Raw genomic sequence first — 144,179 nt, 5'->3', positions numbered from 1 at the left:
GAAGAGGGGCTCACAGGCATCAGGAAGCACAGTGGCCATTGTGTAGACAATGCACAGTTGGCCAGGCTGCAGAGAGGGAAGTAGCTTACCCGTGCAGAACTAAAATTAAAACCCAGGGACCCAAGAAGGGGTCAGCTTCCCTAAGCAGCAGAGAGCCAGAAGCCCAGGGCTTTGTGGGTAAAATGCTCATGGCTCAGTGACATCCCGTCCTCTGTAGCAGGAAGAGTCCCCTCCCCGGAAACACGGGGACCAAACCAACCTTCTGCCAAACTTCCTCTGAAGGATACAATTAGTGGAGCTCTCCAGACAGGGGCTGAAAAGTGCAGCCTCCCCCCATGACCTGAATGGATCATTTGTGGCTCAAATGACAGACAAATGCAATAATTAGGCCTATTTAGTAAAGAGGGGTGGAAGGTCAAACTAGGAGGCCAACCGTCTCCTGTTACCGGCCTGGTGACCAAGTAGGTTGATGTTTGTACGTCGGCCACCGCCATCCTGGACCCTGCTGCCTGCTGCTGCCCTGGGGCTTTTGGAGACTGGGCTGAAACACCAAGGGCTTGGTTTCCAGGAGGCTGACCCCAGGCTTCCAGGACTCCAGTCCCCCTTAGACGACCGTATCCCTGACAAGGGCCTGGGGGCTAAGACACCCACACTGGCCATGGATTTCAGTTAATGGGATGCGTTGGCCGTGTCAATGGCGAGGTCAGGTAACACGGCCTCCTCCCGCCCTGCACTCTCAGTCCCCAGCTTATCTCTTTCTTCTTCTTCTTTTTTTTTTACCCTAAAAATCTGATTTCATTTTATTTTAACCCAAAGCAGATGATTCGGCTGTTTCTCAGCCTTTCCACAGCTCCCTGCCTGGGAGAATTTTCTGAGACTACATTTCCCAGGCCTAAAGGGGTGAGAAGGCAGAGGCTGCTGGGCAGGGCCTGGGGGCTGGGCTGGGACAGGCGGATGCGTGGAAGGATTCCTGAGCGTGCAGCACCTGGGTGAAGATTGCAGGTCTCCCTCCCCTCTTCCCTCCCTCTCCACCATGGGGACTGACATACTCTCAGATGACTGTCCCTTAAGCCTTTTCCTCTCGCCACTTGCCCCTGTACCAGCAGGTCTCAGAGAAGGACAGATCCTCAATAGACACCTTCAAACACCTGGAAAGGTGGGGTGGTTCCTCTGCAGCCTGCATTGGGGCATCTCAGTCTAGAGGACAGGAAGCAGGGAGCAGCCCTATCCTTCACAAGCCCCCTCCTCTCCTGTGGCCTCAATTTACATGAGGGAGGCTCTGGTTGGTTTCTCCTCCAAAAACCACTGATGAGCTCATGGTGAGTAGGGCGAGGGGCTCATGACTATGGGATCTGACAAGTATTAGCAGGTGTCAGTGGAAAGTCTTAAGCTCCCTGGGACTTAGTTTCCCCATCTGTGAAATGGGGATGAATGCAGGCCTCATGTCACAGAGTTGCCATCAGGATCAAAGGTGGATGATGCCTAAGTTGTGGGGGCTCTCCATTTTTTAAAAAGAGTTGCTCATCGCCCTCACAGGATGAAAACCAGTCCTCTTTGCTTTAGGAAACACCCTTGTAAAACTCCCTATTGTCCTCCCATCTTTCCCACTTGGTTGTCCTTGCTTCAAAAGATGGCTATAGCTGGGGAGGGGGCAGAGGAGGGGAGTCCTGCCCCTCTTGCTTTGGCCTAGTCACTCAGGAAGAAAGGACTACCCCAACGGTCTGCCCCGGCAGCGGCCAGGAGGCAGGAGGCGCCAGGCCAGAGCCGGTCTCCACCCAAGTTTGGCAGATTTCGCATCTGAATTCATGGAGCCTTTGGTGGAGGTTGGGGCAGGAGGAGGTGTCAGTTAATTTGCTCTTAGGCAAACACTACTTCCTGGTTTACGAAACAGAAAATATATATATATATATATATATATATATATATATATATATATATATATATTAAGTTTCACTTACTTTCTGGCCTGTTGCATCAGTTTTTGAGAAGCGACACTGGGGTGAATTAAGGTACAGGAATCAGAAACCAGTGGGGCTGGGGGTGGGAGTGCCAAGGGCAGGGAAAGCACACAGGACATCCTGTCTTGGCGTGTGGGGGACCCAAAGGCACTGGACAAAGAGATGAGGGACACATGAGACACTTGTCCGAGCTCATTTGGCTGCCTGCCCCCCACCGTCCAAACCCCGCACTGAGACCCAGAGCCCGGTGGGGCTGCTGGAGCCCACGACCGGCCCCTGACCAGGAGGCCTGGGCTGTTCCCGTGCCTTTGTTGGAAGGAGAGCGGAAGGAGGCCTGACCTGTTTGTTTGTATGTACCCTCAAAAGCCCCCTGGACTCCAAGGCACAAGCCAGTCCCTCGGGAGGGGTTATTTTTGTTTTATTGTGCAAATTAGAGCCCAAGTGTTAAAGCCACCAAAATATATAGTCCTTGAAATGAGATCACTGAAGATGGGTTGGGCTAAGAAGGAAAAGACAACCTTGTCCAAAACATGATGAAATTCAGCTCAAGAGGTGCTGGAGACCCTCGTCAAGTCAGCTTAGGGTTTGGCGTTTCACAGAACAGAACATTCGCCTAAGTATTTCTGTCATGCTAACTGGAAATCAAATCAGCTTCTTGTCTGCAGGGGGCTCACCTTTCAGCCTGTGTACAAATGTGCTGCTCACAAAAATGAGGGGATATTTTAAAATGAATATGAAGCAATAAAACATCCCCTCATTTCTGTGAGCAGTGTACTTCTGAAAGTACCCGGGGATACTCATGTTTGGGTTTATTTGGAGCCAGAGATAGGAGGCAGCTGGGCGCGAGGAGGACTCAGACCATATACCTGCCTTGACCAGCAGGAGCCGGGAAACACTGGGCAAGTGGTTAGTAGCGCCCCCTTGTCTGGGGCTTGTCGTGGGGTTCAAGAACGGAGATCACAGCTGCCACTTGGTGGCCTGCGTAATGCACCTGGGTCGGTAAGTGTCTTTATAACTTCTGTTATTCATCATACCCTCATACGACATTGGCGCTTCTATTACTGCCATTCTACAGATGGGGAAACCGAGGCACAGAAAAGCTAGTGGATGAAGGTCACAGAGTAAGTTGAGAAGGCAGGCACCAAACTGTGTCATAACCCAAGTACTAACCACCACTCGGGAACGCCGACCCTCTTCTTTCTGCACCTGGTACACGTTTGTTGGAACCATCTCATACGCCAACATCCAACTGCTTTTTACTTACAAAAATATCAATTTTGTGCAGTCCAGTCCAACAGGAAGCATCCAATAATGGGAACCTCTGCAAGCGGAGCACGGCACGTGGTAGTCACAAGTGGCCAGAACACGCTGGGCCAGCTGGTGGCCCCTCTGCGCAGTGTGCGTGCGTGCGAGCGTGCGTGCGTGCGTGGGCAGTAAGGAGGAAGGAATTGCGGTGGATGCCTCAGAAGGACATGCTGACCCTGGGAATAGAGCTTCATTTGCAGAGAAAAAAAAAATCAGCTGGGGTTAGTGGACAGAGCCAATTTTTTTAGTTAAAGAAGTAAAGGACCATCTCGTCTTGGATTTTACTTAACCTAGCAGTAGAAAATCCAACTTTTCAGGGTGAGTTAAGAAATGTTAATATGACTCAACCAAGCTACACACATTGGTTGTGGTTCCTTGCATGTTTTATGAGTGTTGTATTCTTACCCAAGTCTTTAGAAATTTGAGGAAAGAATCTGATACTTTTGTCCCCATTTTAAAGATGAGGAAATCGAGAGAGGGAGGAGATATTTCTTGAGCGTTAAGCCAAGAAGCCACATTAAAGCCCCTGATCTCTCATTCCAATGAATTATAACCGATTTTCTTCTCCGCTACGATGGTTTCCTGAAAAGTTTTGCATTTCTGGTGCAAAGTCACTGTAATCAATTAAAATGCTTAAGCTGGTACCTCACCCTGAATTTATCGCAAATTAGATTTAGTAATAATCTGACTTCGGCTCTCTTGGAGTGGGTAAAAAAGGAAAAACTCTCTTTTCTGTGAGATTTTGGTTTTGGTGCCTAATTAGGTTGGTTCTACCATTATTGCATTTTAAAAGTAAAACATGATTTTATAATGAACAGTGAAACCACAGACAAGATGGTGTTGCAATTGGAATCATTCAGATAAGCAAGAAAGTCATACCAGATGCTCGTATGGCTGGGATGGGGGGTGCGCCCGAAATCAGGCTGAGCAGATGTTCTGATGTCTGGGGTTGTCCCAAACAGTCCATATTCCAACGACTGGCCCATCCCTCCATCTCTCACTCTATTTGGAAGGAACGTTAGAGATGGGAGGGAAGGAGTGGTTCAAACTAATCAGAATCTTTTCCAGCATCCAGCCCAAGCTGCCTGTCTCTCTGCCAACCTAAGACATAGTGGGCTGGTTCTTAGCGGCTGTCATCCCCACCAGAGGCGGATTAAGGTCACTTGAGGCCCTGAGTGCAGAAGAAAATGTTGGTCCCCTTACATTAGAAAAAAAGTGTAAAGTTGGGGTTTTGTAGGGCCCTTTAGAAGTCGGGGCTCAGGGTACGTGCCCGGTGCACCCGCAATTAAATCCACCTCTGCTCCCCACCTTCCCTCGTGTCTCCTCGCTTTCTGGTTTCCACCCTGGTGCGCACAAAGATTGCCTCCAAAGATCTGAACACAGGTCCTTGCCGGAGAAAAGTTCCATACAAAGCTGTATGGCGGAGGTCCTGCTCAGATCCCCAGCTTGCCAATGATGGGCTTCTCATGGGAGGACATTTCCTGAGACCCAGGAGGCTGCCCCTTTCGCCGCCAACAGTGCTCACCTGAGGAGCTTAGCTCTCTTTGAAAACACAGAACTTGACCTGAGCGCTCTGATTACAATGGAAGGTGCCTGCAGCCAGGAAGGAAGCCAAAGTCAGCCACAGCCCGTGGTGGGAGGGCGTCTGTGGGAGGCGGTTTCTAAGTGGCTCCAAACACAGGAACACGAAGACCAGGTTCCCAGCGCCTTCCCTTGCCCCTCCCCCTTTCCCTATGTCTACCAGAATTTTGCACCCAAAAGTTTACAACTTATATAAAATAAGAAAAAAAAAGTTCTCTACAATAAAGATATTTCCAGTAAAGTACCTTAAATATAAAAATTTAACTTACTACAAATCAATTGCATAAGTATTCATTATCTGCATTATCAAATGCAACAATGTTAACTAATATTTTATTGGGCCAGCATTTATTGAGTACCGAGATACTGTATTAGGCGTTGGTGGTAGAGGATAAAACAAACAAGTATCCCTGCCCCCGTGGAGCTTTCAGGGGAGGAGTGGGCAGGAGAAGACAATAAAACAAACAAATAAACTGGATGCCAGACTGTGATATGTTTAGGAGAAAAGAGAGAAGTGGGTAGAGGCAGGGGATAGATGTTTGCAGGATGCCCGGAGATCATTGCCAGGTTGCCTTCCACATGCCCTGAGATGACCATTTTACCGGTGAGGAAACTGAGTCTCAGCAGTTAGTTGAATGACTACCCTAAGGTTATCTACAGAGTGGCAGAATTCAGATTTAAGTCTCAGTTTGCCCAGAGACAATGTCCAAGTTCTTTGCTATCCATTCATTACCCAGAGTGTTGGGTTTTTTCCTAATCATTTCACTTGCTTGCTCACCACATAGCGCACCACCCTGGCAGAAATTATTGTCCTTTTTATGGATGAGGAGATGGAGGCCCAGGAAGTAATTGGCCAATGGCTCCGCCAGTGCCAGGCAGCTGGCCAGGACTGGCCGTCTCTGAGTGTGAGGTCAGTAGACCGTCCCACTGGCTCTGTCTGCCTGGGACCACTGGGCACATCTGATAGCAAAGGACCCTCATCTCTGGCCAGATCTTTAAAAAGTGACAGCGTGACCTCTGACTTGGTCTGGTTCGCAGAGCTCTGTCCAGCATGAGTGGGTCATAAAGTTGGGAGCGTGTAGATTTCCAGGGAGATTGGGGCGTTTATCACAGGAAACCCTCCTTAATTGCTGTTAACTTAAACCTTTGCTACCCTGCGTGACCGCAGATGGAGAATTTGATTTGTGCCTCAAGACTCGGGGACAAAGAAGGAGACTAGACCTTCCAAGGACCTTAAGGAAATGGGCAGTGGCCACTTGGTGTCTCTTCCACTCATTTTTTTTTTTTTAAGTATCAAAGTGAACCTGTTGTTTGACTCATTGGAGCCCATTTCTGATGGGCAGGGCTGGTGCAGAGGAAGGTGGAGGTGGTCCTCCCAGAGCCTCTTATTTTGCAGCATTTTGCAGCACCTAGTAATGGCAGGAGGAGCCTGCAGTTGGCAGGGGCGATGTGCACTTGACCGTGGGTAGCCCAAAGCTTTTCTCAGAATGGCTCACCAGTGCCTAAGCCTGCCTCCACTTTGAGGCATTTCCTGAGGGAAGTTTTCTTCCTTTTCTATATATTCAAGCACAACTCCCTACCCCCCATTTGAGCTAAGAAAGAAATAGATGCTTGCTTTAACAAATTCAATCAATATAGACAAATAAAAATAAAAAGTACATGCTTCCCTCTCCTGATGCCACACCCTGTAGAGAAAACCACTGCCCCTTTATCTGTGGGAGATACATTCCAAGACCCTGGTGGGTACCACTATGTATACTATGCTTTTTCCTATAAATGCATACCTATAATAAAGTTTAATTCATAAACAGTGAGAGATTACCACCACCAATGAATAATAAAATAGAACAACTAAAACAATATGCTGTAATGAAAGTTATGTGAATGTGGGGACTCTCTCAAAATATCTTATTGTACTGTATTCACCCTTCTTCTTGTAAGGATGTGAGATGATACAGTGCCTGTGTGATGAGATGGAGTGAGGTGAAGGACATGGGCACTGTGACATAGTATTGGGCTACTGTGACCTTCCGACGGTACACCGGAAGGAGGAACATCTGCTTCCGGTGATCCTGGATCCGTGAGCCATGATGATGCTGATAAGTTGCATGTCAGGAGCAGACAAAGTTGAGGTTGAGAGCAATTAATATTTTTTAGACCAAGAATGACCACAGGTAACTGAAACCACAGAAAGCAAAATCGCAGATGAAGGGTGGACTACCGTATTTGTTCAGAGCTTTTTATTTATTTATTTTTATTCTGTGCTTTCTTTACAAAAAAGGGATTGCTGTCTACATATTGTTCTTCAACTTGCTTTTTCACTTACTAATTTGCCATGGATAACTCTGAGAGTCAGTATGAAAAGGTTATTCTTTTCCGATCAAAGTACAGTGAACCGACCAGTCAATGCAATTTCTGGAAAACTCTTTCTCTGAGCAGTGGATTCATAGAGCCAACTGATTTCTCCTTTTCTTTTGGCTGCCAGGGAGCTCACATTAATTCCATTACTAGCTGGAGTTGTTCACTCCTGCCCTTGCTCTCTCCTAGCATTATGTAGGTGACAGTACTGGCACCCTCCACGCTGTAACATCAGAGTTGTTTTGTACAATACATGAGTCTACTACCTGCCCTAGATGATGACATTTTTGTAGACAGGAGACATGTATGTTTCATCTTTGTACTGTCTCCCTGCATCCAGGGCCCTCAGTGATGTCCAGTGATGCCGATGATGCTCAGTGATGTCTGATGTTGCCTAGAATGAATGCCCCCAGTGCCCAGTGAGGTCCAGTGATGCCCATCGGGAAGGGCCCTTTCTACAGCCCCTGTGCCAGCCTGCTCTGAGTGTGTTCCCCCGCCACAGAGCCAGGCAGGCTTCTGGTGCTGTCCCATCTCATTTTTCTGTGATCTTCTCGAGCATCACAGTCCTCCCTCCTGTGCTCCCCTGTTTGGACCCCATTCATACTGATGGACAGTTGCCATTACCCCAAGCCATCATGTTTAGCTCTTAGAAAGCCTTCCTGACAAATCCGTTCGGTCCTTTCCTTAATCATGCCTGTTGCATTTCCCTAAACAACCTCCAATTTGTTGACATGTCCAGGATGTGTAGCCAAGGGCTATACACAGAATCCAGGTGCAGTTTCAACAGCCTCAGATAAAGAGGGGCTGAGGGAACAGTGCCCCTCTCTGGGTCAAGCGAGTTCTCCAGCCGGGTCCACATCCGTTAAGCCAAGGGGGAGAAGGCCACTACCAAAGTAATTTTTACCTGTGCAGACCTGGCCAGGAAGACGTCACTTGTCCTAGATGATACTTTTATTGAGTCCTTACTTATTACTCAGTTGACATAAGTTTATTATATGACAAGGAGAGAGTAAATGTATACAGAAAGAATAAGGAAGGAAAACATCTGTAACGCCGGCGCCCGGATGCAGCCAGTGCTGGCCCGGTGTCTCCATCCAGTCCAGGGCAGGTGAGCACGTGGGTTCTGGAGGTACCTGCCTGCACTTCCACCATTGCATCTCTCTCTGCCTGCTCCTCATTCTGACTGGGTGGCTAATGATTGCGCCCCCTGTCATTACATAGATATAACAGATAACTTCAAGATAACAAATCAAGCTAAACCACGTCTCAAATGCTCCTGGATAAATAAGCTTTCCTCTTTCCAGGGGGCATTCCCCCATGCATGTGTCATTTTTAAAATTACACTATACTACATATTTATAGTGTCTTGCTCAACCTTTTTTTAAAAAAATAAAAATAAAACCTTATAGTAGCTTGTGAACTTGTGATTTCAATAAAGATTCTTCCTCAAATTAACTTAACAGTATATAATATTGCAGGGAATGAAAGTAGCATGTTATTTAACATTTTCTATATGGTTGGACTTTTGCGGCTGGATCCCACTTTTGTGGCCATTACAGAAGGTTTGGTGTCCATCTATGAAGCCTAATTAAGCCCACACCTTAATTTGGTCCTGAAAGTCTGTGCCTGGAAATACACATGTGTGAATGAACACACTGTTGAATCTCCTTCTGAAAAGTTCTACCCACTCGTACACTCCAGTGCAGGAGTGTATCTGTGCAAGTGACAGGTATCTTTTAAAAAAAAATTTTATTGATTGATTTTAGAGAGGGGGGAGATAGAGAGAGGGAGAGGGACATCAATTTATTGTGCCACTCATCTATGCTCTCATTGGTTGACTCCTGCATGTGAGCCAACTGGGGACTGAACCCTCAACCCTGGCACATTGGGATGACACCCCAACCAATTAAGCTACCTGACCAGGGCCAGTGACCAATTTTTTAAAACTCGATATCCCCAGATCAGAAGCCCTCCCTCTTAGCTGCAGTTAAAACCACATGGGGAGATTTTTTAAAAGGAAGTTATTTTTAAAATAACCCCCCAGGTGACTATAGTGGGCAATCGGCCCCAAAAGCCACCCCAAAGGTGATTTGCTTGTTCGTGCATCCCTTTGACTGTGTGTCATCAAGTGTTTCTTAAGCACCGACGACAAGCCAGACTCTCTTCTGGGTCTTGGGGATACAACAGAAAAAGGCCCTGTGCTCGCGGAGTGTGCACTCTTAGAAACTAAGCAACAAGCTAACACACATACACTATGTTGGGGAGAGAAAATTTCTACTGTCCGCAAAACTTCTGCTACTGTCTGAGCACTTCTGCTTGGAATCCTACTTTAAAAAAAAACACACACAATGTTATTTCTAGGCCCGTCTGAAAGAACCAACCTGCAGGAAGAGGTGGGCCACGTCCTGGAGAATTAGGCCCTTTGGAGTTGTTTGGACAAGAGCCTGCTGTTCGAAGAGCCGAAGCCCACCAGCTAAGGGAGCAGGGCCCAGGCTGCTTCGGGCAGGGTGGGCCAGCCTGCCATCACTTTCCCCTCCTTCCTGGTGGCCCACAGAGATGAGATGAAAGACTAAGACCTTCCTAGCACAGGCACACCTCCCGCTTATTGCTTGACCACTAAGAGTATTGGTGGTGGTAGGGCCTTTCTGGAGGCCAGCAAAAGGCCATCTGCACCCGTCTTCAGAGCAGTGAGGCAAGGATGTGCTGAGCAGTCCCTTTTTTCCTGCCCGTCTCCACCCCAGCAATCAATTCTTCGTGAGACAGGTCCAGAATCAATGGCTGCCAAGCGGAGACTCACAGGCCTGGTCTGATGGCTGCTTTTCACCACCAAACCAACCCCACGGCATGAATACAAAGCACATGCATTAGAGTTGCTTATTCATTGGTTCATTCATTCATTCATTCACTCATTCTTTTTTTTTTTTTCCCCCTGAAGTTAGAAGCGGAGAGGCAGTCAGACAGACTCCCGCATGCACCCGACCGGGATTCACCCAGCATGCCCACCAGGGGGCGATGCTCTGCCCATCTGAGGCATTGCTCTGTCTCGACCTGAGCCATTGTAGTGCCTGAGGTGGAGGCCATGGAGCCATCCTCAGCGCCCGGGCCAACCCTGCTCCAAAAGAGCTTTGGCTGTGGGAGGGGAAGAGAGAGAGAGAAAGGAAAGGGGGAAGGCTCAAGAAGCAGATGGGCACTTCTCCTGTGTACACTGACCAGGAATCGAACCCAGGACTTCCACATGCTGGGCTGATGCTCTACTGGAGAGCCAGCCGGCCAGGGCTCATTCATTCACTCATTCTTCACTTCTCTACCCCTTGGCTAGCAGGACCAGCACCCATCTAAGCTCCCTTAGCTTGTCAGCATCAAAGCTGTGCTAGAGCTCTGGCCCAGCACATTGCTGTGCACATAGTAGGTGTTTAATAAGCATTGGTTGGTTGGAGTGAATCAACACATCTTGTTTGTGCTTTGAACATTTGTGAAACCTCATACGTGTGCCATGTACCGGGCTCAGGCTGGGGATCAGAGACAAAGCGAAGGCTTGGCGACTTGGTAGAGTTGAGGGGGGGGACACAGATCTGGGTTAGGACTGTGCCTGTGCAGGGACCTTGGGCCTTGTCCGCATGGTGTGAAGATTTTGTGGTCAGTCCAGTCAATATTAGCAAATACTTCATTGTTCTGATAGCAGAAACAAAGGCACAGGGCTGTTATGAGCTTCCTAGGGCTCTAATTATACAGTGAAAGCACTGTCCCTCAAGAATCTGAAGGAGCAGAAGCCACTTTCAAATACTCTGCTCACAAGACTTAGGGGATATTTTATCGCTTCATATTCATTTTGAAATATCCTCTAATTTTTGTGAGCAGTATAATTTCATCGAGTAAAGTTTTTCGTGAGAAAGAAGGCAGCTCAGCTCAAGAGAAAGTCAGCAATTTCTTAACACCAGGACGGCTTTCTTCAACCTCAGTGTGCAGTCAGAATCCCAAGGGTATGCCAGCAGGCGGGGCCTGGCCTCAGGCTCCAAGACTCTGCCCAGGGGCAGGTCAGGAGCCCTGCGAGTCACAGGTTCCGAAGCTGGCACTCAAAGGGTCACACTCTGGGAGATGCTCTCGTGGCACCTCAAGGAATTACTTGTATATTAATATTTACTAGGGGGTCTTTTCTGGGAGATTCCCTTGACAGTTGGCCCGTTTTTGCAGCTGGGTAGAAAGGAAGCTGAAAGGGGTGTGATTATTGACTGGTTGAATGAAAACCCAGCGCCTGTGGGAAAACCAAGGACATAGTGATGGGCAGCTGTACTGAGCCACACCCACGCTGTCACCTTTCCCTGGGAACTTCCAGCATTCGGCCACAGGAACACCAGCTCAGAACAGGCTCTGGGTGCCCTGAGAGGGCTTGAGAAGCTGGTTCAGCCAGAAAACTGAGGCTGGGTACCAACATGGGACATTCAGCATGAATAGGGTGGAATGCTTAGGGGAAGAAAGAGGAGTGGGGAGGAGAAAGAGGGAAAAAGAAGAGAAAGAAGCAGAAGGAAAGAAAGAAGGGATGGGAGAAGGTCAATGGGAGGAGGAAGGACCATGAAGATAGAAGAAGATGAGGAGGAGAAAAAAGGAAAAGAATAGAAGGAAGGAGGAAGAAATGGGGAAGGAGGGAGGAGGAAGAATAGAACCTGACATACAGCCCTGTGAAAACACCTCTGCTCAATTTCCCCTGGACTGCCCCCAGAGGCTTCCAGCTAGGTGCTCCTACATGCATGAACAACTCCACAAACCTTTCGTTAAATTTGTGACATGAAGGGGTGGAGCTTGGTGCGCCTTCCATGGCTTCCAGCTCTGATGTTCTAGAATTCCATGAAATCATTACCATGTTGGGTCATACTCAGGGCCAGCCACACTGATCATATTGTGCCCCGTGTGGGCACTGCATTCGCAGTAAATGAATATGATTTCATTACAAGAACAAATCATCATTATTGTCAAGTGGAGGGCAAGCATTATTAAAACCATGCTTCCGAGGGCTCTCAGCTTCTGTAGGGAGACATCGATCTCTCCTCCCCAGCAGCAAAGCCTGGAGAAACCCGCTTTTAATTACCAGTCGGCATTGACTTAATGTGCCATAGTTGTCTTATCACATTGAAAGTATGTGTCTACTTAAGATATTTAATTTAAAGTGATATCCTTAATTTCCTCATGGTTTCCAAAGTTTATGTTAAGGTTAACCTGCTAGTTTGCAAATGCATTCTCTCTTTGATTGCTCCAGTCAAACCCCACACTTTGTGTCCAGTCCCTCCAGGGCAACCCCCCAGCTGAGATTTGTCATCACTGCCACCTCCCCGTTGGACACAGTGATAGCGGTGTTTTGCGTTTGCATGGCACTCTTTGATTTAGATCAGGCTTTCAAACACATGATACTACGACGCTGGCTTGCACTGATAGAGCGCTTGCTGTGTGCCGGGCCCGAGAAGTGTTCTAGATGCATCATCTCCTGGCATTGACCCAACAGCTTAGTAGGCAGGTGCCATTGCATGCCCACTGATGGAGGAGGGTGAGACCTGCTCATACAGCTTGTGAGCAACAGAACCAGAAACCAACACTACATCTGTCTGCCTCCTGAAGCTGCTCCCAGGGTGCCCATCTAGACAGATGACATGCCCCGGACACAGTAGGATGTGAAATGATGGCAGACCCTTGGGGTGAATGGGAGAATAGTGTGCGTTGCCATCGCGTTACCCTTGCTCTGAGCCCTCCGCGTGGCTGTAGCAGGCATCATTCAGTCTCCACTTTCAAGATGGGCATGTTCACATTCAGAATGAGTGGTTTGAACGTGGTCTCACAATGGGAATCTCTGACACCAAGACATGAGCCCTCCCTTTGTGCCCTTCTCTCCAGATAAGGTGTCATCGATCGTGCCCTGTCAATGGGGACCACTGTTCGACCTGGCCTGCAGGGCAGGAAATGGGCTGGGGAGCTTGCTGTGGTCACACAGGCCTGAAGGGGCGGGACCGGGTTTGATCCTCAGAGTGTGACCGCAAGGTCTAAGGCAGGGGTCCCCAAACTTTTTACACAGGGGGCCAGTTCACTGTCCCTCAGACTGTTGGAGGGCCGGACTATAAAAAAAACTATGAACAAATCCCTATGCACACTGCACATATCTTATTTTAAAGTAAAAAAACAAAGTGGGAACAAATACAATATTGAAAATAAAGAATAAGTAAATTTAAATCAACAATCTGACCAGTATTTCAACGGGAACTATGCTCCTCTCACTGACCACCAATGAAAGAGGTGCCTCTTCTGGAAGAGCCGCGGGGGCCGGATAAATGGCCTCAGGGGGCCGCATGCGGCCCGCAGGCCGTAGTTTGGGGACCCCTGGTCTAAGGGCTCCAGCGATATGGGATGCTGCCTCTCCCCGCTGAGGCAACCCTTCTGTGTCTTGAGAAGTCCTGAAGGCGGGAGAAGCCGTTAGCACTTCTTCTGTCTTTACACAGGGAATTGTTTGATTTGAATGACATCTTTCCCTGACGGGAGTGTGAACCGTTGGGAGTCATCACAGCTTACCCAGTGTTTCCTCGTCATTGCCTCAGCCCAGTGTCTTCTGGTTTATGCTATTTCAGGGAAGGAGCTGCCTCTTTGGAATTGTCTTCAAACTTTTGTTAACAGGCTTTTGTTTTGTTTTGTTTTTTAGAAGAGAAAATATATGATCGTTTCTACTTAGAAGGGCACACTGTATTAGGATGGGGACAGAGGTCACAGATTCTGGGGCTGAGCTGCTGGGTTTGTCCCCTGGGCCTACTGCTCACAAGCCCAGTTCCCTGTGACATAGTCTGAGCCTTTTCGTGCCTGTCCCTCCACCTGCAGGGTGGAGATGACAGCACTTTTACAGGTGAGGGCTGTTGTGAGGACTGAGTCATTCTACAGAAGTGCCTAGCCTGCTCCCTGACACTCAGCAGTTATCATGGAAACATGAAGTTTATTATTAATTAATTGCTCAACAAATATACTATTTATGCCAGGTATTTTACAGAAAATCAAACCCGCATACACTGCTGGTGAGGTTATAAGACAGAACCTGCTTGAAAGAAAATTCCTGCCAGTTATTTCTATCCCCCAATTTTGCGGCTGTCTCAGATGCATGGCTTTTTCTCCCTTTCTGAATAATGGATTCAATTTATACTGTGAAACTGGAGCATAAATTATTCCCAAACCTTCAGTAATGGAAATCCTGCCACATTTATTTCATCCCTTCTTCTCAAAGCCACCAGCCACAGATCTTTACTTTTTAAAATTTTTTTCTATTGATGTGAGAGAGACAGGGGGAGGGGGGAGGGTGTGAGAGAGAGAGAGAGAGAGAGAGAGAGAGAGAGATGGAAAGGGAGAGAGAGCAGTATTAACTTGTTTTTCCACTTAGTTGTTCCATTTAGTTGTGTTCTCATTGACTGCTTCTTGAACGTGCCCTGAGAGGGGATGGACCCTGTGACTTCAGCATGCCAGGATGATGCTGGGCCAGCCGGCCAGGGTCCACAGATCTTTATTTTAACATTCTGTTGGCATCTCAGGATTTTCCACGAGAACTCACAAAATACTTCCCCATGAGTAATGTGCTGAATGTGCCCCGTGTGCCAGAGTGTGCCAAGCACTTCCCGTGCCCTATTTCCTTTCATGTTCCCAACAGTTCTACGAGGCAGATGTCCCATTTTATAGATGAAGAAACTGAGGCTTCCCGGAATTTGGTGACCTTCCCAGGGGTGCACTTGGCGCCTGGATGCTGGAGTGCGACGTGATGCTATAAAGGGATGAAATTAAAAACCGAAGGCCGTGAATATCAGAGAAGAACACGCCGCACTAATGTTTCCTGGAGGGAAAAGGAATTGTGTCATTCCTAATTCCATCAAATATCTCATAATACATAAAACCACGTAGCGTAAACATGTGCGGCTGTTCTGCTCTCCGCCGACTGAAGCAGTGCTCACTTTGTAACCCGCCGAAGTGTGTGAAATGTGTTTGTTTCAGATTTCCACAACTTGTAACATTATCTAAAAAGTTTCACTTTTTTGGTAACTTTCTTTTGTGATGTCTTAAGTTTCAGAGAGAATTTTAGAGTTGCTCCATTTTTTCAAAAACACATTCCCTGTTAAATATCAATGGTGAGTGCTCAAAAAAAAAAAAAAAAAAAACACAACAAAAAAACAAAACAAAACAAAAAAAAACAATACACACAAGCCCAAAAAAGTTTTGTGTTGTTCCCAGAATTACACATTGAGAAGATTTAGGAGTAACTTTGGAACTGGGTCACAGGGGATCCCATTTACCAGGCCCTGGGGACTGGGGATTCCCAAGGGGCTCAGGAAGGGCTCAGGGGTTGGGGACGCCTGAAGTGTTGTGCGAGCTCTGGGAATGCCTGCTCCCAGACACAGGCCCCATGGTTTCTTCGTCTTGTTCCCAGCGCAGCTCATGACTCACACACCGGGAGCAGGCCCCCTCGTCCCCTGTCCCAGGGGAGAGACGCCGCTCACCGCCACCACAGAGCAAGCTCGCCGGAGTCGGCCTGGGACCCCACCTCATGTCTCACGAGGAAAGGGGCTGGCCCTTCTTCTCCTTCCTCTGGTCACTATCAGGTCAATATTTGTAATCCACCAGGAAGGAGGTACTTGGGTTAACAAAAAAATGTCTAATATTTTTTACCTAATTTCAGGAAATCACAAATAACCATTCCAGGGCAGCTATTCTATTTTTTTCCACAGGGAAAGGAAGTTTGCACACTTTAAAACATTTCTTTCTTTTTTTTTTTTTTTACAATAGAGGAATAGTAAAATAAATCATGGCACATCGAAAAGATGGCATATTAAGCAACCATTAAGATGATGTTTATCAGGGATTTTAATGACTTGGAAAAATGATTCTGAAATATTGACAAGTGAGCACAGCACAATGTAAGATGTTTGAGATTGGCTTTGTGAAGGATGTGCTGTCAGACACGCACACACACGCTTAAAAAAAAAATAGGTTGGAAAGAAATTTACCACCACGTTAATATAATAGTGCTTACTTCTGAGTGGTTAAATTTCACGTCGGTTTAATTTTTCTTTTTAAACTTTCTTAAATTTTCTCCAAAGAAAGTATTATATTTATAACAGAAACTAGAGGATTATTAATAAAACATCGTCCCTCTAAAAGAAGAGGTTGTTGAGTCAGGGTACAAAGAGAAAGTCTGTAACGATCATGTTGTAAGTAGGAAGGTTTCAGAAGGATCTTTCAAACTTTAAGTCCAAGTCTTCAAGTTTGATTCCGACTTTTGAAAAACAGCAGATCCCATTACATACGCTTATTTATTTCGCATTTAAGCAACGAAAGTGGAGGAATCAGATTCTAATTTCCACGTCTGCTATTAAATATGCGGATGGTTGCATTTCAGACAGTTACACTGAGAACTCTGAATGCTTTCCAGTTTCATCTTTTTTCCACTCCCGCCTCTGTGTACCTTGGTATAAAAGTCCGGAGGATCGAGATTCAAATCCAATTTGTGGTGTGACCCACAAAGAGAGAGGAGTATCCCCATCCAGGCTAATTGCTTCTTGTTTCATCTAAAAAGCAGGACAGGTTGATGTTGGCCTTGGGGCAGAGTTTCCAGAATGTATGAAATGGCAGGTCAGTGCAGACCTGCTTTGCAGGACATTCCAGGACAGAGGCAAGCCCACAGGGCACCTCGCTGGGAGGTTACCCTGCCCTACCTCTGCCAAGCAGGGGTCTTCGCCCCAACCCCAAAGGAGCCCCTTGCCAGCCCCAGCTCCCTCTCATCCATTTTTTTTTTCCCAAACTGGCGAGTCTGGATGTAGGCCCCCCCAGGGTCAGCGCCAAGGCGGGGCGCAGCTTAGCAGAGCTCACGCAAGGGCCCTCTGCCTGGGGATGGAGTAAACAGACTCCTTAAAGGTCACTTCTTCAGGCTCTGGCTCCGGCGGCCAGAGGAAGCTGCAATCATTTTTCAGGGCTGTAAATGCCAAAAGAAAAATGCACTGAGTCACAGCTTTCCTCCATGCCCCTGGTCAGCAAAGCGCCTTCTCACAAGGCATTTCCTTGCCAAATAAAGCTGCTTTTTTTTTTCCGCCTGAACCCAGAATAGACCTCTAGTAACCTTTGCTTAGGGGTCTTGGGATGCAAGTTTTTAAATTTAGTTTGCAAGCCGTGGTGGTTCCCAGCTAGCCGGCCCTAAGCCCAGAGGAAATCTTGTGCACCACCCTTGTCTTCTCTTTATATGCTGGACTAGAAGATTTGGGCCCAGGACAGAATCTTTACATTATAAGAGATCACAGTGTGCACTTTCGTTTTGTTTTTATTTTTTGAGAATTGACTTTCATTTGGTTTGGCTTGGTTTGAAACACAGTGAAAGATTTTTTGTTTTTATGGCCCAATCTTCCTTAGCTTCGAAGCAGCCCATACAAGAATAGAAGCTGAACCTGTTACTTGGTGTACTGAAGACAAAGCAGTACTCAAGGAAGCAGAAAGGGCGGTTGAGATGAAATTGAAGAATTAATTTTCCTAAAGCTGAAAGTGTGCTATCCAACTAATTGTGTCTTCTCCACTGCTCAAATCATAAACATACATCTTGTGGATGAACATGCCACCTTTAAATAAAAATATATATATATGCTCCTGATTGAACCGACTATTTAGTTGTTAGAGTAATTCATACTAAAGTGTGACTGATGCTAGAGCTTTTTCCTCCGGGACCTAGAGCTAGGGTTAGCTGGGAAACAGGGAGCAGGTAATTGGAAAGGCAGGGCCAGAAAGTGGATGAGTGAAGTCATTGCCAAGTATGCTTGTGCTCTGCTTAATAGCATTTCTGCAGGTAGAAAATTTAATCTCTAAAAACAATTCCCAGTGTGTGTGTGTGTGTGGGGGGGGGGGTGATAGGGGTAAGAGCTTTGGACTAATTTGGGGTTTATATCTATTAAATTATACTATAGACATTTTTTATTTATGTAATCTGTGAGCCAAAAGCCAATGGGCCAATGACACCCTAAGTCAACTGGGACATCTTTGAGGCTGAGCTGGCCTCCTTCTCAGTAGTCTGAGGTGCCATTAAGGCTGTGGGCACAAAACTCAAACTCAATAGGTGTTGAACAGTGGCTTTATTTTTCTTCCACAGCTAAAGAAAGTGTCTGTAGGAGAAGTCTTTAAAGTTATCCATAGTTTAAGACAGTATTTTCCAAGTTAGATCTCTAACCAGCTTAACATGTCCTTTGTAAGCCTTTTAAGTGGTGCAGTTTCTATCTGTTTGAAAAGCAACACAGTTCAACTGCTTATTCTGCTGCTTTATAGCTATGGGATGTTGGTGAGTTACTTAACCTTTTGTGTTTCAGTGACCTTGACTGACTGGGAAAAGTTGGACAGAGTAATAGGTGCTTCCATCATTGTTGAAGACTTGAGATGGTCCGTGGAAGGCTTGGCACAGTCCCTGGCACAGTGGGGCTATTCCACATGTACTGTCCTTTAAGGTTTAACAAGGCAGAGCTGGTGGGTAGGGGGCCAGCTGAGGCAGTGGTGAGCACCCCAACTATGAGAATGTTCAACACCGAACACCAGACAGTCTTTTTTGAGAGAAACAGTTGAGCTGATGAGTATTCTCCATAGATGAATAGAGGTGTGAAGGTGGAAGTCAGACCTGTGGAAACTTAAAGACCTTTGTAGCATCAAGATCAAATTCTAGGCCCTGACCAGGTAGCTCAGTTGGTTAAAGCACTGTCCCAAAACACCAAGGTTGTGAGTTTGATCTCTGGTCAGGGCACATACAAGAAATAACCAATGAATGTGTAAATAAATGGAACAACAAATCTCTCTCTCAAATCAATAAATAAAAATTTTAAAAAGATCAGATTTTAGCCTGACCTGTGGTGGCGCAGTGGATAAAGCATTGACCTGGAAATGCTGAGGTCGGCGGTTCGAAACTCTGGGCTTGCCTGGTCAAGGCACATATGGGAGTTGATGCTTCCAGCTCCTCCCCCCTTCTCTCTCTCTGTCTCTCTCTCCTCTCTCTCCCTCTCTTTCTCTCTCTCCTCTCTAAAAATGAATAAAAAAAAAAGATCAGATTTTAAATATCTGTATACCAGTTTCCTGGTACATAAACGACTGATACATATGTCAAAAGTAATTTTCTCAAAGAAAAGAGAGCAGCATTAAGATGCTACTTTCTATCTAGAGTATTAGGAGATTGAAAGGATTGTGTGATACTCAGGGTGATGTGGGGATGGGAACTGGGACCCAGGTGTAGTAGGTTTGCAGAAGAACCATTGTTAATTTTTTGCTAGCCACAGATTTGCTCAGATACATCAACATTTTACATGTGATTGCCTTATATTCCAGTTATCCTGCCTCCAGGAGTCTATCCCAAGGAAATACTTGGGCTTATGTGCAATGGATGTTCATTGTGGTGTTGTTTATAATACATAATAGCAAACTTGGAAAAAATCTAAATGCCCCAACATGGAGAGATGATGTAAACCTATCTTTGTTGACATGAAAATACATCCCCGCCATAGCATTGATATAAAATTGAAAAACAGGTCAACAGCAGCAGGTAGAACATGATCTCATTTTTTTGTAAAATAGTACACTTTCGTCATTATGAGTCTAATTTGCATAAACAGATGTTTAATGAGATTTTACCAAAATATTATTTCTGGGTGGTGAGGTTGGGTGATTATTCCTTTCTTCTTTCCATTTTGATTACTTTTATGGAAATTTTTATTTAAAAATATTATTAGAGTTTTAAAAGAGTGTATTTTTGTCCTAAATTTGAAAATAAAAATAAAACAACCGGCTGAGCCCTGTGGAAAGTCTCTAAACTGTCACATCAAGGCCTGAGCCACCTAATAAGATGACATTCCAGGACAGGGAACTTTCAATGACAATGGAAGACAGTTGATGGATGGCAGAACCCGTGGCCTATCTGGGCTGATGGGGTGATAACCCCTCACGCAGCTTGGCTCGCTCGGGCCCACAGACCCTGCAGTCCCCAGACACCCCTAGAAGTAAACAGGAAGCAGAGGCAGTGCTGGGAGCTGTCAGAAGACTGGCCTTCCCCGGCTGAGAGTGGAGAGGACCTGGCCCCTCGCTCCACACGAGCTGAAATTCCCAGGAAGCAGCAGGCGGTGGGCACGGACGCCGGACACTGTGGGAGCGTGAGTTGTGAACTGGGCTCCTGACTCCCCTCAAGGGGAGGGTCTGAGGGAGATGTGATGGGGACAGTCAGACAGAGGGACAGAGAAGGACAGAGACTGACAAAGGGAGAAACAGATGACAGACCTGCTTTATTGCAGGGTCCTTTCTCAGGAAATAACGATAGGAATGAGAATATAAAAAGGTGAAAACCCTGAAAACTGCTGATGACTTCGCATAAATGTAGGGACATCCGTCATGAGCGCTCACTGCCACACCAAAGAGTCGACGATACCACCAACCATAGACTTCAAGGAGGCGCGGCTCTCCCTCCCGGGGTCCACCTGGCCGGGCGGGCTCAGGCTGGACACTGGGCTGGCAGAATCCAACTTGCTCTACTTAACACAGGGGATTTTAAAGGCAACTGAAGAAAGGCAAGGGTGGTAAATCATTTTAACATTTAAAATGCTACACTAATACACGATAGCACGTTTAGATCCCAGATTTACTTTGATTAAATTAAACTGAATCCCAGGTTATTTGAAGTTTAAAAAAAAAAATCACAGAAATCCTCTGTCGAAAAATGCTCTAAAAAAAAAAAATCTCACAGCAAGTATCCTATTTGTATGGTTTATTTCATTTTTCTATTCATTGGTTCATTTATTTACAATTAATTATTGAGCTCTCCCTATGTTCCAGACAACGTTCTCTCCCAGAGGTTAGTGCAGTAAACAGAGGACAAAAATCCTGCCTCCACAGGATTTATTTTCTACAGGAAACAACCACCATTCATGGGAAGTTTGTAAAAGATGAGGCCTCGCGAAGCCCTGGCAGCCCATGATTACAGGACTGATCAATATGAAACAACCAGCCATCACAGGTTATCTTTTTTTTTTTTCAGGAGAGAAGATAAAATGAATGCTTTTGAAAACCTGAAGCTAAAAAACCAAGGCCAGAACTAACTCTGTAAACCTCCGCATCCATACCACACAGGCACGCACACACGGGCCCTGATCCCGTGGGACAGTCGGCGCCTATGAGGGTCCTAACTGAAAAGGGAACGGCCCTCCCCTGCACATATTGTGTGTGGCCAAGAGGAGCAGCTCTGGGGGCTGTTTTGTGACAAAAGACACAAACACATCTACCTGCTACAAAAAATACCTTAAAAGAGGTTTTAGCAGAGTAGAAGTAGGGTTTTGCTCTTTTTATTAGCATTTTTGCCACACTGTTGTTTGTGCAATAAATATTTTTAAGTGGTTGTAAATCAAGGGTTTCAGAATAGCAGTTCCCCCTAGACCAGGGGTCCCCAAACTACGGCCCGCGGGCCACATGCGGCCCCCTGAGGCCATTTATCTGGCCCCCACCACACTTCCGGAAGGGGCACCTCTTTCATTGGTGGTCAGTGAGAGGAGCATAGTTCCCATTGAAATACTGGTCAGTTTGTTGATTTAAATTTACTTGTTCTTTATTTTAAATGTTATATTTGTTCCCATTTTGATTTTTAATTTAAAATAAGATATGTGCAGTGTGCATAGGGATTTGTTCATAGTTTTTTTTATAGTCCGGCCCTCCAATGGCCTGAGGGACAGTGAACTGGCCCCCTGTGTAAAAAGTTTGGGGACCCCTGCCCTAGAGTGATAATCATAAAAGCCAGCGGACTGTAAGCCAGGGGCTCTTCTCAGTGCACTGCATTTACTGACTCACTTGAACTCAACCATGATTATCCCCATTTTACAGATGAAGAAACCAACCAAGGCACACAGAGAAATTATGTAATTTGCCCAAAGTCACACAGCTGGCAAGGGGCAAAGTTAGGATTTGAACCCAGGCCTCCGGGTTTCGTCATTGGTGTGTACGATCCCTTTGCCACATGGCCTATAACTGGGGATGAGGGAGAAGATGGTAAGAGTCACCAGGACTCGAAGCCTGCTCCCTGTCAGGCTCAGTTGAGTCATCTACGTTCTCATCTCTAATTAGCCCACGCTTTGTGGGGTTAAGTTCCAACTCCATCCCATTTTACCAGGGAAGGGGACATCAAGCAACCCCACCCCAGATCACAGACCCAGTGAGTGGTGGGGCCCAGGTCACATCAGGTCTGTGTGACGCAATGGCTGTGTCTTCCCATGAATACTCATCACCTCCAGTCAATAAAATAGAGAAAAAACAAAATAGCACCTCTGAGTTAAATAATTGTTTCGTGTTGTTTCTGAATCCTTGAGTCCTTGAAGAAGATAAACATTTGGGGAGAAAAAAAAATCTACCTTAAAAAAGAAATCAACTTAACTTTTCTCCCAGGAAGAACCAGTTTCAGAGACCGTACATTAAAATCCTGAGGCGTGCTGGAAGTCACTGAGCATCTTTACCCCACAGAAACGCTGGCTCCAGGGAGCCTCTCTCCTTGTCTGCACAGTTCCCAGGAGAGAATTAATCAGACGTGTTTACTGCATGCCTACTAGGCTACACTGTGAACACGCGCCTTGGACCCAGCAGACCTCAGAAGCTGTGCCGTCCCCGGAGCGCTGCCTGGGAGACTCCCCTGATTCAGAAAGCCTCCTCCTCGTCCCCCTTTATGGATGTCCTGCTAGTGAAACTGGTTTCTGTGGGGCCAGACTCCTTTCTCCCTCTCCCTGCAATGTGCCAATAGCCTCTGGATTGCATTAAGCTGCATAAATAACAAGTCTGTTGTCAGATTTCCCCCTGGTGAGGAAAGGGCAGATGGGGAAGCCGACGGGGCATGACCTTCGTGTTTCTCAGCGGGAGTCAAAACGCCTCCCATGCTGGGGACCGGAGAGGAGGGTCTGTGTTATGCTTGCACTGGGCCCTGACAGGCGAATGTAATTCCTGTGCACGCTGGAGGGGCGCTGGGGTTTGTTTTATAGCCTGGTGCGTTTCACTCTGTCTGTTCAGCGGCCAACATCTGGTGGAAGATGGAAGTCTCATGCCGAATCTTCGGGGCTTGGGCCACTCCCGGGTTGGGGCAGCCCACCCTTGGGATGGGGCAGTGACTCTTGTCGGTGAGAGGGTTCCGTGACTCGAAGCACATGAACATCAAGGCGCCTGGCTCAGAGTAAGTTAAGTGTCACTGCTCCCTTGATCTGAAAGGTAGGGGGACTTTACTCTCTGGGAGCCGGCACTTCCTCTTCCCCCACGGGTCCTGCCCTGGGTAGTAGCCATGTGGGAGAGAGACACAAACCCCGTGCAAAGAATGCAGTGCTCAGAGCTTACACGTCAGGCTTCCGGTCCTGGAGCTGATCAGCTTCCCCATGTAGACGGGACAAGCTCTGATGACGCTCAGCTTTCAGTGGTTGCTTTCAGTGTCCTCGTTGGGATGTCTCCTGGTTTTCAGTGACTCTGTAACATGCTTTAGTGATTTTCTTAAAAAAAAAAAAATGGATGGAGGGCGATGAGACATAGGAGAAGGGAAGGAGGGAGGAGGGAAGGGAAAATGGAAGTCAGATTTACTCCTCTCCTGTGATGTGTGGGGCCTGTGCTTTGCCTTTTAGAATTCAATATTCGCAATCCTCCTGGGGATGGGGTGAGTAGACCCATTTCATGGATGAGTACGTTGAGGTTCTGGAAGATTAGGTAACTTGACTTGATCATACCCTCACATGGGATGGAGCCAGGATCTCAAGCCTGAAGGTTTAGTGGGTGAAGGTGCTGGAATAGAAGCAGTAACCATCTCACATTTCTTAAAGGTATTCCAATAAATTCCTCACTCTTCTCTCTAGGTCATTCCTCCATCCTGTTAATATCGGTTTGTTCCCCTCTTTATGACTTTGCAAGCTACATCAATGCCTATTTTAGCAAGAAGAAAATGATTTCTGGATGCCTCTTCTGCGGAAAGCCTCTCACATATATAATTATTCACCAATAACTCAACTCCATCCAGAGGAATGGGGTGAAGCAGTTGATGGAACCTTGAAGGACAGGACTATGCCCTTCCTCCCTGCCCAAGATGGCAGGGTGTCTCCACCCTCCGTTCATCTCCACCCAAGATTACCGGCAGATGCTGAGAATCCCTCGTGGTAACAGTCACCACCGCAGCCACCATTTCTCCAGCTCTCACTGGGCGTCTGTGTGTATGACATCATTCAATCCTCAAAGGAACTCTAGACGTTGGAAATATCTGTTGTGCCCAATTTTCAGATGAGAAAACTGAGGCAGAGGCCACGGGGGCCAGAGACCTGGACCTGGAAGGATGATTCAGAGTCACAGATAAACCAATTCTCATTTGATAGTATTTTCAAAGAGTTTCTGATATCAAAATTCAAATGAAGCCCCTCCTGCCCCAGAAGGGCTGCTGGGTTGCTGGCTCAGAAGCGCCTACCTAGCCCCAGACATCTCTGTCCTGTTCTGTCTAGTGGTCCTTGTTTTCCCTTCCCTCTCTGAGAATCCGATTTAGTTCTCTGTTCCTTGTCTGCCTCTTCCACCAGATGACAAGGCTCCTGTCATTGGTGGTCATCACTGTGTCCTCAGAGCCAAGCCAGTACCCCTCACAGTAGGTGCTCAGTAAAAATGGAATGGACAGTAAGAAGCAGCTAAATGTGCAGCAGTGCAGAGTTCAAAGGCTCAGCTCACACCCACCCTCCCAGGGGGCTGCTCCCAGGCCGGGACTGAAAGCACCCCATGGCAGGAGGATGGCCCTGGGCTGCCATCCACCTCGCTGTGGTCTGCAGAAAGGCAACCTTGAGGATGCCTTCAAAGCACATCTGCCAATAGATCAAACCTTCTCTCGGCCATGACAGCCTCCCATCGCTCACCTCCCCAAATAAACCTGCGTAATGAAGACAGATGGCCCCGGTCAGCCACCGGCTGTGCTAGGAGTGGAGCAAAGCCTGCAGATGGTGCCATGGGCGCCGAGGCCACACACCCACCTGGAGCCGTGGCCCGAAGTGTCACTGGGATGGAGACTTCTCTGCTCAGCCTGCGCCCCCTCCATCACCCTGGGGGCAGTGTCTCTAGTGGATAAGCCTGGTGAGTCTGAGAAGTGGGGTCCTTCTAAGGAGGGTGCCCTGAGCCAAAACCACTGCTGGCCCCGCCACAGCCAGCAGGCAGGGTCTTTATTCGGTTAGCTCCTCATTAGCGAGGTGTCCAGGACTCGCGAGCCCTCTCAGAGACGGGCGATGGACTGAGGAGGGGTCAGGACTTCACCCCAGGGTGTTTGCAGGGCGGGTGCTGAGCGGGGCGCAGCAGCAGAAACTTGGATACCCTCTCCTCTTGGCGTCCCGCCCACCTCGTGCCAGCAGAAATGAGGAGCAGGGGGGACCTCGCTGGGGGGAGGGGGTGGCGGGGACTCTCTCTGCACGCACTAGGTGGTGGCGGCTACAAGCAAGCACTGCTCAGAGGCCTCCCACCTGGCAAGGCTTTCAGGAGGCAGCTTCAAGCGTATCAGGCAGCCCCTGGGTTTGAAGGTCCTTTGAAGGGAGAGGTCTAGAACTGTGTCTAGGCAGGAAGGTGGCTGTCTACCAACACATGGCCAGCGTTCAGAGCAGCCTCTCACCGCTCACCCCAGGCCTCAGGATGGGTGCAGACCACTGGCCATTGGGAAATCATATTAACAGGGGAATCCGAAGAGTAGATGAGCAATGGGCCCTGGAAGGCAGGGGTCCACATACCCCACACATCAGCAGCTGCTGGTAGCACCCCAGCTCACAGATGGGGAAACTGAGGCCTCAAAGGGGTGTCATGATAACCTTCAGTGACCACAAAGCGTGTGACCCCAAGGTCCTGCTCCTCGGCCTCTTCCAGCCCCGTCTCCAGAAGAGACACGCATACACTGGTTTGAGGGACTCTCGGAGGCCCCGTGGAAGAAGCAGGGTCAGCCGCAGGTCTACAGCATGCGGGTGCTTCTAGACATTTCTCCAGACCGCCTGTGGCGCAGAGGAAAGGCGCAGTGAGGCGAGGGCGGCCTGTGTGTGCGTGTGGCATAGGCAGGCCGGGCAGGCGGATGCCTGTGTGGTCCGAGGGGGCTTCGTGTGTGTGGTCCGCCACCAGCCCAATGCTGATCATCTGTCCAAAGGCTGCTAACTGCCTGCCCGATGACCAGTCTGTTTACTTTAGTCCTGTCTGCACCAACTGAACTCAGAGCGCTGTCTCCTTCCAGCTGGACCTCCTCAGGGGGAGAGGGAGAAAAGGAGAGAGGGAGGGAGGGGGGATATGAGAGAGGAAGGGGGGGGGGAGATTGAAGGCAAAAGAGAGGAGAATCTGGAAAAAAAAAAAAAACGAGAAGAAAAGGAAAATGATGTGCATGGGAAGCCCTACAACAAATAGGCTGTAAATGGGGTTCCAGATAAAGCGAGACACCATTATCAACCATTTCACCTCGCTCCTTTCTCTAGCGCCTTCCCACCTCCCTCCGTGAACCTCGCGCCCCCCATCTTACCCCCTTCACGACACATTTGCTCAGATGGACCTGGGTCATGAATCACCCATGTTGAGTGTTGCTTGTGTTCCTAACCACTGACATAAAACTATGCTTGTCTGGTCTGGACGTGTGCACGCGCGCACGCATGCGACGAGCCGGTTGCCATGGAGTAAGCGTGTTTGTTCTGCATAGGTGGGGTAAAGGAGAGGCCGGTTGGTCTGGAGGTTTGGGTGAGTGGTGGCAGGGGTCTGGGGACCCCTCAGTGTCTGTACCTCCTACGAAGAGATGTTCAGCCTCTATCGTGAGACCTCTTGGGAGTCTCATGAGGGTGAGCTGAGTGAGAGTCCTCTGGAGGTAAACACACCATGTAAATGTCTGTGGGACTGAACAGATGGCCAGCTGTGCGGATTTCACAGCCTCGACGAATGTGTTCTAATGATTTCTCCGCCTGAAATCCTTAGATTCAGCACTGGTTTATATTTTTCTCAGTTTTACATCTTTCATTGATGATTTACTCCTTTTAAATATTTATTTCTTATAAGGCATCTCAATATTGTATGTAATGCAGAGGAATGGAAAGAAGAGAAAGGGACAGAGAGAAAGGATACTTGCCTGGTTTTGTTTGTTTGTTTGTTTTAGTTTTAGTTTTTGTTATTGCAAAGAAGATTCTGGAAGGTCTAGATTCAATGGATGTCAGATTAGAACCCCGTGGTAAGAAGATGAGGTCTGCGTGGTTTATAAGAGAATAATCAAATGTCATTCATAAAAATGTTCCTTTCTTCAGAACATTCTATTTTTGAACCAGAAGGAACATTACCAACTACTTATCTGAGTCCCATTGTAGTCCATTCCTCCAGGTTACACAAACACAGTCAGACATTGGGCCCCCCGTGGCTCATGAGCCAGTCCTCTGACCAACCACTGTTCTCCAAACCAGGAAATTATTAAATACATAACTTGAAGATAAATAGATCATTGATTAGGTGGCTTGTCCCATGAGAGAGAGAGCCTGGCACTTTCTTTTAAATTGATTTCAAATTCACATTACAGAAAATTAGCACTTTAAAGTGAACAATTCAATAGCAGTTAGTACATTTACCACGATGAACAATCTCCAGCCCTATCTAATTCCAAAACATGTTCATTGCCCCGGAAGAAACTCCATTTTCCTTAAGCAGTTTCTTCCCAGGCTCCCTCCCCCGTCCCCTAATCTGCTTTCTGTCTCTGAATTTACCTAGAAAATTGAGTATTTCTTATTCACTAAAAGTGTTAAATGAAAAAAGCTTAGGTCTTTTTTTTCATTACAGAGATAACCCATATTCATGTAGAAATATTAATAATTACAAAAAATATAAAGAAGACATTTTTAAAAATGCTCCTTCCTGATTTCTCACCCAAAGTAATCGCTGGCAACATTTGGTGGCTCCCAGCCCTCCCAACCCAGTCATCTCTCTGTATAAACACTAGAACAACACAACCTTTTAAAAGCTGGTGGAATCATACTAGACTGCTAGTTTGGAACCTGATTTTTTTACCTTAATAATATATGTCAGGGACATATTTCCATGTCAACACACACAGTTCTCCCTGATCTTTTGTGTCTGCCCAGGGCTCCTTCCTGCAGACATACAAGTTGGTTTAACCAGCCCCTCGGGATAGGTGATTAGGTATAAGCATCTAGCTTTCATTCAAACGGATTGACTTTCTGGGCTGTGTTAATTGATTGGATTTAGGGGGCTTGCTCACAGGCGGGAGGGATTGAGGAAGGATTTAAGAATTCTATGGAAGAATTCAGGATTTAACTGACACCACAAATGAGAGCTGAGTGACATGCAGACACCTGCTCGATGCACTTTTCTAGATGGGGGGGGGGGTGAGGAGCAGACGGTGACCAACCTCTAGAAAGAGCTGCCCAAGGACAGGAGACCTGCCAACAAGTTCACCTAAGAAGGCAGCGTGGGCCACTTATGCCCAGCGGGGAGCAAACTCTGACGTGGGCTTCTCGGTTGTTCTGGAGGTGAGTGGTCGTTCTGGGCAGCCTGGGAGTGAGGGAGAAGCAGGAAGATTGGCCTCCTTCTGGGGTGCTGGCTGATGTGTGAGTGTGTGTGTGTTTGTGTGTATTCATGTGTATCAGCCAGAAAGAAAAGAGGAATTCCCCTTGAAGGGAGGGATGGGTTCGTTTTCCAAAACTCTCTTTAGAGCTTTGTAACTCAACTGGACATTTTGCCTTAGAGATATAAGTTGCTGCACATGGAGATTTCCTTAATGTCCGTTATCTCAGATATGTACTCCCCCCCTCCCCCCAACTCTTCAATTTCTCTGAGTCCCAGGCAGAGTCCCTGCTCTTCCTGGGAGGCCTCCTGGGCCACCCCAGCTGGTGGATCCTAGAATGTGCTCCCATCTGACCACTCAAGTCACTCACTCACACAGCTCCACCTTCCCACCCTATGATTTCACTTCTTCTGCATCTTCTGGTCTCCCCAGCTATACACTGTAAGTTCCGAGGTTCAGGAAGTTTTTCAGGAGTTGGCCCTGGTGCTTTGCACATGAGTGAGCACAATACCATGTGTGAATGAATGAGTGAAAAATGGAGGACTAGAAGTCAAACATGTGCTCTACACCAGGGGTCCCCAAACTACAGCCTGTGGGCCACATGCAGCCCCCTGAGGCCATTTATCCGGCTCCGCTGTACTTCCGGAAGGGGCACCTCTTTCATTGGTGGTCAATGAAAGGAGCACATTGACCATCTCATTAGCCAAAAGCAGGCCCATAGTTCCCATTGAAATACTGGTCAGTTTCTTGATTTAAATTTACTTGTTTTTTATTTTAAATATTGTATTTGTTCCCATTTTGTTTTTTTACTTTAAAATAAGATATGTGCAGTGTGCATAGGGATTTGTTCATAGTTTTTTTTATAGTCCTGCCCTCCAACGGTCTGAGGGACAGTGAACTGGCCCCCTGTGTAAAAAGTTTGAGGACCCCTGCTCTACACCCTGCCTTGCGGCTGCAAACCCTCAGGATCCTGCAAACCCTCAGGATCCCCGCACTCCCGGAGCGTTGGGGAGGCCCCTCCCCTTCGGGTTTCTAGGGACCCGAAAGTTCAGAGGGCTGAGATTATTCACAGCTTGGGGAGGAAGGGGAGGGAGGGAGACACTTGCCTTAGGCACAAAATTGAGGGTAGCTCTGAAAAACTCAGCCATCAGGAAGAAAGATCTAAAATAACACAAAAGTAAACCCAGGAGAAGCAAAATATCGAATGTTTAAATAAAGCCAAGATACAGAGTCAGGATCAAGTGAGACGTGTGTAGGGTCGGATCCTATCTTTATTTAAAATTCTGATTTTTGGGGGGGCTTATTATAGATTTGTTGCATTCATTGTGATTTTTAAAAATATTGCATTAAAACATGATGTATCTTGATGACTGAGTTTTGTGGTCTCCCCTCAGTGTTGTACATGAACTAAGTGCCTCCTTCCTTACCCTGGCGCTGGACCTGCTGACATAGTTCGTCCAAGGTCATCAGTGGTAGAGTTGGGGTGCAAACCCAGGGCTTCAGCTGCCAGATCTTTCCTGTGAAACTGTTGGCCCAGAATTGTAACTGCCAGCTAGACCCCTGAGTCTCTCTGTTACATCAGTATTGATTTGTCTGGGCACCTTGGGTTTCTTAGGTGACCAATGGATAGAGAGAATGAATTGTGCTAAGGTGCCCACGAATGCCCAAGGTGCTGGGACACAGAAGCTGCTTAAAAATTCTTTCTGTTCAATCCCCACCACCCCTCAGCTCTAGTGTTTGTCACAAGATTTAATTAACTAAGGTTAGCGATGCACTTAAAATTCACAGGCATCGAATTCCTATCAACGGAGGGGGATTGTTAGCCTGGGTGTAGCAATGATTCCATTTAAAACTTATAGATTAACACTTCTGAACAGTGTTTTATGGAGAGGAGTCACGTGAAATATACACTTCACCCTACATTCATCACAATGTCGATGACAAAACATTTTCCTCCTTTTACTTAATGTCTGATTTTATTAAAACAAACGTTCCCCAAACCCAGATCCTCACGCTCTGGAGAAAGAGAAGTTTATAGGACACACGGGAAAGGCCAATTTATAAATTGATTTCACTGTTGAGCAAATAGTTTTGCCAGCCTTTTATTTTTGTAATGACAAGATAACACTCTAACGCGCCCTCCCCCAGGGCAGGGCTGTTGTGCTAAGATACAGACTTGCAGTATCAATGCAGGCTCTCTGTAGACCCACCACGAGGGCTATCAGCCTGCCCATGTTAATTAAACTGGCTGACCAATTTGGTTAAAAAACAACAGTGTGATTTTCTTGGTGGCACTGAGCAGTTTTTTGAGCTGAATTTATCTACCACTAAGACAGATGGGGAAGGAAGCAGTAAGAGCAACAAGGAAGAGTGAGCTGCTCCCTCCCATCCCAGCCAAATGGCTTTGGGGCTGAGATGAGCTTCTCGGAGCCCTTGGCCTCCTTATCTGAAATGTGGGGACCCCACACCCTTTTTCCAGAAGGTTCCGGTCAGATGGAATGAGACTTGCGGTGCATTTGGCTCAGGGCCGGGTACCAGAGGGGATGAGTGTTCTTGCTGTCCTTCTCTTCCTCACCCCCCACAATCCCCCTGCCCAATTAGAACAGATACTGTGCTAAAGGGCAGAGTCAGCTCAGGAGTCCTGACACGGCCTGCCTGAGATTGGAAAGTTTTTGTTGGAACTTGATGTGGCTGGGGAGGTTGTGAAATGTCCTTTTGAAAAAATATTATTTAATAGCATGTATTGATTGTCTAGTACAGTATGTGCAAAGGCTTCTGCTAAGCTAAGATCCAGTCCTAGGAAGTGACGGGGGCTCCAGCGAGTGCTGGGGGTGGGGGAGCCCAAAGCTGGCCAGCCTCTGGTTTCAAAGATGCCGACTCTATTACCGTGTTTCCACTTCAGAAGGTGCTAAACCGGACTGTTCATGTTGCTTAAAAGAAATTTGTAGAAATAGTTTACAAAAGTAACACACGTTTACTGTGGAATATCTGCAAAACACACAACAGCACAAAAGGGAAAAAGAAACACAAAAATGACACTACGGAGAGATAACCACTTTTCACATTGTGGTGTGTTGTGGACACACACACACACACACACAACATTGTGGAAAAGCCTGGAGTCAGCATCCAATGGGCTTTAGTTATTCTTATTATTGTTATTTATTTTCTCTGTCTTTCTAAAAATAGGCTCAGATTATGCATGTGCTGTCTTTGCAAATTCTTTTCTTGTTTTAATTGCTTGAACCTCTCCCCAGCCTTTCAGTATTTTTCTACCATATATTTCTTCATGGCCATAGAATCGGAAACTGCTTTCAAACCCTCCACTGTCCACAGTTTTCCCTGAACTGTAGAGCCTCAGGGCAGCTCAATCTTTCCAGAAAACTCACAGTAGGCTCCACACGTGGGCTATGGGAGGCAGTAAGAATAAGATAGTTTGGCTAAGTCAACAAAAATCTACAATTTTGTGAATGCAGCTCTCTATCCTGAGCTCCTGTGTCCTGCACAGATGCAGTCCAGGGGAAGGACAGGACCCAGCAAAGCAGCTAGGACACAGAGCTGTCCCGTTTACAGTCAAATCAGCAAAACAGCAAAGACATTTGGGGCGGCGGGGCTGCCTTCCCCTCCAAATTGGACTGTGGCGTTGTCACAGACCCAAGCAGGGCAGGGGAGGGAGGCGAATTCCAGGGGAGCAGGCAGCGCCAAGGCTATCAGCCATTGCAGAGGCAGAAGAGGCTTCCGACCAAACCTCAATGCAAGCATGGAAATAGAATTTCAGTTTATGTGTGCATTGAGGATCAAAGGGTGAATATTTTAACAACAATAAGAACACCGCTAACACTTACTACTCACTATTGAGCCAGGCAGTGTTTTACATATTCTTAGGTGAACTCATTCCATTTCTACAACTATCCTTGAGGTGGGGATATTACCAGCTCCTTGCAGTTGCATATAGGTTCTGTATTGTCCCAAGTTGCCCATGATTCCTTCCCACTGACCCATTCTTGTTTATTTTACTTTATAAAAAAAAAATCATGTTTGCAATATTATTCTTTTGTCTTGTTATAACAACAGTGAATGTTTGTTGCTCAAGTTTCAAGCACCACAGGGAAAAATGACAAAATGAAGGTCTCACACAGACCCAGAGCATACCTCTGCCTGTCGCCCAGGAAGTCAGAATTACGATTTCTTTACTGCAGGGAGGGCGTTTCTATTTGGGAACTGGCCTTTCGATCACTCACTATTCCATCTGGCGTGGTCCTCTCTGATTGTGGATGAAGTTCAGGAAGTCAGAGGGGTAGAAGGTTGCCCCAGAGCAAAGGCTGGCGGCATTGAATGGAATAGTTTGTGTCCCGTTTCTGTGATGTTCAATCTGACCCTCCCTAGCTCTGTCATCCCAGCCGGCTTCTGTAAACAGGGGCTCCAAAAATAACCAGAAGCTCAGAGAGGTACCAGGGATCCACACCGGAAATGGAGCAGGTCCCATACTGATGATCATGATTAGTACTGACATTGCCCCTGAGTCTTCCTTCGTTCACTCCTCACTGAAGCTTCCCAGAACCAAGGGTAGGAGATATTCCTGATTACAACTGATCTTCAGGGTGAGCAAACCCGGGTCTGTGGTCCTCTGCAACAAGCTGCTGCCTGTTTGCCTTTCTAACCCGAAACACCAAGTCCCACCAACGCCCTCTCTCCGTCTTCCTCCCTTTTCAATAACATCATCAGACCAAATGGGATTAACTTTTTCTTAGAAATTTACTCCCTTTACTTTTAAAATAAAGTTTCGATATCACACGCACAGATAGTGACTAAGGTCAAGGTTAAATGTGGCCATTCCCCTGCCGCGTTCTTCTTTTTATTCGAAAGAGAAATGGGCGCAGACAATTGTGCTGGGGATGAGGTGGAACTAATGGGTAGTCGCAATAGCGATGGCCCCAGGGCTCCTCAGTCCTGCGGAGCGGAAGGGCGCTGGGGACACGTGGCGATGAGCTGTACGGGGTCCCGGCACCCGGACCTTCCCCTTCACCTTCGGGGCCAGACTCTGGCCGCTGCGACCTGAGCCAAACAGCCCCCGCGCAACTGGCACGGGAGGGTGCGCGGAGGGGTCGTCCAAGCGCCTCGGGTCCCAGCGGTCTCGGCCGGCTTTGCGGCGAGAATTGGGGAGGAGAGAGAGGCTCAAAGAGTGGAATGTCCCGGGGGTCCCAACACCGAGAAGTGCAGGGGGGTGCCTGAAGGGGGAGCCCGAAGAGGGACGTTAGAGAAGGGCGAGGAGGACTGCCAGGGAAGATCCGAGAACACCCACCGAGGGCATCACGCGTGGAGGGGCGCGCAGGCGGGGCGTTCGGAGCTGAGGAGGGGCGAGCACCTGGGGGACAGGGGAGGAAGGCAGACATGCCCGGCGGGGAAGAGGGGAGAAAAGTGAGAACCAGGACCTCAGCTGAGCAGGGAGGGAGGCAGCCTGGGGGAGCGGCTCCCAAAACAAAGGTGCTTCTAACCCGCTGGGCCTGGCAGCCCTCAAGCGTCCTCCTCGTTCCCCATCCTGCGCTGCCGAGGGGCTCTGCGTGGGGGCTCCCCATGCTTCCAGAGCCCCCTGCGTCCCTGCCCCACAGGCCTGCCAGCCTGATGACCAGAATGACAAAGGATGGCCACAGTGTGGGAGCAAGCACAGCCCCAGCGCTCTGCAGGCTGGGCCCCACCACTCAGCGGGCGCCTCCCCATCCCGGGTACACCAAGGGGTCCATGGTCTCTTCTTACAGGCAAGGGGATTGAAGCTGAAGCTGGGAGCAAGGTTATGGACTGAGCATCTATTGCTGGGTCTGAGCCAGTGACAGCCAGGCCCCAGAGTCCCTCCTACCCCCTCCCACCTCCACCACCGCAGTGTGATCAGCCAGGCGAGCTCACCTGTAACAAGTGAGTAGGTCTCCACACTTTGTGCCAGCTCTGGCGTCCAACTCTCCCAATCACAAGAATCACCCTGACACTTAAAAAATAGAGTCCAGGATCCCAAGCCTGGACCTGTTAGATGGGAAACGCCAGTGGAGCAGTCTGGGAATCTGGAATTCCAGCGTGTGTCTTAGGTGACATTAGTCACCTGAGTTCAGGCCTCACTAAACTCCTCTGGTTCTGCATCCAGAAATGGGTACGGGCACTGCAGCAGGCGCGGGGTATGAGTTAGTACACACAGAATATGTTCCTGTCCGAACAGCCTGAGAGCAAAGCTTTGGGGCCCTAGAGAGACTGGGGGTGGCAGTGAGTCCAGTGGGGCTTCCTAGTCCTGTTACAAACAAGGGGGCAGGGTTGCTCCCCAGATCCTTCCGCTGACCTGCACTAAGTGCTTTGTGTCCATTTTCTGTACCAGTCTTCATAGTACCCCGAGGCACCACCAGGTCATCACTTGCTCCAGGTCCCACATGGGTGAGCAGGGCTTGGCCATCTGCATCCTTGCACAAGGTAATGGGCTGTGCCAACCCAGAAGGGGAACCAGTGCACCCCAGAAGAGGTTACGGGAGCCTAAGTGCTTCTCCGGGTTTCCACCGGAGCAGGTGGGGACCTGGTGGTTACTGTAGCCCCGGTGAAAGCTGGGCGCATGGAGGATGGGGGTCTGGGACTTTGGGAAGATGCCCCAGAAGCTGCAAAGAATTAAAAATGTGTGAGGCCGAGTGGATGGAGAAAGCAGCAGAGAGAGAAGGGAACAGAGGAGGGGTATTCATACACTAAGTCTGGAGGGAGAAGGAGAAGGGGCGGGGGAGGGGGAGGGGGAGATGATGGATTAGAGAACAATCTAGCTGGAAGCAGATCTTGCTGCCTTGTGGGGTCCTGAATGGTAAGGGGGCAGGGAAGGGGTGAGGATATGCAGCCTCAGTCACAGCTCCTTAAACCCTGAAACCCAGACCCGGAGAATTCAGTGAGGTGATGCCAGGCTAAGTGTGAATGTCCTCCAAGCTCCTGGGAGCTTAACAGTTGAACTCAGCAGTGTCATACTGCACCCGGTTCCCATATCAGACCCCTTTACCCCATCACCTCCATCAGGGAGCTAGGGGCCAGGGCCTGACTCTTTCAAGGTTGTGAGTTGGAAGGAATGAGCCAGGAGCCAGAGGGAGGCTTTCACCAAGGGATGCCAGGCTCACACCAAAACAACATCATCTTAGGTGTTCCTTAAGTGCCAAGGCTGTGCTCAGACCCTGTGTTTTTATCCTATCAGATTTTCACAACAACTCTAGGAAATACTGCTAGTGTTCCCATTTTATAGAAGGGAAAACTGAGGCTCCACCTGGAGGACATTCCTGTGCTGATTCTTTGAGCATCTATTTCTGTGCTCCTTGCAGAACCCCGGTTTCACTTCTTCTGATCTTGCTGTATCTCTTCCTTCCCTGCCTGGATGGGGTAAGGCACGTGGGCTGAGTTCTACTTGGGCAGCTTCCATGAAACAGGAAGTTGGCAGACCTCTGGAGCTCAGGTCTCAGGGTTAGCCCCACCTCCCTGGGAAGCCTTGCCACATCCAGAGTTTCTGCACCAGAGACCTCCTGGCCTTGCCCCTTAATCTCCTGTGAAGCTCTATAGCCATCCCTTTAAAAATGGGCTTGAAGGAGAGAAGTCTGCCTTCCCCTGTTATCCTTGTGATGGGGTAGAATAACAGTTTTTAAATAACACTTGGAGACCCTAGGACGCCAAATTAGCCGTTGTGTGTTAATTAGCTCTTGGCCAAGTCAAGGCATTTGGGGAAGAACCCAACGCAAAAATATTTCAAGTCGATAACATCAGCATTATGCAATTTAGGAATTCACACAGAGTCTGAATTCCTACTGGTCTGTCTGAATGGGTGTGGTACTTTAGGTTCTGTGAGACGCGTGGCCAGGGCCAGCAGCTAGACCTATCGGGAAGGGAATCTGGCATTTCAGAAGGCTCCTTGGGACTTCCCTTACCTTGGCTGAAATCCGGACTGAGGTTTGGACCTTAACATTGCGTGAGCAGCCTAGAGGTTCCCAAGAACGTTCAGAAGAAACAAATGCAGTCATGGGTATTTCCCTTGGAAGGCAGATGAAATACATCATGTCTTTGCTTGGGAAAAGACATAAATGAGAATTCAGTACTGTTTCTTGAAAGGTACAGTGTAATTATCAACCTGGACTAGTGGAATAGCCTCAGTGAGTGCAAAACATTATCATCGATAATGTATGAGTGGTATGGGGTATTTCTTTTGTTCTGCTTATTCTTGCTATATAGCAAATCACCCAAAACTTACAGCTAGAACAACTATATCATTCTGCTCATGAGTCTTTGCGTCAGGAATGTATGTAGTTAAGGCTCACTGGGCAGGTCGCACTGGGAGTGTCTCATTTAGTTGAGATCAGATTTTGAGTTGGACATTCAAGGTGGCAGGTTGTATAGCTGCCAGCCAATGTTTACTGCTGTCCAGGAGCTCAGCTGGACTGTGAGGCTGGAGCACCCAGTGTGGCCCTTGCAGCATGGTGTCTCAGTGTTGTTGAGCACATACGTGGCAGCCTGCTTCCCCCAGAGCCAGTGCCCCAAGAGGACCAGGCAAGAGCTGCCAGGTGTGGTGTGGTACAGCCTCAGAAGTCACAATGAAGCACTTTCACCTTTTTGGGGGGAAACAAAACTACTGGATTCAAGGGGAGGAGACATAGACCTGACTTCTCATTGGTGGAGGAGCACAGGGGAGAGGAGATCACCGGTAGGTTGTGGTTACTTTGGGAAGATGTGACCCTACTGCACCTTGTGTTGGGAAATACAGACTCATCCTAGTGAACCTTTCCAAACATCCATAGCATTAGAAACCATAGAGATTTGGTGTTTAGAACAACTTTGGAAATCAGTTGATCCATTTATAGACAAGTTCACTGAGGTTCAGGTAGGGCTAGATGCAGGACCTCCAGAGTCAATGGCCTGGCAGAGAGGGGGACTTAGGTTGATTCATTCAGTTCTAGGCAAGGTAGCCTTGGGCACATCTTTGAACAGACACCTGGCAACATATAATAACGCTAATTGAAACAAAGATTGATTGAGCACCTATTATGTACCAGCATTCTAAGTGTTGTCATGAGTTAACCCATTTAATCTTAACAACATTGGATGAAGCGAAATCATTATTATCTCCATTGCCCTGATGAGAAAACTGAGCCACAAAGAGGTTAAATAGTTTTACCATGGTCATGTGGCCTACAAGGGGTGGAGCCAGGTGTGGACCCCAAACACTTGTGCTGCCGAAGCTCTGGTCCCATCTGCTACACTCAGTGTCGCTGCAGTATTTGGACTGTAGGAGTTGAGCAAAATGTTGGAGTTCATTGATGACAGAGGTGAGAAGTGAGCTCTCTGGTGCATCACACAAACACAGCAAGACATCATCAACCATCTTTCCAGGCTGGTTCTTTTGTGAAATCCTTAGTAGGTTTCTAATAGCAACCAGTTCTCTCCGTAAACCTTTGGCTTGGCAAGGGTGACTCTGTCTTCTGCATATTTATCTAAAATAAATTACTGCTATTTCATACCAGTTCCAACTAACAAGCATTTTGGGTTTCACAGCAAGAACGTGGAGGTAGGAGAGTCATAGAGGGTGCAGCTACTCAGCCATTCTGTAAGGGCTCTGGGCCTTTCTGTCTTTTTTATCTCCGTGTGTGTGTGTGTGTGTGTGTGTGTGTGTGTGTGTGTGTGTCCTCATGGCTGTAAAAGGGTTGCTTCACCTCCAGAAACATGTAACAATGGCCAACATCCTCATAGCCTTCCTCTTTGTCAGTGCTGTTCCAAGGGCTCTGCATGTATTAACTCATTTAACCCCCTCAAGAACATCTGAAGAAGAAACTATTAAGGTGCTGAGGCTTTGAAAGGATAAGGCACTCTGGAGACAGAGTCGCAGGACTGATAAACGGCACTGCCGGGTGTGGAACCAGGAGTTTGGTTCCAGATGATTAAACTTCAGCACTTCACTCTGCCACCTCTGCCCAACAGCATTTCAGGCACAAAGAAGGGCGAGGAGGGAGGGCTTCCCAGAGACAGGAGGCCCTCACTGTATGCCTCTCTGGCTAGAAATGTATCACAGAGCCACAGATAGCTGCAGGGGAATCTGAGGGTGCCGGTGCACTCTGTTAGGCATTTTGGGGTCTTGTTAGGAAAGAAGAGGAAACACTATTGGGGGAGCTAGCCAAGGCTGACGTGCAGGTCATTTATCTTTCTGGGTCTCATTTTCTATAGTTCACCCTACAGGGAGGATGGAAACCAGAACTTGCATCTTCCAAGAGGCTTGGCCTCACAGAAAGAGGTTGGGTCAGCTTGGTAGCCAGCCAGGAACTCCACAGCCCAGTAGCTTAAATGGCAGTGGGACAAGACTCAGACTTAGCCATCAGCCAAATGTTTTTAGCAACATCAGGTACAGTCTCAACAACCCCTTTCCTGTGAGCACAAGGTCACCTGGATCGATCTTAACAAGGAGTAGGTGGATAACTGGTCACCCTCAACTGAAGTATTGGTATCGGCGATCAGAGCTTGTGCAGTAATTTATAGCAGGCAATTGTACTGTATTAGCCGGGCACTCCTTGGTGGCTCAGTGCTCTCCACCAGGAGGTAAATACCCAACACCCTCTGCCAGGGTAACTTTGAGCATTTGTCTACACTGGCGTTTAGAGTTTCCCCAATAGGGTTGAGCTCAGTGGCTCAGTAGTGCTGAGTGCCCAATGACCCACCCGCTATTGGCTGCCCTCTGCCCCCATTTCCCTTCCCATTCATCCACTGATGTTTCCTGGGATCGTCAGCTAAACAAACTTCTTCACTTGAATCCTTGTCTCTGCATCTCTTGGGAGGGAACCCAAATTAAAACAGTCCCCAAGGAATCTGGCTGCCTCTCTCCAGCACGAAGTCTTCCCCAGACAAGCCCTCCGTGTAGGACGCTCCTAAGAAGTAAACAGAAGTAAAGGACCGCAGACTCATGGCGACTTGCACAATTAGGACTGCCCCATACAAGGCTCAGGGAACATCTTAGAAACCACTGACCTGGACATTGCCCAACTTCAGGTCCTTGAGTCGTCAGGAGGATTTGGTTTTAGCAAAACAAGACACACCATACACCCAACTGTTGCTGAAAGTCAAAAGCGGGGATCTGTGAAAAAGAACTTTAGTAAGAGGTTGGAGAGGGGTCTGGATGGGGAAGACTTGGTCCTGGGGAGTGATGATGGATCTGCTGGATTAGCCAGACGGGGTGCCATGATGAATTAATTGGTCTACATCTTTTGAAAATTCATGAGCAGCCCTGGCCGGTTGGCTCAGTGGTAGAGCGTCGGCCTGGCGTGCAGAAGTCCCGGGTTCGATTCCCAGCCAGGGCACACAGGAGAAGCACCCATCTGCTTCTCCACCCCTCCCCCTCTCCTTCCTCTCTGTCTCTCTCTTCCCCTCCCGCAGCCGAGGCTCCATTGGAGCAGGGATGGCCCGGGCGCTGGGGATGGCTCTTTGGCCTCTGCCCCAGGTGCTGGAGTGGCTCTGGTCACAACAGAGCGATGCCCCAGAGGGGCAGAGCATTGCCCCCTGGTGGGCGTGCCGGGTGGATCCCGGTCGGGCGCATGCGGGAGTCTGTCTGACTGTCTCTCCCCGTTTCCAGCTTCAGAAAAATACAAAAAAAAAAAAAAAAAAAAAAAAAAAGAAAATTCATGAGCAGGTCTCTGAGTCTGGGCACTGATGGACATACATAGAATGAATCTCCCATGCTGAGAATGGCAGGATTCATACTCTTGGTCTTGGCAGCCCTGAATGTCTGCAGTGGTGTAGAAGACCAAGCAGTGGGTTGAAGGCTGTGTTGGGTAGGGTTCCATGTTCATGGTCAACTTAAAAAGGGAACTTCCTGTATTGCATAACTCAATAACTAGCCATAAAGTTGAAAAACTAGGCCCAGGATAAAAAGAAAAACACATTTTAAAAACAGGATGTGCTGGAGTCTAAGAAACAAAAACTATTTGATGGTTTTCACAGGTCATCACTGCTGGGGGTTATTGTAGTTTTTTAACATGTATATGTATGATTCTTATCATTAATTATATACACATGTGTATATAACTTCATAACAATCCTGTTAGTAGTATTATCTCTGTATTTTAGATAAGGAAATTGAGGCACAAGAGAGTTTAGAATGACTCACTTGTGGTTAGCAGCAACCAAAGTAAGAGGCAGCAGCGTTAGGATTTAAGCTCAAGTAGTTTTATTTTGAAATATTATTGCTTTTTCCATCAAAATAAGAGATCCAAAAAAAATGTGGGAACTGGCAAACAAAGAAACAAAAACCTTGACCAGATAGCTCGGTTGGTTTGAGCATCACTCCAAAGCACAAAGATTGTCAGTGAGGTCCCCGGTCAGGGCATATACAGGAACAGATCCGTGTTCCTGTCTCTCTCTCTTTCTCCCTTTCTCTCTCTTTAAAATCAACCAAAGAAAATTTTTTTTTAATGAGGGAACTGGCTATTGGCTCCAGAAAGACCTTCAACTCCATAAAGCTCTTTCTTTGAGGTCTCATGGCCCAAGAAGGCTGCTGGAACAATTATATCCACATTCCAGACAGAAAAAATAATGATAGTGATGAGAGAAGGAAGACGAAAGGCAACCCTTTCAGCTGAGTCAACACTTTAAGATATTTTCTTAGAAGTCTTACATAATACTTTTGCCGACCTCTCAACAACAATAATGAATAAGATTAAAAATAAATATGATAATAATAAATAGAAAACTTGGCACCAACCTCTCTTCTTTTTATGGGACTAGGTAGAAAGAACCAAGTGAAATTATAATAAAATCTGCCATAGGCTGGCTAACACTTGAATTTCTACCTTTAAAACTGCTTTGGGTAACTAGTTACCAGAACAATTCTCAATAGGCAGGTATGGCCCACACTTACTGGGGTGTGGGGATGTCAAAGAGCGTGAGCTGCTGGGGACCTTCTAGGTTCTGTATTCAGATGAAATTGGCCTTAGCCATGCAGGGGTCCCCAAACTTTTTACACAGAGGGCCAGTTCACTGTCCCTCAGACCATTGGAGGGCCGCCACATACAGTGCTCCTCTCACTGACCACCAATGAAAGAGGTGGCCCTTCCGGAAGTGCAGGGGGGGGGGGCGGATAAATGGCCTCAGGGGGCCGCATGCGGCCTGCGTGGGGCCATAGTTTGGGGACACCTGATAGCAAGGCTTGCTTTCTAGTTCTTATTGGTGTAATTAAGTGAGATCCTTTGCAAAGAAGACACGCCCCTGTTTACTCTTACACCCCTGGAGACCGGGCAATTGGCAATTACCTCTCCAGCCCTCGGAAGGTGTGACAGCCACAGGAGGAGGCCCCATGCCCTGTTTCTTGAGTGCAGAACACAGCTCACCATCAAACCCAAATTTAAGCACCAAATCTTTTCAAGTAGATATCTGGTGTTTGTTTGTGTTCCCATTGCTCAGTGTCTCCGGGGACTTTTGGGAACTTGAGGATAGGTGGGTGCTTGCGCTGTTTGGCACCGATTTCAAAGTTGGCTTCAACCTAGCTCTTTGCTTTTGACCCCCCCCCCCCCCGAGCCTGGGGGAAGACAACTTTGCTGGCCACCCGTGGACAACATCCCAAAGTGAATTCTGAGTCTCAACACTGCCTCCAGCTAGTCATGCCATGCTGGGAAAAGTGGTTTACCCTTCTGGACCTTAGTTTCCCATCTGTAAAGTGGAGATAATCACCATAAGTAAGTGAGAGGTGTTTCCAGTCATTGTATTTTTATTAGCTGCGAAGCTGTGCAGAAACAAAGTGCGGAGCAGAGAAGCTGAAATCACTGAGGAGCAAACAGCCTGTTCCCTCCCCCCCCCCAGGCTTTCCCCCACCATGCATTTTATTGCCCCCATTTTGAATTGCCTCCCCTCCCCAGACTGGTCCTTCTAGGCAAGAGCATCAGGAATTGATTGTTTCCAATTGAGTCCTGTCAACAAAAGGGACAGCTGATGACTCTAAGGGTACACGTGCCATTCTGCCAACAAAGGCTCAAGTAGCTGATGAAAAGCACTTCAAGTAAAATAGTCCCAGCGTCCCTGTGCTGACCGACTAGACTCTGAGAGGGACCGGAGGAGCGTGTCAGGGCCTCGGCAGCGACTCCCCCTGGGGCTTTTAAGTTTGATTTCCTTGGCTGAGAATTCAGTTCTTGGCTTAACCACAACCTCATGAAATATTAACAATTTCCCCACTGGAGATTGTGTGTGTGTGTTTGTGTGTGTGTGTGTGTGTGTGTGTGTGTGTGTGTGTGTGTAAACATAATTTTCTTCTAGAAAATTCTAAGAATGCTGTGGTAATATGGTTTAAGAATATGTTGCTGTGTGCCAGGACCCATGCCAAGTATATCTTGTGAATCGCCGTGAAATCTTATCAGGTTGGGATTGCTTTACTCCCATTATAGAGATGAGGAAGCTGAAGTCAGGCAGGAAACCTGCAGCTCACCACGGTCATGTGGGCAGTCAGGAGTGGAGTCAGACCCAGGCCCAGGACTCCCGCTGCAGCTGCCCCTTATTCATAGGGCAGGGGTTCCACCTTGAAAGATAGTGCCCAGCCTTGATTCTTGGACTTTTCCCGGGGAGTTCTTCCCCATGAGGGCAGAGCCTGTACCTTCTTCATGATTAAGGGAGGACAAACCCACGATCCCCAAGCTTCCGGGTCCCCGGAGCTCACTGCTGCCACCTCTCAGCACTAGAGAGCATAGGCCGCTTGCATTCCTTGGCACGGTGCCATGCTCCTCCATCTCTCTTACCTATTCCTTTCCGGCACCAGGATCTGGGCTTTCTCTGACTCTTTATTCCTCTATCGGGGCCATCAGTGGCCCAGCATCACCGCTGTCCCGTGCACTGGGTGGTTCTTCTCTAGGTGGTCTTCTCGGCACCTTTGCACTTGGAAACCAGTGCCCACGTTCTCCACCACCAGATCCTCAGGCCAGAAGGAAGTTCAAAGACCACAGCATTCACCCTCTCGAGGGCAGGAAGTGATTCAGGGATTCAGGATTGTTTCTGTGGGTGATCTCCTTGGTAACATTTCACAGGGTCAATGGTATTTTATGTCTGGGTGGATTCCCTTTCCTTCTGCAATCAATCCCAGCCTCAGTGTGAATCCCAGATCTGCTATTTCATATTGTGTGACCTTGGGCAAGTAATCCAAGTTCTCTGGGCCACATTTCCTCATCTTAAATTGAGACCAATAATAACAGCTGCTTCCTGGGATCAGGTGGAGACTGTGTTGCTTTAAGGTGCACGGGCCCAGCACAGCACCCAGTACACAGTCAGCACTGAGGTTCTGCTGATGTTTCTTGCTTTGTCTTCGGCACATATTCAGTGTTTGAGAGACACGAGTGCCTCTTTGCAAATATAAGCGATGCGGCCTGACCTGTGGTGGCGCAGTGGATAAAGCATCGACCTGGAATGCTGAGGTCGCCGGTTCAATACCCTGCACTTGCCTGGTCTAAGGCACATATGGGAGTTGAAGCTTCCTGCTCCTCCCCCTTTCTCTCTCTCTCTCTCTCTCTCTCTCTCTCTCTCCCCCCCCTCTCTAAAATAAATAAATAAATAAAAATTAAAAAAAAATATATAAGCGATGCAGTAGTTTTGTAGCCTTTGTGGCCCTTAGGGTCAAGCTGAGGCATATTTCAATTTAAACCGTAGATAGAGTTCCCCGTTTGAAAAGCCAAATACACAGAACCCTGTCTTCTTACCACTCTTGAGTGCTCCACTGTGGGGGAAATGACACTAAACAAAATCAAATCGTATTTTTCATCCAGCAAACTTAAATACTGGTCATTAAAGGAAACATGGAAATTTTCTGGCATTAAAAATACTGTTGCTCAAAATAAACCAGAGAATACGAATACCAAGAAGTTAGGGTTGAGTTGTGGTTCCAGAATAGTCTTGAAAGACTGCTTGCCTGGCCCACCAGACTCAGCTGAGCCCCTGGGATTCAAAGAGCTTCCCGATTTCAACCGAGACACGTGCTCAGGACCCTATCTCAGGAGAATAACCCCTCTCCGGCTTTCACCCTCTAGGCGTATTTCTGGAACCAAGCAAGTGCTCCTGGTGTTTGGAAGAGAGCTGGTGTCCCTGGACATACACCAAGAGAGAAACAGGAACACATCAGCAGTGGATATAAAAAGGCTACAAAAGGGTGATGTGGGGACATAAACTTGAGGGGAACATTTGCAAACACACAGGCAACACAGACAGAAATGGAGGACTCCTAATTATTGAAACACATGCCACAACAATTCAGTGAAGGAAAATTAAGACCTAATGATTAGACAACAGTCCACTAATACTGCTTCCCCAAGTGTAAGATGCATATCAGAGGGATATGAGATGCTTCCAGTTGTCTAAGGCAATAATGTGCTTTAAGTAAATGTGGCAACCCTTCCCAGCACCCAGAGAATTTAATTTCAGAATCATTTGAAAGTCATTTATCTACATTGCAGACAATGCCCTGTCCTCCAGTGGATCCAGCTGGTGGGGATGACCAGATTTGCTTCAGGTGTAAACGACCCTAAGTCCCTGGGAAGCTGTAGAGTGTGTGATGGAGCAGAGACAGCTCTGGGTGGAAGCCTAGGGGCCTGGGACTCAGTCTCGTTTTCAAGTTCCAGACCCTCCTGGTCCTCAGGGTCTTCATTTGTAAAATGAAGGTCCTTTTGAGATGAAAAGTTTTGCTACTCCAGAATCTGAGGGTATGTGGGGAGCTGCAGGAAAGGAGGCTGGAAGAGTGGTAGCGGGATGTCATCACCAAGCCCTGGCTTTCAAGTCCAAGCCTTAATTGTTTAAGAAATGTGTCTCTAATTCTTGATAACTCAACCTAACCCCAAGTTTCAGAGTCTGTTCCACTGAATCTCAGTCAGTTCTGAGGTCTCCCATTCACCTTGGCCAAGGCAATATCTAAGAACTACGGGGCTCACATAGTGCTAAAGTCGGAGGCAGACACACCTGCCCAAAATGGTAATGTCTGTGTCCGTTGCCACCAAGATGGGCCCCTTTCCTATCCATTTGTTCCTTTAAGTGCGGTGGCTATTTTCACCCCAAACTTGGGGGGGGGTGTCACTGAAATTCAGCGTAGCCATCTATTGACCTGCCTGTCAGGGTCATTTCCCAGCCATTTTCCCTTTCTGGGTCTTACTCCCTGTAAGACTGCCACTTGCATCATTTAGAAAAAAAGATTCAGCTTATATGACAGAGACCCAAAGATCAAAGGTTTATTTCTCTCTTGTGTTAGACACAGGCAACCCAATTTGAACTTAACCACTAGGTCAAGGATGTCAGAATCAGGAAGGTCAGGTCCCTGAGACGCCAAGAAGTTGGAAGGTTCATCCACGGGTGCTGGAGATGGGATGAAGAGGAAGACGATGGAACCAAGATGAAAATACCTCTGGTTGCTAGAGGAAATACAGTAGACTCCATCCACGGGGGTGATTTCCAGTAGCAGCGAGGGATGGTCGAGATGCAATGATTAAGAAATGACGGAAGTGGAGAAGGAGGCTGAATAAGGAAATACTCCTCTTTGTGTGCAGTTGGAAATGGTGCAAACAGTATTCCCCACTGGGAGGGACCCTCAGGGAAACCATAGAATCAGGAGATACATAGTTTCATCCCTTTTTAAAAAAAAAAAAAAAATCCCCAACCTTTCTGATGCAGTTCAGGCATTACCCTCCCTTCTCGGACCAGCCCATTCTTAGACAAACCCCCAAACTGCCTTCGGGGTGAGCAATAAAATGCTCAGAATATTTCCCTGGCTGCACCAATCTCCTAAGCCCAATTGCAAACCCTAACTAGGAGAAAAACAAGTGCTGGTTTCCAGATTTCTACAACTTGACTTCCTTTGGCCTCTACTGTTGATGACTGGGAGGCCTCGGTTACTGGAAGGGGCCTCCTCTGTGTAAACAACTCCACCGCATCCTGATGTCATGGCTCGGGATTTTATAACTTCCAGTTTCTAGTCTCTTCTATGGGACTTTCCACCTTCTGCCCCTTTTCCCAAATTTAGTGCAGAAAAAAAAAAATGAATTTGAAATAGTAGGGATTTAAAACGGAAGGGAAATGTATGAGGACTCAGTTATTTGAAACATTTGGTCCTGTAACAGCATTGATGAAAGGCCAAAAAGAAAACAGGTGCGATAAAAGGCTAAAGAAATAATTAGTAATTATAAAATAATTGTTATTGCGGTGGCCCTTACTAATGGGCCAGGCACAGTGCTTACTAATTTCTACATGTGACCCCATCCAGTCACAACAGCGCTGGGAGCTAGATGCTGTTATTATGTCCACATTACAGATGGGGACATGGGAAACTCCGGTTTATTTTTAGTTGTCTTCACTGATTGATTGATCGAGGTAATACTCAACTTCTGTGGGTAATTCATAGCTTACACATAAAAACTAGGCAGAAAGAGATGTGTTGTCCCTGTTACAGTCTGTCACAAGCCAGCAAGGCAGTGACCTTGACGTTTGGCTCTTTGCACCTTTCCTGCTTTGTCCTGGCCTCAGGAGACCGTGCTGGGTTTTAGATGAAGTCTCTCCCACGTGTTCGCTCTCCTCATCTTGGGTGAGGAGATTGAAGGGTTTTTAGCATGTGCTGATGGATTTTTCTCGGGCCACCCAAGAAGTCATAGACCAAAGAGATTGAAATGCCTCTCTCTTGAGTGTCTCTTCAGGCTGGAACTATAAATGATGGAAAATGAATGTGGAATGCCGAGTGAAGAAACTGAGGTCAGATAGTTACTGAGGCCTCCCAGGGAAGTGGTCAGAGCCCATGCTTTGAGTCAACCTCCAACTGAGCACAGGCGTGGAGGGTAAGTCCCAGAACAACGTCACGCAGCCCTGGTAACTCATTGAGTACGCTCAACCACGATCAGCTGAGGAAGGCTGGGGAAAAGGTTAGCACGTCTTAATCGGAGAGTCCCAAGTGGACTGTGAATTTGGCACTGAGATAAACATCCCTGAAGCATGGGTGGCAGAGGCAGCCTGGTGGATAAACCAAGTAAAAAGCAGCAGTTTGAAAGCAGACGGACTTGGGTTCAGATTCCCCTCTGGGAAGACTTCTGATTTCCACCAAGATAGAGGAGCTCTATCCTCCTGGTCCTCCCTCTTACAACTGAAAACCCTGAATACACACAGTAAGCAAACATACAAAGACTATGAAAGGTGGGATGAAGAAGACAGACTGCTTATAGACCTCGGGACTCAAGGAATGACTTGACAGTGAGTTCCCTGAGTTTCATTATTGTCTCCCAAAAAGCCCAAAGAGGACACTGGAGAAGCCTGGAATCCGCATCCACTAACAAACAAAAACATACTCCAAGAACAGCTTCTTTTCCCTAGAACCCTGGTCGGCAAACTGCAGCTCATGAGCCACATGTGGCTCTTTGTCCCCTTGAGTGTGGCTCTTCCACAAAATACCACATGCAAGTGCTACCTCAATAAGGAATGTACCTACCTATATAGTTTAAGTTTAAAAAATTTGGCTTTCAAAAGAAATTTCAATCGTTGTACTGTTGATATTTGGCTCTGTTGACTAATGAGTTTGCCGACCACTGCTAGAACAATGTACCAGGAAAAGGATGGACTAACAGAACGGAGAGCCAGGTGACCACACCACCTTACTCTAGCCAACCAACACCAATTGAAAGACTCCTTCTTTCCCCTGCAGTTTCAGAGGGGCTGATCAGGGAGTTCATCTTCTTGCCCCATCCCCCTAATGCCATGGAACTTTGTCATCTTTCCAAATTGTATCCAACCCAACCCAATCTCCCACTCAATGTTACTGGCCCTGCTGAGCAGGTACCTAAACTTCCATTTCCTGCTCAAAAGAAACAGGTGGTGCTCGATCTCCCTGCTGTGATGGTGTCATTGCCCCAAGTAGGGATCTGAACCTCCACCACATCCAGCAGTCAGGAGCCTGAATGTGGCAGTGTGGTGCACGGCTAGTCAGCATTACAGTCCTTCATCCCCATCACTCCCCCAGCCAATGTAAGCAAGCCATGCTGCTGAGCTTCCACCCCATCAGTGGGCTGAGTGAAGACAAATAGGCAGGGCTAGCTGGCATTCTGCCTCCCCTTCCTGATATCACTGGGATGCATCAGCAAACTGAACATCTGCTCCCAACCTAGACTTACATGCTACATCCAAACAGGGTTAGTGCCTAATAACAAAGAAGATCAATACAGGATCTAGACTCTCACAACACAGTCCTCAACATGTCCAGATACACACAAAATTCGCTCATCATCCCAAACACCAGGATAACCACAACCTGAATGAGATAAGACAACCAGCAGACACAAAAAAATGAGATTACGTAGAAAGATTTGAAAAAAAAATATGAATAGCAATCGTGAACATACTTGAAACACACAATTAAATTCAAAGTCTCAGCAAAAAAAAAAAATAGAAAACATAAAAAGGAACAGAAGAGAAATTACAGAACTGAAAAATACAATCACCAAAATAAGAACACTGTATGGGCTCACTAGCAGAATGACTATAATAGAAGAAAGAACAAGTAAACTTGAATATAAAACAGTAGAAATTATCCAGTGTGAATGAGATAGAAAAACAGTAAAAGCAAACAAACAAAAAAACCCACAATAAATAGAGTCTCAGATATTCATGATAATCAGAATGCCAGAAGGAGAGGAGAAAGAGTGAGGGGTTAAAAATTTTTTGAGGAAATAATAGCTGAAAATTTCTGAAATTTGTTGCAAGGTGTAAACCTAACAATCAAAAAGCCGAATAAAACCCAAACAAACCTACACTAAGACACTTCATAATCAAACTTGTGAAAACTAAAGACAAGTTAACAATTTTGAATGAAGCTAAAGAGAAATGACACATTATAGGGGAACACCAATATAATTAACAATAGATTCCTCACCTGAAACCATGCAGAACAGAAAGACAGAGCATAATACTTCTCAAGTGATGAAGGAAGAGAATGGTCAACCACAAATTATATACCTAGTGAGACTGAATGGAAAATAGAGATTCTCTGGTAAAGAAAAATGAAGAGAATCCATCTCTAGCAGACTTATCCTTAAGGAATGACGGACCAGTTCCCTGAGGATGTCCAGAGAGGAAAGAAAAATGGAGTAAACATAATAGGCTCTACTACTCCTGGTCAGTTTCTTAAATTGTATCTTTTAGTTGAGACAAAATCATAACACCATCTGAAGTGGTGCTTAATATAGAGAGAGGAAAAACCTAAAACAATTGTATTTTGAAAGTAAGGAGGATACGGGGCCTCAAATGAAAGTAAATTTTATAAACGACTCAATGGGGTAAAAATTGTTATCAGCTGACTGTGATAAGTTATGCGGTATGTTCTGACATTTAGAGCAGCCCCGAAGAAAGCTGTAACAGCCACATACCCCAAAACAACATAAATAAATCAAAATGGAATCCAAAAAATGTGCAAGTATCCTACAAGAAAGCAGGAAAAGAGAAACAGGGGGAAGAAAAACAGGAAACAAAAAGAAAATAAATAATAAACTGGCAGACTTAGGCTGTAACATAACCAAATTGCTTTAAATGTAAATGGTCTAAATGCAACAATTGAACACAGAGACCGGCAGAGCAGACTGAAAAAAACCCACAACTGAACTATATGTTGTCCACAAGAGACTCACTAAACGTAGGATGACATGGGCAGGTTGAAAGTAAAAAAAAAATGAAAAAAAGATCAGTCACGCAAACAAATGTGAACTTAAAAGAAGAAAGAATAGCTATATTAATATCAGATGAAGTGGCCTTTGGAACAAATACAACTAGTAGGGATGAAGAGGGACGTTACGTAATGATAAAAGAATCAATCTACCAAATCTTTCCTCTGCCATTTGTCATCTCTATTGATAAGCAGCATAACTTCTTTGAATCTTAGTTTCTTCATCTCTAAAAGGGAGGCAATAAGCCCTTTATAAAATACTATGCAGATTAAATACTGAGCATAGATTAGCACATGGTAAAGGCTCAATAAATAATAGCTCATCCATCATTTTAAATAATGTGTATGACATCATCACTATTTAAATAATGTGTATCAGTCAGGAAAACAAGAACCACACAGTTCTGTGTGTGCGTGTGATAAAATATATGCAATAGCATAAAATTTACGATTTTAAGTATACGATTTTGTGGCATTAAGTATATCCACATTGTTGTGCAACCATCACCACCATTCATCTCCAGAATTTTGTCATCATCCCAAATTGAAACTCAACACTCTTCCAATACACCAGTTATTTTAACACAGATAATTTAATATAAATAATTTTTAAGCCAAGTATGAGATGACTGACTAGGCAGTAAGGCAACCCGAGACACTGCCAAGGTGCAACCACAGGCGGATGCAGCTCCCACCTCTCAGGCTGCTGGGACAGAGGGAGGAGGAGTTGATGAGAATTTGGGAGCTTGAAGGAGCGGTTCTGTGGAGATGGGCCCCAAGCCCCTGAGGGAACAAGGCTGAGCTCTGAGGTCGGAAGTCCAGAAGTCCGAAAACAAGGTGTCAGCAGGGCCACCTACCTCTGAAGCCTCTGACGCTTCCTGCCTCTTCCAGCTCCTGGTGGCCCCAGGCATTTGTTGTCTTGCGATCATATCCTTGTAACCTCTGCCTCCGTTTTCACATGGCCTTCTCCCTATGCCTGTTTCTGAGTCTAAATTTCCTTCTTCTGAGAAGTCCACCAGTCATATTGAATTAGGGTCCACCCTAATGCGCACTTGCACGCACACACACGCACACACACACCACATAACTCAACCCATGACAGGTAGGTTTAGAGCTGAAAGATGGAGTTATAGCCAGCAGAGGTATTGTTCTGATAATCAGGGACTATAGACCCTCTTCTGCCCACACAAATCACAATCTGCCCATTTGCAAAATGACAGTGGAGAGTTGGATTAGCAAACAGGTGATGACCAACTACATGTGGGGCTCGGTGTCACATGTGTGAGACATGAGATAACAAAGACTGTGTCCTGCTTTGAAGTACTCAAGGTGATGATGGCAGCCCAGAACCAGCAGGTGATTGCAAGGTAGGGAAGGGATGGCTTGAAGGCCAAAGGGTGTATGGGTAACTGAATTCCTGGGCTGAAATCCCTGCTTGATTTGCCTGAGGAGACAAAGACCGCCCAGCTGGAGTGTGAATCGGTTCATGGATTTATGGGATTGAGATGCCTTTCCAGAAGCTTTCTGATGGGATTGAGGGATCCCAGACGGGCAAGGAGCTTAGGTACACGATGTAAAGTGGTTTTCAAAGGGCCGGGGCTGCGGCTTCCATATTCATCTGACCCAGAGTAATGTAAACTGCCTTCTCCGCTAGCCCTTCGGTTTATTTGTACAGTTTGGGCCATTTCTGTAAATGTTTGACCCGTTTGGAAATCCAATCCAAAGGGAAAGCAAATGAAGGCTTTTATTTTGTGTGATGGAATTCGCGGTCCATGGCGGTGACATTATACCTACGGCGATGTATTGAATGCTGCATTCAGTAAGCCAGATGAAGAAAGGACCCGTTTTGTTTTGTTTTGTCTTGTTTTGAAACATCTCAAAATTTAAGGAGAAAGAAAAATGCATGGCTTTGTGAAGAGTAAAGAGGTGTGAGACTCAACCCATAGGGCCCTGGGCATGTGGGTGTCCAGTGAATCTTGGATGAATGAAATGCCCAAGAGACAGAGTCAGGGGCCGCCCTGGGAGTCAGAATAGGGTGCCCAGGCGACCGGGTCCACTCCGGGGCACACTGTTCTTCCTTGTGTCAAAACATGATGAATCACTTACAGGCCACATGCTTCTCTTGCTCACTGAGCATACTGCAAATATGCCATGGTGCTTGTTAAGAAAAAGATACGCGACTTTCTAATTGAATGACTAATTGCCACCGACTTTTCGTTTTAAAAAAAATTAATATAGACTTTCATAAAGTAGGACTTGCTACCACTAGTATATTAGAGGGAAAGAGAGAGCGTGAACAATATATGTTGAAGTGTGAGTATGATGAATTGTTAAATACATAACAAATTCTTGGTTTTTAAATCATTATTACCTTATTGTTGTTACAGTCTTCCATGATTGGAGATACATTGCAAACAGCAGAGAACTGCAAATGGGGAAATAATGAACACGTCAGCTAGTTCCTTGCTTGAGAATTCATGAGTGATTCCCAAAACTTGAACTCCCAGTACAGACAGCCAGCTCCTGGCCATTCACGTGGTTGCTGTCTGTGATGCCAGTTCTGTGCGCACCAGATGGGTCACAGTCCTGCTTCATGGAAGGTGTTACAAAGGAAAATGAGCAAAACTCGGTCAGCTTGGAGCATGCTAGTTGGCCCTCGGTAGGGGCCATACTTCAGTGTGGCAAGAGCCCTTGAGGCTCTTGTTATATTTCCGGTTCAGGGTCCCTCCCCCTGGTTCCCTAAACCTAACCTGCATGGGTGCTAATGTCCTCGAGGGACGTCCTGGACTATAACGTCCTGTGGGAGCATTGTCCTCTGCGCTATGCTTGGCACACACAGCCAGAAATGCAGCAAATACCTGTGAAGTGACTCAGGACTTTTGGGGAGTGAATGTACAGTTTGTGACTCAGCCAGAGTCCCAATGGGAAGCAGATGGGCCACTCGAATTAGGAGAATTTCAGGAGGATCTGTTTATAAAGGGATTTTTTTTTTTTATACAGGTGGGGTTGTGGGGTGGAGGGAACACCTGAAGGGAAGATTGGGTAGCTGAGGCAGTAGCAGTCAAGTTGTTGTCACCCTCTGTCTTAGGGGACAAAGGGAAAGAACAGTAACAGGACTCAGGAAAGAGAGCTATGTAGATGTGACCATGTAAGGAGAGCAGTGACTTTAGATTGAGGGACATGCAAGCAGAGACAAAGGTGACATCCCAGGGAAAGCCTCCCCCCCCCCCCCCAGAGGGAGAAGACACTCTTCCACCGCCGCTGGTCTCCTGTGGTGTTCCCATAGCTGAGCTCTCTGGAAACAGAGGGCAGGAGAACCTGGAGCAGGGGGTTCTTCATAGGCCCATGGGGCAGAGAGAGCATCTGGGGGGGCCACACCCAATCTAACACCCACACCCGGTCATGCCATTAGCCTATTAGCTCCCTTCTGGGGCTCCACTGCCTGCAGGGCCGTCCCGTCTCCATGTTCAGCTCCCCACCCCCCCACCCCCCGCCTCCTCCAACATCTGACTCCCATCTCCCCAGCCTCCTCTCCACTGTGCAGACACCAATCTTGAAGCTCCTGGCCATTTCCCACCCTTATGCCTTTGCACAACTGCTTCTTCTGGTTGAAATTATTTCCCCTGCTCTTGGAGAGTTTCTATGTCACCTTCAATATTTTGTTTCAACGCCATTTCCTCTAGGAAGCCTCCCCCAAACTGCATCAAGCCACCTCCCTCTGAGTTCCCAGGCAGTCTCAATCCCTGATAATCAATGATCTCCTATAAATGAAGTTCATGTAGCAGCCATACGTTTGCAGGTAGCTGTGGACCTTCTAGGTGGGGACATAAGGGAGGTTTCTTTCCCCTCAATGTCAAGGAGAAATGAGACTTGATCGAACAAATAGCATCTGCATATCAGATCCTTCAATAACGAAGCTTTTATTGCTGATAATCGATAGTCATTGTGTGCCAACAAGGAGTCAGGCATTTAAGCATTGCCTGGGTTTGGTGCCAGGTAGGCACTTACAGGGAGCATCTGCCAGTCTCAGTTCTGCTCACTAAGAATTTTTCTGGGTTCAGTAAATGCATTGTCCTTCAGCCATTTCCCCTTCTTAGCGTGATCCCAGGGCCTTTAACCCTGGAGCACATAGTGTCCTGGGTGATTGACTGCAGGGTGACCCATCAGCTAAATGATGGCTGGAGACAGGGAGAGGGGGTGTGGGGACCGAGGGTCCTTAGCCTAAGATTCTCTATCCCAGAGCCCTCGTCAAGCAGCAAGGCACCAGATTAGGTTTGGATTGGGTCCTGATTTGAAGCACAGTGAAGCCTCTATTCTGCCAGAGCTACAAACCAACCCATTCCAGGGCATTCACATTTCAGCTGGGTTTGCGGTCGCATCCGAGCTGTTCAATTTCACCTAAATCAGCAGCACGCGGGGTGTCGATCTCAGCCCTGTGGGTTTGGTGACCATCAATGCCAATTACACGAAATGCCAGTTGCCAGAGCAATTCTACCTTCTCAGAGGCCAACAGAAAAAAAAAGAAAAGAAAAAAAAAGCTGTTCCTAAAGTTAATTGAAACCAAACCAAGACCACATGGCTCCTTTTTGGGGGAATTGACCCCGGCCCCTTTCCCATCTCCATTTCCTCTCGGTGGTGTCGGAGCCGATCCCACCCAGTACATGTTTCGATTTTTGGACAATTCACCTTTGTTAAATCCAGGTTTGATTTCTTCGACTAGCTGGTTGAACCAACAGCCCATGTGTATATCAGCATTGAACGGGCAAACTAGATCATGTCTCTGCAGCAATAAATGGCTGTATACTGCAAAGTTTCCCCTTTCCAGAGGCACTTGTAAGCTCCAGGAGTATAAAAAAAAAAAAATTCAAATCATAGTAACTGGTATAAAGAGAGAGAGGAGGTGAGTGACGGAGGCAGTGAAATATCGAGTTACTTCTGAGACCAGCTGATTTCTAGAAACTGCCCAACCTTCTTTCATGTCTGTGGTGGTGAAATTGATTGTGAATCAATCAGCCAAAAGTGTGTCAGGCGAGATTCTGAGTTTGGCCCATTCTCTGATGTATCTTTGATTTTCTTTTGAGCAAAGGCGTGGTTAATAAGAAATAAAATTAGTCAAGAGTGTACTATTCATTCCTGAATTGCCCATGATGACGAATAGAGTTGTATCTTACCATCATGGGCTATATAATATCCTGCTCACAAAAATCAGGGGATATTTCAAAATGAATATAAAGTGATAAAATATCCCCGAATTTTTGTGAGCAGTGCACTTTTTAAAGGTATCTTTTAAAAACTTTATTTTAATTTATTTTTTTTGAGGTAACTTTATAGTGACATAAAATCAGATGTAATACAATTCACCCATTTAAAGCATACCATTCAGTGAGTTTTGGTACAGGACATTATTAACCTTTCTTTTAAAATGTGGTAAAATATATATAAAATAAAATTTGCAATTTTAACTGTTTTTTAAGTGTACAATTCAGCAGCAGGAAGCACTTTCACAATGTTGTGCAACAACTCCTTCTATTTCTAAAACATTTATCCCCCCCCTCAAAATCTCATTTTCAAAGGAGCCTTTGTTGCCTCCCCACAGATGGTGAGAATATCCAGACAAAAAGTGAAAAAAAATGTTGTCAAGTTTCTTAAGGCATTCACTCCAAAATGCAAACATCTGGTACACTGGTTGCTAGAAAGTTCTAGAAGGTGTTGCTTCTTGAACCTGAGCTCTCCGGAGGAAGAAAATTTGGCTCAATGTCTCCAGTAGTATCAAGAACAGTGTTTGGGCCTGACCTGTGGTGGCGCAGTGGATAAAGCGTCGACCTGGAAATGCTGAGGTCGCCGGTTCGAAACCCTGGGCTTGCCTGGTCAAGGCACATATGGGAGTTGATGCTTCCAGCTCCTCCCCCTCTTCTCTCTCTCTCTGTCTCTCCTCTCTCTCTTTCTCTCTCTCTCTCCCTCTCCTCTCTAAAAAAATGAATAAATAAATAAAAACAAACAGAGCAGGTATGCTCAAATTGTTTCTCATTAAAAAAAAAAAGAACAGTGTTTGGCACATGTAAGCACATAGGCAATGTCAGTGAGATTTGTTCTTGGAAATGTCTTAAAATTGGGGTACCGTGTTGGAACCGCCAAGGTTAGGTGTGGAATTGTTAGCCAAGGATGTAGACATCTTTGTGCTGCTGTGGGGTGAAGTGACAGGGTCTGGATCTGGAGTGTCCGGGAGCACTCAGGTCTCTGTGCCACTCTCTACCCACTTCCTCCATCCGTCAGCTGCCAGAGAGCCCAGCATTGTCATGACACTTGATGATTTTCTAGGACTTTTTTTTTTTAACTTTGGAAGCCTTTTAATACAACAAAATAATGCTCAAACTGTATTAATAAAAATGAAAAACTGTATTGCAGGAAGGGGGAGGGATTTTTATGTTTAAAAGCATAGCTATGTCAGCTGAGGTAACCCCAGAAAATTCAAGGGCTTTCCCCTCTGATTGAGCTTCCTACTTCTCTGTCTGTTTTTCTGTCTGTCTGTCTCTCACACACACACATGCATACACACACAACTCTAGCCACACAGGCCTACTGTCTACTCCCCAAGCACATCAAACTCACTTCCACTTGGCATTACTTCCTTCTAGAACGGTCTGTCCCAAGTTTCCCTCTCAGTTTGAGGGGGCCATCCTCTGAGAGGCTTTCCCTGCCCATCCCACATCTCCCTCTTTCCTCTTCATTCCAGCTCTTACCTAGACCAGACATTTCTTGGTTCACATTATTTGTTCATTTTCTGTTCCCCACTCCCAATCAGACTGTGAGCTTGTCTGTTTGCTGCCATAGCCCCAGTGTTTGGGACACTCCTTGGCACATAGTAGGTGCTCAACTAATGTTTTTGTTCTGATGTCACCCAGTGGGCAGTGGATGAAGTCCCACCCCCACAATTTCTCACCTGGCTGTGCTTGCTGCCTCCCGCCCTGCCCCTGAGAACCCTGATCCTGACCCCTTCTTCTGTGGGCTGGGGCCCCCAGGACAGGATACAATAATACTCCACTCACACTGAGGGGCTCACTACTAAGGCAACCCCATGGACAGATGTTTGGGGCATTTGTACTTCAACAGATCAGCGCATTAAACAACCACCGATGTGGGGGTTCCCGTCCTGCAGGAGCTGGCTGAGGGAGTGATTTATTTTGTGGCTGAACTGCAAACCTCTCTGCAGAGGGTGCCTCTGAAGCTGCTCCAGCAGCCGGCTCCACTACAGCAAAGGGCCATTCATAAGTCTGTGGCTCCGACAGTGACAAGATAATTGTCACTGAGCTCCTGACTCTGGCTCCTCCAGTGTTCTTCCTGCCTGGATGCCTGGAGCCTCGAGTGACAGAGAGACCCAGCTTCCAGCCGGGCTGTCCTGGGGGATGGGGGGACCCATATCTGACAGGGCTGGTGCCAGTGACTTGACAGAAGGCCGCCTGCTTGGCAGTGGAATAAGAAAGTCTATAAAAAGGATTTGGAGGGCACAGACCAGCTGGTTATTCAGCACTGGGCATCCAGGGCTCACACTGCACAGGGCAGACCCCTTGTGGGGGGATGGCATTTTTATGTTTTCATCAAGAAAGATGAGAATCAGCCCCTGCCAGATAATTCAATTGGCTAGAACATCATTGCAAAGTGCAGAAGAGAGATGAGAATCCCAAACACGTCGGAAACACCAGGCATTGGCCCGCTGGCCACGGCTTGCTGCGCAGAGGTTCAGGAGAGGCCGCGGCCCCATGGCACTCATACTATGGGACACAGTCCCTCTTGCTAAGTGCCCGGAGAATTTAGACAGACCCTGGCACATGCCTCCCAGGAACCCGGGCTTCACTGGGACCAAGGAAGGTAGAAGAGTCCACTTATTAAAGCAGATTGTCCAAAAAGGGTAGGCTGGATCTTGAATAGCAAGACGTGGGTGTGACGCTCCCAGGAAGGAGCCTCGCGCTGTGGAAGAAGTCCTTGATCAGGACCTTCTCTGCTCGGTCGTGTGTCTGCATGCCCATCTCATCGCAGGCTGGTGTTTAGGTTACGATTCTGTCTCTTCCCTTCTAGAAAAAGGGACCTCAACAAATAGTAATACTAACAGCACTACCAGCTGAAGTTTGTACACTGAACTCTCACAGCATGTGCCATTCAGACATGTACAGATACCCCACCGGCAAGCGGCAAGACGGCCCCCGCGGAGCTGCCGCTCAGACCCAGGTTATTCCAGACTTCCGCTCACTCTGCGCCTGGTGGGGGCGGGGGGGCGGACCCAGTCCCTCCTCTCAGGGAGCTTGGCTTCTAGAGGGAGAGACAGGTATGGATCTGATAATTCATAAATACAAGGTCCTAAACTGTGGCCAGCACTAGGCTGGAGAAATCCCGCCCACGATAACATCCGAAACAGCATTGTGCCAATGGGGCGTCAGAGGCCCAGATAAGTGAGTTTGGGCAGTGAGACAGCTGAAAAAAGAATGCTGACCCCTGAACCCAGGTTTTCTTGTTGGATCCTTCCCAAACCCACCCGAGGGATGGAACCTACCAGGAATCGATAAGGGGTGGTTAAAAGGACAGCTGGGTATCAACCTCAAACCATCATCTGATTTAAAAGTCATAGATTTTCAGAATTTATCTTGCCCACGTATTTCTCCCTGTGGACTCCACCTGCAGTTGTGCCATGTCCTTCACAGCATCACGGATGACGGTGTGTGCCCAGTGCCACATCATGTCCCATGGGGGAGTGTGGCGGGTCTCAGATGACCCGGACCTGGACACTCAGTTATAAGGAGAAGCATTGCTCAGGAAACCTCTGGATAAGTGAAGTCTTATTTATAACCTGGTGTTGGGCCCATTGCTTTAAGGGGCCAAGTTCTGGGCTATGATGGGACAGGTCAGATGTGAAGAGGGCAATTTACACAGATCCCCGGGGCGGGGGCACCAGGAGGCTATTCCTGCAATGGTGCCACCTGGCACTCTGCTGGTCTCCTGCCAACACTTCTCTCTTCTGAACATATGTGTGCAAACAGCTGCTGAACACACGCCTAGCTAAGTCTCACCAACATGTGGGCTTCCTTCTATTAAGGGGCTGCTGGCAAGGGTGGTCAAAGATGGCTCCAAATCACATGGGACCCAAGGGTGGCTCGCCACCTGTGCAAAATACAGAAAAGTGTGTATATAAGTGTGTGCGTGTATGTGTGGAAGAGTTGTGTGAGTGTGCATGTGAAAGAAAGTGCATAAATGGGTGTGTCTGTCTGGCCCATGGGAGTGGATATCTGAGTGTGTGTACAAAAGTGTGTGTCAAAGAGTGTGTGCTAGCTAGTGTCTGAGAGTGTAGGTGAGTGTCTCAGTGTGTGTGTGTCATGTGAGTGAATTTGCAAGAGAGTGTGTGTGCAAGGCAAGTGCAAGAATGTGCACAGTGTGCGTGAGTGTATGTGTGAGTCTGCAGGCCCGGGCACTTGGGAGAAAGTTCCCAACACAGGTTGCTCGATGGACTCCTATGATGGAGGACTGCTCCCCCCGGCACGCAGTCGGCTAGCGGAGGACTCTCTGGGACACCGAGAGCAGTGTCAGAGCCCTTCCAGAAGGAGGTGGCCTCCTGTCAGAGGGAGGGAAACAGCTCCCTGAGGAGGGGTCTTTCTCAACATTCAGGGGGAGCCGATGGCCGAGATCGTGGTCTGCTGTTGGTCACCAGGTCCTCTGGGAGAAGACTGGGACTGTGCTGGGGGGGAGGACCCCGAGGACCACGGAACTGCCTTTCCTTTTAGAATTAGAGAGCTCATGCTACCACTTTTTAAAAGATCATACAGAATGCTTTTTCTCTTTTCTATTATTTTCATCTCATTGTCTCGATATCCTCAGGGAGTAGGCAGAACGAGGGAAATTGTCTTTACTTTTTTTTTTTTTTATGCAAAACGTAAAGTTTGCTGAGAGAAAGGGACTCCTCTGATGTCACAGTGAAATGATCGAGTTTGGAGAAGGCCCTCGGGATCTGCCATTCCATGTGGAAACCCCCTGGAGACGCAGCCATGGGAACGAAACTGTCTCTTCTACGAAAATATTATCTTAGGTGCCCACGGGAGTGTCATGCAGCTCTGAAAAGTTAAATTCCTCCCCCTCTGCCTCTTAATATCTTAGTATCAATATTAACAGCCTTTTAATGTCACTAGTTGCCACTTTTGCTAGCTGCTTGATTGTATTAATCCTTTGATAGTTTATTCCCAATGTATACACACCTGTTTGAGGTGACCGTCTGGAAAGATGCTTTGGGACGAATGTTCACTACCTACCCCTCTTGGTTTCCTTCCATCTGGACCGTTTAGAAAAAATCTGGGCAGCTCAGCCGTTCAGATGGTTTGCCCATGTGTCACCAAAATGTCATGGCACACTGGATTTTTCCTTTGCCTTCAGACATTTGGGGTGCCGAAGACACAGCGGTTGGCTATTTATTTATTGTCATCCTTTGGGTTTTACTAGGGTCTCTATAAAATCTCCTTGTGGAGTCAGAAGGTTTATGGTCCAGGTTGTGTTCTGGGGACGTCAGATTCTGCCTATTTGGGTTGTCATTTTGAGAAAAGCCACACATTTTGTTTTGTTTTGTTTTGTTTTAAACAAAGAAATTTTGGGATTTGTGGAGAAGCTGAAGAGAACCCTGCATCCTGGCCTTAAAAAAAAAAAGAAGAAAACATTTTATGGGGCATTTTTAAGGAGATGGAAGCTGCAAAGGTTTAGGACAATTCATCTGGAGGTTCTCAACCTTCAATTCTAAAGTTCTTAAATTTTTTTCTGTCTCTCTCTCTCCCTCTCTCTCTGTCACATACTTGCACTAATGAAACTGCTTATATGAAAGGGAAAGCCTTCAGAAAAGAAAAGGTATCTCCAGAAAGTTTCCAAAGACTTCATACCTCTTGTACTTAAACCCAATTAAAGCTTGTTTGCCAAGGTAAGATGTGCAGGCTTGTTTTTAGATCTGATGTCGTGTAACTTTCATAAAGCCACATCTTGTTTCTTCGAAAAAGAATGTAACTTTCATAGCTAACGGAATTGTGTTTGCCTCCATGCCCGATTTCTCTTAAAAGATTCAGAAAGAAAATCGGGGGCACTTTCCCCTCATAAATAACAAACAGCCATCAGTTTTTCTCAAGCACTCTGCTGTGTGCGTGCGTGGGTATCAGAAGCGAGCAAATGTTTTGAGTTGCCAGAAGCGGGTTTCCGCTCTCTACCTCTCTGCTGCAAACTCCGCTCTCTACCTCTCTGCTGCAAACTCCGCTCTCTACCTCTCTGCTGCAAACTCCGCTCTCTACCTCTCTGCTGCAAACTCTGGAGTAACGCAGTCATGCTGTAGAGAGAAGCCAATCTTGTCTCTTTTGAGCCTCTTTTTATTCCCTCCGCATGATTTTTGCTTTCAATGGTCACTATTAAAGAAAAAATTCAATTCAGAAAAACTGTAATTCTAAAAGCAAACTTTGGATAGGCAAAGTCATTCTGAAATATTTATTTTAATGTAAATGTCACTTGAATATTTCATTGATTTATATGTTTGTCTATTAAATGCACAAAGTCATTTTAAGTGGCTGCCAGGTTTTTCCAGCAGACCACACTCACCGACATATGCGTTCCTAGATCTACCATGGGTATAGACGTAGCTCCAACCAAAATGAGTGAAAAGAATTTTTCTAATAGCTCAAACTTCATAATTAATTTTAATAGGATTAGTGACTACATCCTCATTGGAGTCTTATGGATAAAGCACCCTTTATTTTGGCAATGGGAGATTGGTTCATTAAGAAAAACACATACACAATATGCAGCTCATGAAACTACTGCCCAAACGTGGGGACACTAATTGATCACAAAGAGCCCTTTCACTCTCCACAAAACAGAAAGCATTTCAGACAACCCCCTAGAATAAATTACGGCAGGCTGTCTTCCAGCGAGGACGCTGCCCCAGTGACGGGGCTGGTGAACTGTCCCTAGCCACACGCACTCCAGAGCAGCCCATCGGGAAGGAAGAGAGCTTGTTGGCAGGGCCGATGGTCCCCCAAGACAAGGGAGGGACCCGCTGGCCTGCCAGATCCCATCATGTGAATGGCTGGCTGTTTGCGCTGTGCAAATGCTGCATTCCTTCACACAGGGTGGCACCAGCACGCTCAGTGAAAAGGGATACATTCTGTGGATTATTTGAATGTCCCAACGTCAGGGTTTTAAAAATCCACGTCAGGCAGGAGTTGTGGGTTTTGGTGTCATAGAGGCAATCAGGAGCATTTCTGCATTGTGTCAAGAAATGCAGAGAGTTATGTGAACGTCCTCCTCCATTATCCTTTCTCCCACGCACTGATGAGAAGTGGGGGCGGCTCGCGGTGGTTTCACGGAAGGAGTGAGCTGCCTGGGCTGGGCTGTGTCCACCGCGTGCCACTGCCTGTCCCAGACAAATAAAATGGAACAGCCCAAGTTACACCTTTCATTGCTAATGGCACCCTTGCACTCACAAATGTATCCCGTGTTAAATGATAAATTAAACGGTCATGCTAAATATAAACAAATGTATAAATATACATTCTCTTATTTACATATAGTAAGCAAGATATGTGGGTGGCTACATCCATGTGTATATTTTTTTCATAATCTTAGACAAATGAAAGAAACCCTGGAGCCGCTCCACAGTACTCTCTCCCCCTCCCCCCTTACAGCCAGCTAAAATGTGCGCACAGAATGCCTGTGTTCTTGTAAGGCATTGCACAGCCTGCATTCTGGTGTTGATTGGAACTTCCTGCAAATGACATGTGAAGGGAGCATTCGGAGAAGTGAGGTGGCAAGGTGGGTGGCACAATTAAGGGAGTGGAGAAAATAGACAAGGAAGAAGTATATAGAAGCAATGACAGAGAAGTCCAAACCCTCTCGGGCTGTAAAACATTGAGAGCTTCCTTTGCTGCAAAGCCGGGAGAAAGGTCTCCCTCATCATCTGCCCCCTGGGCGAGGCCTCTGACAACAGCGCCACTGCCGCTTAGCTTTGGCCGCACCTCCCAAATGCAGGATGAGGAAAGGAGGCCTGAAGTATCTTAACTAAGTAGGAGCAGTGCATGCTTGAAGTGCAGCCCCATGGAGGAGCAATCAAGAGCAGTAAGTTACTAAGTCCAAGAGGGTCTGCTGGAGGGGGGCAGCAGAGAGCCTGTGCTTTGGCCCAGGGACATTTTGTTCCTGCCCTCTGTCCTGGGAGGAGTACAGGGGAATAGAGGTAGTCTCCGTGTCTAGTGGCTGGCATGCAGGGAACAACAGCATAGACTGGCCAGCGCAGGATGGGGCCTGGCTGGCTGTGTCCGAGTGACGACGGTCGGGTACTGATTCTCAAGCGACTCTGCCCCACTTCCCCCCAGATGTGGGTGGCCTAGGGGGAGGAGTCTGCACATCAGGATTCCCAGGCCACCCAAGGAGAGGGTTATGCCTAAAGCAAGCCATCTTTCTGTTCTTAATGGACACAAAGCTGGTGGGGATCACATGGAGGGTCGAGTTCTGATCAAATTCCCAGCACGGGGCAGGTATTGGCCACCACAGCCACTCAAGGCAGCCATAGGCAGTGGCGTGGGACTCTTAGCCAGAGATGCTACTAGTCCTGGTGGCTCAGTCATTACAGACAAAAGTGCCAGGTGTAAAAGCTAAAGCCATTAAGATGTTAGGGACAGCCGTTCAGATTCAGGGCCTCATCAAAAAGCAATTGTCTAGGCAGGCAGGCTTGGCTCAATAGTCCCTCCCACCCAGGATTTTGTTATCAAAATCAGCACGTGTTCACCCCCAAACCTCCTATACACACAGCCTCAGAAGAGAGGGAAGGAAGGCAGAGCTCCCGGGCTCCTTCTCAGGAAGGCACCCCCTTTTCCTTGGACACCCCCATGAGGACCATGACTCATAAGTCCCCTTCGCCTTGGTCCTGGGCCATAGCATAAGCCTACATCCACCCTCTGGCTTTGTGAGTATGTCATGGAGCCAGGGCATGAGAGTGACTAAGAAAAATTCAATGAAGAAGAAAACAAAAGAGCAGGGAAGCTGCTGTTTAATATTTTTATTTTTTTTGGCCTCTGCCCCAGGCGCTAGAGTGGCTCTGGTCGCAACAGAGCGACACCCTGGAGGGGCAGAGTATCGCCCACTGGTGGGCAGAGCGTCGCCCCCTGGTGGGCGTGCCGGGTGGATCCCGGTCGGGCGCATGCGGGAGTCTGTCTGACTGTCTCTCCCCGTTTCCAGCTTCAGAAAAATTAAAAAAAAAAAATTTTTTATTTACTTAATTATTTGTTTGTTTGTTCAATGAGAGGAGGGGAGGCAAAGAGACAGACTCCTGCATGCACCCCAACCAAGATCCACCCAGCAAGTCCACAAAGGGGGCGATGCTCTGCTCATCTAGGGCATTGCTCCATTACTCAGCAACTGAACTCTTCTTAGCACCTGAGGTGGAGGCTATGGACTCATTCTCAGTGCCCAGGGCCAACTCACTCCAATCAATCCATGGCTGCAGGAGGAGAAGAGAGAGAGAGAGAGAAGCAAGAAGGGGGAGGAGTAGAGAAGCAGATAGGTGCTTCTCCTGTGTGCCCTGACTGGGAATCAAACCCAGGATATTCACACTCCAGGCCAACGCTCTACCACTGAGCCAACCTGCCAGGACCTGTTTAATATTTTTAAATACATGTTATGCCCCCACCCACCAGAGTGGCTAAAATTAAATGGTGAGCAGATGAGCCTGAATATGTGATTCTCCTGCAAAAGGGCTCAGTGGTATTATACTTGCAGTGGGCCCAGCAGTTACACTCTTGGTGCACACATAACAAGAACACAGAACATATGTGCACCCAAGAATGTGCACACATGCCCTATTTCTACACCTCCAAACTGGAAACCGTGCAACGGTCCCTCAGTAGAATTGACAAATGAGTTTTGGTAGAGTTATACAGTGGAATACTACACAGCAATGAAGATGAACCAGTGCAATGCAGCAGATGGATCTCACGTGGTGTGAAGAAGTCACATTACAGGGAGTGCATTGTGTGATTCCATTCAAAGAATGTTCTAAACAGGTGAAAGTGCTCCAGGAGAGCAGCTGCCTTAGGAAAAGTAGGGGGCGTGATAGAAAGGGTCATCCCTGGGGTTTCTGGAAGGATAGCATCATTTTACTTCTTGATGTGTGTGTGGGTTACACAGGTGTGTTCAGTGTGCAGTAATGCACTGAGCTCTATATATTACCTGATGCTTTCTGTACATCTCATACAAATAAAAAATTCAGTAGAAATAATCTAAGAACACATTCACTCACCAGATGATAATAGGGAAAGCAGTGGACTGGCTGTTGGGCCCAAGGACAGATGCATACCTCACTTGCTGGAAAACCATAGCAACAGGTATGCCTCCCTGCTTCTTCCTCTGAAAAATGAGGTGTGCACAAGGTCTTCATGAGAGCATGGACCCTTCTACAACTATGGATCCTTGACCCAAAATGCAGGGTGCATTGTGTGCAGATTCCAGGGGGGCCTGTGGCCCTCCCTGAAGCCCATCCAGGGACAACTAAGGAATTCACAGACCCCAGGCTCAGGAACCCTGTACAGAGCGACAGTGGAGCGCTGGGGTTAAGAAGCAGGTTCCAGAGCCCAACAGCCTGAATCCAGGCTCCACTACTTTCTGGTTGGGTTTTGCGTAAGGGGGCTTGATGATGGAGTCTCTGTTTCCTCATCCGTGAAATGGGGATAATAAAGGTCCTGGAATGGGAGGACTCGTGGAGATAAGGGACTGCAGCACTTAGCTCAGAGCCTGTCCCATGGTAAGAATGCCGTAAATGTCAGCAGCTGTTCTGAGGTGGCCTGGAAGCCTCCTCCAGCTCTGAGATTCCAGGATCTATTATCTACGAAGAATTCCACCCTGAACTCAGAACCGTGAAACACGCGTCAGCATGCGTCCTCCTTGTCAAGGTCAGATTTCCTTTGGACAGTAGTGGTTTTGGCACTTGCAGTCTCTGGAAACCAAAGTCAGCTTGCAAATGAGATGTCGCATGTGTTTGGTGACAACGTCATGGACCTTCTGCGTGCAGAGAAGTTTCCAGAAACCACTGGATAGCCTGCGTGCCCTCAGCTGCCCGACTCTAGTTTTATAGCAGTCAGCCTTCGGCCAAACGACTGTTGGGAGCCTCCCTCGGAGTCTGCTCGCTGCAGTTGGGAAATGCGGCCGCATGCCTGGGATTCCCGTGGGGCCACGCAGGCTGCGCTTCCCCGGGCGGCCCTGGCTCTCCCTCTGCCCCAGTTTATCTCCTTTCATGCCAATAAAAAAGAAATATTTGCAGCAATAATAAAATAGGCCCACGAATTAACGATGTCCCTCTCTTCAATATTAGGGAAATGTTTGCCTGACGAGGGAGTGACCCAGGATTAGGAAGCTCTGGGCAGAAGATGCAGGGAGAAGAGGAGAGAGAAACGTCCCCAGGAGAGGCTGGCCGTCTGCAGGCCTTTGAGGGGTGGGTGCTCTGCCCAGGAGACCCTGGTCCTTTGGGCATTGGTATGACTAAGCTCTCCAGCCAGAGCCTGTGTCCCGAGTCCTACCGTTTGGGGATGGGCTGGGTCAGAGACCAGGTCACATCTCTTCCAATTGTTCCACTGTTAAAAGGGACCTGAAAACACTCCCGCAGGTCTAATTGGGGTTATCTGTTATTGGACACAAGTAACATCAACAATAATAAGCATTCTCAGGTGAGGGCTCCCTACGCTCAGAGTAGCATAGAACACTTGCAGTTTCTTCTGAGTGAAGGTTTGTTGATGCCCATTTTACAGAGGAGAAACTGAGGCTTCAGGAAAGTAAGTGTCTTGACTGCAGTCCCTGTGAGTGACCCGTACCCCTCTCCACTGTTGCTCAACATCCCCACAGTACAGATATGGGACCATTATCTTCATTTCCCACTTGACAAAAGAGGCTCATACACTTACCGGGATATTCATTAAAATTAACACAGACCTAGCCCTGGCCGGTTGGCTCAGTGGTAGAGCGTCGGCCTAGCGTGCAGAAGTCCTGGGTTCGATTCCCGGCCAGGGCACACAGGAGAGGCGTTCATCTGCTTCTCCACCCCTCCCCCTCTCCTTCCTCTCTGTCTCTCTCTTCCCCTCCCGCAGTGGAGGTTCCATTGGAGCAAAGATGGCCCGGGCGCTGAGGATGGCTCCTTGGCCTTTGCCCCAGGCGCTAGAGTGGCTCTGGTCTCAACAGAGCGACGCCCCAGATGAGCGGAGCATTGCCCCCTGATGGGCAGAGCGTCGCCCCCTGGTGGACGTGTCGGGTGGATGTCGGGCGCATGCGGGAGTCTGTCTGACTGTCTCTCCCCGTTTCTAGCTTCAGAAAAATACAAAAAAAAAAAAAATTAACACAGACCTCAATCGAACCATGAGCCATCACCAGACAAATCCCAATAGAGGGACATTTTACAAAATACCTGACCACTATTCCCTGAAACTATCAAGGTCATCAGAAACAAAGAAAGTCAGAAACTGGCCCAGCCAAGAAGACACTAAGGAGACATGATCACTAAATGTCACATGGGATCCTGGAGCAGAGAGAGGACATTATGTAAAAACTAGGAAAATCTGAAAGAAGTATGAACTTTACTTAATAATAAGGTAATAACATATTATTAGCTTATTAATTGCACTAATGCACTATATTAGTGTAAGATGTTAATAATAGGGGAAACTGGGTGTAAAATATATGGGAACTCTCTCCTACCTTCTCAATTTTCTGAAAATCTAAACTTATTCTGAAAAAAGTAGTCTATCAAAAACAATAAGATGGCTGGCTGGCTAACTGGATGGATGGATGGATGGATGGACAGGAGGAAGAAAGGAAGGAAGGAAGGAAGGAAGGAAGGAAGGAAGGAAGGAAGGAAGGAAGGAAGGAAGGAAGGAAGGAAGGAAGGAAGGAAGGAAAGAAGGAAAGAAGGAAAGAAGGAAAGAAGGAAAGAAGGAAAGAAGGAAGGAAGGATGAGAGGGAGGGAGGGAGGGAGGGAGGGAGGGAGGGAGGAAGGAAAGTTGATAAAGTAAGAATCATAGAATGCTGACAATTGCAGAATTTCAGTGATGACTACATGGGTATTCACTTTGGGCAACTTCTCTGCATGTTTGAAAATTTCCTACTACAATGTTAGGAGAATAAAAAAGATCAGAGGCTAGAAGATGTTCACAAGTCTCACCAAAACCAAGTTTCTTTATTTCTTTGCACTTTGCACTTCTTGCTGGGGACAGAGTCTAGGGATGGCCTTATCTTCCTGTGGAGGCGGAGCACCCATTTGATATTCATGAAAACTTCAACATTGGGCAACTGCCAGAACATGGCGCCCACGGCGTTGTGCGGCATGGTTCCCTTTTACTTCCAAAATGGAACTAAATTTTGACAGGGCACGCATCAAAGGCTGTGAATGCCCGGGCAAACTGGTGACTAGAGAATGCAGACAAGGGGCCCTGGTTGATCACCCATTTGTCCCCACAAAGCACAGAGCAGGACCAATCAGATGGAATCCTGGGATATTTGCGAGATTGAGCTTTGCACTAGGCACCTCCCTCCTCCACACAAAGAGGCAACTCACACCCGGGACTAAAGAATCTGTCAACACTTTGGAAAAGTGTAACAAAATGGGAAATGTGAATCTGGTGACAGGCAAACAGCACTGGGGAATAGAAACATAGAAATGGCATGTTGTTGCTACTGGGGCTGCCCCGCCTCTGCCTGGTTGAAGATGGGAGACGCAAACAAGCCCAAATGCTTCCAATCTGGTCCTTGAAGAGAAAGGATATTTGTGGTAACGGAGAAATTTGCCACCCAGAGCTCTTGCCTTTGGTGTCGTGTTTCTGTGGTTCCAAGTTATTCGTCCAAAATTGGTCTCTGCTAGGAAACAACAAGAAAAAAAATTCCATACTATAAAATGAGGTTTGAAGTGATCTTCCATCCTGGGCTTAATATTTGAGGAAATGAAAAGAAAAAACAAGCAAGGGGAAAAAATGTTATTAGATTGCTGAAGTCCTTCCATCTCACCTTTTAACTCTGTTTCTTGAACTCCCATGTTCAGCTCTGGGCTTCCCATTCGTGGAGCAAGGCTGATCTTCCTGCATACCTAGAAAATCTCTGTTCTCCCTGCCATGGATATTTGGGTACATTCTCAAAGGACGTTAGGGAACAGCCAAATGTGGACCTCTATTTAGAATGCAATAACCACACCGTGGAATCCCAGTAAGTCGGCAGAACTGGATTTCAGATCTCCCGAGACTTGTCTTTTCTTCCCGCTGTTTCTTTTGTGAGAAAAGAGGTCTTCTCAGTCAGCCTTCTGGTCCAGCCCCTGGAAGGTCCTGTGGATGCACACTGGCAGCCTGCCTGCTGGAAGCACAGACAAGGGGATCTGTCGGCCCACGCGTGCGCCCGGGGTCTCCACCTGCAGAATGGCAGCTGGCCCCCACCATCTCCACTCAGAGCTGAAGCCCTTCAGCAGCTGATCCGCCCTATCCCACAGCACCCAGCTCCACCCTGACCCAACGCAGACCCTCTGCAGGTGCTCAGAGTGGTGTCCAGTCCTGACCCTGCTGTGTAACCTGTCTAGTTGCTTGAATCCTGCTAATTATGTACAAATCGTGCCCTGGAAATTTGTGGAGAGCGAGTGAGTTGACCTATGCAAAGCCCTTAGCAGGGGACTGGTCCATAAGCAGTTGTTCAACAAATATTTCAGTATTTATCGGGCAGACACAGTTCTGAAGGAGTCTAATTTTTTCCCTCAGATCCCGGGCCTCATTTGCCTGCAGCTACGAGGTGAAAGAGCTGAGGTTTGAAATAGGGAGTCCGGGTTCCTCGCCTTCCTCAAGGAGTGATAAGCAAGGTGTGGCTGCAGGCCCAACCACCCGATGGACCGCCAGGCCTGACTTGGAAATGCCTTGGTTAGCTTATCCTACTCCATCCCTCCCACACCTCAGGGCTCGTGGGACCAGGGAGGAGCCACACACTGCGGGTCCTGCTAAGGCCTTCCAGTTCCACTCCAGCCCGGCATCGGATGTGACATGGGAAGCGCCACTAGTAACCTTCCATTTAAATCAGTGAAGCTCCCCCGTCAATGTGCTCACAAGTTCATGGGCCAGAGATGAAGAAAACAACACAACTCTTCCTTATCCTCCCCTCGACTTTCCCCAGAATGTCAAGGGCGGCTGGTGTCTTTGTGCCAGTAAGCATTACAAGGTGGTCATCTTTTATTACTATTTTTTTTTCTGAGATAAGGATGAAGATTTTGAGCTCAATAGAGAAGAAAATGGAAGTTGCCAGATGGGTGTCCCAGCTCCCCAACTGGCTCAGCTGGAGAGAATGAAGCAACTCAACATGGATATGAGATCTTGGGAACGGTCTACCAGTGCGAAAGAGTGTGTTCTACAATCACTGATCAACATCACATGCTTTGAGAAAGAGTTCCAGGTGTCTGGGAAGAGGTCTCTCCATCCTGACACCCTCAATTCACTACTTGCAGGAACCTGGGACCCACAGACAGAGCCAAAGGCCTGAGACATTAGAGGTTGAGGTAACTATTAATTGGCTTTCCTGAAGCTAGCCTACTTTGATGCCATTCTTTTTTTTTTCTTTCTTTCTTTCATTTTTTTTTTTTAATCAAGTGAGTGGCAGGGAGGCAGAGAGGCAGACTCCCACATGCGCCCTGACTGAGATCCACCTGGAAACTTACTTCTGGGGCTGATGTTCTGCCTATCTGGGGCGGCTGCTTTGTTGCTCATCAATTGAGCTATTTTAGCACCTGAGGCAAGGCCACGGAGCCATCCTCAGTGCCCGAGACCAACTTGCTCATTTGAGCCATGGCTGCAGGAGGAGAAGTGGGGGTGGTGGTGGTGGTGAAGAAGCAGATGGTCACTTCTGTGTGCCCTGACTGGGAATCGAACCTGCAACTTCCACATGCTAGGCCGACGCTCTACTGCTGAGCCAACCAGCCAGGACCTGATGCTATTCATTTCTCCACTTATCTATACACTCATTCACTCAGTTATTCATTCATTCCATAAACATGCCATGGTATCTACTCTGGAATATTCCTTGTTCTGAGATAATGGATACTAAAATGCATCTTCTTCCTCAAAGCCTAAACCAACCAGTGCTTGGCACCTGGTAGGACTACATTTTTGAGGGATGGATAGATGGATAGATGAATGGATAGACAAGTGGATGAATGGATGTGTGGGTGGATTGATAAGTAGATGAACAGACAGCTGGCTGGATGGATAAATGGACGGGGGTTGATAGATGGATGGACAGATAAATGAATGGATGGGTGGGTGGTGGATGACCTTCACCCACCAGTAAGGTAATCGTTGCTTTGTCCTCATAAAATCCAAACAATAATCCTTGTCTTTTCCTCTCACTTTTTATTTATGGAAAGAAGTAGACAGACTACCCCGTCAGAAGTACGGACCCAGCCTCTCATTCTTACATTTTCTTACATTTGACATTGACTGGGCACCCACCATGTACTCAGTGCTGGGTCCTCAAGGTCAAGGTTACAAAAAAATAAAAAGGTGGTAGATAGGCCATGCTCAGAGGGTAAGGATCCTTTGTTCCCAACCCTGTGTAGAAGGTCTCTTTATCATACCTCTGCATAGATGAGAAAATTGAGATCAGAGAAGTTAAAGGATTCGATCAAGGTCAGTCCCACAGATGTCCTGAGAGGCCAGGGTCTGCTCTGGCTAGGGCCCTGAGGGGCCAGCGCCAGTGAGAACGGGGCAAGAGCAGGTGATGTGCAATTGTGTGACAGGTCCTAACCACTTGGAGTTTGGAGGGAGAAGAGATGTGAGGGTTGGAAGAACCAGGGGAGGCTTTAAAAAGAACAGAGCCAAGGGGACAGTTGGGGTGGGTCAGGGTGCCATGGGTTCTGAAGAACAGAGAGTGAGAGGAAGAAATTCTCGGTTAGGCCAGCAGCTGAGCCACTACTAGCCATTAAGATCAGGTCTCCATTCCTCTTTCCTCCCCCTCCCCTCACCTACACCACTCACCACCACCAACCTAACAACAATAATTAAGAGCTACATAGATCTGACCCAGAATGCATGCAGGGCACCAATCTGAGAGTTCTGTGTATATTATTTTTTTCAGTTCTCCTGCAGGAGAACTACGAGGAAGTGTCTGGGGACACCCCTGTTTTGTAGATGAGAAACTGAGGCACAGAATGGTTGAGAAGTTTGCCCAGACTTACCAAGCTAGACCTGAATCGGATGTGAACCCAGATATTGGACTCTGAAATCGAAGTCCTTGACTGCCCTTCCTTATGGTTGTGTCCTCACAGCCATCTCTAGGAGTAGCTCCTGTGCATGACCCCAGGGCAGGGGCCCTGAGGTCCCTGCTGGGTCCATAAGGAAAGGATCCTGGGGTGGGGGAGGGGGAGCTGAGAGAGCAACTCAGTGGTAGCTCTGAGCTTTGATTTCTGCAGCCTGATTCTCCACTGCCACATGCCACCTTCTGTCCTAGTAGCCCGTGCTCTTGGGCCTGACTCTAGCTAGCCTCTCTGGGCCTCTGTTTCCTCATCTGTAAAACTAGTGGATTAACTGATAGCGTTAGTTCTCACTCAAGGGTGATGTTGCTCCCCGGGACATTCAGCAGTGTCTAGAGCAGCGGTTCTCAACCTGTGGGTTGCGACCCTGGCGGGGGTCGAACGACCAAAACACAGGGGTCGCCTAAAGCCATCGGAAATACATATTTTACTTAAAAATGTATTGTATAATAAATATGTATTGCATAATAAATATGTATTGTATAACAAATATATATTGTATAATAAATATGTATTGTATAATAAATATGTATTTTCCAATGGCTTTAGGCGACCCCTGTGTTTTGGTCGTTTGACCCCCGCCGTGGTCCGCGACCCACAGGTTGAGAACCGCTGCTCTAGAGGCATTTGGGGTTGTCACAACAGGGGAGGGCGCGTGCTGCAGCATATCGTGGGTGGAATCCAGGGATGCTATGTGGCTCTACACCCTACAATGCACAGGACATCCCCAGCCCAGAGAACCACTCAGCTCCAAGTGTCAACAGTGCCAGGATGGAGAAGTCCTGATCCTAGCGGATCTTAAGCACCCTGAAACAAACTAAACCCCAGGATTCTTAAAAAATATCTTCTCCATTCTCCTAGCTCCCGCCCCAGAGAAATACCCCCCCCAACCTAGTCTCACACACGTGAATCTTGGCAAAGCTGGAGTGACAGCTTGAGAGAGACTGTGACCCAGACAGGAAAGCAACTTAATTTCCTAGAATGGACCCTGATTTTATGACAATTTAATATCTGCACACAGTTGCAAATCCTTTCTTGCTGCTGTTCAGCACTGGGGCAGCAATTTCCTTTTCTTTTTTTTCTTTTTTTCTTTTTCCCTCCCTGCTGCCCTCAGATTGAAGCTCAGTGAACTCTGGCGTGGGTTGTAAGAACGTCTTTATAAAGGGTTGCACGAGATTTCTTACTATATCGGAGTTCCTGAGGATGCTGGATCACGTTACTAATTCCCTTAATTGCATGTCTGGGCTAAAAACAGACTTTCTTAGTTTTCCTAAGAAGTTACTTTCTTAATGACATTAAAACACTGTGCTAAATGAAGCTAAATGTTAACTGATGTACTTAAATCATGAATCAGTATATAAAGTGTTTACCTAAACTTGTTTACCCTCTTGGTCACTCATTTTGTAGGTTTTGCCAAAAACTCAGAGAGGAATAGTGGTGTCAGATTCAGTATCTGGACATGACTCAAGAATTTTTGTTTTCTTTCGATTTTTTAGCCCCGGACTGAGTGGATGCTGCAATCATGTAGTAATCAAAGAATTAGAAAGAGCAAAAAAGGCTGCAGGCTGATTCATTTCCCTGGATTTTTGCAAGGATGGAGAGGGCAGCAAAACCGTAAGGAGAGATGACGTTTTCCCCCAAAGGATGAAAAACTCAACCTTGCATTGTTTGGTTCTTTCCAATTCCATTTTAAGAATAAAAAAATAAAAATAAAAAGCAAAGAAAAGGAGATGTGTGATTTATAGAGAGAGACAACAGCAATGGATCACCTACTCACGCCAGATGCTCTTCCAAACAGTCTGTGTATTTCAGCTCACAGAACTCTCTCACAGACCTAGGGAGCAGGAAGCAGCATCTTTCCAGATAAGAAAGCCAAGGCCCAGCAAAGTTAAGTAACGTCTCCAAGATGACATAGCTGGCCCGCAGAACAATGCCAGCACGCAGTGGGAAGACTCAGCTGGTTTGTACCGGTTCAGTAGAACCAATACCTAATATTTTGTTGAGTTTGGCGAACAGGTTGTTAAAATAGCACTTGTAATCAGGGTTCCCTCTAAGGTGGGCACCTGGGAAGCTGCCCAATGCGGAAATCACACATTTACATTCCTTACTCCTTTTTAACATTCACCTGCACAACAGCGTATTCTAAGAGCCCGTAGTAATGTTCATTCTGTCTATAGGTGAAAAAAATTGCAAGTGGGGATGCCAATCAAGAAGCAATATGGAAATATCTTAAATAACAGTTTTATTGTTTTTGTCAGGTATTATTTAATATTTTTCATTAATATTTTTAAACTCTTTTAACACAATCTAGTTTTGTGTGCCTCTTTTATTGTTCTTATTTAAATATTAAATGCATGAAATAATAAACTACCTTTTGGTGTACCTTTTTTTCTTTTTTCAGAGACAGAGAGAGTCAGAGAGAGGGATAGACAGGGACAGACAGACAGGAACGGAGAGAGATGAGAAGCATCAATCATTAGTTTTTTGTTGCGACATCTTAGTTGTTCATTGATTGCTTTCTCATATGTGCCTTGACTGCGGGGTTACAGCAGACCAAGTAACCCCTTGCTCAAGCCAGGAACCTTGGGTCCAAGCTGGTGAGCTTTGCTCAAACCAGATGAGCCCGTGCTCAAGCTGGCAACCTTGGGGTCTCGAACATGGGTCCTCCCATCCCAGTCCGATGCTCTATCCACTGCACCACCACCTGGTCAGGCTGGTGTACCTTTTTTTATACTTAAAATGGTCATTAAGGCAGAGAACTGGTTGTTAAATTATTTGAATCCCACCACTGCCAGCACCCCTTACTTTATTTTGCTTTCTGCCTGAGAATCTTAGCTCTGAAGATTCCGAAAGGAGACATGCTTTCTGAGACTAGAGTAGTCCATCCCTGAGACCCATCTGTAAAAATCTTTATCGCTTGTAAATCCCTCTCCACTAGATAAGTTATCATGTTGACTTCATGCTGGTTTTTTTCTTCTCTGTAAATTCAAAATGTTATTTTGATTTGTCTCAGTTTCTCTACTCTTCTTCTCTCTTCTCTTCTCTCTCTCAGTCACAGTTTATTAGTAGATACTTTCTTTTTAAAATAGGTTCATGTATTATCAAAACCATCAGACAGATACTTCAAATCTGTGCCTTTGACACAGATGTGGATTTTGTCTAAAAAAGAAAACACGTAAATACTCAACTCTAGCTAATAATACACGAGAAAAAGAGTTTAGGGGGAAGTGCATGGGTAACTGCAGTTTACTTTGAGATGCATCAAAAAAAATAAGGAAGATGAATAGACAGAAGGATGGGTGGAGAGATGGATGAATGGATGGATTGGTGGATGGTAGACCAAGTAGCTCAACATGGCAATTACATAGCTGAAATGGTAGCTACATGAATGTTCATTGTTCAATTCTTCAACTTTTCTGCATATTTTCAGATTTTCATTACAAATATTTTTTAAAAATTTAAAATACAGATACCTGATAGAAATTCAAAGGGCACAAGTTAAAAGTGAGTTTTCCTCTACTTCATCCTGACCTTTCATCTTCCCTAGAAACAGCACTCCCTGTCATCTGTGGTTCTGGGTATTCTTCCAGGGTCTTCCTGTGCCCGTATCAGCATACATGTGACTTCTTTTTGATGACATGATGATGATGATGATATGACAATAGTAATAATAATAACTGATAATTATATAGCACTTGCTATGTTCAAAGCACTGTCCTAAGTGTTTAACATATATTGAATTATGATATCTCTTTAACAGCCCTACTAGGTAGGTGTTATTATTACTTCCATTTTACATGTGAGAAAAGTGAGACCCCAAGAGGTGATGCCCAACATCACCCATCCCATCAGAGGAGTCGATGGCATGCATGTTCTAGCGCAACTGAACGGTTCTCAATGGTATGTCGCCTGTGTACAGTGAGTCTGCCTCCTTATTTTTAATGGCTTCATCGCTGTCCATTTCACAGGTATATCATGATTTACTCAACTCCTTCCCTATGAATAAACATTTAGCTTGTCTCTAAACTTTTGCTACTGCAAACAGTGTTTCAATAAATAAGTAAACCTGAGCATACTTCTAAACTTACATGCGTATTATAACTGTGGGACAAATTGCCAAAAGTGGTATTGTAGAGTCCAAAAGAAAAGTGTTTCAATTTTGATAATAAGCATCAAATGTCTTCCCAAAGGGTTGTGCTGAATCTCACTCCAGTTAGGAATGTGTGAAAGCCTCTGATCCCACACCCAGTCTAGCACACCTTTCAATGTCTGTTAATCCAATCCATGACACAGTGCTGCTGTACATGTGAACGGCGCCCCCCTAAGGTTGTGCAACATACAGCATGTGTGGTCACACATAGCAACCTTGAGATATCGCTCTACCTGTGGTTGGAATTTATATTTCCTTCAAAACAGATGGCATAGAGCAGTGGTCCCCAACCCCTGGGCCTCGGACCGGTATCGGTCCATGGGCCATTTGGTACTGGTCCTCAGAGAAAGAATAAATAACTTACATTATTTCCGTTTTATTTATATTTAAGTCTGAACGATGTTTTATTTTTAAAAAATGACCAGATTCCCTCTGTAACATCCATCTAAGACTCACTCTTGATGCTTGTCTTGGTCACGTGATACATTTATCCATCCCACCCTAAAGGCCAGTCCGTGAAAATATTTTCTGACATTAAACCGCTCCGTGGCCCAAAAAAGGTGGGGGACCACTGGCCTGCACCATTTCCCCAAAAATTGTAGACTGAAGGGGTTGACACACAGGCTTAGTTTTCCCTCCCAATGTTCTCATTGAAGGCAGATTGGAAAAACCACTTTCACTGAGAAAACATTTATCACTGCCCTGAAGGAAGAAAAAGAAACTATATATATATATGGAGACAGGGAGAAAGTGACAAAGAAAGAAGAGACTGCAGTTGGATGGTGGAAGCCGGCAAAGATTTCTGGGTCAAGTCGCCTTCTTGAATCTCATTACAGTCAAACCCTGTTGCAACATTTTCCAGAAGACCAAGAAAGGGAAAATGCCGGACACAGAGAGGTGGGGGATGTCTACAAATAGCGTGTGCTTGAGCGTGTGTACGTGTGCACACTTACCACTGCATGTGCAGTTTAGAAAATCCAGGGGAAAAAAGATCTAAAAAAGAAAAAGAAGAAAAACACAACCATTATGTATAGAAAGGCGACATGAGAGGAAATACTGCGAAGGGACTCTTATAATAATTGGCAGGGTCTTTTGCAGGTGTCCTTAACATCTAAAACATTCTGAGGCCCTGGCCGGTTGGCTCAGTGGTAGAGCGTTGGCCTGGCGTGCAGGAGTCCGGGGTTCGATTCCCGGCCAGGGCACACAGGAGAAGCGCCCATCTGCTTCTCCACCCCTCCCCTTCTCCTTCCTCTCTGTCTCTCTCTTCCCCTCCCGCAGCCAAGGCTCCAATGGAGCAAAGTTGGCCTGGGCACTGAGGATGGCTCCATGGCCTCTGCCTCAGGCGCTAGAATGGCCCTGGTTGCAACAGAGCAACGCCCCAGATGGGCAGAGCATCGCCCCCTGGTGGGCATGCTGGGTGTGTCCCAGTCGGGCACATGCGGGAGTCTGTCTGACTGCCTCCCCGTTTCCAACTTCAGAAAAAATACAAAAAAAAAAAAAAAAAAAAAAAGAACATTCTGATCCAGGGCTCCTCTGTGTCCTCAGAGAGGAAATGGTGTGGCTCTCCCAGTGCCCTCTGAGTAATTCATTGGCATTTATGAGAAGGCCATGGCTTTGCTGTCTTCTTCTGATCTAAGTCATTTGGAACGTAACTTAGGACAGTGCCGTGCATGCGTTTTCTTGCGAAACTGTTCCATAGTCCTCCCTCGCTCCCACCCCCGCCCCACAAACCTTCAGTTTTGGGGGACACTCAGGCAGCTCCTGAGCCAGCCTCATCAGGGAGGGATGGGCCACAGGTCTGGGATAGGAAAGGCCAGCCTCATCATTAGGGTTTTTTTTTTTTTTTTTTTTTTTTTTTTTTAATTGTGATGAAATTCAAACTTACATCCTGAGACTAAAATTAAATGGAGGGAAGGTCTGACGTCGTGGGTGGTCTTCCTCCATCGCTTGGAGGGAGGGGTGGGGTAGAGCGGGAGAGCTCGTTTAGCAACATTTCCAATAGGGTAATGACAGCGGTAATGGTGGCCGCCCCACTCGGGAAGGGGAAATCGCAAAAGCCGACACAGGGACAAAAATAAACAAGCGTGCAGCCCTGGCCCAGGGGGCCTGGGTCCGTTCTGAACTTGAGAAACATCAAAGCAGAGCCAGTTATCAGGCCTTGCAGGCTCCAGGCTCCACTGCGTCCTGCCCAGCACTTAATCAGCCTCGGATGAGTACGGAGGAGCCGGCCAGCACAGCTGTGAGGAGAGTGGACATGCTGGACCGTGCAGCCAGAAGAGAAAGGATGCGTCCAGGCTGCCGCAGATGGACGGAGAGAGAAGCTGAAAGGACACGGTATGCACAGCACCTCTTGCACTTAGCTTCCAAAGATGCCAGCCCACCGAAGCAGCAGACAGAGCGAAAAGAGCCCAGGCTGCAAGCCGGCCGCGGGGACGGGGGCATCTGAGTTTAGCCTGGGAGCTCGGTGTTGTCTCTGACCCCCAGCGTCCTCATTCACAGAAAGGGGGTGCCGTGAGGTTGAAATGCACTCAAGAGTCAGCCAGTAAATCCGGTTTGAGTTTCCGCCACGTGCTAGGAGGCATGGTTCTGGGCCCTGAGAATGAAGGGGAGGGGGACCAGATTTTAGGAGACTCTTAATGAGATTAGATTAATAAAAAGAAAAAGTCTGAAGATACTAGATTACAAACATCCTTGTGGGGACAGACACATTCTGTGCCACAACTGTGGCGGTGGAGACCCGAACCTACATGTGTGATAAAGAGGACAGACACACACACACACACACACACAGGACCACCAGGGGGAAACTGGATGAGGGCGCACTGATCTCTCAGTTGTTTCTCACAACTACATTTAATTTACAATGGTTTCAATACAGATTTTATTTAAAACAAAACCCAACCCACCCCTGGCCTCCTGGAGCTCATGCCCCGATGGGGTCTGCCATGTGGAACTCTGAGAGGGGAGAGGCTGTATGTTGGGGCGGGGGGGGGGGAGCAGTGGCCTAGCAAACATAACTGGCGCCTGGGGCACGACACTTTATTGGCGCCCCCTGAGGGTGTAGTACGCTTTCCTTGTTTGTCTTGGAGACCATTTGGCGACCCTCTGTGAGTGACACCCGGGGCATGATAGACCCCCTTGCCCCCCTGGGGGTGGGGAGCAGCCTCCCATTAGGCATCATGCGCTTGAGCAGTGGGTCATGACAACAGCCATGCTTATGGACACAAGACAATTGGGGACCTGCCAGACTGGAACTAAATAGCAGCTCAGACTGGGTTTTCCATTGGGGCGGGCTCTATAAAGGTAGCATTGGCAGGGTGTGGGCAAGGTTTGTGGCCTGGATGAGGGGTGACACAGGACTATGGGCAGGCAGCAGTGGGGACCTGCAGAGATGAGGGGACAGAGAGGTGACAAAATCCAAGGTAGGTGTCTGCATGGAGAGGGCCCCAACAAGAGCCGTGACCTTACATAGAAGGATGCAGTGAACAAGGCCACCCATTGGATGAGAGTAGAGGACCCACCACCTCCCTGCCTTTTTTTTTTTTTTTTTAAGATTCACAGAGCCCCACCAGCAGCTCCCACCAGGAGCAGAGGCTGGGGTGACATGGTGGCCATGCAGACCAGCTGCCAGGGTCAGAGAGAGGGCAGAGAAGGCAGGAGAGAATCTGGAATGGGGATCAGAAGACAGCAGAGAAACCATGAGTCCGAGTGAGCTAAATTAAGACAAAGACAAGGGCACCCCTCGCCCCATCCCATCTTAGGCACCACCAAAGGGGAGCATGCTGGACCATGACGTTGGGGCAGGAAAGGCAAGGCAGCTGGGACCTATGACATTGGGGACAGGGGACAGGACTCATGCAATGAGAGTGAGCATCAAGGAGAGGAACTAGAGGCCTTCTCCGCATTTCCTGGAGCTTTGTAAGTCACACAGCAGGCTTGAGAGAGTCCCTCACACCCTCAGGTAGTAGAGGTGGAAGCAGATTTCATTTCCCACTTCAGCACGGCCCAGGGGCCGTTCCGCAAACCAAACTTGCAGACTCAGGGCTCAGACAACCAAAGCCTTGGTCACTCCCCTCTCTCCCTGCTGCCTGGACTGGAGCTTTCTCTGTCTTAGGCACTGGGGCCACACCTGTGAACAACACACACAAATCCTCGCTCTGCTTACAGGGGAAGTGGGAGCAGCTTTCAAAAAGTAAAATAGAAAGTTAGATGGTGCATTCGTTTTCTGGGGCTGCCACGCCCACCAGCCACGGACTCGGTGGATTAAAACGCAGAAATTTCTTCTCTCCCAGTTTGGAGGCCAGCAGTCTGAAAGCAGGTGTCAGCAGGGCCACACTCCCTCTGAAGGCTCCAGGGGAGGATGCGTCCTGCCTCTTCCAGCTCCTGGTGGCCTGGGTCTTGTGGCTGCATCACCCCAGTGTCTGTCCACATGTTTATATGGCCTTCTCTCCTTTCATGTCCTCTTCTGTCTCTTATAAGGACACCGGTCACTGGATTTAGGGCCTACCCAGGTAATCCAAGATATTCTCATCTCAATATTCTAACCGTAATTACACCTGAAAAACCATCTCTCCAGATAAGGCCACATTCACAGGTTCTGGGGTTAGAATGTAGACATATCTTTTGGGGGCCACCTTTTAGGCCCCCCCCTCAGATTTGGTTATAGATAATGAGGAGGCTAACAGAGTAGAAGAGTGAGAGGGAATGTATGCATGGGGAGAGGCAAAGAGACGGGTCAGGGAGGAACTCAAAGGTACCTGGTGGCACACGGCCATCTGTCCTCTGAAATAGTGATGGTGATGATTATCCTGAGGCCCAAGATGGTGGTCCTGGGGCTCCCTGTGGGGTCCAACCTGGCCCCTTACCTCTCACGGCCTGGCTCGGGCTGTGGTGCTGCCTCGCCCGCCCTCACACTGTGGCTGGTTTTGATTCTCTGCCGTGTTTACTCGTTCAGATTGATTACCTCGTGTTATACAGCCTAAGCGGCTACAGGCAGCAATCTGTATTTTACAACATCCAGAAAGCTCATGTCGGCTCTGGGGACTGAGGCAGCAGCCTGGGCTTGTAGGAGGAAGAACTTCCAGGAGGGGCTGGCTGCAGAATTGGGGGTCCGGAGATTAAATGGAAACACGGGGCTCCTTGTTCAACAATTACAGCTTTCAGGACAGCAACAGCCGATCGTTAGACCCAGCGAAGTCCTTTCCGACAGGCTCCCGAGGGACACGGTGCTGCAGGTGAGAGGACATCAGCTTGAGTAGCAAAGGGTTAGGGCAGAGCTTCTCAACCCTGGCTGCTCATGGGACTCACCAGGGAAAACACAAAAACAACTAGCAAGCAAACAGGGACTCATGAAGTCGGAACGTCCGGATGGCCCAGACAACTTCATGCGTTAAAGCCCCCTAAGTCTTTTCTTTTATTTTTTTATTTTTTTGTATTTTTCTGAATCTGGAAACGGAGAGAGACAGTCAGACAGACTCCCGCATGCGCCCGACTGGGATCCACCCGGCACGTCCACCAGGGGCGATGCTCTGCCCACCAGGGGGCAATGCTCTGCCCCTCCGGGGCATCGCTCTGCCGAGACCAGAGCCACTCTAGCGCCTGGGGCAGAGGCCAAGGAGCCATCCCCAGCACCCGGGCCATCTTTGCTCCAATGGAGCCTTGGCTGCAGGAGGGGAAGAGAGAGACAGAGAGGAAGGAGGAGGAGGGGTGGAGAAGCAAATGGGCGCTTCTCCTGTGTGCCCTGGCCGGAATCGAACCAGGGTCCTCCGCACGCCAGGCCGACGCTCTACCGCTGAGCCAACCGGCCAGGGCCTAAGTCTTTTCTTTTAAATGGAAGGTGTTTGCTCCCAGGCAGACCCGCTCCTCCAGATCAAGCAGCGAGCTGAGCTGGTGTGACTGGGGAATGCTCACCCTCCTGCTCTGTGCCTGCAGAGCTGCATGCAGCTCACCGTCCATCTCTCAGCCTTGAGTCCTCACCTTTGAAATGCGAGAACAAAGGCTGGGAGCCTACGGGGCCAACAGGAGGACTGAGGGAGTTCACCCAGGTGAGATTCTTCAGGGGCTTTCCGGCTCCCGGCGGAACCTGCCAATGTTAGCCACCCCCTGACCATTACGTTTAACCAGGCTCCCCACCTCCATGCCCGGTGCTCGCACAGCCCCTGCACATCACAGGGATTCCACAGATGCTTATAAGTCAGTGAGACCTGGGCACAAGGATGAGCGAGTGGAGGCAGAAGTCTGAGGTATGCGGCATCCGGACGTCCTTTCCTGGCTCCCCGTCTGGGCTTTCTGCTCACGGCGTGGGTCAACTTGAACCTCTTCTAAATTCAACAGCCCATCGCCTACTCTCCACCCCATGCAAATACACACACTCCCGTGGCTTCTTTTCTTTTCCTTCCACACTTCTCCTTGTAAGGTTCCTCTGCTCCTGATCCTAAGGCTAGTCTAATTTTGTTCAAAGCCCAAAGCACAGTGCTGAAGGCATACCCCTGGTCTTCGTGCAGCAGGTGAACAGGTGGGATGGAAGGGCAGGCAGCACTGATGCCCCCCCATAGGCTTTTTTATGGGTGCCCACTGTGCTGGAACCCATGAGAGGCACAGGAAAGTCGAAGATATGAATGGAGTCCATCCTGCAAGGAGTCAGCAATGTGATATAAAGAAAGCCATGTGGTCCACATGGTGTAGACTCCCGTGGTTGATGTGGGATAGAGGAAGGAGCTCGTGGTCCAAATGGTGAGCCCCCAGACTAGTCAAAAAAAAAAAAATAGTGATGGCTTGCAGTCCCGGTAGGTAGGACTTTCCTTGGCCTGAAAACAGAATGTCCTGACCCACATTGTCCAGTGTGGTGGCCCCCAGCCACATCTAGCTAGTGAGCCCTTGGAAGGCGCCTGGCCCGAACTGAGATATCCTGTAAGTATAAAGTGTCTCCTGTATTTTGATTAATTAGTATATAATTTTTAAATATCTCCAAAAACTTATGTTAATTACAGGATGATACATTTGGTTAAAATATTTTAAAATTAATTTCACCTTTTATTTTTTACTACTTTTTCTACTGTGATAGCTAGAAAAAAATTTTAATTATATACACGGCTTGAGTTATATTTCTGTTGGACAACCGTGGCCTAAACACCTCTCTTTTTCACGTATGCAAAGTAATTTATGCTCCTCGGTGAGCATTGGCCTTCCTTGATTCATTTGATCTCACAACTCTGTAAGGTGAAACTTACTTATCTTCATTTCAGAGATAAAAATGTACCCCTTGGAGACATGTGAGGAAGGGCGCAGGCTCGAACCAGAGCTCTGCCCACGGCCAGGGCACGTCCCTGTCTTTCTCAGAGGTCCACCAGCCTGTTCTCCAACTTGGGGGGCTTTGCGTGCCCAAACCTGGGCCTGCCAAGGCCCTGCAGAACACCCAGTCTTGGAGTCTTTGCAGGAGTCTGGACTTCCAGGGGACATCTGGCTCTGGTCCTGGTCAGGGCATGTCCCTATCCTCCTCAGATGTCAAGTTCTGATCCTGTAAGCCTGAGGGACACGAGAAGGCTGCAGGATGATCGGAGTGGAGAAAACGGTGCCTTTCCCCTGCCTCCCCTGCTCCCCTCTCCCTCCCCCTGCCCTGCAGACCTCCTCCCTTGGCTGCCCAAAGAGAGTGTGGCTACATGGTCCTGCTGAGTCCTGTTTCCATTAGGGTGACTGTTGACAGGAATGTGTCATGGCAGAAGATGGATGCTGGTTTTGGCCATAAGTTTTCAGACCTCAGTGCCAGAGGTGGCTCTGAAAGGCCTTTCCTCAGTAAATTATTGCATTTATTTAGCCCTCGAAAGGCTGTATACAGAGCCTGCCAGACCGGGGAGGTGGCCACATCCAGTCACTCCTGGATGGCCATCAGGTTAGGGTGGGGCTGCCCCTGGACACATGGGAACCAACCTGGTTCAAATCCCATCCCTTTTGGCATTCCTTGACACATTAAAATTACAGTTTTTATTCTTTTCAGTCTTATATAATATATGGTTCTAATAGGACATTTTACATTATTTATAGCAACATAGAATTGTGGAAAGAACATGGGCTTGGGGATTCCCAAACTGGGATGCATCTCATGAGTCCCCAATACATTTTCAGATGGGAGCTAACAGCTACTCTTTACCTAGCGCCACCCTGTGCCCAGCACTGCACTCGGAATAGTGGCCCCGTTCTCTAAAGGATGAAGTGGAGGCAGGAATGGTAGAGAGATGATCAGGAAATGGCACCCGCCACACATCCTATGCAGTGCCAACTGTGGAGCAGGGCAGGGGGCCGTTCTCCCTGCTGGCTCACACTGACGTCATGCAGATCAAGATGGCAGGGCGTTGCCTCTGGAAAGATGCTGTTAAAATAGGCCTGAGCTAAAGAAATGGGAGCTTTCCTGAATCGCTGATGGGAACCTAAAATGGTGCTGCTGCTTTGGAAACCATCTGGCAGCTCCCCAAAAGTTAAACATAGAGTCACCATGTGACCCAGCAGTCCTACTCCTGGGTGTAACCCCCAAACGATTGAAAACAGGCACACAAGCAGAGTCTCCTACATGCATGCTCATAGCAGCATTATTCACAATTGCCAGATGCTGGAAACAACCCAGGTGTCCATCAGCAGATGAACGGATAAATACACATGGTATATCCACACAATGGAATGTTATTCAGCTATAAAAAGGGAGTGCTGGCACACATGCTACAACATGGATGAACCCTGAAAAGATCATGCTAAGTGAAAGAAACGGACACAAAAGGATTACATATTATATAATTTCATTGATATGAAATATCTAGAATAGACAATCCATAAATCCATGGAGACAGAAAGTAAATTAGTGGCTGCCAGAGGCTGGGGGTGGGTGGGGAGAAGGAGTGGGGAATGACAATTAATGGGTTCGAGATGTCTTTTTGAGGTGGTAAAGATATTTTGGAGTTGAATAGAAGTGGTTACTGCACAACATTGTAACTATACTAAATGCCACGGACTGGTACACTTTAAGTAGTTCCTTTAATGGTATGTTTATTTCACCTCAATATTTTTAAAAGGGGAGGGGTCAAAATAAGGCTGGGCGAGCAGAAAGCCAGACCGACGGGGCAGAGGGTGAAGCCATGACTCTGGAATTGCAGGTTTCTATGCGACCTGGCGCAGGAGGGCTCAGCACCTCCCACCCGACTCTCTTGCCTTATTTTTCATTTTGTTTGTTTGTTTGTTTTTGTTTAAGGCAGAACCATGTCCCTTCTTCTTGATGTCTCCTGTCATCTGAGTCGAGGAATGCTGAGTAACAGGCAGAGTGGCCAGGTGCTGGGGCTCTGGCTGGGACAAACCACCACTAGTTTCTCAACCATCCAACCTCCTAAGACCACAGCCTCCCCCCCCCCCCCACACACACACAGAGGTTCTGGGCACTGCGGGTTCATTCTCTAGGCTACAGAAGGTTCGTGACTGGGACCATTTGTTTCTTAAAGGAGATTTGCTCTTTATTTCAAGTTTCCTCAATCACACACAGGGGTGGAGTTTGCAAGCCATTTCCCCACCTACAAGTCTCATCAGATGTCTCAATGCCATTTCCCTGGATCCAGTTCCCCCCACCAAGCCTCTGAGCAAATCCCACCCCCTCCGGAGCCGAGATTGATAATTGCCCAGAGAGGTGGTCCCAGCCCCCATGGCTGCACTCTCCAAAGCGGACGGGGTGCCCCAGGTTCTCCATCTCATCACACCCAGCAATGGCTCTCTCAGGCCTTCCAGCTGGCAGTTTTAGAGCCTCAGGACGAAGATGTCAAGAAGTGAAGGCAGCCCTGATGGTATAGCTCAGTTGGTTAGAATTCCATCTTGGAGCACAGAGGTTGCTGATTCGATCCCTGGTCAGGGCACATACAGACATAGATCGATGTTCCTGTCTCTCTCTCTCTCCTTTTCCCTCTTTCTAAAAATCAATTTAAAAAAAAGAAGAAGAAAAATTGAAGGCAGGTATTTCAGAGCCAAATTGGTGACTCAAAATCCTTGCTTCTAAAATTGGCAAAAAAGAAAAAAATATTTAAAGGTATTAATTCTCTGTTGGCAGAAGCATAAAGAGACAGGTGTTTTCTATGCTGCTGAGAGATAGTTATTCATAGCCTTTCTCCAGGGTGACTTGTTAGTATGTACCAGGGACTTAGTAAGGTCCACACCATCTTCTCTGTGACTCTTTGGTTGGGAATTTATTAAAGGATATCAAAAGGCAGGTGCACGCGGATGTATGTTGAAGGCTTTACACTCATATTATTTATAATAGTGAATATTAAGGGACAACCTAAGTGCCTATCAATAGGGTTAAATGAATATACCAGGAACTACTAGGTGGACATTACTATTTTGTCCTTCCTGCATCTTTGTCCTGGCTTTCCTATTCACTGGCAGAATTATCTTTATTCTCTGGACTCTTCATCTTCCACAACAGGATTGGACTTTCTGATTCAAACATATATATGTTCCTGCCTGACCAGGTGGTGGCGCAGTGGATAGAGCATCATACTGGGACATGGAGGACCCAGGTTTGAAACCCCGAGGTTGCTGGCTTGGGCATGGGTTCATAGACATGACCCCATGGTCACTGGCTTGATTCCAAAGGTTGCTGGCTTGAAGTCCAAGATTGCTGGCTTGAGCCCAAGGTTGCTGGCTTGAGAAAGAGGTCACTCACTCTGCTGCAGCTCCCCCTCCCCCAGTCAAGGCACATATGAGAAAGCAATCAATGAACAACTAAGGAGACTAAGGAGCTGCAATGAAGAATTGATGCTTCTCATCTCTCTCCCTTCCTGTCTGTCTGTCCCTCTCTCTCTGTCTCTGTCACAATATATATATACATATATATATATACACATATTCCCAAATATTTTTAAAAGTGGAAATATTTTATGATAAAATAGTCAGAAGGAAAAAAGATTTAATAATTTAAAATGTATTATGTATATATATGTGTGTGTATGTATTTATATATAGATAGATAGATAGATAGATAGATAGAGAGAGAGAGAGAGAGAGAGAGTCGTCAGAGAGAAAGAAAAGAGAGAAAGAAACAGTGGGAGAGAGACAAAGAACTAAAATAGAGCAAAATACTTAAGTCAGTTAATACCGGTATGCCAGGATTAGAGTTGGTTAATAAATTCTTTCTTAAATGTTTCCATTTTTAATAAACTTTCTAGAATGGATGTTTTGCTTTATAAACATGCTATGGTTAGAGCACATCATATCTTTTCATTAAAAGGCCCCACCTGTCATCCCAGGAGGCAGGTGTGGGTTGTGGAGGACCCCAGTGTCACGGGACAAGAGACCAGTTTCTAGACCTGTGCTGGGTGGCTCTGCTACTTGCCAAGACTTCTTGGGGACCCACCTGTGAGATGGCGGTGAAACCACACCACCTGCTGGGGATACCACTGTGGGTAAACACTCTGGACTTGCCCGGGCTCCAGGAAGGGGCCAGAGTGCTGGACACGGTAGAGATGGGCACCGACATCCTGATAGCGGCTCCCCCTTCTGGGCGGAGCCTGTTCACTTTTCCAACCCGGCCCAGCGCGCGCCGTAGCCCTGCCTGCGCCACCTCAGCTGGTGGAGACTCCGTGTCTTTCTCCTCACTCTTGCACCAGCCACAGCCCTGACACCGTCTTGTGGGGTGCTGGCCCCTGTGGCTCTCCATCTCTCTGCCTGAGTCCCCCACTGCACAGGAGGGGTCCCTAGTTCAGCGTTCATAAAACCCCATCATTCAGGTTTTTGCCGTAGATGTTTGTCATCAGCCGGTGCTTATCAACTTATTATTTCTCTTTAAACCAACTCACTTTCATTTTCTTTAATGAATATCTTAAAAAGCAACTTTGTGTTGTACTTGTGCATGGGAAAGGATCACCCACAATGTAACCATACAAATAAATTCAATGAAAATGAAATGAGATTATTGAGTTCTGGTGACACCAGAGTCCGGTGAATTTCTGCTCCCCGGGCCTGAGCTGAGAGGCGAAGGCAGTGAGGGGACACTTTCTCTTTGCTGTCACCAGAAAGCTTGGAAGAGCCATGAAAGAGAAATAATATTCTGGCTTTTAAGGAAATACGTTTGTTCACCTGCGCCACTGCTTTAGAAATGCACCGCGAAGGGCCTGACCCTGTGAAGGAGTCCACTCCCCACCAGTCCTGTGAATCCTGGCAGGGTTCCAGGGCTGAGGGCCACTTGGTTCCCATTAGGCCCCAAAACAATGGAGGGTGTTAAGCTGTTTATTATTCCAAGTCAGCAGAATTAGCAGAGACTTCGTTCAAGGTACTTAAGGCCCATGCCACCTTCCAGAAATCTAGCCTTCTTCAAGTGATGCAAATCATTCTCAAATCTCTTATTAGCAATGCTCTTAACTGTTGAAAGATCACAGGCCATTAAGGGTCCAGACAAAGCCCAGAGACCTTGGAAAGCAGCAGCGGGGCTTCCAGAATGGTCAGCAACACAGGCCGGAGATGCAGAGGGAGTTTCCCTGGGTACCATGCTGGGACCCCACAGGATAACATGTGCAGGATGCTTGACACGCCTTACATTGCCGACTCCTCACCACATCCTGCAGGTGGGAGTGTTTGGCCCATTTTACAGATTTTTAAAGGGAGCTGAGCTCTGTGAGAAAGCATCATTCATCCATCCACCCAGGTAAAAACACGTGCGAAAGCCATATGCATCGCGAATTGTTCCAGGCACTGGAGCTACACCAGCGAACGCAATAGACAAGAACCGTAGACCTCATGGAACTTACATTCTCTGGGGAGGTGTAGACATCAGATATCCAAATGCCAGGTCCTGCTGAGTAAAAGGAAGATAAAAAGGGTAAGAGGCAGAGGGGGGCGGGGGATAAGGCTTGAGCACACTCCATTGAGCCCCCTCAAATTCCTTTGGCCATTCTGCATGAATAACATGGGTGGGTTGTATCAGTGGCATTTCTTGGATGTGACATTGCACTACGCAAGATGTCACCACCAGGGGAAATTGGGTGAAGGGCGGAGGAATCTCTTCATGTTCTTCTTCCTTACAACTTGCCTGTGGCTCTCCAATGATCTCAAAATAAAAAGTTCTTTAAAATTAAAAAAAAATAAAAGAAACTATTCAGTGGGACGCTTGAATCCATGTTAACACAATAAATAAAAGTTAATTAAAAAAAAGAAAAAGAAAAGACACAATCATTGACCAAAAACCAACGATAATAATTTCCATCTGTAGAGTGCCTGGAGAAACGAGAGAAGCTGACGGTTAACAACCCCTCAGCTAGACAGCTTAGGCTCAGATCTCAGCTCCATGTGTGGACTTGATTAAATTTCATGACTGCTTTGTGCCTCAGTATTTATGTCTGAAAAATGGGTTCAGAGTGGTACCTACCTCCTTTGCTTGATGTAAATATTCGATGTTTATGGGTGAGTGCTCCACTTGTGTTGTTCGTTTATGATGGTTACGACTCTGTGGAAGACTTCAGGAGCCTCTGAGCTGAACTGATACGAGCTGGGAGGCTTGTGTTCCATAATCTTCAGGCCCACATTTCAGATGCCGGACTCCACCTATCTCACAGCTGAGGGGACTGGGATCTCCCAGAGCTGAGACTGAATGGCAAGTCTGTGTGGGGAGGGGACCCTAGACCCAGGCTGCTGCACCCTGCCCACCTCCGTGGAGGTGGGGCCTGGCCGCTGTACGCCAAGGCGGAGGGGAGCTTGCTTTGGGGGGTTCTGGCCCTGCAGAAACCATAGACCCTATGGAGAAGCACTGGGACATCTTGTCTTCCAAGCATGGTGAGACTTAGAGATTCCCCAAATCTCTGTGAAGTGAGGGACTGGTGGTGTGTCCTCCTACCATGTTGTAGAGAAACTGGAACCGAAAGTCCTCCCTCTCCCAGAGTCAGCATGGCAAAGGTTTGCCGCCCGACCAGGGGTCCTGCTGCTTTGCCAAGTCCGCTCCAATTGTTTTCTGTCTCATGCCCCCGGGTTCATTACAGCTAAGACTGGTTTGGTATTCCCAGAAAGGTTCTTCTCTCCCCTGAGAACAAACAGACCCCAGCTTGTCACACTCGGCACACTCAGGGCTCAGGACAGGATGAAAGAGGACATCAGAGTCCCTGCCTGTAAAGGGTGGGGACTTTGGGTAGGGGCGGGTGCATCCTTGGGACCACCCAGCTGTGGGCCTCGCTAGTCCTATTTTATGAAAGGAGAAACTGAGCCCCATGAATGGAAAAGTGACCCTCAGGGAGCAGCAGTGCCATCTGGGGCTGCTGCTCTGGGCCATCTAAGAATGGCCCAATCTAATGAACAAAATAAACTGACGAACAAAAGAGAAACCGAGGCACGGGCACAGGAAACAGACTGACAGCTGTCAGAGGGGAGGGAGGGGAGGAGACCGGAAGAAAGAAGGGAAAGGGATTGGCCAAAGAACATATACACATCGTATATAACACAGACACCAGTGTGGTGATAGCAGGGGAAGGGGCTTAGGGTATGTGGAGGGGGCAAAGGCAGAGGGAATGAAAAGGAAAGACTTTCTTGGGGGTGGAGGGCTCACGAGCCGGTAGGCAGATGGTGGCTTGTTGAGTTGTACACTTGAAACTTGTATGGTTTTGTGAACCAGTGTCACCCCAATACATTTAATAAATAAAAAAATTATCTTCAATAAAATTTACATTTTTTTCAATTCAGTGCTATCCTCTCTTCTCGGTATTGTTGACCCATAGAGCCAGACCACCTGGCTCACATCAGAGCTCTGGCACCCTCTCTCTGTGTGCTTTGGACAAGTTATCTGTGCCTCACTTACCTCATCTGTGTAATGGGCACAGAAATACCTGTCCCATGGGGGTCATTGCCACCATGAAATAAATTAAGCGATGGGAGGCTCCCCAAATAGTACTAGGTTTTTAGATACTCCATATGTGTTCATTAACTCATATTTAGGCTTGCAATTTACAAGAAAGTACATGTACCCATGGAACAGCCTCATTACTTAGAACAAATAACTGGGATGTATATTTCCATTCATCCAGATTTGAATTTTTTTCCAGAAGGTTTTCAATTTTTCTTTACTTTGTCTCAATAGATTTACTAAGAAAGAGAGAACTACAGGCTGACATGAGGGAGCCTTGTGGAAGTACTGTTCTCAGATCAGAATCTGTTTGGGCCGGTCCTGTTCCTTCCCTCAGTGTGGACCGGGAGGTCCCAGGTTAGGGTGGCATGCACAAGGTAGAGAGGGGCCCCTTTGTTTTCCTCCGGACCCCTCCAACAACGGGGACAAAGCAGACATGAGGACCTTAGAAATATTTCCCCCTGTTGAGAGTGCTCCTGCTTCACCAAGACCCCGCCCTGAATGCCCTCCCCCAGGGCACCCTTCTCCTGGGTATGATGAGTACAATGAGAAGATGCTTCTGTAGATGGCGGTGGCCCCCCGGGCCAGGGCAAGCCCACTACCCAGACAAGAGTCTGCAGAATGTGCAAAATGAAAACAAACAAAACTGCTGAAGTCTCTGGCTAGTCACGAGGAAACTCATAAAAGAAATTTGATTGTAGAAATTTAGGCTCAGGGCAGTGGGTCTGAACTGGCAAAAATTACTGAAGCCAGGTTCTACATGCAAATGAATGTTTTCCAACTCTCCGCACTGTCAGTGCGCACTAGGGGACTGACCCTAAGGGACAGTCAAGGTTGAGAACCCCTGGGAGGGGAATGGGAGGCTTGGGGTGGGAGCAGCGGAAGACGAGATGTCCTAGCAGACTGGAGCAGCCAAATGGTGACGGGAGAATGATCCAGATCTCAGCTGCCTCCCTCATCCTTCCCCTCCTCTGAGAACCCCCTCCCACCAGCCTTTTTCATCTCCTCCCTCTTCCCACCCTGCCCCCACCCCAGTTTATCTCCTCTTCTCAGCTCCCACCTGGCTGCTGACTGACACCGCCCACCTTCCCCTCTCCACAGGTCTCTAACCCTGAGCTTTCCTCTCCACCTCCCATCCACCCCATCCATCTGTCAGCCCATCTCCTGACCTTTCTAGTTTCTCTTCCCCGTGTCCCCAGCAGGCCACACATCCAGTCCTACAAACACAGCCTCCCTCCGGGCCTTGTTTTCTCATGCTTTGATGCTCAAGAGGTGTAAGGTTGTGCAGCCCCAGCCGGCAATGTAAACGGGGCCGCCTGGTTGTTAGAGGAATTAAAGCAGCACGCGAAGCTGTTCAAAAGCCGCCTGCCCGCCCCGCCCGGCGGCGTTTCCAGGCTACGCTTGGAGACCCTCCCTCCTAGGACATTTTCAGCTATACTTTGGTCTTCTGGGGTGACAAAGGCCTGAAAAGGAGTTGGGTTGCCTGCCGTTCCTGCTGTGCTGTTCAATGTCCATCTCCAGGGCCACGGGTGCCTTCAGGCACTGTGTACAATGGTCGGGAGTGTGTGCTAAGCATGGGCAGTGACAGCTCTCCAGGAGTAAGGAGGCACTGGCGTGTGCCTGGAACACGCCTGGAACAGCACCAGCCCTTCAGAGCTCCAGGGACCGTCGCCCTGTGCCCACCTCTCAGCAGGACATCACTAACTCTCCTGTGCAGGAGGCTTTAGTTTACTGCTCTTGCTGTTGTCCTGTGTAACTTCACAGGAAGGGATCAGGGTCAAACTGCTCTGCTGTGCTGGGGAAAGAGGAGAAAATCTCTCCCAAGCAAGGGCCGTAGTAGAGATGGGGTTTCATGAAGGGAATGCAGAATCTTGCTTAGAAAGAAGGCGTGACTACATTTCACGCAGATAAGTCAGCGTAGGTCTCTTGGTCGAGCATTTCTGTTGTTGGGTCTGTGTGTCAAGTCAGCTGACAATGAGAACAACACGGTGAATAAAAATATCAACTTGCATTTTTGAAGCACCTTTCCATCCCCCTGATGTGGGCTGACTGTTCTAAGGCCATTCTGAAGGAGGAAGGAAGAAGGACAGTAACTCCCTGACCCAAGCTCACACGCTGTGGCCTGGGAAAGGCTTACCCAGCCCTCTCTGGTTCTCAGACACTCCGCTCCGTCTGTCAGAAGAATTTAATGAGCAAGGGGTGGTCGCTGAGAGGGGCTAAAGAGCTCATCATCAGGATGAGCCTCGGCACATTCTCTCCTTTTTACGGAAGGAGAAAACGCGGTCCAGAAATAAAGACGTGCCTGCAGTCTTGCAGAAAATGGAACAATGCCCTGTCTCTGACCTCCCTAGCTTCTGGGAACCACGGCCCCCTGATTCGACCTGGCTTGCACACGTGCACGCGTGCGACAGGAAAGCACGCATACCTACCTAGTAAGCAGCAGTGAACGTGGGGAAGGGGTGGGTTTTTATATTTTAAATGATTTTTTTTTCTTTTGAATATAGACATCTGGTGTCCTATAAATAAAATTGAAAATGTAAATATTGTAAAACCCATTAGAGAGTGTTTTTAGGTTTGGTGAGAGCACGGGTCAGCTGCTACCTCGCTGCCCCGTGGTGAGGAAACATCACCCCACACACCGGTGTTCCCAGCTCGTAGCACGTCACCCATGTCACCGAGGGGGCCAGGCTGCACTTTGTCTGATTGAATAAACCATAAAACACGGGTCAGTTGTCTCGTATTTATTACATGGCGTTAACAGATTTCCATAGCTACCTACAGACCTTTCTGCTTTTATTTCATACATGAGGGGGAAAAAGAAAGTCATTTGTGAAGGGAGAGAGCCCCACACTTTTCGTCTTAACACAAATTCCCGTGCTCGCCGATTCAGCCCCAAGACATGTAGTCAGCCAGATTTCTAATATTGGGTTGAGCGTTGTTCTTCAAAAGACATTTTCTGTTCGAGACATATTAAATAAGCTTTATTTAATAATGCTCAATTTGACTTATCCAATTTAAATATTTGCTCTGATCAGCAAGCATTTGATCCCGGCTTCATCTCGGGCGCGGCAGAGTCATTTCTCTGGGTTATTTTTCTTTGGTGCAAGGTTGATTGATCCTGGAGGCCGGGTGACTGCTGCTCTGAGTTCTCCGCATTTCTCAAAGCCGTGCTGTGGGGGAAGGAATAGAGCCATAAAAAGCCGGACTGCAGGCTGCTGTTATCATGTTTACATTGCGTGTCCTCACGTCTGTCTGGCTAAAAGACAGAAGATATCATTTAAAAGACTCCTCCTAGCCAGATAATTATAAAGAGAGTTTTCGGGATTTTTTTTTAATATATATATATGTGTGTGTGGTTTGTTTGTTTATTTGTTTGTTTGTCTGTCTGTTTTAAGTAGGGCCTTAAAATGTAAAGAAATTCCCACAGAAGTGATCTTTCTCTGAGATGTATTCTGCCATCCGCTTTCCCCCATTCAGGGATTTTTATGCACCAAAGGGATAGTCATTCATTTGGAGTCAGGATTTTAAGACAGCGAGAGAACTGTTGTTGTAATATTTTAATCCCTTATGTCTTAAAAGGGGGAATGCTGCTTTGATTTCTACTAACTTTGGGGATATTTCATATAGATCTTTTGGTTATTATTCTCACTATTGTTAGGATCTTTACTGGCATGATATTAAAAACAAACCTTTTTTTTTTTTTCTTTAGGTTTTATCTTTGCATGTTGCCTTCAAAAATAGCCACCTTGAAAGCCCGTAGCCCTGGTCCCCCTCTCTAGGTATCATAAAGCCATTTATAACGGCATAAACCTCTGTCAGCTTCACTCCCTGATACCAGCCCAGGACCCGTCTGCCAGTGGCGCGGGTGGGAGTACCTCTATCCATTATCTGTGCAACCGCTATAAAGGGACTCCGCTCCCAGACTGGGAGGGGGTCTTTCCCTGTAAACGGAGCGCTTCCCAGTGCAGGCCAGCCCAGGTTTATGGACCTGGCTGGGGGAGGATGCTCCCCGGACCTGCCTGCTGCCTTCGGCCAGCCTGAAGTGTTTACCGCTGGGGTGATTTACATCGTCCAGGTGTGCATTTGGGAAACATCTCGGCTCTGAGCTGACATGGTGATTGCCCTGGATTTGCAGACTTAGTCATTTTTTTTTTTTTTGTTCAAAGAGACATTTAAAAAAAAAAAAAGTACTGGCCCAAAGTGTTTTATCCCCTGTGATTTTCACATAGGAGGGCTAAGAAAACTCTTCACCCAGCACTTTGAGTCCTGACCAGATGTGGGGACTTCACCAGCACCGAAACTGCGGCTGTTATCCGACCTCTCTTATCAAACTAATTTCTTCTGTCAGTTTGTTCTTCGGCCTTTCAGTGGCTGTGGAGATGCTCAGCCCGCTTTCTGCTGCTGCTTCAGCACCCGGGTGCTTTCCCCGGGGTCCTGCCAAGCAGATCTTTTCTTTTTCGGGGAGTTTTCTGAAGTACCCTCAACACAGTTTGGAACAGGAACCTGAGGTTGCTGCATTTGGGCCACACGGGTCAGCCCCTGCGGGGCGCTCACACGTGGAGGGATGCGTATCCTCTCATAATAGAACCACTTTCTGTTAGTTTTGCTCACATGTCAATCGGGTGGCATCCTCACTGCTGTGTCACTGGGTTTGCACTGGAGGCTAACGCTTACGCTGGGGTAGTCTTGTGTCATCTGAATGCTGAGTTAAAACATGCTTTAAGAAATCAAAATGGGTTCTTTTTCAAAAAAAACATAGTTTAAATTTTGTTTTATCATACCTACCTATCCTGCCCTCTTTAAAGGAGTTTGGACATTTAACATACATTTTTTTACACTTGTACTAATCTTTTTCCAACCACTTCTGATAACTCTGATGAACAAGAAAACAAATGTATTTTTGCCTCACGGGAACACACGTACACACACACACATGCGTGGGGGGTGGGAGGTGGGCGAGGATGCTTGTAGGGAAATTGAGAACGATTCTTTGTTTATGTTTTCATTTTTACAAATACCTTTTTTTTTACCGAGCCAGAGAATACAGGATTGATTTTAAGAACTCATTTCAATTTAGCTGTTTCTCTCTCCTTGATGAAATGTCTCCAACAGCCATCAGTTTGCCTCCTTCCACGACCCGCTGACAGAAAGCATTTGGTCGGACTCAGGCCGGTAAACAGTAGGGCCACCAGATCCAGGGTGAGCAAATGATAGAATTCCTGCTGCTTGGACTTCGACAGTTAAAACAGCCTTCCAGCCAGTGATTTCAATACAAACACATTGACTTAAAAAGTGTTCAACTCCCCTCTGTTTGCGCTCCTTTCTCTCGGATTATAAATATGTAAACCTCCCCAACATGGAAAAATATATTGATTTGCCGCCCCAAAACCAGGGAGACTATTTAAAATTATCAGCCCAGAGGTGAGAGGGGGAAAATCCAGTCGTAAAACCAAAACCTTTATTTCCAAACATCAGGTGATGGGGGGCTCCCAGGGAAAGGGATTATTCTCTGTGACTGCCCATAGCCTCATATCGAGAGGAACCATAGACAATACCATGCTGATCAAAAGGGAAAAAGGATCCATTATTTAAAAGAAATATATTTTTGCCTTTGCTATAGAGTTCTTAACTGCGTGCCTAGGTGTATCCCTATTAGGGATCTGCATAAGATGCCCGAACAGACATTCATTTTGTGGCTCAGACACATGAAAATACTTGGGGACACATTTTATTTTAAAGAATTGCCTGAGAGTGTTGAATTCTCAAACACACAACGCAGCACCAGGGCCTCACACAACTGTCAGGGCATAGTTTCACTTAACACCAAACTCATTTATTTTAACCTCCACTAGACTGTCTCAAAAAGCAGGTGACTATTGAAAGATTTTTTTTTTTAAATTCTAAATCACAAGAGAGAGATACAAATGAATGTCATGCTATGAGGTCTGAACGTTAAAATGTAAGAGACAGTTAGCCAGGGTCTGGTAAATGGCTAAGCAGATTAGTAGCCCTACTTTTTAACATATAAACATCTGAAACCCGTTTCCTGTTTAAGAAGGGGGAAAAAAAAAAAGTCTAGGTGGATGACCTCGGGCACTTTTTTTTGATTAACAAATGTGAATTGTACATCATGGTGGGAAAAAAAAAATGGCCCACGCTTGGTGGTCTTTCTACAGTCTGTATATGGGAGAGAGAGAAAAAAATACAAAAATAAACGTTACCTTCTCACTTTCAGGGTGGGCAATGCCATTTCTACAGCGGCGTCCAGGGCTCTGGCAAATGTTACGGCTGTCACCGCGGACAGAATCCCCATGGTCTGTGTGCCTCCACAGAGTCCGAAGGAAGGAAAACATTCCGGGCATTCCTGCCGGCTGCTCCTATCTCCAGGCCTGGGGCTCGGCCCCGCAGACCCGTGTCACCCCGTCAAGCGGCCGTAGGACACGGCAATTCTGAGCCCACACCTTCCCCGGCCAGCCCTGCGGCGGCGTGGAAACCGGGACCAAGTCGTTATTTCGCCGGGGAGGACACACAGAAGTTGACTCTCAGCCTTCAGAATGAAGCAGCAGCTGCAGCATGTTCGGCTGCGAAGAGCTTAGCGGTTCTGACACATTCTGACAAGATACATTTTATAGCGTTTGTGCTAAAATTTGATATTGGAAGTTGGGATTCCAATTTTATGTCTCGAACGATAACAATGGCAGCTGGGACCTTTAAGAAATGTGTGTATTTTTTCTCTTTAACAGTTACATAATAAAAGCTATTTATGTCAGGCACCTTATAAGGGCAAGATTTAGCCTGAATGTCAATATAACATATCATACTTTTTTTTATATTCAGATAGGAGAAAACATCCATTATCAGGGCTACATGCAATTTGGGGTCTGGGCTGTTAGTTACACGGAAGCTTTAAAAATTTAAAGTCAACATCCTCTTGTTTTCATTTACAAACTCATTGAACCCTTTTTTAAAAAAAATACATTTCTGGGTAAATAAAAAATGTTAATGTGCTGTTATTTGTTTTTTCCCAGTCCTTTTGATGAAAAGACACAAAAATGGGCACAGTTCTACATTGTTTGATTTGATTTTTATCATTTCCAAACAGGCAATAAAAGCCCGCCGCACTGGCCTTTATAAATGGATGCTTCTTTGTTTTCTGAAAGCAACTGTGGTCTGGGAGAGGAACGGGCTGCCCAGAGTAGTGTGTAATCCTAATGAATGAACAGGCGAGCAGCTCCGAAGGACGCGCTTGCCCAGGGAAGGGGCAGTGGCATCCCAGCTCCATCGACGTCCGCAGCTGGATCTCAGAGGGGCTTAGAATCACCTCCAGCTTTCCTAGCGACAGCACACCAATGTTTGCTGAGGAAACTGACTCTCCTGCCAGGCAGACAGGGATTCTTGCTGTTGCGGACACTTGGAAGTGACCACACGGCCCTGCCAGGCAGGCTTGTTAGAAAACCCCAGCTTCCTTCTTATCTTGTCTGCTCAGACAAAGAGCAGAACCTAACTGAAATGAGACGAGAACCCCCAATTAGCAAAGCCGAGAGATTTCCATCCTTCCTGTGCCCGCATGCACGGGCTCAGTTCCCCTCTTCACTTCTCTGACTTATCGGACGGGTGTGACCGCAGGTTAAGGAGAAAAGCGCCGCTGGGTAGTGGCAGGAATGGTCATCCTGACTCTCCATGCTTCCACCCGGCCCCCTGCTCCCCCACAGTGGGATGGGGACACAGAGGACAAGGGGACCATTACAAAAGCCGCTGCCCCTCAGGCGCTGTTGCAATCAGGGGAAACCAACTTAAAGGAGGCTAAACCCAATCTTAAGTTTATTTGTTCCTAAGTCACAACTTGAATGTAGCAGCTCCTAAGCAAACATGATCTTAAAAAATAATTCATTAAGCCTCTCCCTTCCCTTCTTTGTCATAAAGCTGCTTCAGCCTCCACGGAAGGCAATTTTCTTTTCTTTTATAACAACTGGGCCACCAAACTTCACTTCGTTTTCATTTTTGTTTGTTTGTTTTTTGGGTTTTGGTTTTTTTTCCCCAAGTTTACCAGCAAACATCGGCACTTAACAAAGGCAATCCCTCTCCTGGTTGAATGCCACTTCAACGTGTCGAATTTTATGTTCCTTGCACGGTTATTGTCAGAAAGAATCGTGCTCTGGGCAAGGACTGGGCAGCGCATCTGAAGACAGAGGGAATATTTGAAATAAAAATATCCTGGTCCACAAGTTTCTGCAGACGCTCGATATTTGAAACAGCAGCTATACCTGCATCATCTCCCATCTTCTCAATGACCCTGACGTCAACTGTCATTGTCCACAGTTAAAACGGGGAAATGGAGGGAAAGAAAAACAAGCTCAATTTCCCAGAGAAGACATGACAGATGAGGCTTGGCTATCCGGAATAATAATGGGAGTAACAACAGGTGGCTCTCATGGAGGCGTTGCCAGTTGCCAGGAGCTTCATGCCGTTATGTTGGCTTACAGGAAAAGCTCATCCGGCCCTCACAACAACCCCCTGAGGCCGGCGCTTTTATTGCCGGCATTGTATAGAGGAGGAAACTGAGGCAAAGAGAGGTCGGTCAGTCAATCACTAAAGACCAGATTGCTGGAAAGTGACAAAATGACAGTGTCAGGAGCCAAAGTCAGGCCATCTGCTGGCAGAGCCCAAATTGTAGCCTTTGTGCTGTGATATCAGGGGATCAATATCAGCAGGGACAACCCACATTACACTGCCCAGGGCTAAACCCTAGCCCGCCTCCTAGGCAAGTTACTTCAACACCCTGAGCCTCAGTTTGCTCACCTGTAAAGCGGGGACAGTAATGTTCCCCACCTCTGGGAGTTGTTTCAGGATTGAATAAAATAGAGCACAAAAAGTGCATGTCACATCAAAAGTGTGGAGTCTGGGACCTCGGCCCATACTGTCCAAAAGCCCCTCCTCCTCACACTCGAGCGGGTCACAGACTGCAAGGCTTGCTCCAGAAATCTATCTGGGAACTTTGGCTCCGTTCTCAAACACCGGGAGCATAAAGCTGTTGGGAGCAGGCGGTGTGGTCCCCCAGCAGCAAGGACTCAGCCAATCTGACTGGTATCTGTCCCACGGAAGCCCTGGCTGGCAGCAGATGCCCTGGGGTGCTCACAGGCAGGGTGAGCACAGCACCCTTGCTCCAGGGCTCGCAGGGGGGGAAAGTTTGGCGGCCACCGGCCGGCCTCGCCATGGGAGTGACATGGTTTGTCATCACATGAAGGCACGGGAGACCCCCTCAGGCTCACAGGCTGCCCTGGCCACTGCCTGGTTTCTGCTGCATCTGTTTGGACAGCAAACCCCGCAGGGAGCCCTCCTCTCCACTCTCTTCAAAGCCCACGGCCCTTGCCCTTCACACATGTTTATGGTCACACAAAGAGCCCCAGGGACGATAAACAGGCCTGCATCCTGAGGCTGGCTCTGCTCGCAGCCCCAGGGGGCTTTTCAGACTGCCACCACCTGCCCTGCCACAGAGGCCAGGCAGCCCGGCTGCTGGGGGCTGGGGTATCCCGCAGACCCACTCCCAACACCGCTTCTGCCTGCCAGGAGCTGTGTTAGCTCAGGCAAATCGCTTGCCCTTGCTGGACCCAGCTCCCTGTCTATAAAAGGGCAGCCAAGCTGGGCGAAGTACTGGTTTGCAATAAATATCAATTCTTGTATGTATTGCTATTTTTCTCAGACTATAAAACAAAAATACCTGAGTGTGTTGAGAGCAGTAATTCATTTTTTAAAATGGGATGCAGCCATATCACAAGAAGGGCTAGAAAAAAAAGGGCAGCCCGAGCACAGGGATACTCTGCCTTCAAGAAACAGGGTTTGTTTGTGGCCACTTCTGTGCTGTGTGACCCTGGGCATATCGCTCAGCATTTCTGGATCTGTTTTCCTACCTGCAAATAATGATCTGGAAGTTTTCTTCTTACCTTCCTCTTTTAATTACCAGATAATAAAATCTTCCACTGCTGAAAAACACCTCAACATAAACGGGCTGTTCTCAGCAGCACTAGGATATCCTTCAAGTGCCCGCACCATGCACAAATTAGAACAAGGCTGTCATTCTGCAAATATAAAGTCCTTGAAAAATAGAATGGTGGGATTAGGGGTATTTTTTTTCTTTTCTGTAGTTTACCTTTGGTTAATGTCTTGTAACTTTTATTCTTGACTTTTTCTATGAACTTGACTTTTTCTATATGTAACTTTTATTCTTAACTATTTCTTGACTTTCTATATATGTAGTTGTAATCATAGATGTGGCTATACGTTCCATCCGGCTTCCTGCCTCCCAGCATGGACCTCTTAAAATGTGTGAAAGTACCCTCATAGAGAGTCATACTCCTCCCAATTGTTACCCGTTTCCACTATTTAACGTTTATATTATACGTTTATCACTGTAACAGAATCATTTTACTCATAAAGCTTTTCACCATATTTTGGTTTATTTCTTTGAGTTAGAGTCACAATAATAATAAAATAGAGTCAGCGGTCGTATGATGACCCTTGACACATTTTAATGGCACTCAAGGAGCCCCTTCAAGGAGACATGAGCACTTATATCCCAGCCACATCTTGCATCGGTCCAACTTTAGTGGAAACAACCCCAGGTCTTTGCCTCTGAATTGAAAGAACCTGTGTGGGCCTGACCTGTGGTGGTGCAGTGGATAAAGAGTCGACCTGGAAATGCTGAGGTCACCGGTTCGAAACCCTGGGCTTGCCTGGTCAAGGCACATATGGGAGTTAATGCTTCCAGCTCCTCCCCCCCCCTCTCTCTGTCTCTCCCTCTCCTCTCTAAAATGAATAAAAAAAAAAAAAGAAAGAAAGAACCTGTGTGCACTCAGACTTTTACTAGGAAATAGGTTTTGTGGGAAAGACATATTTTTAAATTGTCACAGGTTCTTTTTTTTTTTTTTTTTTTTTTTTGTATTTTTCTGAAGCTGGAAACAGGGAGAGACAGTCAGACAGACTCCCACATGCGCCCGACCGGGATCCACCCGGCATGCCCACCAGGGGTGACGCTCTGCCAACCGGGGGGCGATGCTCTGTCCCTCCGGGGCATCGCTCTGCCACGACCAGAGCCACTCTAGCGCCTGGGGCAGAGGCCAAGGAGCCATCCCCAGTGCCCGGGCCATCTTTGCTCCAATGGAGCCTCGGCTGCGGGAGGGGAAGAGAGAGACAGAGAGGAAGGAGGGGGGAGGGGTGGAGAAGCAAATGGGCGCTTCTCCTGTGTGCCCTGGCCGGGAATCGAACCCGGGACTTCTGCACGCCAGGCCGACGCTCTACCACTGAGCCAACCGGCCAGGGCCTTGTCACAGGTTCTTAAGAGAGAATAGTTTTACAAATGAGATTAATATTAAGGAAATTATTTACAGAGATTATGGAGAAAACATTTCTATTAATTAAGAATGTATCTTAAAAAATAGAGTAAAAGAAAATATGTAAATTGCCATACTTATATAAGAACAGATACCTCCTGACCATGGCAGCTCTTAAAATCCACACCCACACATGGTGGAGGACTGTGGGTGAGGCCAAATCACAGACTGTCAGAGCTGCAGGGCACCTCGGAATCATCTTGTCCAGGGCCTTCCTGTGCAGCATGCAACGAATTTCTGGGGGTCTAAAGTGGAGGTCTGGATGGGGCTAAAATTGTCCATCATTAACCAGCGCCGTGGGATGCCTGAAGTCTCCGGTCCACGAACCGCTCAGGGTGGCCAAGGCTCAAAGCAGAATTACTATTGATTTCACCTGCTTGTTGGGTGTGGCTTCCCAAGCTCCTTGATTTGGAGCAAGTGTTCTCTACTTGGACTACATTTTAGAATCACTAGGGGAGATTATTAAAAACTCCAGTGCCAAAGCTGCCCCGCCCCCAGACTAATTAAATCAGAATATTTGGGGGTGGGGCCCAGGCAGCAGGATATTTTCAAAGCTCTCAGGGACCCTACTATGCAGCTGGTGTAAAGAAAAGCTGATTTAGATACTTCCTTCAACAGGGCAGGGTGATCGATTAGTGATGTCTGCCAGGAGGGAGGCATGGGGACCAGCATGCCATGAATTTGCCTTCACTGAACTAATGTTTACAGATGGTGAGGGACTGACTTACCTGTAATCTCCATGGTTGAGAGAGTTAGGATTGGGAACTAGGTCTTCAGACTGTGACCTTCAGATTCAGCTTTTGGTTCAAGGATGACACATACATATAGAGGTTGTCATCTTAAGTACACTTTTCAGTTCAAATTTTTCAAGCTTCTCTCACACTACTTAGCCAAGAACAGTTGGGCAGGGGTCTGACATTGACCTTCTGGCTCAGCCTTGGTGGGGGTCGAGGCTGGACAGGGAGAATGCCATGAGAAATTGAGCAATACTGGGGAATGGGGTGCATTCAGGGGAGTCCCACTCTTGAGATCCTGGAAGTTGACAAGGTGGGGTCCAGACCATGGTGGTCTGAGTTCACAGACCCCAACGAATCATGGCATCCAAATCAAGAATGTGATGAAGAAACGTGATAATGTTCCACATGCACGGAGGGTAGGAGTCAGAATAGAGGCCGTGTCTGGGGAGAGTATAGCCTGAGAGGGGCAGGGCTGATGGGGGGGGAGGGCCCTTGGGTGCTGGAAACATAATATTCTGTAGCCGGGGTGTAGACATATGTAAAACTCATCAAGCTATACATTTCAGATTTGTACACTCTAAATACTTTCTTGGTTGTAAGTTAAACTTCAAGAAAAAAATTAAAATCTAGAAAGATAAATCTATATAACAAGTAAGATGGCTGCAAAAGCATTAGAAACCCAGAAACAGAAAGAACTGTAACAGATTAGTAAGAAAACATCACACAACCCAATAGAGGGGGAAACAGAGAAATATATGACAGAAAATAGAAAAATAATAAAAAAGGCGATTAACAGGAGATGAAGCAATAAGCAAATCACATTCAATATGTTTATTTTAAAATCTAATTATAACTCTCAACTTTTTGCTCAATTTCTTTACATTTTTTCATGATTTAGTATTGCTTTTTTTTTTTTAATTTAGTGAGAGGAGGGGAGGCAGAGAGACAGATTTCCACATGTACCCTGAATGGGATCCACTCAGCAAGCCCGCTAGGGGGCGATGCTCTGCCCATCTGCAGCGTTGCTCCATCGCTCAGCAACCGAGCTCTTCTTAGCACCCGAGGTGGAGGCCCTGGAGCCATCCTCAGCACCTAGGTCCAACTCGCTTCAATCAAGCTATGGCTGCAGGAAAAGAGAGAGGGTGAGAAAAGCGAGAGGGGTGAGGGGTAGAGAAGCAGATGGGTGCTTCTCCTGTGTGCCCTGACCAGGAATCAAACCCAGGACATCCACACACAGGGCTGATGCTCTACCACTGAGCCAACCAGTCAGGGCCAGTATTGCTTTTATGTTGACTATTATATACAAGTGCAGACAGCACCATAATCTTTTTAAGGTTTGTATTAATCTATTCTGGGCTGGATGAAATGTTGAGATTGATACTTAAGTGATACTTAAGGATTCAGAGGGATTTTTTTTAAAGAGAGATGCAGGAAGAGAGAGACAGGCAGGAACACTGAACTGTTACTGTATGTGCCTTAACTGAGGATTGAACTGGCAACTTCTATACTTCGAGACAACACTCCAACCAACCTATCTGGCCAGGGCTTGAATATTTCTTTTAAGGATGCATTTCTCAAAGGTTTTAAGCAAGAAGTTTCCATGAAGTAGCCAGGGATGGATTAAGTCGAAGACCTAAACAAGGCCCACAAAGATGTAACAAAAATAAAATCAATACTAAACTATAAAACTGAAATGAGGCCCTGGCCAGTTGGCTCAGCGGTAGAGCGTCGGCCTAGCGTGCGGAGGACCCGGGTTCGATTCCCGGCCAGGGCACACAGGAGAAGCGCCCATTTGCTTCTCCACCCCTCCGCCGCGCTTTCTTCTCTGTCTCTCTCTTCCCCTCCCGCAGCTGAGGCTCCATTGGAGCAAAGATGGCCCGGGCTCTGGGGATGGCTCTGTGGCCTCTGCCTCAGGTGCTAGAGTGGCTCTGGTCGCAACATTGCGACGCCCAGGATGGGCAGAGCATCGCCCCCTGGTGGGCAGAGCACCGCCCCATGGTGGGCGTGCCGGGTGGATCCCGGTCGGGCGCATGCGGGAGTCTGTCTGACTGTCTCTCCCTGTTTCCAGCTTCAGAAAAGATTAAAAAATAATAATAATAAAATAAAATAAAATAAAAATAAAAATAAAACTGAAATGACATTGAAGCTCTCTTTTCATCATATTTATTTTTTAATTAAAAGAAAACCTATATTTTTGGAGGTGAGGACCCAAGGATGGGCCTGTTTTTCCAGGTGAGCTAAGCGCATGCTGCATCGGGAAGCGGAGTGCAGTGATGACAGGGAAGCTACTGGGGAAATCAGCGTCAGAGAAGGGAGTGAGTTCTGACACGTTAATCTGCACAGGGCCAGACGCTGCAGAGGGCGTGTCTACCATCAGAAGTAGATTTAGAGTAAAAGTGAAATGTTAGGTGTACAAAGGGATATCTCTAGGAACTGTCCCTGGAGAAGCAGGTCCAGCTACCACAGCCAGGGCTGCCTGGAGAGCAGAGCACCTAAAACTGGTTGTTCTCAGAGAAGGGTGGCAAGGGTGGTCCGCGCAACATTATGGGCACCCTTGAAAGCCTCTTCTGCCCCTGCTGTTTCTCACTGAAGTGTCTCCTGGGAAACACGTCTTACTTTCACTCCCAATGAGATATGATTATGGCCTGGTGGCTCAGTGGTAGAGCGTTAGCCCAGTGTGTGAATGCCCTGAGTTTGATTCCTAGTCAAAGCGCACAAGAGAAGCAACCATTTGCTTCTATACCCCCTCCCCCTCCTACCTCTCTCTCTATTTCTCTCATCCCCTCTCCCACAGCCATAGCTAGATTGACTTGAGTGAGTTGGCCCCCAACGCTGAGGTTGGCTTCATGGCCTCTACCTCAGGTGCTAAAAGTAGCTCAGTTGCTGAGCAACAGAGCAACACTCCAGATGGACAGAGCATCACCCCATAGGGGACTTGCTGGGTGGATCCCAGTCAGGGTGCATGCAGGAGTCTGTCTCTCTGCTTCCCCTGCCCTCACTTAATTAAAAAAAATGTGATTTATAAAATCCACCCAAATAGGGATGGAAAGACAGAGACAGAAATTCATACCAAGGTGTAAATGACTACCTACAGGTCCCTTCCCAAAGGCAGGAGTGATGAAGAGCTTTGGGAAACAGAAGGAGAGCAGGAAGAAGGGAGAAAGGAAGACCCTCCACAGCAAGAAGAGTGGTCCCAGGCCACTCATTGCCCACTTTGAACGTACTGCCCTTAAAACAAGCAGAGAATATACTCTGGGTCAGTGTTTCTCCTCATAATGATCAAAGAAGATGTCAGTGAATGTGCACATCATTGTGATTTTTTTTTAATTATTTATTTATTTATTCATTTTTTAGAGAGGAGAGGGAGACAGAGAAAGAGAGAGAGAGGAGAGACAGAGAGAGAGAAGGGGGGGAGGAGCTGGAAGCATCAACTCCCATATGTGCCTTGACCAGGCAAGCCCAGGGTTTCGAACCGGCGACCTCAGCATTTCCAGGTCAATGCTTTATCCACTGCGCCACCACAGGTCAGGCCACATCATTGTGATTTTGGAGTCCCTCTTAGCTGGTGCAGAGGGAGTGTCAGAAGACCTGTGTGGTGCTTATGTCCATTGCAACCATAAGATAGAGGTAGACGGTTAACACAGGTCCTGTGAAGCATTGGACTGTGAGCTCTGACCTGAGGGGCAAATCCTGAAAGCGAGAGGCAGCCCCTCCTCCAGACAGTACTTACTTTTGAGTCAGCAGGTCAGCATAAATGGCAGCGTCACGGGAACCAGCATTGCCGCAATCAGCTGTGGGAGCAGCAGCCCAGCCAGCAGCCCACGAATCCTCTTGGATGTGCTCTCCCCTCTCCCACGCAGCCTCTCCCTGAAGGGGGATGCTGACAGCTGCTGGGAATGCCACTTCCAATTCTGCATTTGGGAAACAGCCACAGCACCGGTTTGGAGACCACTGGGCCCACTTTGGAACAGACCTGAGCTAAAAACGCGTTGGTCAGCTGACTTCCAAGCCCCTACTCAGACTGGGGGGCCCCAGAGACATTTTGAATCTTCCGGAATTAGTGTCAGCTCAGAGTTAGTGTCCAAAAATTCTTCAGTTCTGATGACTCTCTTTTTCCCAATGCACTCATCCTGACTGACGGCTGCTCTACCCCCGCCTCGCCCCCTCTGAGTCACTCACACACAGCAGCCAGAGTGGCCTTTCAGTCAAAACGTCATCTTCTTGCTTACAATCTTCCATAGTATAGTTGTATCATTTATTGCTCAAACCCGGACATTTTGAGAGTAAAGGGGTGTTAAGAATTATAGTGGAACAACAGCCACAGCTCGGGACAAGCACACTGGGACGTGTGGCTGACCCATCACTCATGGACGGCAGCCCGGGATCATCCATGTGGTTTACAGGGGCTCCAAGTGCTGGGTGCTGGCCCCGGGCCGTCTTCTCCCATCACCACAGCCCAGCCACGCCGTCTTTCCTCTGTCCACCCAGACTCTGAGCCTCTGCACATGCACGTTCATTCCTCCTCTCATGCCTCAGCCTGGAAGTAGCTAGGGCTGCTGCTGCTCTCCTGTGCTGTCCCCCTTCCTGTGACCCTCACCACAGCATGGTCTGTCATTTCTGCTGGATGGTGAGGACAGAACACTGACTCAGGCGTCACCAAACTATAGCCCGCAGGCCACATGCGGCCCCCTGAGGCCATTTATCTGAACCCTCCCCCCCCCCCCGCCGCATTTCCGGAAGGAGCACCTCTTCCATTGGTGGTCAGTGAGAGGAGCACTGTATGTGGCGGCCCTCCAACGGTCTGAGGGACAGTGAGCTGGCCCCCTGTGTAAAGAGTTTGGGGACCCCTGGCTATGTCATCACCATGGATCTTCATTCTCGCCAGTGACTGGCACGCAGCAGGCAACCCGCTGTTGAATGAATGGTGGGCCTTCATAAATGCTGCCTACGGAAAAGGAAAAGGTAGAGGAGTAGCTACCGGCCTACAGGGAGTCTCAGCAAACAAATGCAGTTTGACAACGCTTTCTGACACTACAATTTTCTGACTTTGAAAGCTAGCCATCTGGTGGAAAAAAATGAAAAGTCTAGAGAACAATGTGCACCACCAGCTGATCTTCCTAGTCGCAGACAGGTGCGAGACCCTTCCAGTTCAGTTACATGACCGGCTCCTAAAGAGAACGCTGTGCAAAGGAAGAGACATTTCAGGGGACAAAGTCTCTGGGGACAAAGGGCAAAGGTGGAAATTGGCAAAAAATAAAAAACGGAGTCTAGGGAAATAGGTCTGTCGTGGCTAGGGCATATAGCGCCTTGGCGAGAATCACCCAAACGGCGCCTGCTCTGGGCAGACCCAGCCCTGCACCAGGCGAACAGCTTGCTGAGTCGCCCCTGGGTGGAATGCCAGCCCCACTGACACCCTTGGCCCAGCTCTGCACAGCTGCTCACAGCAGCCCTGGCATGTGGAACAGTGTCGTGACCGACGGAGCCCTTGCTCTGACCTAGGGTTCTGCACAGAACCCCTCTGCCTTTTCCTCCCCCGAAACCCGGTTTCGGCCCCTGTACGCCCACGCCGTGGTGCTCGGCAGAGGAGCTACCCATGAGGCCATTTCTTCATTAGAGCGGCGGGAACAGCAGCTTCTCCCCATCGCCCTGGTCATACCAATGTTATTTCCTTTTATTATAAATAGGAATTTGACTCAAAGGGGTGCAGCCTAATACCCCCTCGGCCGCTTTGTACTTTAATCAGGGCTTTCCTGCTGAAAATGTTTATCTTCCAGCAAAGAGGTGCTAATTTTATCTTGCAAAAGTGGGTATCTGCTTACGTCCCTTCTACCTTCGAGAAAGATAACCAAAAGCGCATTATGTCATCTAAATACAGCATCCTTGGAGATCAAAAGGCATAATGTACACATCTGCCAAAGTTGATGGAGCGGCCATTGGCGAGCTCTTCCGCCCTGGCTGCGTGTGCTCCATTGATAGACACACTTGGCCAATTCTATGAAAGAGACTTCCAAATGCTCTGTTTGTGCCAGTTGATTTCGGTGATATTGGGAGGTTTTGAAATGAGAATCCAAAATAGATCTGCCCTTCTCACCCCCCCCCTCCCGTGTAAGCCGTCAGTCACCACAGGAAATGGCACAAGTTCAAATTTTTGTAATGGAAGCAACAGGGGACTAGATAAGAAGTATGTCCCTCACAGTGGCATTTTAATGTTTAAAATATAGTCAAAATGATCCATCGCCCAAATCCACCTGAATGTTGGTCTTTTGACTCTGATCTTACTTTTAGCTCTACTTCTATGTTTTTTTCACTCTTTTGGATTCCATTCGACTGTATTATAAGAGTACATGTCCCAACACAGCATGCATGCATTCACATGTGTGTGTGCGTACGCACATCCTCCATATCTGAAATGAATGTTCCCCAAACAAGATGCAATCTTACAATATGCATTGCACTGATATGTTCTGTCTATTCCAGTCTGACCAGACATCTTGTCTTTTGCTTTCCAAAGTGTGGCGCCTCCACCAGCAGCACCAGTGTCATCTACAGAATCTTGGGCCCCGCCCAGGCCTGAACAGTGACAATCTGCATATTAACAAGCTTCCCAAGCAGTGTGATGATACATATTGAAGTTTGAGAAGCACTGGTCTAGTCTATTTCATTTTTAGTTGTTGTTATTTTGGGGGGCGGGGAGTTGCAACTTTGTAAATGGACTCATCACTCATCTGTGTTTCACAAGCCTGGGTCTGACAAACCGACGTTGAGACATGGAGCCGGGATTCTTAGGGCTTCAAGTGGCTCTGCTGTGAGAAGAAATTGATGTTTGCCTAAAACTACGCCCTTGGGAGTCTCCTTTCCCAGATACCCTCCAGCATTCTGGAGCAGAGAGGGAATGCCTCAAGCCCTTGTCTTCCAGGCATCCTCCAAAGCCCCCAAAGAACCCCTCTGTGCTCAAAGAGATGGTTGCCCATGCAATGTGGTTATACAAGCTATGTCACAAATTGAAATTTAAGCAGCCATGCTCTGTGAGATTTGCAAAGAGCCCTAAGGGTTAGGAAGAGCAGCATGAATGGCGGTGGCCTGATGCAGGCTGTTTGATTACACTTACCCTGTGACCTCATGAAGCTCTCTTTTCTCCCTGGTGACCTCATCTCAGTACAGTCAGAGTCAAGACGGTTCTCTGGGGCCAGACTGCTCGTGGCGATTCAGTAAGAGAAGGAAGTCTCAGATATCATGGGAAAAGGCTGGCTCTTCCCTCCTAGAATCAGAGTTGAGAGTAAAATTAAAATGCCTAAAACATCTTCAGACACCCTTGCAAGACAGGCGATTATCTCCCTCAGCTCAGGATGAATTTATAAGGATAAAATAAAATTATAAATGTAAACAGCGTTGGAAACGTGGAAAGCAGAATGAACTTCCCTGGCCAGAACGGCAGGCGACTGCTTTTCCTCAGAAAGTAGGAAAATATGCCGTAAAAGATACCATCTCGCATGTTTTCACCTTTTCTAAACTTTCAAAAACAGTTTCTACTTTGGAAAACATACAAAAGTACAAAGAAACAACAAATATCACCTATATTCTCTTTATGGAGAGAAAACTACTAACCACTTTGCTATCCTTTAAGACCATTTTCTATCATTTACACCCATAGAAAGTTGTGTGCCGACAATAGTTGCTGCCTTATGTTGTTCTTAACACAAATAGCATAACACTGAACACATTCAGAAACTCACTTCTCTCCCATCGATGTCTCAGAGATCTTTCCATGTCTACAACACTTACATCAACCTTATTTTTTAAACCAATACTCAGTTTACAACACGGAAATACCAGAGTTTGCTCTATCGTTTCTATATTGATAGTCATTTCATTACTTCCTGTATCTTAGCTGCAATAAAAACGTTTGCAGTGAACATCCTCAGATCTGCCTCTCTGTGCACATGTGGGTATTTCTTCCCCAAAACTGATTTCTAAAAGTGCAATGTCTTGGTTGTAAGATTTATGGGTTTTCAATTTAAATAAACACTGTCAAATTGTAACCAAAAACAATATCTCAATCTATGAACAACCAAGGGGGTAATCTATTTCCTGTCCCGTCCCCAAGGCTGACCATGATCACACTTTTAATTATTATTAATGTTATGAAAAGAAAGCACATCTTATTATCTTTTCTGTTTGCTGATGCATTTGCACATCTTTTCATAACAGGCATTTGAGTTCAATTTCAATGGACTGCCTCGTCTCAGCCTTTGAACATTTTTCTGTTTTGTATGTGTATGCCAGTACTGTATTTATATCTTTTTAAACCCGACATTTGAGAGTGCTTTAAATATTTTGGCTATTAGTCATTTCTGTGTTTTATGTTTTGCAAGTATTTTTTTTCCCCAGTTTGTCACTTGAATTTCCACTTTATGGCATTCATTGTTACATGGATTTTTCACAGAGTCAGATGTATCATTTGTTTCCTTTTTTTTTTGCTATTGCATTTACACTTTCAAGAAAACGGTCTCTCTCCTCCAAGTTGTAAACATAGTCTTCTAATTTATTCCTAACATTTTTATAGTTTAGGTTTTTTTCTACTTTTGCACTTCTGCCAGTTGTCTCAACACTATTCACCAAGTGGCTGATCCTTTCACGATGTGAAGCCTCTCCTTTCTCATACACAGCATCCGCAGGTCTCTGTGCATCTGCCACAGGACTACTGTTCTGTTCCATTGGCCTGTTTGCTTTACTTCCAGATATTTGGGGACTTTTTTTCATATATTTTTGTGTTGATAATTGCTGGTTTAGTTTCACGGTGGTCAAAGAATATACTCTGTCTGATTTTAATCTTTTTAAATTTATTGAGACATGTTTTATGATGTAGAACAGAGGAAGGGAAGATTTTTTTGGAAAGGACCAGATTGCAAACATTTAGGGTTTGCAGGCCATATAATGTCTCTGTTGTATATTCTTCTTTGTTTAGTTTAGTTTTGTCTTCTTTTTTTTTTTTTTTTTTTTTGCAACCCTTAAAAATAAGCCATTAGATCATGGGCTGTACAAAGCAGACCATGAGCTGCAGTGGTCTAGAACAAGGTCCACCTTGGTTAGTATTCAATATGCGCAGGAATAGAATCTGTTGTCCTATTGTCAGTGTTAGGTAGGTCAAGGTGGTTTATAGAGTTCATCTCTACTATACTTGTCCTAATTGCTTTGGTCTGCTTGTTTCATCAGCTTTTGAGAAAGGAGTATGGAGCCCCCAACTGTAACTGTGGGTTATACTCCTCCTGTTTGCTCTATCAGTTCTTGTTTCCTGCATTTCAAAGCTTAAATGCTTCATTACGTAGACTCTTGAATAATGATCGCCTTGAACTGCTTTGTAATCACTGAAATGTAATTCATGTCTGTGTCATTGGCTATGACATTCTCAGATTCTGGGTTGTGAAATTTCACTCCCCAGGGTGCAGTTTTCCCAGAAACCAATAGTGAGGACGCTTTGACTGGTCCTCAGTTTGCTCATGAGTGAAACGGGTTAGAATAAAGCTACTTGGTTTCCTGGAAAGATTAAATAAGATAAAACATGTAGGATTTCATAGGATGACTGGCACAAAGTCAGTGCTCTGTGCATTCTAGCTGTATTAGTGTTAGCATTAGTATTGATGTCATTTCCTACAGTGATAGAGGCAAATAAGAGAAGGCTTCTCTGTTAGGCATGTAGCTATGGTTGACTAGGAAGGAAAAGAGCTGGTTGAGGGCCTTGATCAAATAAGAGGAGAAGCAAATCGGGAGCAATAACTAGCCAGACTTCAACCATGATAAATGACACGAATTGTATTTGACTTCTACAAACTTTCCAAATCATTTTCCTTCCACTCCTTCTAACAACCACAAAAGATACGACCTTGGGCTCAACATCAGCTCCTATATTCTCCTAAATGTTAAATCCTAGGTATTGCTAAGAATGCTGATAAATAAGAGAACTGCAGTAAAAACAGAATGTCAGGGTGGGAGGGCCCTGGATGCTAAAGTCAAACGGAATTGGGCACAATCAGCAAACCCTGATTGCATTATGCAGGCACGTTTTCCCCAAGAATAACCACACTCAGAAGCCTTGCCTAACAGCCAGCCACGGTACTGCAGTCGTCCCTGGAAAGATCTCAACTCTTGCTACACCTCCCACAAAGATTAAAATATAGTCATTATTTTAAGAACCCAGAAGAACTAGACATTTCCATTAGCCTGAGGATTATACGTACACACATTTCCCTGCTTTGGGCCAGATTCTTTTTTTTTTTTTAAGCAATCTAATTGAATTAAAATGTATTTAAATAAAATGCATCTATTTTGCAAATTTTAACAGATGGTATGCACCACACAACCATACCCCAGTGAACATATAGCTTATTTAGTTCATTTGTATCACCACAAAAACTCTCAGCACCCCTTCCCAATTAATCCAGGCAACCATTGATCTGATGTCTATGGCTAGAGATTAGTTCAGCCCATTCTAGAACTTTATTTAAATGGAATCACACAGTATGTACTCTTCTGTGTCTGGCTTCTGGCACACAAAATAATATTATAAGCTGTATCAATATTGCTTCTTATATCAGAAACGTGTTGCTTTTTATTCCTGAATGGTATACTGTCATATAAATTGGGCACAATTTGTTTATTTGTTAATGTGTTGATGGGCACTTGGCTAAAATGTAGCCTTAGGCTACTATAAATAAAACAGTTCTAATCATTGGCATGCTATCTTTTTGTAGGATGTGTTTTAATTTCTCTCGGGAAGACTACTTAGGAGCAGAATTGCTAGGTCATTCAGGAAGCGCATGTTTTTAAGAAACTACCAAACTGCTTTCCAAAGTGGCTGTGCCATTCGACACTCTCACCAACAACATATGAGAATTCTACTTGCTCCTCATCCTTGACAACTCTCGGGAGTTTGGGTCTTTTTTTTTAATTTTTATTTATTTATTCATTTTAGAGAGATGGCAGGAGAGAGAGAGAGAGAGGGAGAAGGGGGGAGGAGCAGGAATCATCAACTCCCATATGTGCCTTGACGGTGCAAGCCCAGGGTTTCGAACCTGCGAACTCAGCATTCCAGGTCAACGCTTTATCCACTGCACCACCACAGGTCAGGCCGAGTTTGGGTTTTTTCATTTTAGCCATTCTGGTGAGTATGTAGTGTTGCCACACTGTAGTTTAATTTGCATTTCCTGATGAGTAATCTTGTCGATCACCTTGTATACCCATTACACATCCACACCTCTTCTTTGTGAAAGGTCTCAACCATTTGTATAATTGGATTGATTGTCTTCTTAATATCAAACTGTAAGAGTTTTTTATGTATTCTGGATACAAGCTAATTTCAGATATATGTCTTGTCAATATTTCTTATAGTCTAAGGCTCTTTCATGTTTATTAGTATTTTTAAAGAGAAAATTTATCAATTTTGGATTTTAATTTATTAATTTTTTATTAGTGCATTTTCAATCACATCCAAGAAATCTTTAACTGTCTCTAGTTTGTGAAGATATATTTCTTATGTTTTCTTCTAGAAATTTTATCATTGTGGCTCTTGTATTTAGATCTTTGGTGCATCTTAAATTATTTTTATATGGTGAGAAGTAAGAGTTGGGGTTTATTATTTTCCCCAAATGACTATCTAGTTGCTCCAACCATGTTGAGGAAGTTCCCTTCTAGATCTTATTGACTGAGTGTTGGATTTTATACCAAGCTTTTTCTGTACCCCACCATTGAAATATAAACAAACTAAACTGAAGAAATAGGTTGATAATAATCCCCAAGACAATGTAATTGGGAATGGGAAAAGGAGTCATTTCTTTCGGTGCATTTTTTGCCTTTCCAGCTAGAGAGATATGACAAATAGTGTCAGTTGGTGGGGCAGCAGCCATCTGCAAATCCCTCTTACTTACTCCCTGTATAACCACTTTTTCAGTCTCTCAGTGAGCAGCGAGCAAATGACCCAGTTTGGGCCAATGAGCCATAAGAGAAAGTATGCTGTAAGATTCCTATAAAAGAGTTTTTCTCCCTAATGAAAGGAGAGAGCTCACTTCTCCATCTATCTGCCTTTGGAGGCAGTCATGTGAGAATATGATGCCTAAAGACCTGCCACCTTGTAACATTGCTGGAAAGGTCAAAAGAACTTCAGAGATGCTGAACATCACCAGAAAACTCATTTCATCAAAGGATGCAGAAACTCAGATTTCTGACTCTGAGAGATCATTTATTTATCAACTATATATGCTACATTAGTCTGTATTTTATTATTTATAAACTGTACAGGCTTCTCCCCCCAAGCCTTAAGTGTGGTCCAGTCTAGAATGGACCATCTCATGAGCAAATCATCCAAATATTTTTATCACTGGTTCTCTTCAAACAGGAGCATCAGAGAACTGGTTCTGTAAGGTGCAGGGTCACGGGACAGGACCTACAGAACACAGTGGGAAGGTCACCCAGCCTGGAAGTTGCAAGTCTGGGTTCTCGTGCCGCCAGCCTTCCCAGCATCTCTGGGCTTTTGTCACTTTCTCAATGTTCCATGGCCCTGCCCTGGCCTGAATGGTCTTACTCACTCTTCAAGTCTCAGTTTAAAGATTACTCCCTTAGGGGGTGTAAGGTATTTTTCCCCGCCGAGAAGGAAGGAAGAGGGCCGGAGCCGCAAAGTGTGGAATAAGTAAACGGCTTTATTAAGTACAGAGCACACATCCCGCCTGGCAAGGTTCCCTGGCCCCGAGGAAAGAAAGATGGAGGCTAGGGAAGTTGCACGGATTAAACCGCGTGGGAGATATTTAAAGGGTTCCTCTAGGGAAGTGGAGCTACTATGACGTGGTGAAATTTCACTGGCTGGCAGACGATCGCTTCTTTCCAAATGGTTCCTGGGAAGCTTCCTTTGGTGGGCTTGATTGTGGGCGGTCCTAGCCAAAGTGGGCGGGTCTGAGTTCCTACGTGACCATCCCTCTATCCACCGACCTTACAGGGGGTCCTTCCAGATTCCCCTGACTCTCGCTTAGCAACCTGAACTTTACCTTGAAGCAATGATCCCAACTGAAATTAAGTTATATGATTTGCTGTAATCCATCTCCCCACTGAAATGCAAGCTCCCTGAGGTTGGGAGTCAGATCTGCTTGTTGGGGTCCCTATGCTCAAGACATAGTGCAGTGCCTGACACATTGGAAATGTTTAGCACATATCTTTGACTGATTGAATAAAGGATGAATGGGTGGTTGATTGAATGACCCTACCACCAACTTGCTGCATGACCTTAGGCAAGTCACTCCCCCTTTCTAGGCTGTAGTTTTCTCATCTGTCACATAAAGAGCTTGAACTAGGTGGAACCTAAGGGTTCGTCCACTGCCAACTCTTAGCCAAATTGAATCCAGATGTTCGGGTGTGGTTTTGTCTTTTAAACTGGCCCTTCCCCCACCTATCCATTTACTTTCCACCACTGTTGGTGATCCTGCAATTGTCCCAGAAGCTCATTCCATATAAGCATCCCAGGGATGTCAGCTGGAGTGGTCACCTTGACTACCCCAGGATGCCGGAAGTGGTGGTTTCCAGACTCAGGAAGGCTGCAGCGTCTGGTGGTTTCTCCATGATGCCAGGTCCTTGGTCTCTTTGCCCTGCAATGGGAAGGCAAGAATTTTGGTGGGTTGGCAAGTAATTGTCAGAGAGGCTGTACCTATATTTGCCTGCATTCCAGTACATCTGCTCATCATCAGGCCCAGAGCAGATAAGAGTCCTCTTTTCAGATTAAAGATCTCAACCCGTGCAATTTCCTGGTCATAATGGGCTTTTACATTGGCACAGTGGGTGCTTGTTGGGCAGATAAAATATATTATACTCACTTTGTTAAAGATGGCGCTGCCCACTGGAAACCCATCCCCCAGGTGATTGTATTAATGTGTGTTGGGGACGGGCTGTGGGCAGGCAGGATCCTTGTAGTCTGGGGCTTGGTTTTAGGACTAAGCCTTTCCCACCCTTTTTGATGTGGGGTGGTGCACTCTCATGAGGAATCCCATTATGCCTCAGATAAGTGACTTTGTATCAGAGACTTCCTTGTTTGTATATTGGATTAAAGGTTTTGATTTCTACACTATAAAATGGGGCAGACCGGGAGATTGCTCTCTCTCGGTTCCTGAGATTAGCATTAGAGCAGAGAGCAGATTGGAGAGCAGAGTAAGGCCATGTGGACGAGAAGAGAGGCAGCCAAGATGAAGGAGAAGCCAGTTAGTGCAGAGTTTGTGTAGAGAGAAGGAGATGGGGAACAAAGGAGAATGAGGCTAGTGAGCTAGAAATCTTTGATTCTAGGAAACTCAGATAAGTCAGTAGCTTTGTGAGCACTGAATGAGTGCCTTTTAGAGCCCAGTGTGTGTATTTCTTGCCCACCGGGTGCAAGCTAGGATGAAAGATAATGGCCCACCAGTTCTTGGCTCCGTTGTTTCATTACCATCTGTCCGAATCCAATGCGAACCTGCACAGGCCAGGCTGCTGTGATGGTGGCCGTGGATACTGGTCTTATAGTACTGCAGGCACTTATCCTGAGCATCTGGTGGCACACAGGAGCTTCCCTAGAAATCCCCAGCATACACACTTGCGTATTAAATTATTTTATCATAATCCACAGTGAAAGCAAAAGCTACGACAAGTTCCACCATTTTTACTTTGTTGTGTTTTTTTTCACCCATTTCCTCAGGTCAGAGTCACCAGCTCCTCCACCCTTCCCTTTCCCCTGGCAGGAATCATGATAAGAGGTGACCATTCACTGAGCCCCACTGTGCCAGGAATGGTAGACATTTTGTACTTTCTCTCTAATCCTCACAATAGTTACTGATCCTGCATTCTCATCTCAAGTTGATTGACGGGAAAACTGAGGCTTAGAGGCATGCTCAGACTTGCCCAAAGTCACACAAACCAAAAGTGGTGGGTCTGAGATTTGAACCCAGATCTGATCCTCCCAGGCTGCCATGGGCACTCCTCCAGGTTGCCTATCCACCAGTAATCTGTGGCAGGGGCTAGATAAGGACTCAGAACCATGCAGACTGTCTGCCTTCCTTTGCCTGTCCCGATACCCTGCAGGGGAGGCAGGGATGAGAAAGGAGACACCAGTAGGGACTTCATCTGGACTCACAACCATCCACCTCATAACGCCCAACTTGAAGCCAATTCTCCACTCTGATAAGGATGATGGCATTTTGTTTAAAAAAAAAAAAAGAATGGAAAAACAATGGTTAGTAGAAAGGGATTGGAGAAGGCAGGGAATGTGAAAATGGGATGCTTAGAGCTGCTACATCTTGGGATGAATGCTAAAAAAATTCTCCAAGATGCCACCTCAGAGCATTGCTATTGATTTGCCAACTGCTGCCCCCACCCTTCTTGACCTGTGAGAAAAATCACTTCCTGGGCTTACCTTCCATTAGTCATGAATGGGTTACTGTCAGCTGACAGCATTCCTAACTGATACACAATTTAAGCCACAAACCACCTTTAACATTTTCAACGTTTTCAGTGGCTGTCTGGAGAGAGGGTCTAACTCCTTCACCCATTTTCAGAGTTCCCACTACCCAAACTTCTGAACTTTACCCCAGTTCACTTCAGGCAGGCCCCCCAGACTACTTTGCCCCTTCCCTCCAAAATCCCACAGCAAGGTCCAACGCATGCATTGTCAAGGAATCTTTATCCAGTAGGAATAATAGCCACTGTCTGTTCTCTAGCCACATTTCCAAATTAAAAACAAACAAACAAACAAAAAATCAGAGAGAGTTAGCCTTCCCACATTCCCAGCTCAATAAATACAATCAAATGATGGGAGATGAAAATCAAACAGCCGAGCATTCCATCTGAATTGGGAATCTGCAGCCCAGATTCTCCTGGTAACCCATGCCTCCCATTACCACATCATTACCCAACCCTGCCATTAGGGAAGGCAAACCCGTACTTACAATCAAAATGAACGGAATATGTAACCAGGAGGCAGCTCACTTCCAGGAATGGCCGGCCAGCAGAGCCCGCTCCGCCCCCAACCTGCCCTGCCAGCCTGCCGGCCTCTTCTTATGACCAGCTCTTGGTTCTGCGCTCAGCAGAAGACCCCTGTGACGACAGAGACCAAACATCTCTTTTCCCTTTTGCATCATTCTCCTGCCTCCTGCTGTGAGGGAAGTCCTCTCTTCCTCTGGGCATTTTCCTCTAATCTGACACTAATCTTTGCCTTTCTGATATGATTCACTCTGCCTTCAGTGGGAATGCAGTGGAAAGTCAGGATCTCAAGGTCAAAGATTTTACACTTTATAATGAAAATGTACTTTATACTTTATAATGAAATTGTTGGGCATGGTGCAGGGGAAAGAGGAAACAAGTATTTGGCTTCAAGGAGTACAAATTAGATAGAGCACCAGCCCAGAAGGCAGGTGGTGAAATGTAGCCAGGTCCCTCACGAGTGCATGCTCACTGACCCAGCAAGTCCACCTCTGATGATGTCATCTGAGAGAAGACTGGTGATTACACACAAATGTGTGCGTGTGGATACACAATGAAGCATTATTTTTTATAGCAAAGCACTGGGAACAACATAGATGTTCAACAATACGGAATTATTAAATTGATAAAACAAAGGCTGTGCAGTCATTAAGAAGCACCTTTGTGAAGAATAATTAATGCCAAGAAAAATTTATAATAATTCAATAACTGAATGAAACATGCTCAGTGAACCAAATAATAGACTGAGCTACATAACTTTATATCTCTTCCATCATCTTGGTTTCCATGTAAAAAGAATGAAATCTATCTTTTGCAAGAATGCACTTGGTAACTAACACTTCTATAGCACTTATCTGAGCAGGCTACTGTTCTAAGTACCCTAATATCATATTTAATTAATGCATTCTAAGTGAATGCATTTATTCACTCAGTTATCACAGCAACCCTATAAGGTATATAGATTATTATGTATGTTACTATTAACAAATTAATTATTATTAATTCTGATAAACTTATTTAAAATACTATTATTATATAAACTGAGGTTCCAAGTCACACAGCTAATCAATGTCAGACCAGGGATTTGACAGCAGGAAGTCAACTTTTTCATTCTATAGTGTGACAAAAGTGTGTACACTGAATATATCAGAGTGATGGTCGGCAGAGAATGGGAGGGGGAGAGAGGACAAGAGGAGTAAGCAACCAACAAGATAGGGCCTTGCACAGTAGGATAATGCAACTGTCTCCTCGTGAGGTCCAAGCAATGGAGGAAAGAAGGAAGAAGAGAGGAAGGGGGGAAAGGAAGAAGGAAGATGTATATAGACATAGGTTTAAATCTAAATAAAGGGATCGTGATTGGTAAGTATGTGGATATAAAGATAGATATACATACAGATAGATACAAGGCTGGTATAGTAGATATAGGATAGATATGTAAACCCGACTGTGTCCCTGCTTCCTAGGAGGACATGTTGTACCTCGGGATCTCATACCCCACCACCCACCTTTGTATCCTGGTCACAGCTGCACAGGTCAAGGTTTAGCACTTAACTACTGGAAAAATCATTCACAAACTGGTCAGCAATCTCTAACCTCAAAGAAGCTCAAAAAGATTATTTGATTCACTCAGGATCCAGAGGATTTGAACGTAAACACATGGAAGGAAGTAGCCAGTGAAGGTGGAGCTGGAATGGAGAGAGGGTGATGCAGATGGTACTGAGGGGGCTTCCAGGGAGCATCTAGGGGGCACCATCCACAGAGGCCGGGAGGTGGGCTGGTGGGGTAGAATGAACAAGGGTCATGGGCTGTGCAGGGGGTGGGAAAATCAAACCTCACAGAGGCAAATGAAAGGGGAGAGAGACAGGGAGAAAAAGAGAGATGGGTTGGGCAGGAAACTCACCTCACTGAGCCCTCCCAGGCCCAGGTACTTTTTGAATATAAGCCCATTCAATCCTGACAGCAACCCTCGAGGCAAACACACCAAAAATGACAAACAACAAACATCATTGTTCATTAATTGTCCAATGCACCCTTATTTTGTGAACCACGAAAGCACATTGCAAAATAATTTATAAGATGGCATCAGTGATATGCCGCCCCCTGACTTCAGAGATGTTAAAAAGTAGGAAAATGTGCATCTTAGAATAGATAAATTTCTAAACGTGTGACTACACGTCTTTCACGCTCACTGTGGCAGACATTACTAACCAATCATAATGCTGTTTTCCACCAGGTATGAATGTGGTCTCATCACACCATGGCAGGAACCACCAGGGCCAATCTGTAAGCCCTGGTCTGGGCCTAGGGCTTCTTGAATAAATCATAAAGAGGTCATTCCCACAGTGGGGTGGAGGACCATGGGACAAATCTCTACTTCCTGTCCTAGAGAATTAAGTCCATGATTTAAGGAAGTCACCTAGAAAGTGAATTGATGGCTTTGTCACATTTTAAATAGCCCCCCACTTAATCTGTCTCTTCCTTCCCCCAAGAGTTCTCTCAAATGGACTCTCATGGTGACTTTCCAGAATCTTGGGATTGTTTCTGAAACACTGCATAAAACACAGGCAAGTTTATCAAGAGATAATAGTCTATTAGCTGCTAGCAATATAAAATAATAAACACAAACACACAGCCATCTGCCGGGCATAGCCACATGTCTCTGAGGGTTGCCCTTAAAGATCAGTTTGTCCTTTGCTGGCAAGCAAATTCTAGCAGTTGCATGAGGGTTCAGAAAGTCTCTGGCAGGAAGATTAAAGAGACAGCGGCACCCACTAAACATCCTATCTGCCCCCTCATTTCCCAGTACCCTTACATTTAGGCAGATCCACATGACTACTGTTGAGGGGTGAAAAATGACCCATCACTTCCAGTGTGAGGCTCAGAATAGCCAGCACATGGTCCTCCGGATGTCCCTTCCCTTACCCCAGTGACCAAGAGTCTTTGTAATGAGGTGGCAGAGCCAAAAAAATATGAAGACTCCCCACATGAAAGACAAGACCCTCAGCAGATGTGTGAGTGAGAAGTAGCCTTTGGTTGTACTAACTCTCTAACTTGGGGGTTACTTGTTACTATAGCACAACTTGCCTAACCTGACTAATACACTGAAGAAATTCCTTTCTCTTGCTTAGCTTTCTAGTAATGTGACTTCCATCTGACTCCAAGCTCTGGCCACTGCTGCAGGTCAGACATGTCTGTTGGAGAGCTGAGCAAACCTCCTTGCAGGGGACTGAGACAGCCCCCCCCCCCCGGAGTGGACTTACCCTTCAGGAATGGAAAGCAGGATGCTAGTCTCCATGACAATGCTCAGTTGTTGGAGAAGGGCAGTGCTGACTACAGCCCTGGGGAAAGGGTGGCTTGGTTTTCCTCCTGGAAAAAGGCCTGGGCCTCTCCCTGCAGGCAGCGGGCCTCCCAGAAGGAACCTCCACATGTAAAAGCAGAGCTTCAGCCCTCTTAAGACCCAGCCTCAGAAATTGCATGGTGGCACTTCTACCACATTCTATGGGTCAATGGAAGTCACAAAACCTCAATTTCTCCATGTGACACCCCCCCTCAAGCATTTTTTTTAACTCAAAGAGTCTGTACACATAGCCCCCAGCCCCTGCTCTTGCTTAGCCGAGTCCCTCCCCTTGGCTGTGAGGTTTCAGTCAGTGTTGCCTAAACTGGTCACTTCCCTGTGAGAGGGAAGTCATTGCACCCAGGCCTTCCGTCTTGCTCTTATCCCCTCCCGCCACAACCACTATCATGCCTCAAACTGCTAATTATGTAGATTTTTGTAACCAGTAGCCAATTTGGCTACAGATCTCATATGCACATTTCTCTTCTTTTTCTCTCATTGATTCTTGAAAGAAAAAAAACAAAACAAAACTCAGCTTGACCTTAAAAACAGAACACTTCACCAGTATTGACAATCTGTCTCCATCAACCGGTTAGCACTGGAAGGGGGTTCCCTAGGGAATGCGACACTGAGTGGATGAAGTGGTTAAGCTAAACCATGAGCCTGGGAGCCGGCGCTGGGGTCTCTCCTCCACGTGGAGCTGTGTGGTCTTGGGGGCCACTTCACTGTGACCTCAATGCCTCCGTTTCCCACCAGAAGTATAAATATCGATATCCTTTCCTGCTTGAGGCTTTTCTCCCCCAGAAACTCAAATGTCGGACTAAAAATATTTGTTCCAATGCGAAAATGAAACCATAGAAAGTCACATACATAGAGGATCACGGGATCATCATTTCCTGTGTGTGTGCATTGTAGCATTCAAAAGGGAGTGGCTAATAACTGGAAACTCAAAGTTCTAATCCGACCGGAGACGAACTTTGTGGAACTCATTTGACCTCCCTGAGCCCCCATTTTCTGTGTGTAGAAAGAGGAAAGCTGGCCCGGATTCGTGGTTCTCAACGTTGGTGGCTCATAGAAGCATCTGGGGAGATTTCTTTAAATGCCAATGCCTATACCCACCACGGATCCACTCATTCCGAATTCCTGGGTGCAGTGTCTGGGCCTTGGAATTTTTAAAAAAATTCCTGAAGTGATTTCCAGTGTGCAGCCATGATTGAGAACCCCTGAATTTGGGTTCATGGTTTAAAAGTGATATTTAATCAGAGATTCATTTCTTTAAACAAAGCTCACACGAGAGGCCCTGTGTGGAGAGCAAATACACATGCAGTGGTTCTGTGTGAAGCCAGAGAAGATCTCAGAGTTCTGCCCGCTCAGCCTCGGTCTCTTTCCCGTGCTCTCCCAGCCTAGAACCAGCCCCTGGGACCCCTTTCAGTCCCTGGGACCCCTTTCAGTCCCTGGGACCCCTTTCAGCCCCTGGAAGCCCCTCCAGGCTTTGAAACCCTAGTGTCCTGCAGAGCACAATTTAAAAACTACTGGAGACTAGACAATTTCCACGATTGTTTAAAGAACTAAACTTCTGAAGTCATGTGAGAACAGTCAACATCTGGAACATTATCTGGATCATAAGTTTCCTCACAAATCTATCTGTTCGATGAAACATAGTTTCCATCCTACACCAGTGGTCCCCAACATTTTTTGGGCCACAGACTGGTTTAATGTCAGAAAATATTTTCATGGACCGTCCTTTAGGGTGGGATGGATAAATGTATCACGTGACCAAGACAAGTGTCAAGAGTGAGTTTTAGACGGATGTAACAGAGGGAATCTGGTCATTTTAAAAAATAAAACATCATTCAGACTTAAATATAAATAAAACGGAAATAATGTAAGTTATTTATTCTTTCTCTGCGGACCAGTACCAAATGGCCCACGAACCGCTACCAGTCCGTGGCCCCGGGGTTTGGGGACCACTGTCCTACACCATGTCTGGTTGTGAACCCACAGGCCAAACCCTACGATGGCAAAGAAATGCTGCCAGCTGCTTATGTCCCCGGTACTCTCAGAAGCCATGACCTTCCTGGAGTCCATTTCTCTCAGGGACCAAGGGGAAAGATTCAACAGGGCTAGTCTGCATGACACTGGGCAAAGAATGGCCTCATCCGAAACGGTCCTGGAACTATGCCGCTGGGGCCATGGGGGGACGTTTATTTGTGTTACACAGGAAGTGTAGGGAATCTGTTTTTAGGCACACTGGGGAGCACTTTTGTCAGAAATTGGATCCTAATCCAGAAGTCCATTCTAGCCCTGGAATATTTCAAATAAACTCTCTTTGCTGTGCAAGGTCAGAAAACATAAAGGTGCCAAACACAACCCCAAGGGAGCAGGGCCAAAGTCCCCGGATTAGTGTCGAGCAGCACAGACACATGGAGTTTTTCCTCAGATGACAAGAAAAGTCAGCGCCATCATCACAGGCCACAGCCTGGACCTGGGTGAGGCTATTCAGGCACTTGCCCAGCCGGCAACGTGTAAGGGGCCCCCAAAACCTCGGCAATGAAAATAAAAAATATTCCAATGCCATACTTTTTAAAAATCAAAATTAATGCAACAATTATATGATAAACAAAATATGAAAATTTGGACTAGAAGCTCAGTCATTGCCCTCATCATCACTATCCGATAGCTAGAAGGACTAAGAACTTACCAGGGTGTAGACATTTTATGGGTATTTTCTACATTTAATTTTCGCAACCATCCTGAGAAGAAGAAATTTATTACCATTTTACATATGAAGAAACTGAGGCCGCATGAGGACAGTAATTTATGCAAGTGTGAGAGAAGGAAATGTGCCCCACCCTTGCCCAGAAAACCACCTTCAGAACTCAGCTGGGGAGGAAGCCGCTACGTCAGACAGGAACAGAATTATCCTAGCCACGGTTTCCCTAGCTCTTCAGCCAGGAGGAGCTAGATGTGAATACCCCCCAGGCCCGCCGTGCAGCACTGATAATGGTCATCTTAATTGTGATTATGATAACTTTATAGGGAATAGGATACAGTATTTACATTCTATCATGCACTTGGCAGTTCGCTTCCACTTTGCACCTCAGTTTGTTCTTTTATAGAACAGGAGGTGGGCCTAACTGATCTCATTAAAGAACCTATCCCCACCCCCACCCCCACCCCCGGCATCCACATCCTCCATGACGGCTCCTAGCCTTGTGGGGCAAGTACCCTTCCTTTGACTGTGAGGCTGCAGCTAGGTATTACCTGGACTTTTCCCTGGGGTCACTGGGAAGCCATTGCTCCAAGGTTGAGGTGAGAACTCCATTGGTTTTGCTTTCAGTCACTTTTTCCCCCCCTACCTTCAGTCTTTGTAATTTATTAGATATCTTCATAGAGCTTGGTGATAGAGAAGCCCTCCCACCTTGACCGGCCTGGATTCTGGTGGGCGATCAGGTAGGCAGCCCCCTTGCAGATCCGAGAGAGTGCGTTCCTGACTCGAGTTCCTACAAGATACATTTAGTCTGAACACAGCTGCAGAGCAGCACACTTCATACACCTCCTGTTCATCCCTCCAGTGGAGACCCGATGACCCAAAGGTGCGGTAATGACAGAGAAAGAGATAGAGGCCCATGCTCAGCCAAGGGGTCCATCATTAGCAAGAAGGGAAGAAGAGCAAAGGACAATAGAGAGCAGGGGAAGGGTTTCTCTTCCCTCGGATGCTTCCTAAACCCACTTTATTTTATTGTTTGAGCAATTTCCAGAAATCTGATTAACAAGCCTGACACCAGGAGCTTGGATATATACAAAAGCAAATGGTCTTAAAATGAACAGAAACAATAAATGCCACTTAGCTCGGAGCCTAAGCCTCAGGTAGCTGAGCTCTGTGCTTGTTGGAATGTTTTAGCTGCAGGTAGCAGGAGCAATCTGGATAGATTGGAGTGGGTGTGATGGGGCTTTCTCCCCTTCACCTGGACACAAGGCTGGACCACATTTTCTAGAATCCCTAGCAGTTAGAAGCCATCAAGTGCATATGAGCAGAAGTGTGAGCTTCCCATTTGTGCCTGGTTTATCAACGCTTCCAAGGTGCTGCCTTTCCCTGCTGGGACCCAGGGGGCCCAGATCCATGAGACACAGAGAGCCTGGTCCTAAGTGTTGGCCTGGAGCAAAACGCCCTGAGATGCTAGGGTCATTGGTTACAGCACTTGGTCAGCTCTGACTAATACAACAGAGGGCATTGATTTGAAGGAATCCAGTTGTTGAAGCAACCAAATATCAGGAAAGGTAGGAATGAGGGCATGTCTGAGGAACTGAGTTCATGGTTTCATCCTCTGAATGTTCCATTAATGTTGCTCTGCTCAATTCAAAATTTCAAATTCCTGGGAAAGAGATTTTGATTGGCTCAGCCTGGGTCAGCTGACTTTCTCTGGACAATCAATTATGGGAAGGGAGAGTCAGGGACTTGCAGGTCCATCAAGACTGCTGGGGCCAAACCTTGGGTTCCAGGGTCTCTTGTTAAAGGAAGGGAGGAGTATAAACTATCAGGCACCTTAAGAGGTGTCTGTCACCCACAGCTTCACCTGTGGATGAAAGGATGCCTGACTGAATCTTTTTTGTCCCTCCAATCTATTCTTCTTGGTTCTGTCTCTGTGTCCTGAGATTTTGTTTAACTTGCCATCAAGACAGAAAGGTTGGAGCTAACCACAGCTATCCCTCAATCCCCCAGCTGACTGGTCAACCAAGAACTCCCCTTAAATACCTCCCCAATTCATTGTAACCCTGAAGTTCCCGTCCCCCAGCAATGCTCTCCTAACTGACCTCCTTCCTCCCTTCACCTCCTTGAGCCTATCTCTCACCATGACCAAGTCCAGGGGGTGATAATGAAAATATGTAACCACTAGCATGGATGTGCTGGACCCATCAAGATGATGCAGCAACCAATCAAAATATAAGCCATCAATATGGGCATAGTGGTGATCACCAGCCCTGATGATGCTACTTAAAAAAGCCCTCAGGATACCTACTGAAGCTAAATGTACAACCATCCTAGACTCAACACTTCCAGTTCTAGATACACACTGAATACATATGTTTACCAAATGACATATACAAGAAGGTTTGTAGAATCTTTGTTCATAACAGCTCAAACTCAACACCTCCATCAACAGGTGAATGAGTAAATAAATTGTGATATGCTTATACAATAGAATACTATACTGGGAACAAAAAGAAGGAGTTACTAATACTGGCAATAACATGGCTGAGTGTTGCGGGAAAGAAGCCAGGTACACAAGAATCATACATACTGTATGATTGCATACAAAGTTTGAGAACAGGAAAACTAACCTAGGATTTTTTTAATCTTATTTTTATTAATTTTAATGCAGTGACATTGATAAATCAAGGTACATATGTTCCGAGAAAACATCTCCAGATTATTTTGACATTTGATTATGCTGCATACCCCTCCCCCAAAGTCTAATCTATGATTTTGATGAAAGTCAGAGGAGTGGTTTCCTCTGGGGAGTTGAGCACTGACTGCAGAGGGTCCCAGGGAGCCTCTTCTGTAGCTTGACTGGGGTGTATGCATATTTCAAAATTCACTGAGCTGTACCCTGCAGAACGAGTCACTTGATTCTCTGTATGTACACCTTCAATTACAAATCATAAAAAACAGTTCATCTCTGTTCCACCACTTTCAGCGGCTCTCATCACCTTTAGGAAAAGGGCCAACACCTTCAGCGAAGCACAGAAGTTCTTCAGCACTTGCTTCTCTTTGCTATCCTCATCGCCACATCCCCTTTTTACCAAGGCGTTCACACAGTTCTCCAAACAAGTTCTGCTCATTGGTGTGTCTGTGTTTTCACATGCTGTTCCCTATGCCTGAAGTCAATCTCCTCCCGACTCTGCTCAGTGAATTCTTCATCATTCTTAGAGCTCAGGCCAACTGTTGCCTCCTCCTTGAAGCCTTCCCTGATCCTCCAGGGAAGAGGAGCCACTCCATTCCCATGTGCTCACAAGTCTCTATGCACCTACATTTGTTTCCTGTGGCTGCCTCAACAAATTGCCCCAAACTGGGTGGCTTAAAGCAAGATATATTTATTCTGTCATAGCTCAAGAGGCCAGATGTCTGAAATCAAAGTATCATCAGGGCCATGCCCTTCTTGACGGTTTGAAGAATAATTTGTTCCATGGCTGTCTTTTAGCTTCTGGAGTTGCTGGCAATCCTTGGCAATCCTTAGCTTGATGTGCCTCATTCCAATCTCTGCTGCCATATCCCACGGACTTCTTCCTTGTGTCTGTCTCTGCATGTCCTTTTCTATCTCTTATAAAGGCATTCTCTCGTAATTTAGGAAGGGCCCACCCTCTTATAAAGGCATTCTCACGTAATTTAGGGAGGGCTGGGAGGGCCCACCCTCATTCAGTATACTCTTGCTTCAGTCCTTACCTTAAATATATGTGCAAAAACCCTATTTCCAAATAAGTCACATGTTGAGGTTCTGGATGGACTTAAACTTTGAGGGGAACACTTTCAACCCACCAGCCACCCCTTTTAGCATAGTATCCATTTTTGATTACCACACGTCTATCTCAGCTAACAGTCACCTTTAAGTCCATCTGATTGTGATTTCTTTTTATTCAATTGCCTGCCCGTTTACTTACACGCCATGATGAGTTTTCCCCTCCAAAGGAGTCTGTGGGAAACAAGAGTGAAGAGAGAACCACGTTGCTTTCATGGCACTCGGCTCCCTTTACTTTAGCTGGGTTCCAGAAACTCTCCAAGCCAGAAGCTAGAATGATTTAGTAAGTCCCAGGACTCCAAGGCTCTGCCACTGAGGAGCGTGATGGGAAAGATCAGATCTGTGCTGTTCTGTGTGGGCGGAGGGGCCTGCTGTGAACATTTTCCAGGAAGCAGATGGAGGGCAGAAGCTGGGTGACGTTTTATGAGTGTTTGTTCCAGCTGTTGGTTGGCTATACGGTCCTGGAGCAGCTGGAAGCAGGCAGCGAGGCCTCAGAATTCCAACCTGTTGCAACCTGCTTTGCAATTACACAAGAAATTATGTGGCCTGTAAATCGGGTAATCCCTGCAAAGCCCAAATGGCCCCGAGAGTAGTGGCAGTCCCCTTAGTGTGAAAGTGTGAATGGCCAGACTCAGAGGGTAGTAGAGCCACCTGCAACCCGAGGACCTCAGCTCGCCCACATCGCAAGGTCTGTCGGTTGTTTCTAGGAGTCTGCACGTATGTCTCATATGGGATTGCCAGCTGGGCTCTCTGTTCTACCGCGGTCTTCCGGCTGATGCCAATTCCTGTGCAAGGTCTGTCTTCTGGCACTCCTGCAGCTAAGCCACCATTGACAGGTGGTGAGTCCTTCTAGCAGAAACAGGGACTCTCCTTCTTCTAGCCTCTTGCATCCTCCTAGAGCCCTGTTCCCACCCGTCTTGTTGGGTCACCAGCAGATTGCCCCAGCCTCCTGGATGCTGGGGAGAGAGAAGTGGCAGGAAGGCAATTTCCTTAGGAAAAGAAATGCAGAAGCTGCGTGACTTTTTACACTCCCATCCTCAAGGCACAATCTTGGTCACACGGCCACATCTAGCTGCAGAGAAGGATGTAGTTGGGTGGCCATGGGCCTGATTAAAACTCAGGAGTTGGCCCTGGCCTGTGGCTCAGTAGCTAGAGGAGGCGTGGCCAACAGTTTTTGCCCCCGGGCTAGATTAGAAAGAAAACTTTTTCACAGGCCAGACGAAAGATTAAAATTTAAAAATGTTGCCCTGGCCGGTTGGCTCAGGGGTAGAGCGTCGGCCTGGCGTGCGGGGGACCCGGGTTCGATTCCTGGCCAGGGCACATAGGAGAAGCGCCCATTTGCTTCTCCACCCCCACCCCCTCCTTCCTCTCTGTCTCTCTCTTCCCCTCCCACAGCCAAGGCTCCATTGGAGCAAAGATGGCCCGGGCGCTGGGGATGGCTCCTTGGCCTCTGCCCCAGGTGCTAGAGTGGCTCTGGTCGCGGCAGAGTGACGCCCCGGAGGGGCAGAGCATCACCCCCTGGTGGGCAGAGTGTCGCCCCTGGTGGGCCTGCCGGGTGGATTCCGGTCGGGCGCATGCGGGAGTCTGTCTGTCTCTCCCTGTTTCCAGCTTTAAAAAAGAAAAAAAAATGTTAAATACAAAAACAATTCGTTTAAGTAAACAAAATTTTATTATGTAATTTGTTTATGAATAAATATAAGTAATTTAATACAACAAATTAACAAAAAAACTAATGTGACGTGTTGAGGCGCTTTGCATCGCCTATTATTTTTTTAATATCTGGCTCTATACTTGTAGTAGCTATTCTTAACACAGCCTCCAAATGTAAATCATTCAGTCTTGATCTTGTACTTTTATTTAGATTCATTAAAGAAAAAGTTTGTTCACAAATATAAATTGAGCTGAAGATTACTGAAGATATGTTTATGTATAACAATTTAAAAGTACCACTTATTTCATTTCCACAGTGCGTCGTGCAGAGAATATTAAAAATTTAATTGCAGGCTGCATAAACTCATTACACGGGCCAGATCTGGCCCATGGGCCATATGTTGGCCATGCCTGAGCTAGAGAGTCAGCCCAGTGTATGGGCATTCCAGGTTCAATTCCTAGTCAGGGCACATAAGGAGAAACAACTATCTGCTTCTCTCCTGTTCCCTCCTTCTTCCCTTCCCACAGCCAGTGGCTTGATTGGTTTTAGTGTGGCCTTGGGTGCTGAGGATAGCTTGTTGGGCCCAGCATTGGCCTCAGGTGCTAAAAATAGCTCGGTACTGGAGCATCAGCCCCAGACGGGAGTTGCTGAGTAGATCCCAGTCAGGGTGCATGTGGGAGTCTGTCTCACTATCTCTCCTCTCACTTAAAAAAAGAAAAACTCAGGGGGCTTCATGAATAAAGGAAGAGAGAGAGAGATGGATACTGAGGGCCAGGTGGTATCACCTACAGCAGAGCCCACACCAGACCTCCTCTCAGCAGCAGGTCCTCGTGGAGACCGAATGCAGGGCAGCTGTGGTTGCATTTGCTGAGTGATGATGTAAGTGCACTCTGTGATCTTGAACTCATGTCTCTCTGGATCTGGGAAAGGGGAGGAAGACACTTGAATCTTGCTCCCTTTAAGGGAGCAGCAAAAATTACTACTGGAAAGTCATATTTTGCAACAAACTATACAACTGGGAAAGAGCTATAAAAACTTTTCATGTATAAATTACTTAATCTAGCAAGTAAATTTCCAAGAATTTATTCTATGGTTATGTTCACATGAAAGGCAAAAACATGTGTTTTAGAAGTATCCGTTGTAGCATCATTTGTAATAGCAATAATCTAAAAATAACCCATGTCCATCAATAGAAGGCTAGTTTAATAAATTATGGTATATCCATACTGTGGCATATTACACAGCGATCAAAAGAATAAACTGTATCTGTTAGTACTGACATAGGACAATCTTCAAGGTAATATTTTTTTTTCTGAAGCTGGAAATGGGGAGAGACAGTCAGACAGACTCCCGCATGCGCCCGACCAGGATCCACCCGGCACGCCCACCAGGGGGCGACGCTCTGCCCACCAGGGGGCGATGCTCTGCCCCTCCAGGGCGTCGCTCTGCCACGACCAGAGCCACTCTAGCACCTGGGGCAGAGGCCAAGGAGCCATCCCTAGCGCCCAGGCCATCTTTGCTCCAATGGAGCCTCGGCTGCAGGAGGGGAAGAGAGAGACAGAGAGGAAGGAGAGGGGGAGGGGTGGAGAAGCAGATGGGCACCTCTCCTGTGTGCCCTGGCCGGGAATCAAACCCAGGACTTCTGCATGCCAGGCCGACGCTCTACCGCTGAGCCAACCGGCCAGGGCCGGTAACATATTTTTTTTAAATTAGAGAACCAGAAAGAGAGAAGAGAGCAAGTAGGATATTTTCATGGGTGTAGTTGGGCATGGGGGGAGAGGCAGGTGTGGGATGAATGCTAGCATAGACACAGCCTATTGTCACATCGCATAAGGAGCTGGCGGTGCTGGTGGCCCCAAGTAGAGAGATATAAATAACACCTGGGAGAGAAGAATTTCTGCCACAACATCCTCTTCTTTGTACATGAAGCTTTTAGTAGCCTTGTGCATAACTTACTTCTTTTAATTAAAAAAAAAAACTAGACAAATAAATGAAAAGGAAGTGGGATATAAAGATTTGGGGGGGGGGGGTGAAACGTTCTGTTTTAACACTTTCCCTTTCTGCTGGGGTTGACTTGAACCATCATTCGCTGGTCTGCCACCAGAGTTTGTCCTACAGCCTGCTCAGGACAGTTGCTCAGCTCTGGAAACAATCATGGTGACTCTCCTGTTTATGAAACCTGAATTCAGCAGCCGCCCGACAGAAACTTCCAGAACCCTGGACAAAGTGTCTTCTCCAGCAGCGATTTTACTGCTATGTGGCTGTGCTTGCGATGTTTACTGGGGCTCCACAGTCTAATTCGATCTGCTCTGTCCAGAAAACAGATATCTCAAAGACTGTCAGGACACAAGTACTCTCTACACTGTGAGTCCACACTTGTTAAAAACTACGTCAACACAAAAATATAAACCAACAGAAACAAAACCTAAAACAGAGGTATTTGGGATCGTATGTACCAAGGGGCCCATGGGGTTTGTTTTTAAGAGGGACATGATGTCATCTATTTTCTTCTTTTTAGTTATCTATAGTTTTTCATTTTCCAAGGTGATTGTATTAGTAAAGGTAGTATGAAAAACAAAGAAGTTAATTTTTTAATGGCTTTATTGAGATATACTTGGCAGGCCAAGTCATTCACCCATTTGAAATGTGTGATTCAATAGTTTTCAGTATATTCAGTGATCTGTGCAACTGTCACCACAGTCAATTTTAAAACATTGCCATCGTTTCAAAAAGAGGCCCCACACCCTTAGCAGTCACCGTCAATTTCCCCATAACTCTAGGCCCCAACAAGTCTACTCTCTGTCTCTACGGATCTGCCTGTTGATAGAATTAAACACCATGTGGCCTTTTGTGTCTGACTTCCTTCGCTCACCACGATGTTTTCAAGCTTCATCCAGGTGGTGGATTTTTATTGCCATATAATATCCCATTAAATTAAATATTTCACTATTTTTTTTAGTCTCAAAATTTTCATAGTTCCGGTGAAAATAGCAATTTAGTGATGGGTGTATTTGCCCAGCACTTGTGTAAAGATCACATAACTGTTTCACCAGCTTCTCACTCTCCGTGTAGGAGTGTGGGGGTCCCCAGTCCATCAGCATCCCCAGCTCTCCCCTCCCTGCAAGGCTTTTAGACAGGGCAGCTCACATCTCACCTTTGTCTATGGCTTCTAGTCAAGTTCTCCAGGTAACACCCTGGACCTCGAGACTTAAAACACTAATGAAAAGTCTAGGCCAAACATACCTTTTTCTCAGCTGGACTATGGGCATCTTAAAGACAAGAACCAATCCTGATTAATCTCTATAGAGCGGACCTGGCACATGCTAGGTCAATTAATATTTGATGAGTAAATGAATGGATGGATAAGTGAATGAATAAATGAGTGACTTTGTCTTGCCAACTAGAAACACCTAGAAGGCAGAAACTTGACCTTGCTCATCTCTCTAACCCCAGTGCCCTATGCATAGTAGGTGTTCAATTAATTCTACTCTATGACTTGGCCATAAATCATAATCATTTCTTTTAAAGAACTTTGAACTTCTTCCCTCTTAGTTGGATTTTTTTTTCTGCTAAAACCTTTTACTTCTTAAAGGATAATGCGGTCATACAAGCCAACCCTGGACTATCTGTTTAATCCTCTTTCCCCTAAATATTAGCTCAGTGGGAAGAAGAGCCTAACCTCTCTGTATATTTTTCTCTGTGTATACTTTTGGCCAGAAGGCTGGAAAAACCAGGAATAAAGCAAGATGCTTAGAGATTCTGAGAAGAGATGGGGAGAAACCGCTTGCCAGAGGAAGGAAGTGGGGGTGTCAGGGGGCAAGAACAGATGTGACACATCTCTTCTAGAAGGGCCCTGCCTGAAGATGTGCCTGACTTACGTGTGAACAGTTCTCAATGGCGAGCCACTTGCACCCCCGTGACCCCGAGAAGAGGACAGTTTCCAGCTGGGGCAGCTGCTTGATCGGCCTTAGCCGGGCTGCCGTGCCCTTCCAGATCCAAAAACTGCTAGTGGACCCTTCATCTGAGTCTGCGCCAAAGAACACGTAGGGCCAGGTTGGCTTGACAGTCACACAACTCAGCCAATTTACTAAAGGTCAATTAATTGTGCCCTCAAATCGGGTGGTTTTATGGTACATGAATTATACTTCAATGAAGCCGTTAAAAAGTAAAACATGGTTATCAGAAAAATTATATACACATACATACATGCGAGTATGGATACACATACATACGTACATACATATGTGTATATTACAGATACACATTTATGGGTACATATCTATATATCATAAATACATACATATACATGCGTACATATATACACATATACATATGTCCATATATAATTTAATGCATAAATAATAAAGACCGGCCCTGGCTGGTTGGCTCAGCGGTAGAGCGTCGACCTGGCGTGCAGGGAACCCGGGTTCGATTCCCGGCCAGGGCACATAGGAGAAGCGCCCATTTGCTTCTCCACCCCCCCCCCCTCCTTCCTCTCTGTCTCTCTCTTCCCCTCCCGCAGCCAAGGCTCCATTGGAGCAAAGATGACCCGGGCGCTGGGGATGGCTCCTTGGCCTCTGCCCCAGGCGCTAGAGTGGCTCTGGTCGTGGCAGAGCGACGCCCCGGAGGGGCAGAGCATCGCCCCCTGGTGGGCAGAGCGTCGCCCCTGGTGGGCGTGCCGGGTGGATCCCGGTGGGGCGCATGCGGGAGTCTGTCTGACTGTCTCTCCCCGTTTCCAGCTTCAGAAAAATACAAAAAAAAAAATAATAATAATAATAATAAAGACCCTTGCCAGTGTGCAAAGTCCCCAACTGAGAGGCAGGAGACCTGATCCTAGACCTGACTCTGCCGACACTGGGTAGGGTGACCCTAAGCAGGTCACTTCCTCTCTCTGGACCACATCTGTCCATCTCTTCCTTTTCTCCCTAGAATCATTTCTCAGCATGGCAACCAGAATGACCCTTTGAAAAACATCAGTCCTGTTCTTGCACCCTCCAATGGTCTCCCGTGTCTGTCAGAGTAGAAGCCATCGTTTTTAGATGACTTTTACAAGTTCTTACAAGGCCCTAGAATAGCGCTGCCCAGTAGAACTTTCTGCCATGATGGAAAGTTCTAGATCTGCACTATTCAATGCAATAGCCACCAGACATGTGTGGCTGTTGAGCACTTGAAATTGTGACTAGTGTGGCTGAGGTGCTGATTTCTAGCTTTTATTTTTTAAGTGAGAGGAGGGGAGATAGTGATACAGACTCCCACATGTTCCTCGAAAGGGTTCCACCCACAATGTGCGTCTTGGGCCGATGCTCAAATCAACTGAGCTATCCTCAGCCCTTGAGGCCAATGCTCGGACCAACTAAACCACTGGCTGCAAGAGAGAAAAGAGGAGAGAAGGGGAGGAGCGGGAGGGGAAGAGAAGCAGATGGTTGCTCCTCTTGTGTGCCCTGATTGGGAGTCAAACCTGGGACATCTGAATGCCGAGCCAATGCTCTATCCACTGAGCAAACTGTCCAGGGTCTCTAGCTCAATTTGATTTTAATTAGTCTGGATGTACATGTGTGGAGCCACATGAGATCAGTGGCTCTCAAATTATTCAGCACAGCCCCTGACCGTCTGCCTTCCCTGACCTCTACTTCTCTGATCTCATCTCCCCACATTCCCTTCAACCTCTCTGCTTCAGCCACATTGGATTCCTTGCCACTCTTCACCTCTCCAGGCAAAGTCGAACCCCGGGGCCTTTGCATCAGCTGTTCCCTCTGTGCAATTTTCTGGGTAGTCATGTTTCTTGCTCACAGTCTGTCTCTTCCCTCTGGAATGTTAGCTCTGGGAAAACAGGGGCCTCTGCATGTTTTGTACATTCATGCTTCACAAGCTTCTAGAATAGTGTTTGGCACAGAGCAGGTGCTCAGCAAATATTGGTTGGGTAAGAAGATTGAACAATGACTCTTCCTCTGGTTTTGCTTGTGGATAGGACAGTCTGATCACTCATGTGCCCTGTCCAACCTCCCCTGGCTCTTTCGGGCTCACAGGATCCCAATTCCCCCAACCCTCCCATGTCCAAGCAGATGGGAAGCTTTTGACTGAAAGAGCAAGCCACCTGTTCCCAAGCATTGTGGTTTTATATGACTCAAATGGACTATTTCAAGATTGACTCAAGTGATGAGCTGGCCAGTGGGAGGGGTGTGGCCCGGAGAGGGAGAGCCCCCCAAACCACCCCTCCCCAGCCTTCCCCCTTGCCCACACTTCCTGGACTTTGTGCCCTTCTACATTGAATGGAAAAGCCGGGATGCTGAACACATGTTATTGCAGAATTTTCCAGCTCTTTGCTTCCCGCCCTCTTTCCAAATGGCTAGGAGAGAAGGCTAGCTCTTTAGCGGGAAGATACGAGTTTGGATTCCCACAAACACATGCAGCAAAAGGGAACCAAAAACTCATCTCCCCTCCCGGACCAACCCCATCATATGTGTTTCCTGGCATATAGCTTTGTTTTCCCCCTTGAAATAATTCACCCTTTGACACTCTTCTTGAACCTGGATGCTCCCAAAATATAGATGCATCCTTACACTTTGCCCCCTGTAGAAATTGTTTTGCTTTCTTTGGTCTGGAGCATGGTGTCCACGTGACAATACCCAGATCTCCGGAGACGTGGGGGAAGGCTGTTTGCTTCCTGGCTGATCGATCCCCTCATCCCCGGCCCCTGCAGCTCCGACAACAATTTATAAATGCCAGGCCGCGGCTCACTCGAGCAGTGCTTTCGTCTTGTGGCCAAACTAAATCTGTAAATGGTAGAGAAGCATTTAGATTTCTCTTCTGCCCAGCTGACAGTAGGTTTACAGTTTATAATCTGGCCTTTGTAAAAGCATTTGTCAGCCTGGATATTTCATTTTAAGCCCGACCACCCATGCAGAGGGACAGGCAGGAAGCGGCCCTTCACTTGCACCCACAGTCAACTTGGAGGTTGGCTGCAGAATCACAGGATTCAGTCGCAAAGGGGGACTTTTTTGGCATTATCTCCTTCGCATCTCAGCAGAGAAAGCGGCCCTTGTTTATACGAAGCGATTCCTGAATGCTAAATTTGGAAATTCTACATATTCCTCTAATCCGCCAGGCCTGAAGCAGCATGGGGCCTCCTCTAAGCAGCTTCTCTGCCTCCCCTGCGTTCCTCGTTTCTCGCCTGCCCGCCTGTGGGTCTCCGGTTGAACCTCCCAGCATAACAGGGGAGGCCTTGAGCACTTAGGGATCAGGCAGCCAGGGGTCCACGCCAGCACCCAACCTAGCATTTCTCCTGTGAGCCAAGGAGGTGCTCTGAGGCTGGCCGGTGGTTTTATTTTTAAGTGTCTGTGTCCACATGTATATAATATGGCTCCCTGTGGGCAAGCCCAGCCTGAGCCCTGGCAGGATCTCAGGGCTTTGGTCCACGGGAGTAGACTGGGGGAGGGGAGGCCTGTGCAGAGAGCATTAATTGATAAGGAACCTCGGTAGCCCAGGCTGGCAAGCTAGCAGGGAAGGAATGTGATATAATAAATAATACTCACGTTTTATCTACGCGGCTTGAAGACATTTTCAAGGGAGGAAATAACACCATTCTGGGCGACAGATAAAGGAGATCGAGTCAGTGATGGTTCATTTACAGAGCACACTCCCCCATCCCCGAATCCTCTACCTGAGTGAGAATGTTGGAATTTGGCTTTGCGCCTCCCTGCTGCTGTTGCAACATCTTATCACATACCAGCTGCCTCCCCGAGGTTGCAGCCACCCTCCCAGCTGCCAGGCACTCCGCCATTGTAGCTCACACCTCCAGTGGTCTGGACTGCCTACGCGTCACCGCCTTCCGGGAATCAGGGATGAGCTTGCTGATGAGGACATGGATGCATAAAACCAAGGTGAAGTTCCAAGGAGCCTCCTAACTCACCGCCTTCACATCTCTTTCTACCCTGGCGCCGGGGTTACTTCTTCGCCCCATGAACTGGGCATGTCCCAGCCTCTTGGACCCACCCAGAGACAGAAGGAAGAAATCACTTGTGTGTTTGGAGCCTGGGGTATATGCCAGCGACTCACTTATGTTGGGTTGCTTTCTTCTGTCTCAGATTGAGCGGGGGTGGGGGTGGGGGGGGCTCCCAAGCAAAGCCTGCGGCAAGGATTATCACATAAGTAGATGATGTAGGAGGCAATCACAGGACACACCAATAGGGATGTGGGGAAACGGGACAGGGGAGAGAAGCAGCCAATGCAGGCTGCTTTGTCCAGAGTGTTACACTGAGGGCTCCCAGGGTGTGGTCCCCCCACAGAGCTCCACAGGACGATTAGAACACGCACCCCAGAGCTTTTCACCCTTAGGAGACAGGGAGCTGGAGGAGTTACTCACTAACACACTAACTTCCATCCTCCTTGGCTGGGGACACTGGCTCGCTGGCACTAATTGCCCTGACACGCTGGGTAGAGCCAGTTCTTAGCAAGCCCTCACACAGAGAAACGCAGGAGCAGGCAGGTGGTAGCCAGACTGGCATTTGCTCAGATGGCAAGAGTGAAGGGTAAGGATGGGCACAGAGAGCCCAAGGTCACTCAGCTAGAAAGTGAGGCACATGAAGCCCACTCCTCGGTTGTCTTACGTTCCTGACCATCACCCCGTGTCTCACCTCTCAGGCAGGAAACCTGTTTTGTTTGGCACAGAGCCCTCTCTCCAAACCAGGCTTCGGTTTTTGTTCATGCCTTATCATCCCAGATAAATGTCCACGAAAACTTCTGGTTTCTCATAAAGGACACATTTTATTTGGAAAAATTTCTCACACGTCACGTTGTAAATACTCCAACACCAAAGACTAATGTTACCCTTAAAGTGGCTATAACCAAATTCTGTTGGGACTACCCAAGTTATATCCAGATTCAACAGAAGTTTATGCCAAAACATATTTTACCCTCTAATAAATTAGGTCTCTAATATGTAGGAGAGTGATGGAGACTAGATTTTGTGAATGACTATGTAGAGACTGGGTTGAGCACATTTATGTAGACATATGTGAACTAGTTTCTGATCTCCTAGTATAGTGATGACCTAATGCAGTGGTTCTCAAAGTGTGCGCCAGGGCACACTGGTGTGCCCTAGAAGATTTCCAGGTGCACCATATGATATTCCAGAGAAATATATGCCTGTTGGGGACCAAAAACCAACAGGGTTTTTGGAGTTTAGATTTTGGGGGGACAGAGGTGTGGGGAATTGGCTGGAAGCTGACAGTCTACCCAACACGCCCACCTCATTTGCCTGATTAGGTTGCAAAAGGCTGTTAAGCTGTGGTGCTGGATTGTTTACACTACCCCCCATGTTCCCCAGAAAGACTGGAGGCAAGTTTCTTCTATCCTTTGTTTGGTGTAAAGTTAAGATGATATATATGGTGGGGTTTTTTTGCACTCAACACAATTAAGAGTAAAAAGAGAGGAATTCTTCAATGTATTGATGAGGAAATGAGAGTTTGCCTTTCAAATATATGCCCAAACATTGAAGAAATTGCTAGGACACATTAGGCTCATGTTTCTCATAAACACAAGAATGAAAAAACTTAACACATTCGCGTTGGGACCTGCTGAATTTACTAAATCTTACTAAGAATTTATCTATATATAAAAAGATAACATTTTTGTTGTTTTTTATTTTTTAATTCCTCTTTTTTATAAATTCTAAAAAGCATAACTCATAAAATGTAACATAAAAATGTTTTTTAATGTCAAAATAAATTTAATTTTATCATATTTATTGTATTTAATTACCATAAAAGCACACTTGAACTTTATATTTTTTTCTTTAATATTTGATTTTATTATAACATATTTCTCAGAAATTTGTCATATAGTGTGCCTACAATTATTTGTAGGATTTTAGATGTGCCCCGACTTCAAAAAGTTTGAGAACCACTAACCTAATGCAATGTCTTCTCTTAGCATAGATACCCTAACCTAGTATAGAGATAAAATTTACTCATGTCATCAATAAATAAATTACAAATCGGAGGGAAAAGGAAGGTAGTGGTAGAGGGTTAGATACAAAAATGGTTCAAACTCATTTATCTAGTGAAATAAGATGGCATTTCACTACTATTTATTTATACAGATATTTACAGATTATTTTCATTTTTTGAAAGATATATCACTTCTCCTACTCCGAGGGTCAATTTAGCTCATAATGGAAATTATCTCATATGCTTTGATATCCAAAAAACTCTAAAGCAGGAGTCGGGAACCTATGGCTCGCAAGCCAGATGTGGTTCTTTTGATAGCTGCATCTGGCTCACAGACAAATCTTTAATAAAAAAAATAATAACATTAAAAATATAAAACATTCTCATGTATTACAATGCATTCATTTCCTACCACTCATGTTCATGATTGCGGGTGGCTGGAGCCAATCACAGCTGTCCTCCGGGACAACACCAAATTTTTATTGGATAATGCATAATGTACACGGGTCGTTGTATGGCTCTCATAGAATTACATTTTAAAATATGTGGCGTTCATGGCTCTCTCAGCCAAAAAGTTTCCCAACCCCTACGCTAAAGGGATGCCTGCATCCCAGAGTCATCTGCTAATAATGCTCATATAGACTGACTCACTGATTTTGCTGAATGTCACATGGAGCTGGCAAATAACCTAGAGATATTGATATAGTGGTCTCTCAATTTTTCTTTTCTTTTTATTTTTTTTTACTTAACAGACATCCTCCTTATGAAACCTTATACAAAATTTCAATACGTGGAACAAACATAAAGCTATTTGGACACAGAAATCAGGTAAGGGGTTTCTCATTCAAACCTCTATCCCCTGCCCCCAGTGATGTTTGTTCATGACCCTCCATGCAATCCCAAGACTGAATAAAAACAGCATGAAAACCACTAAGACCAAATTCTACATCTGACATGTGAGAAAAGGAAGGCCAAGTGATGTTAAGTCATTTGGGTAGCATAACAGAGCAAGCCTGAAGGCAGACCCAAAGTAGAACTCAGCTTTCTTAACTTTGGGCTGCCCCCTCTAGGGCCACAGATAAACCAAGATACTCAGTAAAAACTCCAGAAGGGTCATGTCTTAGCAGTAGAGCTAAAGGGCTCTTAAAGGAAAGGCTACCCTAGAGCTTCCCCAACAAAGATTAAAAACAAGCCTCAAAAGGATCAAGATGATCTTCAAGTAACTTAACCTCCTGCCAAAATAAATTTCAACCCTGTTTAGCCGCAGACAACCAAATCCAACAACTCAATAACAAGCGTTTATAATGTTTGGCAACGAATCAAAAAATATTAGACAGATAAAAGCAGTAAAATGTGACCTATAACCAGGATAAAAACCAGTCACAAAAAAATAGACAGAGCCAAAAGTGACAGTAATGTTAGAATCAGCACGGAAGGACTTTAAACAGCTTTTATAGAATGCTCAAGGACTTAAAGGACAACATGAACAGAATGCAGAAAGAATTGGAAGATATAAAAAAAGGAAACAAATCGGATGTCCAGAGCTGAAAATATTGTATCTAAAAATAGAATCTCACTGGGTGAGTTCTACAGAATATTAATCATTGCAGATGAAAAGAGAACTTGTAGGCACTGCAATGCAAACCACATAGACCAAAACACAGGTTCATGGGACAATATCCAACAGTCTAATGTGTGTGCAATTGAAGTCCCATAGGAGGGGCTAGAGGAGAAAGAAGTGGGAAAGTAATTAAAGAAATAATGGTCAAAACTGTTTCAAATTTGATGAAAACTATAAACCTATTGATTTAAGAAGATCAGTGAAACTCCAGTAGGATAAATACAAAGAAAAGCACACCAAGACACAGTAGGATGACATTGCTGGAAGACAGCGGTAATGAGTAATAAAATTTAGAAGCCAGAAGGAAAAAGAAACATTGAATTCATAAGAATAAGCATAAGAATACTCATGGACTTCTCATTGGGAAAGGCAGCCATCATGGCTGCAGGAAACCAATCAACCAGGAAGCCCTGCTGAATTAGGATGCCATGCTTAAGCTTCTGGCTGGAAAAGATATACCATTCCTGCAACGATCTATACCAAGAGAGCTTGTGCTTAACACTGCCTCTCTACTCATGAGATTCGGCCCCTGTGGTAGATTGGATCATTGATCGACAAATATTCACTCCCTCCCCAGCACAACCTCCATGGAAGGAATGCATTTCTCTATCGCTTGACTTTAAGCTTTGGCTAAGATGTTAAGCAGACATCACGCTAGCAAAGGCTTGACAGGAGCTTACACAGTTGGGTTTCCCTCTTGCGATCCTTTCTTTGACCATGAGAACAACATGCTAGCCCAACCCATAGCTCAGAGCATAGGCTCAGCTGAGCCACTGTAGATCAGCCAAACCTCAACAGACGTGCGAACAAGAGATAAATGCTTAGTCTTGCATGCTACTCTATGGCCCTCTTTTCTTTAAAACCCATTCTGAAATACGTTTGCATATTCATCTGTTGTCCAAATGTGTAACCTAAAGCAAACCATTCTAGTTTCCATCTTCTGTATGTGAAATAGGATGTCAGATCAATCAGATGGGTTCCAATATTTTCACCATAAAAGACCTCTTTATTTTTCCACTCAAAGCTCATTTAGAAAGAGTCTATTTTACATGAAGAAACTTGACTTAATTTATAATTAATTAATTCAAGTAAGAAAGTCAAATGAATGCGTATATAACTAGGAGTAAAATGGGCTCAAAGACATGAAGTACATAGTAGCCTATTTGGGGGATATGCAATTAACCTGGGCAAAAAAATTACAAGGAAAAGTATATTTCCTTGGGATCTTGTCAGATAATGAAATGAGTCCTAGGAACCTCCCA

This window comes from Saccopteryx leptura, chromosome 9, assembly GCF_036850995.1.
Source record: "Saccopteryx leptura isolate mSacLep1 chromosome 9, mSacLep1_pri_phased_curated, whole genome shotgun sequence".
NCBI lineage: Eukaryota > Metazoa > Chordata > Mammalia > Chiroptera > Emballonuridae > Saccopteryx > Saccopteryx leptura.
Note: the sequence above shows the minus strand (reverse complement) of the source record.